Source organism: Caloenas nicobarica, chromosome 1 (assembly GCF_036013445.1).
Source record: "Caloenas nicobarica isolate bCalNic1 chromosome 1, bCalNic1.hap1, whole genome shotgun sequence".
Taxonomy (NCBI): domain Eukaryota; kingdom Metazoa; phylum Chordata; class Aves; order Columbiformes; family Columbidae; genus Caloenas; species Caloenas nicobarica.
The window spans coordinates 45,731,271-45,846,512 of NC_088245.1; the positions used below are offsets into that span (position 1 = coordinate 45,731,271).

The 115,242-nt window shown below is 36.0% G+C and overlaps 1 protein-coding gene across 1 annotated transcript; it reads right to left on the minus strand.

Moving 5' to 3' along the window:
• Positions 1-1,917: 1,917 nt before the first annotated feature.
• On the minus strand, positions 1,918-115,018 carry CFAP54 (cilia and flagella associated protein 54). Its single transcript, XM_065648025.1, is given in 69 exon segments — positions 1,918-2,037; positions 4,608-4,685; positions 6,000-6,189; positions 7,025-7,131; positions 8,453-8,638; positions 11,789-11,997; positions 13,136-13,336; positions 15,435-15,576; positions 16,134-16,208; positions 16,954-17,059; positions 19,570-19,678; positions 20,669-20,824; positions 21,055-21,181; positions 22,450-22,635; positions 22,832-22,989; positions 23,842-23,980; positions 25,403-25,505; positions 30,487-30,656; positions 32,171-32,265; positions 32,612-32,828; positions 34,243-34,296; positions 36,411-36,533; positions 38,470-38,556; positions 40,785-40,967; positions 43,051-43,117; positions 44,673-44,879; positions 45,333-45,420; positions 46,261-46,458; positions 46,977-47,129; positions 48,138-48,252; positions 49,900-50,035; positions 50,129-50,352; positions 50,498-50,725; positions 51,388-51,560; positions 53,566-53,702; positions 54,122-54,352; positions 56,004-56,146; positions 57,126-57,237; positions 58,120-58,246; positions 59,152-59,241; positions 62,214-62,310; positions 62,966-63,109; positions 65,895-66,017; positions 67,634-67,789; positions 68,763-68,910; positions 71,447-71,589; positions 72,620-72,805; positions 75,223-75,315; positions 77,602-77,778; positions 81,087-81,208; positions 81,292-81,366; positions 82,163-82,310; positions 82,967-83,095; positions 84,103-84,168; positions 85,955-86,098; positions 87,150-87,284; positions 89,357-89,442; positions 90,085-90,259; positions 90,378-90,490; positions 91,574-91,669; positions 92,741-92,939; positions 98,651-98,752; positions 98,852-98,965; positions 99,407-99,550; positions 100,878-100,936; positions 102,751-102,922; positions 104,996-105,142; positions 109,478-109,583; positions 114,828-115,018. Coding segments are annotated over 69 exon segments (9,540 nt in total).
• Positions 115,019-115,242: the final 224 nt, after the last annotated feature.

The following is a 115,242-nucleotide window of genomic DNA, read 5'->3' on the forward strand; positions in this document are numbered from 1 at the left end:
GAATATTAGAATAAAGTCCAGACCGACAGCACTGAAGAAACACCTTGCCTGTAATGGAACTTTACTTCCATTTTCACCTGATGCTATAGGGTGTTTTACAAATATTAATTAAGCTACACAAAAGTCCTATGATAATCCTCAAGGTGACCCCAAAAAGAATAAGAAACATTTTATACTTTTTACAAAGCACAAGGAAAGACTGAATAGTTTTTCCAAAAAAGCTACAATTTTCTACTTGGTCCTTGAAAAAGAAAAATGAGTAATGTCATTTTTTATCTTTCCTGCTTTTTGAAGAACCGCAGAACAAGAAATTATTTTAATTGAAAGAATAATGCTGAAGAATATCTCCTCTAAACTGGCTGTTAGGCGGCACAGTTAAATAACGATTCTAACTCAGTTTTAAAATTGTCTTGCAAAAATACCTTCCCTGTCAATTACTCAGTGTTTACTTTGGTTTTATCATTGTATCATAATCCTCCTAATTTTCCTTCAACCTACAGCATTCCAGAAAAGGCTACACAAAATAAAAATAGCACAACTTAATAGCACATAACACAAATACATCCAGTCTTCTTTCTTTTCTAGGAATGAAATGTAGTAGAGAACCAAACCCCTTTTCTTCCTGTTACTGATCACATTTAAGATACTCACTATACTCAGTCTTTTCCCTCTCTCTCTCCGCCTCCGTAAAAAAAAACTTCACTGGTAAACCAGATAACATTTTTCTGAAAAGCACAAGCCGAGGTAAATCCGCAACGTCCAAACAGCTCAAGATATTTTATTGTTTTATCACTGGGCTGCACCACAGTGAGAGCCTGACTGAAACAAAAGGGGCTGGCGTTTCAACCCAATTGTTTCATTTTCACAGAAGCTGAACTCAGGAATGGCAACTATTAGCCCTAAATTTTCACAGCTACACAAAAGCGTCGCTTGTGACAGGACAAGTCTCACAGGGCTCCTGCCCAAACATCCCGGGGTTTTTTGCTGTTTGTTGCGAACAAATTATTGTAACTAGCGAAGAAGAACTTGGCCTTGTGGTGTAAGCAAAACCAAAGGGCCATGAACTCTATTCTGAATCGTACTGCACCCTCCTGTGCAGCCTTGTTCAATTCACTCACTTTTTCCTGCCAAACTCCCCATCTCCGACACTGGACAAGCACATTTCCTCGGGTGGCTGTTGTTAGGACTCCTTAGGATTTCTTCAGCACTTTAAAATAAGATTTACAACATTGACAACAGAAACAGAGGGTTTGTTAGCATTTTAGAATGATGTCCAAAAATGTTCTATACAGTACCATTTTATTTTTTAAACTGGCTTTTTTTCAGACTAACGCTTTGAAATTACGGAGACATCTGAATGATCATTTTTACCCTCAACGTCTTCTGATGTGTTTTTCTTTAACAAAACATAGAAAAGTCTGAATTGTGAGTTTCCAAATAGAAGTGTAAAAGAACAAACTCAGTGATGTTTTTAAATTTCTCAACCTCAAAAGTAAAACCAACTCTTGAGAACTGCAAAAGCAATTAAAAAATTGATGATGAGAATAAAACTTCAGGGAAAAGCAGTATTTATTAGCAGATGGTAGAAGGCGACAAACGTATTCAGCTTTTCTAAACAATAAAAACTTACTGAAAAGCTAGAAAACCTCCGACAAACTCAATTATAGGTGACTGAACAAATCAAATTTCTAATCCTCTTATTAAGAAACTGCTTCTAATACTTTTAATTCCTAAAAATGTATTTTCATTTTAAAAACTATTAATTTCTAAATAATTAGAAAAAGCTAAACATGAAGATTATAAAACACATTAGGAGGCAAATCCTGGTGTGATTAATGAGGCTGTTACATTAACACCAGCTCTTACATCTAAATCTATAGCACTCAGCAACTGAATAAGTTATTGCAAAAATAGAATTTAGTGAAACAGAGAAATGATCCAATTGAAGAGACTTTGTTCAGTTATTATACATCCACTGGCAGGATCAAACATATCTTCCAAACTTGCTATTGATTGCAAAGTAACATCAAATGGGATCTGAAAAAAAAAGAGGAAAAAAAAATCACCCTTTATTAAGCTTACCTGTATCAAAAAGTACATATATACAAATAGTTCCATATTAAAGCCATATTTCTGACCTACAACCAATGAATAAGTTAGAAATATTCATTGCCTAAATATAAATCTGTGGTTAATGACATTGCTTGCAGGAAACCAGTAAAACAGGATTAAGAGGAGGACATTTCTGTGAACAGAAATTTCTTGCTCACAAAGTTTCTTCTGATCATCTGTAGGTAAAATGAAGATTTCAGACAAGAGCGGCAAGAACAGCTAGTAACTCAGAAGACTTTTCCTCAGATGAGAAGTTGAAAGTCTTGAGCTCCCTGTGAAAGGTGAAACAGAGAGCAGTGATAAACTGGTTTGTATGTCCATTGGACATGGAGAAGAACTATTTAGCCGATTTAGGTATTAAGAAAAACAAATGAGAGGAAGAAAAGTTTGGAACAGGCTATGTAGGGAGGTTAATTTTTAATGCATTATTTTATTTATAAATTTACTTTTAACATTCAAGATTGGAACTCCCAAACATGATGCCTCATTATCTCCCTCAAGAACGTAGCTATTCATTAAATAGATTTAAAAACAAGCCAGCTGATCAATTTTTATTCTTAACACATGACCAGTCAAATAATTTTAAATGAATAATTCAATAAAAATGCACCTTTTCCACTTAAAAATATAATTCAGTGCTGAATCAAAAGCACCATGAGACATACAAACAGAAAAAAGAGACTCAAAGAAGAGAAGCAGGAAGTTAAAGTGTGACAGCTCAGAGAATGAGAAAACAAATACCACAAATTAGAAATGACTTTGTCCAATTAATTCACAAGAACAGCAACAAAAAAGTGTGTGGTGGGGAAAAATGATCTAAAACTACATATAAGCAATGAATCTGCTGTCTTCTCCTGCATTCTTGAAAACAAAGGGAATGTACTACCCTGCAGTATACATCATCCAACTCTGAGCTTTCCACCTCTTGCCAAGAAGACTGGGTAGTGCACACATACCACTTATTTGAAAGTTTGGAAATATTACCCATAAATACGCTATACATAAAAAAGTGTGGAGCACTCTATAAGGTCTCTTTCCTTCAGAGAAGAATGAAGATACTCAGCATCTTGAAGGATTAGGCTTTACTCGCTTAACCAAATCTTCCATATCTAATAGGATCTTAGTTTGAAGCCTCTGTCTGAAACTTCGTGATGAAAAGCCCTTTGTTCCACCTGTTGAAACATTTTAGCTTGTTGTAGCATTTAAGCAGAATAGAACAGAGCAGTTAACATCACATCCTTACACGAAGGACATCACTAAATCTGCTCCCTCACTTTCATTGTAGACCCAAAAAAAGAAGCAGGTAAAGTGAGGAGGGATGCATAAGAACTTAAAAGAGGTCCAGGAGGTCCATGTAATTCTAAGGAAGCTCAGCTGTACCTTTCCCTGGGTACCTCACGATTCTCTCTACCATGGAAGATATTTCAGTGGGACTGTGGAAAGTATTGCATTGCAAAATGAATGGCTGTGTATTTTGATGCATTGATAAAGCCAGACTGAGTGATATAAAGGTCTGAGAGACCTTTGGGGGAAACTTTCAGGTGGCAAGAATGGTGCCACATGTATAAGAGGGAGGTAGGTACTCCCAGGTACCAGATCACAAGATGCACTGGACAGCATTACAGATTCTTTCTTCTGTAACAGGCCACTAGCTGAACTGTTCCCAGATAAAACTTGGGATTCTTTTCTGGTAGGAAGAGCTACCTGGCTGGAAAAGAAGAGTACAGTGGATGCCTTGTCCGTTATCATTCTATTGTGAACAATTACAGGCAAGATATTTGAGGATTAGTACGAGGGTTGATATGTTACAGTCGATTCCAAAATCTTCCTTGGAGTTCCTTGAGACCTGGTATCTGCAAGGGGCATTGGACTAGATGATCTCCAACCATTCTGTGATTCCGGCAGCTGTGGTCCTCTCCTGATCTCCCTAAGTTGGCTGAGAACACTGCACAGTTCTGCTGCCCACAGTGGGCCAGTTCCCATTGTCTCTGGGATACCGACTGCAACTGGGTAACAAAATGAATACAACAGCATAGACAAAAAAGCGGCATGCTGACCTTAAGGACATGTCATGGGCAAGGCAGAGGGAGCTAAAGAAAATAGGAGAAAAGTCTGAATAACTGTAAAAACACAGAGATGAAAGGAAATTGCGTTTGGTAACTGCATCATGGAAATTCACTGGAGTCTGTGTAAACAATGACCAGAGAATAGTGGATAAACCAGATGAACCCATTGTGAGTGAGATTCATTTTTAATACATTTTCATACATATAAAAAGATTACTCTGATGAACAGTGAAGATATTCACAGTTTGTAATCATACACATTGGTATTTTATTTGTAAAGATGAAAAAATAAATCCCCAACAGAAAGTGCAAAAAATGTATGAGAAAAAACCAAGATGATACTTATTGGTATAATCCATGTTTCAGTTTAACTGAACAATTTTTTTTATTTTAGAAAACAGATTTTTCTTATTAATGAGAATAGCATACCTCAGTTAATGGCAAGGACAGGGCTGGAACAGGAGACAGCAGTGCTTTGACTTCAGATAAACACCTTTTAGCCATTTCCTAATGGTATGAAACAAGAAAAAACAAATGCTGTACTATCAGTCTCCTCTGATAAGCTAACAGATGGCTTGGCTTTACCGAATTTTTCAGAACCATCAAGTTTGAGGCTATTCTAGTTGAATTCACAGCAAAACAAACCTTAGCTGATGAATATAAATTTTCAGCAACACAAATAGTTGTGTTTGCTGTACAAACACAAGTGCCCAAACCTTGGAGTTTCTACTGAGACAAAATTCCCCCTGGCTCAGGTATTAAACCCAGTGAGCGAGCATTCTTCTGCTATATGTTTACTGAAGACGTTCTAAACAAACACTCTGACAAGATGATATTTATACATGTATAATGCATGGCATGTTAATCTGATTAGTATTCTAAACATTGTTTTTCCAATTACTGAGATATATTAATGAAAGTCTGAGCAAAACCCTTCAGGTAATCAGAAACACCCACTAAAGGACAGCTCTGTCTACCTTCCCAAACACACTGTGATTGGCCAAAATATCATTTGTTCTCCAAGCTGGTCAAAATACAGCCTCGTAATAATGGCACAGTGCACAATTGTCACAGTTTCACAGCATCCATCAGACAAAATGACAGCCTCTACATCATTAATCATTTCATATAATAGATATAAAGAGAATCCTGTCACATGATAAATGTCTCCCACTTTGAACATAAACGTCTATTTTGCCTTGGCATTTATCAAGCAGCAGTTATGCTGTGGCAACGTTCTATTCCAATGACATTATCTCAAACAGCCCACATGGAAAATTCTGAAATTACCTCTTTTGTGTATGTGAGGGGAGTCATTTGGTTGTGGACCATATTCAGCCTTGCTAATAAAAAGAAAAGAGGAAGGTGGCATAGAGAAAATGAAAATAAATTCACTGCCAGCCTTACTCCTCTCTCAATAATGTTATTAGAAGGTTCTTATTTCAGAAACCATCACTGCCCATTTTGCATTGAAGATGTGCGACTGATTTTTAAAAAGCACTTTTGGGTTGATTGCCATGCTAATTTGATGCTATGCCAGGCATCAATTTTCAAATGATGTACCTGAAGATGTAGCCTTTATTTTCAGGTGGAAGGTTGGAGATGCCAGATATTTTTGTAAAGTGACAAGCAATAATAAGGAAAAGAAAAAGTTAAATATTAAATGAAAAGTGAAAATATTTCAACATTTCTTGAAAGGGGTGAGGGAAGTTTAATCTTTTATGTCTGCCATCCAAGTTACCTGTCATTTATTTCCACAAAACAGACATCTTAAATAAAAGACTGTCAGAAATACTTAAGAGCAGAACTGTTCTCACTTACTTCTGTTTTTTCATCAAGATGCACTTTTGCAGCATTCATTTTGGGGTTTTTTGAAGGAATTATTTTCAAAGTTTCACTTTGTCCAAGAAAACTCATAGGTTCTGAAGCTGAAGACAAGCTTTTAGAATTTTGCATCAACATTTCAACTTGCTGCTTTAGATTAGATAATTTCTCCCGTAAAGAAATAATTCTGAAATAATACAAGATTTTTCATTATTGCTGTTATAAAGCAACAATATTTGCTGTTTCAAGGTTATAATTAAACTGACCTAGCTTTTATTACATATTGATTAGGTTCTACATTTTCTTACGTTTCAAGACTTATAATGTTACAAAAAAGAAAGTTTTCTGTTAAAGAAAGCAGAAATATGGGACACATTAGCATTTTGCCTTAAAAATGGTAAGAAGCATTTGAAGTATGCATCTCTAAGAAAAGACTTTCTCATCCAACCAGCACTGGGTGGGCTGACAAACTGGGTGGCAAGGGCTGCAGCTCTTCTTGGCCTGTTATTCTTTCCCCTCCACCTGCTCAGCAGTTCCAAAAATTCTGAGGCCAGATGAATGACAAGGAGGAAGCAATGAAAACAACCATAGGATGTAAAATGAAGGGCTGAGTCTGGGGCTATACCTGAGAAGAATTCTTGCATGCTCGGAGTTGTAATATGGGATGGAGAAAGTAGCTGATCCAGTGAAAGAATGAGAATAATTGCTGGGACTGCTGCTTAGATCTGCTAGTGTTTTGTTACATTGCTATGCCAGTGTAATATAATTAGCATGTGTTACTCAGTTCTTTAAGAATCAAAACTAAAATGCAAATGTACTAAAAAGGCATATGTTTGGATGGGTTTAACGCTGTGTACAGCATCTTACAGTTTTTATAGTGAAAAATCTCTCAAAAGAGAAAATGGATGCTTTCAAAGACTTACAGCTCTTTGATATTTTGTACTTTATTTTCTCTCATCCTAAATGGTTGACTGATCTTTAATATAGCATGAAATAACATGATGAAGTCAGTGATTATTTACCTAGCCAATGGAATCCACAAGTGGCCTGAAAACATAGACATTGAACTGAAAATCTTGATGTTGCTAATCTTGATGGGCTTTGTATTATAAGCATAAAGCAGCAAAACCTGTAAAAGAGATGGAATAGGTGAGCTGTAATGTACTATGGTATAGTAGACCTGAGCTATTTCAGTGATACTAGATTATAATAACTATCAAATACAGTGTACTGATGAAAAGGGAGGAATGTCACTTCAAATGAATTTGTACTCTACCCAGTTTTTACAGTTGTTAAAACAATTTAATTATCGATATAATTTATATGAGTTTGAAAATTATACCCTATGGAGTCACCACCAAAATCCCAGTCTTGTCATGATCCTGCTCCCACTTATGTTCATGTCCAAAGTTCCAACTTCAGGTAGGCTGAACAGAGAGCTTTTACTGAATTTTCAAAGGCCTTCTGTAATTAGTTACATGTGCTATACGGCACTTGTGCATGGCTGGCATCATATTAGGTTTAAATCCATGAAGTGCATCTAACTCACCATCTAATAAAGTTGTATCAATATAAGAGCAGAAGAAAATGGAATAGAATGTTCTCATCTTTCACTGATTTAATTTGCTATTATGATCTAAAATATGCTTCCTAGTGGTAGCTGTGGAGAATGTCAAGAATATGACATTCATATATTAGTTGTTTTCAAGAGTTGTTTCTGGATCTCTCATGAACTGTAAGGTCATACCAAAGTAACCTGCAAAACTGTATTGAAAATAACATTATTTGCACTAACTTCACAGGGCTTTTATCAGCTTACCAAGAGAGATGAAAAGGGTCTAGCAGAAAATTTGACACTGATCTGCTATGCCAAAAAGTTTGGAGATCCTGGATTTCTATTGCAGTAGCAGAAATTTTACTTACATGCTGTGTTCTTATTTTAAAATAAAGCAAATTCCATGTCCTAGTCTCTTGCTTTCCCACAACCCTCCAGCTTCCCTCATCTTTCACATTCAGTCTGATTTCTTACGGAAATGAGGTTTACAAAATCCAATTTTCCCTGTGTATGTGTATCTTTGCTTTTCCAACAGCCTCCCACTAAACAGTATTGTTTGAATGTATTGGTCAGCTCTAACCAAACTTAACAGAGTGAGGTCTTAAAGACATCAAGGACCTGCAAAAGGCATGAATCCAACATGGCCTGGAAGCTCTATGTGGTCAACAAAGTCTTTCATTGGCCTGCCACCAAAAAAATTGTCAAGGAATTCCGTTTGTCCTGCATAGCAGGCTTGCGGCAGAGTAAATCTATAGGTCCCTGCTGTCCAGTGTGCCAGCCGGCATATGTATAATATGACTCAATTGAAAAGCTGATCAGTCTCAACACAAATATTCATTGGAAATGAGACTCGATTTGTTCCAATACCTAAGGAACTGCTTTGGTGTAGGTTTACCTTAGTCTCTGAATTGTTTGATGGCCCTGCCAGAGAAGGAAGGTACCACTGAATGTTAATTTCTTTATTTGAAGCATGTGCTGCCCTGCTTTCCATCTGCCTGTCTGCTTCTACAGTGACAGAAACCGGAGAAGCTCTTCTCACACATGACATCGTTGGTGTAGTTCCAGTAATTTCAAGAGACATCTGAAACACAAAAGAAAATTTTAAATTGTATTTTTTCTAGCGTAACATGCAAAATCTGTTATAATCTACTGTCTACTAGAATTGGTATGACTTTCACTCCTGCACAAACATACCCTTATTTAGATAATGGGTAATTTTAAAAGGTGTCCATTTTACCAAGTTAAGGCTTTTTAAAGTTCACATGGTGAGACATCTCTAAAGGTAATGCAAAGGACCTCTGGGCTGACTTACAGACACCTGCAGTAACAACCATTGTTACCTTTGACTTAGCTTCCTTATGGCATTATGTTTTTTGCTAAAAGATACTATTTGACATGCTAACAATACAAAATTTAGTGCTGAAAAAGTAATTTATTGGCTACACATATTGATAATTAAACCAGTAATCTGAATGCTAGATTAATGCTTTATTTATTTTTACCTATTTGTTTTCTCATTAGCTGTGCAACTAACTAAGGGTGATAACTACTGAAAATTGAGTCACTTAATTTGTGAGGATTTGTCCTATGTCTTATTTACTACAATATATATGGAACATTAGCAGGCTGTTCATCAAATAGTTACTGTTTGGCCATCATCTACCAGGGAGGCAATGGAGGAATACTATCAACCAACATACATTCATGAATAAAAGCTTTTTTTTAAATTGTAAAATATTTGGTTTAAAGGCTGAACAGCACCATGCCATTTCGACTTTTTAAAGTGTTACACAGATCTGGAAAGAACAGAGGAGACCAAACAGTAACATTTGGGGGCAATGCTGAAGCTATTTGAAAAGGTTGTTAGTTTCTCCATCATTGATTCCAAAATGCGGACACTGAAAACGGCTGCCTGGGGAGTTAGTTTGTTTTTAATTTTGAATGCTCATTGCTGGAAAAAAACAACACATCACAAAAAAACCCCAAACCAGAACCAAAAAACCACAACACAGAGAATTTTACCCACTTTATTTTCAGACAATACAGCTCACGACCGATACAGCACAGTAAATCCAGGTGAGCAGAAGACGGATTTTTCACAGTGGCATAATCTAACTTCATAAAGCCCATTCCCATCTCACATCAAAATATAATAGAAGTGAAGATAAAAATGAAGTCATGCATGCTGAAGTCATGCATTTGAGCACACGGATATGCCTTCAGTATGGCATGGGACAATTAAGTGGAGATGATCCATGCCACCTGGACTCTAAACTCTGAGGCAGTGATTACAGTGGCCATAACCCACGGCATGCAATGAGGTGTGTGTGCATGGATCACCCACCTACTTCTGCATTCGCAATCTTAGACTTTAGTGTTGGCAATGAATCACCCACAACCTTGCTGGCACAAGGAGTGAACAAAATTATAAGAAAACACATATATGGGAATGGGAACAGCCTAATTTATGCCATGCCCCTGAACCAGAACTCTTAAAAGTCCGTTTTACAATATATATTTATTTCTAAAACGTGGTATATTTTCTTTTTCACTGAACTACATCTTTTGTTATTTACATCATATTGAATCTTTTTGATGAAGGATATTACAACTGCTCTTGTCAAAGTAGAAGGTTGCTGAATTACAGATATAAATATTTATCTATTCAACTATCTCAAAAGCCTGAAAACAAAAAACTGTTTTAGTTGTTTCGAGTCCTACGTACTATCACGGAGTGGAATAAAAAACAAGCATGCAAAATGTAACAGGGCGCACAATTTTAATTATAGCCTTCTTAATGTAATTTGGATTCTTTGTTCAGCAGAGCTGAAAAAAACTTCAAGAATCAAAAACAGAATTACAAAGACGCATGTAAGCAAAACAACCTTGTACATAAAAATCATTCTTTCAAAAATGATATCTATTTGTACTGTTAAAAATCCCAGTATCAAATTACAGTAACATTTTAAAAATAACTTATACAGCTTTCTGAATAGTTAAAGCTTCTAAAAATATTGTGATAAAAATCAATGAAGCTTAGAATTAAAAAAGAGCTTTATGCTTGTTAGCTGTCTACAACACTGAAGCTAACACATGATTATGCAGCTTGCACCTGTCACGAACATGACAGTGAGCTCTGAAGCTTATTATTCTAGGACAGTGTAATACTAATTATGTCAAAAGAAGAGCAGACAGAGTAAAATAATTTTTGATACATGATGGCTGTTATAAATGTCACATACCATATATTTACAATTTATTCAGTGGCACAGTCAGCTCTTTGTTGGGAAATGAGTAATGATATCCTGTCCAACACTGCAGAAAGTTCACCAACTCCAGAAGAGTTACTTTCACAAAATTATTTTAATTCATTTCTATAAGATAACAAATTCTCACTCCTCAAGGCTCCCCCACCTCTATCTAATACTGAACATAACAGGTAAAAACTAAACAACAGAGGCAATACAAAGTAACCTGTCATTTTAATTTTTTAGTATTCGGATAATAATTAATAAGAGAAGTGGGATGGAGAAACTTTGAAGACAATTATTTTTACATTGAATCTTCAAAGACTTTTACCACTCAATATTCAATACAAGTCCCACAGTCAGCATAGACTCCAGAATGCCAATGCAAGATTTCTCTGAGTAATGTAATCTGAGCTGCCGACATTTGAAAGCTCAATAGGCTGTTTGCCAGCCAGAGATCTGAAAAGATTTATTTTCTTGCCAGCTGATAATCAGTGAAAAAAACTGGCACGCAAGGCCTTCAATAAATTTTGAGAAAATATAAATTACGTATTTCTTGAAAATAATATTTTTGTTATAGACCAAATTAACAATATAGAGGAGTGTACACAAATTACAAAGCAAATACCAGGATATTTTTGGTATGAAACATGGAGATCTACAAGATTAAAAGCCTCAGTCCTACCAAATAATACAGCCAACTTAACTAAAAATGAAATCTCCTGCTTAATCTTCTAGGGTCTAAATACACTGGGCATGGGATAGAGAACATATTTGCAGGAATGAATAACATAAGGTTATTTGCATTTTTTAACTATGTCCTTCACTGCTTGCAAAGGATTTTGGTTTTGCACTGATCTTCTGCATAATGAATTTAATTCTTTTGTAGTTCTCTCAGAAATATCAGTATTGGAACTAGCAAGAATCTGAGCAAAATGCAAGTAGAATACATATTTTTGAAACATCAGTAAGAAAATAAGTACCTTTGAAGAATCAGTTGGCCTACCAAGTAGCAATTCTACATCACGTAGCTCTTCTGGGAAATTCTCAAGACAACACGTTGAATATTCAAACAAATGTTTTTTAAGAAAGGAATGCATTTCTGCTATGCGTAGAACAATCCCTGTGTCAAAAACAGAACTAAGGTGTCCAGCTCTTGCAGAAAATGATCCAGGCCCTGAGTTAGGGGCATCTTTGAAAAGAGATTTTGGTTACATCATCACGTGCTATTGAAAAGTGAGGTTTCTACAGCTACTAAATTTTGAAAAGATAGTAAAATATGTCTTTAAATATTACTAGGTTATGCTATTTGTATTGCAATTTTTCACTGGAGATCTGATAAGGAAACAAGCTCTGTCTAGAGATGATAAAGTAGCATAAAATGGAGGTGCAGTTTCAAGGTTTAGGTACTTCAGTTTAGATGCGTAAGAATCAGTATGTTCACAAGGTATCTAAGCACCCACTAGAATAAACAGATATTTATTCAACACAGTCAAAAGAAGCTCTACAGGCTCTTAAGACACTAGTTTAGACAGCTAGTGGCTGATCAGCTGAGTCACTCCCTAGACTCTATCATTAGTAACTACAGCTGAGATATTCATGCACATTTTGACACCTACTTGTAGCTACTTTACTGTCCTTACAGTTCTGTTGTTAAGGTAGAATAATTTCATTTGGTGCAGAGTAGTGAAGTTTCACTCTAGGCAGCACCTATATGTACAATCTAGTTCTACTGTCACCTATCAGGTTGTCACTTGTATATCCAGCAGCTGGCCATCAGATACTGATGCATAGTATCAGGGTCCTGAAATTAATGGACTCTTACTCTTTTTTGAAAGGTCCTATCTGTTACCATCTTTTGTTTACAGTGAAATAAACCAAGTATGTAAATAACATCTGGGGCTTCAGTCAAAACACATTCAATAATGCTCAGCCTTCCCACTTACACTACACTCAGTTCTCACAAACAGGCCCTCAAACTGAACAGATGTGACTTAAGGCTGATGTATCTAGAACTAGAAATAAATTTAGATTATGAATTTTTAAAAAGGCTTCAGATATAGTAATAGCAATTAACTTTTGAGGCATGCTTTTCCTGGTATCACGAAGGCTTATGAATAATTATGAAAAAAGGTAATAACATCTGCACTTACAACACTTGTAAACTGACATAAATCTTGATTTCAATGAAGATTATTTCACATTTATACGATTTAAAGGAATTCAAAATGAGACTGTCTCAAATGATGGCCTTTGAATTTGACACTGTTGGCCCCCAAAAACAGTATCTCACCCATGGTGGTTTTCTAGAAGGAACTAAAAAATCATACCAAATAGAAGGTTCATGTTATAAAGTCTTTTTAAATAACTGTGGTAGTGAACTAAGTGCACCCATGTTATTGCCTGTTTCTTCTGGCTGGCCTTGGTGGCAAGAGTTTCTATTCCTTCTCTTTGGCTCTGCTCATCTTGCATGATTTGTTTGTTTTCGGTAGAAGATTCTTCGGGACTTTCAGAGACAACATTGGCTCCATCTGCAAATCCAATAACACTTCAGCAATACACATTAAAAGTGAATGGCTGCAATTCAAAAGCTATTTCTACCTTGTGTTGGAATTAACTAATATGTAACTAAAAGAGTAACTTGTGAACCTTGTTATGTTTTTCATAAGAGGAAAATCATTTCTATTCTGCTTTAATATTAGTTGAACTAGTAAAGAAAGTATTTCTCAGATCATGGCCAGGAATCTGACTGGTCTTTGCAAGAAGCTTAAAGGAGTAGAGAGTAAGGTGCTTGTGCGCTCTCTCCGACTTTATATTTAAAGCCATTATTTCTATAAATTGTTCAATAGCAGATTTTTACCGAACAGAAACAATACTAGGAGTCATCAGTTAAAACTACAGCAGTTGAACTTCCCAGTTACATTGACCTGGACTCCTCAGAGTTAGGTACTCTGAAATGTTTATCATTAGCTTCAATCCAGTCCCTTTTAGATATTAAGCATGTTATCAGTTAACTTGATTCTTGACTATAGACTAAAATAATCATTTTTTTAGTGCTGCCTAAAAGTTATATTTATGGAAAAAGAGAGAAAAAAGTATCAGTACAGTTATCACTATATCACTGCTTATACTCAGTAATTTTTTTCACTGTATTAGTACATGGCTTTCTCAAATTCTTCTGCTGTTTCTCATCCTGAATTGAGAAAGCATTATGTTACAGTAACTCCTAATAGTGAACTTCCAGAAAAGAATTGTGTGCTTCTACAAATTCTGAATGTCTCCATTATTCTTGATATTTCACTGTCAATTGTGAAAAGAGAATTTAGTTAAAATGGCTGCATTGTTTATAGATTAAACTTAAACAATGTATTTCACTAATGGTTTTACAGAAAATATTTGGCATGCTGTGCTGATCATTTCCATTTCAATTTACCTTTATATATCTTGGCCTACTATTGCTTTCCTACATTTTCTATTCTTCTTTGTATTGCCTAACAGAACTATCAGGAGAAACACCTGCTGCATTTGCTAAAAGAAAAAATGATCTGTAATTATAGGCAAATGGAGCTAGTACAAAACAATCAGATTGATGGAAAGTCTTAGCATACAACATTTGTTTTCATAAACCAATCAAAACACATATGTTTAAACATTGTAGAGTAAGCAGACATTGCTCAGCTTTGCCAGCAACTATCAGGCAGAGCAATTCAATCTTTGTCAGTCACTTAGGATGATTGAAATTAAGTCACTGAATCAAAATTTTATCACTAAATTAATAGTTCCCAGTTTAAAAAATAAATACATATATTTTGCCTTAGTGTTCATATAACAACTGGCAACCATTATCCCAGAATTCCTAGTGTCACTGGGCTTTTTTTAAGTCAAAAACTTCCCTTTCATCAACTCCAGTAGCTGTAAAATTACTGCAGAAGTTGGAAATAAACCAGGCAAAGGCAAAGTTCTACCAAGCTAATGGAAGCACCCCTAAATGATAATCCATTGGACTGGAAAGACAGTGATTTTTTTATTATTATTACAGTGACTTTGACTTTCCGAATATGGTACCCAGGCAGATAACTTTGCAAGAGTTTGCAAGGTTTGTTGGTTTTCATGTTTTGGTTGTCTGGGCTTTTTTTGGGATGAGAAGGGCAGAGAGAGACAAGCTATTCAACGCTAACATGTCTTTGCAAAATCAAAAGAAACACTAAAAGTCTTCAAGGAAAAGCTAATATCCCTAGGGGAAAAAATCTGTTCTAAATCAGTGTTTGGAAAAAAAAAGCAGTCATGACTGATAGGGGGGTCAAGACCTACTCTAGAAGTCTGTGGAAGTCCTGTAACAAAGGCCCATCTCTTTTTCTAAAAGTATGGCAGTATGTGCACTCTGTCTTTCTGAGCCGCAGTATGCAAACAATGCAGTTTTTCTTAACCTATTGAACACATGCACAGGCTGATATTTAAAGACCCATTAGGTCTACTCAATGTTATGTACTGCTATGCAAGATGAGGATTTTGTTTTTACTTTCCAAACGTGACTAAAAATTTTTCATAAATGGAAATTTCATATTAAATGTATTACTAATGTATTATTACTTATTTAATGTTCTAACATTACTAGGTATAAAGGAATACCGGATAAGAAATCTCTGTATGAAGCAAGAAGATCCATGGAAGCAAATTCTGGGATTTTCTGTTGCACTGCCTCCTTCATGCTGTGTTCTTTAACACTCTTCATTCCAATTAATAGCTGAGAAGCAAGCACAGCTTCACTGACCTAAAAATAATATGTATTTTATTCAGAACCAGTTCACTACAATATTTATATAGGATTTAAAATCTGACAGTAGCAAGGTGATGACAAAAAATTAATTACTCAACATATGATATTTTTAAAAGTCAGGAATTTTTTTTTTTTTCTCTGACATATATTACATTCTCTACTTAAATACATCATTACTGCTGACAACTTAATTACTACATACCTGATTCCAAATCAGATATTATCACCTGGATGCCACTGACGTCTACCCACATGTCAAATACAAGTGCACACGTATCAGGCAGTGTGCTGTTTTATTTGCACTGAATCAAAGTTGAAGTAAACAGAGTCAGATCTGTCCATGAGAGATTAAACCCACTACTCAGAGAGCATCCATTTTAATTTCCTCAAATAAGACTCTTGCTAGAAATTTCAGGAAAAGTTAATCCTGTCTTGTTTGCTTGTGTAAGTAGCAAAAGATGAAATTTTAAAACTAAAACAAAACAAAAAAACCCACAAATAAACAAAACCCAAACCAAAAAAACCCCACCTCTTCAGAATATTGCACCAACCTGTGTAGCTGCTCTAACTGCAATCCAGGCTTGTACTTTGTAGCCTCCTGATTTCAGAGCCTCCTCAGGAGTGATCTAAAATTATACACCAGTTCAAAATTAGGATTCTAAATGTTTTATGGTAAAATATATTTTTAATATAGAAAAAGTCCTCCTTCTTACAGAATTATTGTTTTATTTGCAAGTTGTAAAAATCAGCATTGATTGTTAAAACCATTAATTAATTGCTAAAATTGGAAAAAAATTTCCAGAGCATACTAACCGGCTGCTCCTGTAAAAATTTTCTCAGAGCAGATCATACTACAGTCACTACTGTATACAGTTTTGCTATAATTTTCCATCTTCTGGAACCTTAATTATCCCTTTTATGTTACACATTATGCTTTGAATCTATGACTTGTAGCCACTTTAACGTGGTTAAAACCTTTTATATTTCTCATGCTGTCACTCACATTTGTAGTGAAAAATAGAAACCTGGTAAAGCATAAATATTAGCACTTAAAAACCAGGTTTAAATCTTATGTTTTCTTTGCAAAGCACAATTTAATGAGTACATAATCAGAAATGAAAACACTGTTGGTTCTGTTCCTTCTCATTTTATACAGAAAAATATTTTAAATGTTATCATTCAATGCAATAAACATGAGAAATAATATCAAACAATAAAATCCTACTGCTGTGCTATGTGATTTCTTTGTGTGATTTTTCTAGTAGGATTTTCAGTATCAGCATGATTTATAAGTCACCGTAAGTAATAGTCTGGCAAGGTGCACAATGTTCTGCTTTGAAGAGGCCACTACCCAAAAGATAGAAAACATACGTTTGATTTGGAAGGCACCATCTTATCTGTCTGTGACACATCCTCATTATTTCTCGCTAAATGCAAATATAATAGTGCTATTTCAAGGTATGATCTTCTTATTAACCTGTAGGAAACAACACAGAGATCAATCAATGTTACTATCAAAGTAAGCTTTACGATGATACAGTCTGACTCCTACATAAGACTAGCCAGACAGTCTCACCAAATAAGTCATTCATCCAGCCTTCACCATCTACTTAAAGTGTATCTTCTTTCAGACAGCCATGTGATCCTGTTTTAAAGTCTTAGTGAGTCTAAAAAATCCCTATGGTATGCTCAATAAAGAACACATTGATTTAAGAGTATGTCAAATATAATCTGCATTATGTGCAACAAATATGCCATAAATAAATAGCAAAGATTTTGTAAGAAAACTAATTCTGCAAGGGAAGTGATCTTTCTGTACAGAATCGTATGGGTCCCACTTCCTTCCTCAAGTTAAGGCATATATCCCTTGTCCTGGTGTCCCTGAAACATGGGTGGCTGAATTTGGATATGGGTCTTCAGTCAAACTCTTCCAATAACCAGCAGAAATACCTGCAGTGACCGAAACAGTCTTTCATTTCTTCATTGTGCGCAGTTGAGGAACCTTCTGAGTTCTCTACCAGAATACTCTACATCTTCAGAAAGACTATGCTCACAAATTCCTGATCTCTTCCTATAAAACCTTCTCCTTTCAGTTATTTTTACAGTAGTATTATAAACCAGGCAAAAATCATAGAATGGTTTGAGTTGGAAGTGACCTTCAAAGCTCATCTAGTCCCACTCAGTGCAATGAGCAGGGACATCTTCAACTAGATCAGGTTGCTCAGAGTCCCATCCAGCCTGGCCTTGAATGTTTCCAGGGATGTGGCATCTACCACCTCTCAGGGCAACCTGCTCAAGTGCTTCACCACCCTCATAATAATTTTTTTTTTCCTCCGGCCTAGCCTGAGTCTCCTCTCTTTTAGTTTAAAACCATTACCCCTTGTCCTACTGCTACAGGCCCTGCTGAAAAGTCTGGCCCAATCTTCCCTATAAGCCTCCTTTAAGTACTGAAATGCTGCAATAAGGTCTCTCTGAAGCCTTCTCTCCAGGCTGAACAACCCCAGCTCTCTCAGCGTGTGCTCATAGGAGAGCTGTTCCATCCCTCTGATCATTTTTGTGGCCTCCTCTGGTCCCTCTCCAACAGGTCCATGTCTTCCCTGTACTGAGGGCTCCAGAGCTGGACGCAGGACCCCAGGTGGGGTCTCACCAGAGCGGAGTAGAGGGGCAGAATTACTTCCCTTGACCTGTTGAAAAATCACTGTATCTGGAGAAGTTCTCCAGCATTTCTAATCTCTATAGGTTTATAACAGCCTTTTAATGCAAATTTCTCCTGGCTCTGTAGATGTCTCCAGATCTCCCCTATGAATTAGCTTTCCTAAGCACAGCAACAAACTCCTGCTAATGCAGTTACTATTCTGACCAGAGTCATATTGCACAGAGTTGGCTGTTTATATAGTGCAATAAATTGCAGCTTTGGTATTACTTGTGTAAAGCAAAATACAGAAGTCAAAGAGTCCTGTACAGTTCAAGACAGAGCAAACTAAGCAGGAAGATGGCAAGTTCTACACTTAGTTTGTGACAATTTAGTTAACTTTCTAGACTTGTGAACAAAAAAGGATTTGAGACATCAAGAAACAACTTTAATTAAACAATCCCATAGATATCAGAGGGTTTGTATAAGCGTGATCAGGACATCTAGTTCTCTAAAATAAGAAAGCCAAGGCCCATTGATGTTGCTGTGCATTCTTGTAGAAAGACAGCAGCAAATTAAATAGCAGTGTAGCAAATTAAACTTGCAGAACATCACCACAGTTCATTTCTGTACTATCTTCCATCATGCTGACTGCTTGCAGAGGTTTATTACTATGCTACTGCTTCTGTGTTCAGAGTTCTGGTTCATTAACTTAAGTAAGAGAATACCCAAACAAGCAAGGTAAATTGCTGCCTTTACACTGTGTGTAACTAGATATGGCACATTATTCATTAAGACTGGTCAAGAAACTAAAAAAACCTAAAGTCCAATGTATCAGAGCTGCTTGACAGAATTTATTGGCTGGCTTGGCTCAGCTCTTCAGGCATCTTCTATGCTGATAACTAATGCCAAAGTCACTGTCCTGATATCTGTTACAAACACATTTCCTATGCTCCTTCTGCCTCTGTTCTTCTGACTGTTGCTGGCTGTTAACCTTTTCAAGCTGAATTTCTATTATCTGGAAGGGGGCAGATCACAGCTCATCTTCTGAAATATGAATAAACCCCCTGTTTAATTGATAGCTCTGTTCCTGGTGTTGACAGAGAGGCTAGAAATTTGGAAATTGAACAGAAAGCTGTAACTTTGTATATTCTAAAATATACTTCTAAACGTTCTCAGCATTTTTTAAAATAAAATAATATACAGTAGCTTTTCTATACTGCAATAGAAGAAAACTCTCCAAAACAAAAGATGCTTCATAATAGAAGTCCCACAGCAAATCTCAGAAAACTGTCAAAAATCTGTATTCATGTGTGATTAAAATTACTTTGAAAGTTATATAGCTAGTTTCTTACTCAAATTTTTGATCATGTTGCTGGCTGAGTTTTATAGCTTCCAAGAGGGTTTCAACAGCTTGAGATGACTTGTTATTGCCTGCTTCAGTTATCTGGCGTTCTACCTTACCTAAGAAAGAAATATCGAAAGTGGATTTGCAAGATATTTTTTTTCTCCCTGGAAGAGCCAACCTGTGTTTCCCTCCAGGAAAACTCAACGACATAGTGCATCATCCTCTTCCTGATATACAAAATCTTTTCCAGTTTGTTTAAAATGCAATGTACAATGCTTGTATAGCAAATTACTTCACAGAGCAGCTAAAATAATCAATTGTTGGAATCGTAATGACTCCCTAACTAGAAGACCACTCTACACAGAAGAGTTAATGGACATGCACAGGCTTGTTCTGTTTTGCCCTGTGCTGCACATACATCGGTGGCCTTTGGGCCTGTGTTGTGCTGTGCTGCAGGATAAATACAGCCAGCTGGCTGTAACAGAAGAGCGTGTTGGCAGCATCTTCTCAGTGATTACACCACCTATCCTTTCTGTAATAGTGCAGCAAGCAGTGCTTATGTGAATATGCATTTTGTTTGACAGCAGAAATGATGAAAAGAAATGTTTTCTTTTGAGAAAATCCTCTAACAGCTCAAAAGACCAAAATGAGGCAACCTTTCCACAGATAGCATCTGCGTGTTGTGCTACACACTGATTGGAAGCACAACAGCATCTAAAGGGACATAAGATTATTTAGGCTGTAATTCATTACCTTTGTTAAGTCATTTATAAATACTTTCTGAGCCTCTCATCCTTTTTAGTTCAGACTGATGCAAAGAAGCTAAATGGCTTTCTACAGTGTCCTTAATCTCATCGGCTACACCCTTTGATCCCTGATAACACAGAGGTGGGAGAACTTCTACTGCAGTTTTGAAAATATTTGTTGTATAATGCATCCTGAACTATGCTGGTTGATACTAAACACAGGAGAGAGATCTGCAGTTAGGGTGAAAAATATCCAAATCTCTTCTATTTTTACAGTAAAAAGTCTCCATTTTAAGACAGGCCACATGCATAACATTGCCTAGGAAGGCAATTATCATGTACAAACAGGGTTTTATTTACCTATCTGAAAAAGGAGTTCAGCTTCCATATCTATTTTTTTTGTTGCAGATGCTCTGCAAAGCTTCAATGCTGATTCTAAATGTTTGAGAGCATGTAGCCATTGCAGTGTATCTCCTCTTTCAGGTGTACAAGCTACTTTTTCAGCTAATGCGTGTCCTGTGGGGAAGAAAAAAGGACAGTTCTTTATAAATTATATAATAGAAAAACAATTAATGCAAAAAGAAGCAACTTCCTTAGAACAAATGCTGCTATCGATTTACAGTTACAATTCAATTCTCAAAAATCCAAGTGATTAATGAATATAAATACAGAACTATGTCATTTCACTACCTTATGATGCTGCAAGTTACCTAATGAAAAGTAATTATGACCTGCATTTTTCTTACCGATTCTCATTTTGACTTGGGCTAGCAAGTTGATATGTGGCAAGTAGATGTTTTTTGTAGGTAGGACCAGGCAAGTCAATGTGCTGTCTTCTATTTGCCGTTCAATGGGTTCTCCACAGACAAAAATCTATGAAAAGACTATGCTTTGTAAAATCAAGTTGCAGAAAGCAATGTAAATGGCAGTTTGATAAAGTAAGTTAGATATCGCAGAACATTGGAAATCAAATGTGTCTTGTGAAAGAGCACTAAAAAAGGGCTTGATACTCCCAAACTCCCTTACTTGTCTTATTTGCAAAGGAGTTTGGTAGCAAATGAACAATTTCAATGAACTCTTGATCAAATTTATTCATGTTAGGCTTTGGTTTCTGAAAGCAAACTTCCTCAAATCAGTCTTTAAGAAATATACCTCTCAAGTGACCCGAGCCCTAGAAACTGTCATTTCTATAAAGAAATCTGACATCCAACAAAGGCCAGAAAAGAAAAAGAAAATAACGTGTATGGACCAGTGAAACTTTTCATTCATGGAAATAAGGCGATGGGGATATGCTGTAAACTGTTAAGCCTCTTGAAGGGTAGCAAGTCTCACAAGCAGAAGACTGAGTCTGATGTGATTCATATGATTCTTTATTACTTGGGGGAACAAACATTTCAATGAGTAAAACTTCTGTATTAGGAAATACAAAGAAAGAATTTGATTCGAAAGCTTTTCTTTATAAGCTATATCAAGAAAGGGTAGAGACTGCAGAAGTGCATAACTATTTGTGGATCACCAAATACATAAATGGTTTATTACTATACATTCCTCTCATAGATTTCATGTCTTTAATTTCTTTTTTTTATTACCTTTTTAAATTATTACCTGGCAATGATTTCTTCATTCTGATTTTAACAATCTGTCAATCTAAAACATCATAAACAATATGCTACTTTATATAGATTTTCTAATTCAAATTATTCTAAATTAAGATTAAAAGCAAAATTCTTAAAAATGGATGCTCAAGAGTTAGGAATTTTATGAGATAAACATCCTCCCTGAGCTGCTGAGTGAAAACATATCCCTCAGTTAAAATGAAAAAAGTGAGTGTTCCACATCTCTTTAAAAGTCAGACTACATCTTTTAGTTTTCACATATGAATGTGTATTTTGCAAGTATTCAATATTTTTAAACTGTATGAAAATAACAGACTACATATATGAGGATGCATGATCACTAAGTATAAGTAAGTTTGGTAAAATGAATTACTCCTTTACACTATATAATCTAGGGAAAACAGAAGTGATCAATTAATAGGAATAGCCTTTTAAAATAAATTGTTAAAATAACTTCCAGAAGAGATTAATTAAGATTGTTGGAAGGATTTGCAAATGCTGCGTAAATTACCAACATGTACTCACTGCTTCAATTGTAAGCTCATGTGCCAAAATTAGTAAGTTTAATGGTTCCACTGTAGAAGAGCAATGTTCAGAATCCTCTACTGTTTGCAGTGTTAGGATGTCTGCCAGCAGGAGCATACTTCTCACTAGAGTCAAGGAAGCCGGAGGGGAAATAAATGTATCTTCTTGGAGTAAACTGATGATATTCTATTTGGACACAGACAACATAAACCAAAGTAGTTACTACTTTTGCTGTCTATTTATGAGGACAAATCACACAAACAGAAAAAAAAATCTATCTTAGAGGCACTATTTCAAGTTTATTTAATGCTGGCATCAGCTGTTCTGACTACATGAAAAATGCATCAACAAAAAGCGAACAGTTTCTCCTTTGTGCTCAAACCTGCAAAAGAAGTTTAATGCCTGCCACAGGACGTTTTTCTTGCAGGTCAAGAATAGCAGCTTGCACCATCATTTCAGCCTGAGTCTCAATATCACCAAATGCTTCTGCTTCTAGTATTACTTCTTTTATCACATTTCTGTGTTCAGCCACATCATTCTCTAAAAGAAGAGCATACATGAATAGTAAAAACACAATAGAAAAGACTTTACAGAATCTTCTACCATTCTTGAGAAGTCACTTCCACACTAAGAAGTTACAGAAAATCTGACATTATAGATTCCACATTTCACATTTCATTGATAAATTATAAGATCTTGTAGATCAGATGTCATTCTCACCCATAAAACATACTCTACATGTTCAAAAATCTGATCTTCGGTATCATTCCAAAATAGTAACAGTCTTCACAGGAATTATCTAGAACAGACTAAATAAGAATTTGGCTACAGACATAGACTGAGATTTTGGTATTTAAGTGAGCTTCAGGGTTTACACTGGCTTCATAGAATTCAGGAATGAAAAACATATTATTCATAATCAAACTGCAATAAGTGTATTTTGTAGTATCTCATGTATTTCTTTTTTTTAAAATAATCTGGAAAAAAATTAGGATGTATACAGAAAAATTTCATGTATTGCAGATATAAAAAGTGGGAAAAAAAAACTTTTGAGACTTTTAAAACTAGAGGTATATAGCAACAATGGCTTTTTTTAAAGAAGCATACTTATTTAACTTAATTAGACTAGAACATTTGAAACTTTCCACACACAAGTGGAATGATCATTAAACGAACATTAATATAATGCTTTGTGTTTACATGCTCTAGGGAGAGATTGTAGTCAGAAATACCTTCTCCTTATTGCATTGGATGAATTTAATACAAATAATTGCTTAATGATGATACAGCCCCAGAATTAATGTTAATACTTCATATTTTTAATAAGAATTGTGTCTGAATAGGCTCATTTGCCCATTATGCTCTAAAAGTCTAAGCCAAAAATGGCAATACCTTCTATGTCACCAACGCTATGTATCTGTGTTACTAGTGCAGTCACTAACATTGTACGACACCGTAGCCACAAATGCACATTCATATGATCTTGTGCTGTTACACTGCGAGGCAGTTGAACATCTTCAATGTGGGAGTCCTAATAATTACCAAGAGCAAGAGAAATGTCACTTTGAGTCAACTAGTTTACCACAAACACAGCAACAGGGCAGCATCAGTCTAAAATAAATCAAATTAATCCAAAAGATTACAAATAATGACAAAAATATAACCATAAGTTTATCTGAAAGGTAGAGATATATATTTTTAATAACAGATCCATTTATTATTTACCTTTTAATCTATAGAAAAAAGAATCATAACAAATGTAAATTAAACGAGCTGTTATGGGAGAATCCATACATATGTCCATTTACCATATGTGTCATGTAGAATAATTCTAACAGGTTGGACTTTGTTCCTCTCAAACACGAACATTCCACAAAACTCTAAGGCACATAAAAGCCTAATTGTAGAGCAGGATCAATATCAAGTTCTGGTACCTCACTAGTGATCAGAATTTTTTTCACTCTTGATTTCTAGTTTTTATTGTTTCTGGTGATTAGAAACAAATATTAATGTATTATAGTACTGAAAGTGTTTGGGAGAATGCTCAGCTCAACTCCCAGTACCATCTTCAAATATTCTGTACAGTCTTTCTATTACTAAAATTCTACAGTTGATATTGCAAAGATTTGTTCCAGCAAGTAATAAATGGACATGGCACCACCTGTGTTTTATTTATACGAAAAATCATCATGAATGACTTGCATTGATGTAAATGAGGAAAACAATTATATAACTCTGTTACTGGCTATAGGGCAGCCCTGCGAAAATGTAGGAGCAAGTCCTGAAAGACAGAAGGCCCTGATATACAGCACAGACAGAGAAGAATTACACTGCATGCAAGGACGTCCAGCTTCGTTATGCATGTTACAAAATCTGGCCTTGCTGCTCAATTGCTCTGTCCATGTGAGTCAGTCTGACTGACTGTGTGCTTGAGAGTGAATGTTTGGTGTATTAGCAATGGGGTTTGTACATTGGCTTTCAAAGTACAGGTCAGAGCCCCTGTGTGTTAGACAACAGAAGTCAGCTGAAATCTTGCTAGATGTGAACTGGTCTGTCTGGGTCTTTGAAAGGGGATACTCTAAAGTAGGTTTTCAATCAAAAAACCTAAAATATGTTAACTGAATAATATGAGATTTTCACCTGATAACTTATTTTTCCACTTCCTGTTTGCTTGGGTTTTTTAAACAAAGGAGATTTTTCAATACTGGCATTTGAGACTATACAAGTAAGAACTGTTATTCCTAATCACATACAAATCAAAATTATTGTAGACCTACTGGATATATTATAGGCAAGCAGGTAACTGAAACATGTCATATATCATTTTCTCCTCAAGTTAATGGTAACTACCTAATACAGATATTGTGGACTAGTATTCTGAAAATCACTCAACACTTAATACAAGACTTCAAATGCTAAGAAGCAATAGTTCCGAACAAATAACCACACATACCAAACGTTTCCTGTCATTCTTTTTTTCTTGAAAAGGTGTCATTTCCATCCTAAGAATTTTGGCATTTTGTAGAAGTCGAATTGCAGAGAAAGCCAAAGCGACACTGTGATATAGAACAATATTATTAAAAAATACTAGTTATATTTGCCATTTTATGCTTTTATAATAATAGATATTTCATTATGACATCAGAGATGTCTATAAGCAGTTATCAATTTTTGCTTCAGTAGAATAAAAAAAATGTACTTGGAGTATATTCTGAATTTGTAGGCACTGCAGTATGAAAGTGAGAAAACAGCAGTAAGAGAAAAAGTTTTGCCAGTAACATAACCTGATAACAATGGATAGGTCATGATGTATCGTATTCTTTTGGAGCAATCAAAACAGAACTCCACTATAAATTTTATTTACACATATTTGTCTTTGGGGATGGGCTTTCAGAAATTATCTGTAAAAATACTAAAAAGTTCTGTATCTCATTCACAACTAGAGAGGTAAGAAAACACCTTCCTCCTTAAAGCCCTTCCAGACTATATGTTAATTCTTCGGCTAAATCCACATGACCAAATGCTCACAGGATCTTAGTAAACACCATCAACCAAAAACTGAGCCAGGTGCCACCCTGGCAAAACCTCATAAGCCATCACATTGACATTGAGTCTGCTGCCCCATGCCCCAGTCATAAATCCTTTTCTGGAGTTCGCTCCGAACAGCATCTGGAAAGATACAGACACCATGAGGACAGGTGCAGCATTCAACACCACATTTCAAAAAATGTTGAGTGGGGATCCCAAAATATTGACGGGTTTCTTAAAATTATGCTGCATTTTTAAAGCTTTCAGATACACTGTTCAATTTTCATGATGCTTATAAAAATGTGTCTATAACAGCAGACTTTGTGAATATAGTTATTTTCATGATATGAAGACACTTGCAAAACCAACATAGTGAGAAGATCTTTTTTACAATAGGATTTGTTGTCCAAAGAACACACTACTCAACATATTCTGAGAACTGCCACAACCAATGCCTCATGGTATTAGTTTTCCATCTCTAATGGTACATTTTCCCCTACATCTGTAAATCTCTACTTTCCTACCTCTTCTCATTTTTTGTTGTTTTGGTTGGTTGGTTGGTTGTTTTGCTACTTTTTCTCTACCCACTGAAACATATTTTCATCATGATGCAACAGGACCTGAGGGTATGCTCAGCTCACCTAGCTCACCTCTTAAAGATATTTCAGCATGTTAATTGTTAAAAATGGATAACCAAAATTCTCATCTATGCTGTCTTTTTACATAGAGAGACTCTCTTTACATAGAGACTGGCTGCTATGTAGCATAAGAAAAAAAAAATAATAGATGAACACCCTAAGTCCTTTTTACGCTGCCAGAACACTGGAAAGAGCTTTTAATGCAAGAGAGATTCAGGGTCTGTGTGAATTTACTGCTTTTGAGATGTTCTAGATTAATTGCTGTAAAGGAAAAGTTCTTGATTCATGCACAAAGTCTAAACAAGAGCTGCACTACTCGGAAATTACTCGCATTATTCTGCCAATATGTATCTAACCACAGGATGGATAACCTCCAGAGAGGTAAAGTCTTCCTGTCATTTCAGATTCTATCCTGTTTGCTGGTTTTGTGATGCAGACCTAGATGGATTACACCAATTCAGCACAAATAGACCCCAAAGTAACAATGAGAACCAAAACTGTTAATATCTTGCCTTTCAGCTCTCAGAATTCAATCCTTATGAATCTCCTTCATCATCCCTTTACCTTAGTTTTATTCAACAAAATGAAATCAGAATAAATCAATGTTGAATTTGATGATAACCTTCTATCTAACAATGGAAAAGACAAAACAGAATTTGCTTATAAAAGCAAAACAACCAGTAACGATAATGCAATGAAATATCACACCTGCTTTTTTTTTATTAAGAAGAGTTTTCCCCTGAAACCAGGCATCAAAGTTAAAATTACAGCAAAACCTGACATTTTTCAAAACATTGTTTTGAATGCTATGGCTATGGCTAACGTTTCTCAAATAAGTTGGAGAAGATGCAGCATTCAAAAGTATACACAGGCTTTTAAGAAATATTAACCTAATTTCCCAAGCATCACTGACACCAGTTAATTGTCATCATCAACATTTAGCAATTCTGAAAATGAGGCCATTTTTACCTTCATGCTTACATATAAATTTAATGAGTAAAATGTAGACCAGAAGCCCAAAGATTCATATACATATTGTTTTTAAGCAGTAATGCATTCACATAAGCAGAGAAGCACATATTTAGGTAATTAGAAACCTCACATATTTAGAGGGCACACCGTGTAAGTCCTCTCCTTGAGATCAGTGGAATTAGTCCTATACATAATCTTATTCTGAGGCATAAATTTTTTCCAAGACGGAGGCTGTAATGTAGAAGCTTCCCTTGATGAAATTTTTGTGACCCTCTTCCGCTGTCAACAAGAGTGATGTGTCTATATATTTCCCTTGACAAAATACACATCCTTTTATCAGCTGAATCGGAAAGTGACAAGATGATCAAAATAGGAAAGTACAGCTGACTATAACAATTTCACCACTAAGTCATTTCGCTAAAGGAAAAAAAAATGATGAATTTCTGTAATATCATGCAAAGTTTGATTTCTAGGCTGGCAGGCAGGAAACATTCAGCTGTCTGCAGGAATGTTTCATTTGTCTGAGGCAGATATATCAGCACTTTCCATGGATGGCAGTGCAATAAAATTGTAAAATAGGTTAAAAAAACCCAAACCCTTGTTTTGTTTGTTGGTGGGGTTTTTTTCTTGCTATCTGACCACTATCAATAGGCCCATCGAACAGGCACCGAAAAGTTGAGAGTCCCAAAAAATGATCCATAAAATGCTTGACATCCATTGGAGCCCTTGATATTCTAAAAAAGTTTCTTCAGTCTGAGATAAGTTAAAAACCAAGACAGCAACTACTCTCTGGGATACACCTGCATGTCAAAAACAAGGGTCCTGCAATGAAAATGGCTTGCATACTGGAACCAGTTTAGCAAGGTAGAAAGTTTGGGTCAGAACTCTACTAATACAGGTTTTATGAAGCCTAGTAAGAAGTAAAACTAAGGTTATGCACAGGATATTTCATAAGTCTGTGCACTGGTCCTTAGTTACTAATATGATAATTTTATAAAATCCACATGGCACTTAAAAGCACAAGGAGGTCACTGTCCAGTGATGTGTTGTTTTCTCTTTGACAAATTTTTAGTAAATTAATCGAATTCAAAAGGCATTGAAATAAATTAATATTTCATTATGAGAAATGTCCACAAATAGCCTGCAAGTTCTTACCTCCCATCTTCGCTAATGACACTACTACTAAATTATGACAGTGCTAGTATCTGAACTTTTGGGAAACTTCTATTTTTTAAAAAAAAACATAAACAAACCCAGGTGAAAGAACATACTGCAGTACTTTTACTGTTTTCCATTCAGTTGTCTATACGGCATTGTGAAGCTCCCGTCCTTGTTATTCGTATTTTTTTTATTGCTGTACCATAGCAGTTAAAAAGGAATTGTGCTATTTAAGGCTATTTGATTTGGAGGTTTGTTTATTCACCTAAGGCAGCTGGGAGAAGGAAGACAGTTTGCCTTTGACATGGAAGAAAACATTTACATTTAGTTAATTGGGTAAAAAGAAAAAAAAAACACCTTAAGACTGGTTTCTCTGTTGGACACCTGAATCACCTACCATTTCATTAGTACAAGTGTTACAGCAATCTTCACCAGTATTCCAACAATAAAAACATGTTAATTTTGCTTTTTGCTTGGTGCTTACCGTAATGTAAGATTTACCTTAATAATATAATTTTGGTGTGTTTAGTTAGGCTAGACCTAACAAAAATTACAAATATTGATTACATTCTACCTAATCTCAATATACAGGGTGTTTCAAAAAGATGGACCCAATTTTAAAGCAGTATATTTCCTGATGGCAACATGTTACAATGACACAAAAATTTACAGTAATCATTTGAAACTCTATGCCCTGATCTTTCAAGTGGTAAGAGTTTCATTCATGAGCAGTTCATGGTTGCAGAGATACAGTGATTTCAAATTGAGTCCATCTTTTTGAACCACCCTGTACTGACAAGTGACAGTGCTACTACACCTTTATATGCTGCATCTCTAGTTAACAACTTGTAGCCTCAAAAATTTTTCAACCTAATAAAAAATTAGATAAAAACAGCTTGACACTAATAAAAATGGTGTATTTTTAAACTATTATCCTTTTAATACAAATTAATTTTAAATTACAGGTAAACATAAGAATCCTCCTAGCTGAAAGATCAAAACAATGTTCAGAATTTAGCATCGATATGCCCCATATTTTCAAAGAACAGCACAACCATAATTTCATTAAGTTCTCCAAAACGAATTGGAACGTCAAAAAAAAAAAAATCACAGTATTTGGAAATTATAAATTGCGGAAAATACCTGGCAGATCATGTAAATACAACAGTATTTTACACACTATCACTAGCAATATAATTAATTCCTGTTAATATATAATCTGATATGTTAAAGGTTACATCAATGCTTTTTAATCAAATTAATTTAAAAAATATACTTTCAGCATTTTAATTTGAAAGCAATAAGTACTTTAAGAAGAAATGTTCTTTTAGGACAGTAACACAGGATATTCTAGAACTAAGTAGAATTCAGTAGTTCAGAGATAACATTAGTGCTCTGCTGTACACATTAAAATTATAAAAAATGTGGGACCTAACATATCCAGACTTTAACAAAAACAGTGAACATTGCAGCTTTTTCATTGATTTTGTGTAACAATGTGTCACAAAAACACCTCACAGATAAATCATAGACCAATAACTGATGATCTTTTAAAAAGTAAAATAAAGCAATAATGAAAAATGAAATTCCAGATATACTAGTGGGGTTGTTATGGCTGGTTACTAAGGTTTAGAATATTAATGTAGACATAAATGGTTCAAAGAAAAAAATTGCTGGATTGGTTTTTTAATCTTCTATAGTCAAGACTGTGCAACATAAGGTTGTTTGTAATATTACTTACCTGAAAGCCGCTAGATGCCTTTGCTGAAAAATAGCAGCAAGCTGAAGTTTGGCCTCAACAAGAGTCTCTAAATCTTCAGCAGAACACAGAGATGTCTCCCCATTATATTTATCCTGTATGTTCTGCACAAGATGGCTAAGACTTTCTTCAGCTTCTGTCAATAAAATCCCCTAGAAAAGAACACAGCATTGTATGATTTCAAAAATAATGAAAAAAATAATAAATTTATTTTAAAGTGTTTTATTTTGTTACAGACTACTATCACTGCATCCAAAAATAAACAAATTTGAATACAATATGTCTTTTCCATAAATAGCAGGGGGGGTGTAATTTTGCTTTTTTCATGTTTACAGATCCAATTTGTTGCAAGTATCAACACATGAACTGTGCCTGTCCTATTGCGATTTACACTTAACTACATATTTTATGGCTTGGAAATATCATCCAATAATTTTTCCTTCCTATCTTTATCTTATAGCTATACTTGATAATTTTATACTGTACTTCTTACTGTTTAGTAATTTTCAACAATAAAATACAATATTAAGGACATTGCAAGAAGTATTACATTATTTTCTGTCTATACTTTGACAGATCCTTGAGAGCAGCATGTATCCTGAAAGTTCAAGTGTAATTTACAGTCTTTCTGTCAAACAAAGCTGTAAGAAGCTGTGAAAACCAAATCTGAAAGAAAGTCAATTAAAATAAAATCTCAATCTCATAGCTTTCAGCAGAATTGAAAAATAATTCAAATGTTTGTATCATCCAATATCCTTTTTTGACCAGTTTCCTCAATGAATTCTGAGGTGTCCTTTAAAAAAAACCCCAAAATAATAGAACGGGTAAAGAAAAATCAGAAGGATAAGAAATACATTATGCCTCTTAAACAAGCCCCATTCAAATTAATTTAACAATTCAATTTAGTTATTTTCAAGATGCTGTTTTCAAGTTATTTACAAGCTATACCAAAACTTTCAAGTTTCTACTGTATGGAATATACTAATTGCCATGTAAAATCATCCTCCATTTCTCCAGATGTATTTTGAACGTTACTTTGTTTGTAATGGCCAAAAGTAGATCCTTCCAAAATGGAAGACCCTTCTGAAAGAAGAATCTGTCAGCCCTCAATGTTGGTATTTTTGTAATGTGAAACTGCCAAGTATGAAGTTTACAATTAAACAATGAGGGGAGGGGGAGGGCGCAGGGGGAAACAACCACAACGAAACACTAAAACCAAAACCAACCAAACAAAAAGAGAAACCCCTGCAAACAAAGAAGCCAATAAGCTGTGGTATGTTTTTGCCAAAAGAAAGTATCAGAAAGAGCAACATGAAAAAAATGACTCATTTCACATATGGTAGAGAATGGTGTTCCATTTATTTGTAGAGCATACTACCCCATCAAAGAGTCTCTGACATGTTCTGCAGACTCCGCCTCTGAAAGGAGAAAATTTTATCCTTGAAATCCCATTCAGTCTTTACCCTTGTTGCTGAAACAGTCATACTGAGATCTGATTGTGACAATATTTCCCATGGACACTTATAAGGCATAAACTAGATCGTTTGAAAAACTGCACCGAACCACCAAAATTTAATGTATAGCTAGTAAGATGCCATACTCTCATCATAATTTCTATTACAATTAAAGCATTAACAATGTTTTTGGAACAATCTCCAGTAATTACCTTCAGGATGGCCAAATTTAATACATCTTTACAGTCAACAAGCTGCACCATTGTGCCTCTTTGTCCTTGTTGTCTTGAATCCTTATCAGCATCAGCTGTCAAAAACATTTAAAATGACATTTCAGATAACAGCAGCAGAACCAAAGCATTCTCAGTAACTTGAAGAATATGCCTCTTTTTTCTCTATTTATAATTGGGACTTTCAATATCAAAATAAGTCAGGAAGAATGGAATATAGTTCTAATAATATTAGAGACATTGGCTAAAAAAACTTGAAAAGTCTTAATATTTACTATTTCAATAATGACTGATTTTTCCAGCAACATTTAGTGGGAATATGATTCATAATATGGCAATGTTATATATGCAGTTAAAAGTGGAAAAACTATGCTTTAAACAAGTTGCAGAATAAATGCACTTTTCCACCACCCTTATAATTACCTTTTACTTTTGAAGCTGTAATTCTGCTTGGCCCCTTCAAACTGTTGTTATCAACAGAAGAGATGTGTTTTTCCACTTTTTCAGGTATATTATTTATTGTGGCAGAAAGGCAAATTATTAAATTCATTTTGGCTAAAGTTAATTTATTCATAATTTGCTGGTTGCACAGTGGCACCATTGTTGAAGAAAGACTCCCATTAAATATGTCTTCCAGTACCTACAAGAAAGTTAACAATTGGGCCTATTTGAAATGATGTATTTAATTTTTTTCTTGTTCAAGGCATATTCTGCTTCTATTAATAATGTTTATCAACAATTAACATGAATAATATTAGCAATACGCTCTTAGTTATCATGAATGAATTGCTGTTTTCCTTTCCAAACTTATTTCACACGTTAGTAGCATTTGCGTCAGCCTCAGTGATCAGTTTTCCAGAAGATGGTGCATCTGCGAAATTACAGCTATTATTCTATGTGAGTTTCATTCTGCATTGTTCATAGCACTCTTTGAGCTAAGGTGGTCACAAAAAAATATGTAGGTAAATCTGTAGTTCAGAAATCTCAGCTCAAAGGAAAGTCTGTTGTTACAGTTCACCTTAACTAGAAAGATTAAGCAAGGAAAAACATTCCTGCACAGACCATTCTAGTGTATTTCACTGAATCTTTTTCTTATTCATTATATCACCCTTGTTTTATCTGGAGTTTAATATTCTCACTTTACATTAATAAATTTAGACGTTGAAAGGCTACAAAAGGCTTCGCAGCTTTGCAAAATCATAAGGAGACCAATAAGAGCCCCATATAGACTGTGAAGTGTTCAAATCAAAAGCTCAAGATAAAGCACAACTTCAAAATAAATCTGAAACTAGTGAGATCAAAAGCTGTCAAGATAGACATCTCATTTATGTCTTCTAATATCAACTGTTGTAGGAAAAACACAAGCTTACTGTAAACAAAACAGAGAAAAGTGGAGGAAAAAAGTGAGGTTTTCTACTTTATCAGTTTGGTTTTTTGGTACAGCTTCTTTTCCACATTGTGCTAACATTTACCCCTGCTGGCTTAGTGGATCTGTGACAAGGCAAATGAGAGAAAATAATCAAAACTGAAAACCAAAAAAGAAGTCATTGATGAACATGCAATTTTAATAAAAATGAGAAATGACTGTTCATTAACTGGTTTACAAATTCACCTTTTTGTTTCCCCCCAGAAATGGACTTCAACCTCAGTCTAAATTAGGACAAATCTATAAAGATAGCTCTGACTGATAGAAATTTTAAGGTTAAATGACTGATGTTCTCAGTGTTTTAGCAGGATAAACACGAGACCCTATGTATAATGACAAAACCTGAATAATTCTACTGGTATGATTTGCACAGGCACATCACAGATTTGTGCATATGAAGTCTCCCATCTGAAAAATGGTGATAATGGTATTTGCCTCTCCCTTGAGAGATCAGCCATCGAATTTCAAATTTAGGAAATGCTAAAACGTTGAGAAGAATATGTTTTCTATTTACTGTTTTTTACTAATAACAGTATATTTTCTCAAGCAAATAATCTCTTACTGATGCCAGAAAAATCAATATTTATGTCTAGCATAAAATTTTTAGCTCTTTCAGACTTTTTTTCACCTGTAAATTTGTAACAGTCAGAAGAGGTTTTGAAGAGTCAAATTTCTGTAAGGCCTGTAAAATGGACAAAACCAAAAATTAGTAATGTGTTACAATATGAGCATAAAGTAAGTGAGTTAGCAGAGTCATGGACAAGTGTAGTGCATTTGCAACTATACTTTGAGTGGTCTGAAAATAACAACAATTACTTGGTTTCTATGGCCTTTACATTTGTGGACCATAACCTGAGACCCAGAACTATCCCTACACCTCCTACCCTATCCACCAGGATTCTTCAACTTGAAGCAAGGGGAGAAGATGGTATAAACCAACAAAAATCCTTTTCCAAACACTAGGAGCTCTATAGACATCAGCTGTCAATTGCCTTTATGTTCTTTACATTTCTAAATCCCAAACCTAACTCCAGACTTAGCACATGCTTCCTCTGCAATTCACCAGAGCACAGATCTGTGAATGGAACAAAAATGAGAACTACAGGTCAAGATGACTTGAGACCTCAGCCTCCTTGAGGGCTCTAAAAACAACTATTTCTTGACTTACAGGTACTTCAATTTTCTGAACTCTAACCCTAATTCTAGTCCTTGCTCAAAAACCCTTTACCTTTTCACCAGGAGACAAATCAGTCTACCAACGGGAACGAAAATGCAGAGGTAAAGATCATTTCCAGCATTTGTCATAACTGAGAGCTCTACATACAACTGTCAGTTGGGTTCTATGCGGGTTTTATTAACTTTTTTATTAACTCTCTACTCCAGATGTAGCCCTCTATCATCTCTGTCATTCCCTGGAACATGGGTCCTTCTTATTGTGAGAGCTGTGCTAAAGTTCAGCAAGGATTTAGCTTCTACATGCATCACACCGTAACCAGAGACCTAATGCTGAACCTTCTCTGCCCTTCACCTGAACATTCACCTGTGAACCCAGTTAGAAAAAGACAAGTGACAAATCAATCAGATTTCATATGAACTCTGTGAGCTCTTCAGACCATATACAGATAAAGGAAAGGACTTAAAGATGCATTTTAACCTGACTAGCATCAGTAAGGAGTAAATGCATCCCTTACTGTAGCAATGAACAGGGAAGCTTGGCAGAACCAGCTCCAGTGGGGATGCTGACAATTCTTTATGGCTCAGCCTAGAGAGAATGTAAGGTAGCTTGTGCACTGAGGAAAATCAGTACATTTCAGTTTCTTACCGTCTCATGCAGTTAGTACGAAAGTATCATTGGCAAATTAAAAAGCTCACCTTTTTGATACGTTTTAATTTTACTTTTTATTAAGTTCGTGTTTCATGAACTTCAGGTACAACAAAGAAGCCCAGGTCAATTGTTAACAGCTTCATAACCTTGTCAGCTTCATAACCCTATCAGCGATCAAGGTAAGATCACTACCTAGCTTTAGACATAGACAAAATCAAAGAGACTGACTGAGGGCAACATGACTGTCAAGGCTCTGAGGGCACCACTAGCTCTTACTCCCCAGCATCTCCCAGGGCTCTCCCACCCTGCCCACAGCCCAGGATCCCATGTCAACCCCCAGGGCCACCAGCCTCTGCCCCAGCAATGCCACAGCAGGGTCAGTCTCCCCACAGCCCTGCCCTGCCATGGATCTCCTACGCCAGGGCCACCCATGCGCACACATCCCATCCCAGCCTTGTCCAGACCCCGCGGCCCTGTGTGGCCATCCTGGGGCTGTGTCTGAGCCTGGTTCCCCTCACCAGGGGTGATCCTGACCCCCACCTGCAGGCTGATGTCCTGGCCTATCCTCAGCCTGTCCCTGGCCCTGCAGAGGTGCCCGATGCCCTGGGCTGGGGCCTGCCCCAGCTGCCCCCCAGCTGCCCTGCTCCTGGCTGGGGCGGTGGAGATTTTGCCATCAATGGGGTAAAAACTGTATCCATATTTTTTATGTCTACACATGAAATCACACACTATTTTTTCAACAGTACCATCTGCATTACTGTATAAAACAAACAGCATATGTTCCAAAATTTATTTTTGTTCCTGCTGTTCTGTGAGAGAAATTAATGTCATTCAATTTCTACTCTTTGACCTGCCTATTGAAAGAAAGGATTTTTTTAGGAATGTGTAATAACTTGCAGATATGGAGTATGTGAAATTTCATGAAGAAAATTGAGTGTTATAGTTCAATGTTATACTTTCCTGGTGTTTACCTTTGTTTGTTCAATTTTTCTGTATCCTGCAGGTATTTTCCATGGAATTCTCTCTCCACAATTAAGTGAAGACAGTTCATGAAAGGCCTCAGTAAAAAATCCTATATCTGTAAGTACTTTAATCTGTGAAAAATAACAGAGCCTTTGATTTAAATGCTGTTCAATTATTCCTTTTGCTCAAAATAAAATGTATTCAAAGGTAATTTTCAAGTAGATTTGGCTACTGGAATAGGACATTGATGGAGAATGTTCTTCAATGAAAAGAAATCTTCTACATTTTTTACTAAATAAGTGAAATCTCAAAAATGGGACTTTTAAAAACAAAAATGGGAAAAAACATACCACAAAAACTTACTCTTCAAAAACTTGCTCCTGACAAAGGAAAATAATTCAATTCATTTGGTTAAAGCTTTGAGTATCAGTCCAATATCAGCCCCTTATCAAAATCTGTTTCATGGACTTTACTCATCTTCACAGAATGTTAAGGATTGAAAGGGACCTCAAAAGATCATCTAGTCCAATCCCCCCACCGGAGCAGGAACACCCAGATGAGGTTACACAGGAAGGTGTCCAGGCAGGTTTTGAATGTCTCCAGAGAAGGAGACTCCACAGCCTCCCTGGGCAGCCTGTTCCAGTGCTCTGACACCCTCACTGTGAAGAAGTTTCTTCTCATATTTAAGTGGAACCTCCTGTGTTCCAGTTTGTATCCATTGCCCCCTGTTCTATCATTGGTTGTCACCAAGAACAGCCTGGCTCCATCCTCGTGACACTCGCCCTTTGCATATTTATAAACATTAATGAGGTCACCCCTCAGTCTCCTCTTCTCCAAGCTAAAGAGCCCCAGCTCCCTCAGCCTTTCCTCATAAGGGAGATGCTCCACTCCCTTCATCATCTTTGTTGCCCTGCGCTGGGCTCTCTCCAGCAGTTCCCTGTCCTTCTTGAACTGAGGGGCCCAGAACTGGACACAATATTCCAGATGAGGTCTCACCAGGGCAGAGGAGAGGGGAAGGAGAACCTCTCTCAACCTACTAACCACCCCCCTTCTAATACACCCCAGGATGCCATTGGCCTTCTTGGCCACAAGGGCACAGTGCTGGCTCATGGTCATCCTGCTGTCCACCAGGACCCCCAGGTCCCTTTCCCCTACACTGCTCTCTAACAGGTCGTTCCTCAACCTGTACTGGAACCTGGGGTTGTTCCTGCCCAGATGCAAGACTCTACACTTGCCCTTGTTATATTTCATTAAATTTTTCCCTGCCCAACTCTCCAGCCTGTCCAGATCTCGCTGGATGGCAGCACAGCCTTCTGGCGTGTCAGCCACTCCTCCCAGTTTGGTGTCATCAGCAAACTTGCTGATAGTACACTCTATTCCCTCTTAGTCTTGTAGTACTCAGCTACTTTCCCTAACCTGTAGTAGCATTTCCTAAAATACCTACAATCAATAATACTTTGACTCTTACTACAAGTTAGATTCATTTTTAAAAAAAAAAGGCCTTAAAAAAAAATCCAAAACTAAACCAACAAGCAAACATTAGTGAAATGACAAAAACCTTTTCCCAGAATTTTGACAACCTTGTTCTACCATTATACTGATAACATACCCAGAAGTGAACATTAGGAACAAAAAATAATTTACATTTTGCACTTAAGAAAACATTTATAAGAATGGTGGAACAAGATAAAAAATACCAAGTAAAAAGTTTGGATCTAAGAGGGAAAATCTTATGACCATAGCCTTAAGGAGAATGGTTGTTAAATCATGAGTAGAAAGAAATGACGGAAGTACTTAACAGTCTCTGTAGGACATTAGCAGTAAAACTGTATAAATAACTGTACATCCTACTAAAATCGAGAATATAAATAATAATTGCATTTAGAAAGTACTCCTGTTCTACAATCTGTTGTGCTAAGAAACACTAAACAACAGCTGAACTTCAAAGCATTACTTTTCGTAGTAGTGATATATGAAGAAATACTAAATTGACTGCATTTAACAAAGAAATGAAAAGTTTATTTGAAATATAATGTGCTGTGATAAAAAGAAAGTTTCTTTGATTACCTTGAAGATTCTTCCTTCAATACATTTAGCTGGTTCCTTACAAATCTCGGAAACCAGGTATTGATATAACGTCAACAATGGTAAAATCTGTAGGAAAATAATAGGTCATCTAGTTACAAATGTCATAAAGGGTACAATTATAGGAATGTGCATTGCAATTATATATTACAAATATATAGATAAGATAGGAGTACTGTTTTCACTGCCACATATCACCAGTACTTCTCCTATGCTCGATGAAGGATGAATGTATTAAAAAGTTCTTCAGCTGGCTAAAGCTAACACCTTACACTATCTTATATATGATTCACAACATAGAAAGTGAAGTGAAGTTTCCCCAAATTATTTTCTGTGTTCAAGATGGGGCTTTTTACCATACCATTAGTGAGTAAATCTACCGGAAAGATGTTGATAGAATGGATTCCTAAAACTCTCTGCATTTTGATGCCATAATTTTTTCAGTATAAGTAACAGAATAGTAGAATTCTGTAACCTTCATAAAATAAACACAATGAAGTCCTGCAACTGTCTAAGTGAAACTATACCAATTTTAAAATAAACAGGATGATGATGAGGGTTATTGAAAAAATTATTTGAGTTAATTTCAAATTGAAAGTTTTTGTAGGAGCAACTAACAAAAAACAGTTTAAAACTGAGTTCTAGTAAAGTATACAAACACTGTATTTATTATTATATAATATTTCAGAAAAAGCTGATTATTTCCTAACAGATGTATTTGTTTTTTGAAAATGAAGGAACTTCCAAAATTTAATCACTATTCAGCTTTTACATTTTTCTTCACTTTAAGGTGGGACTCAATGATCTTAAGGGTCTCTTTCAACCAAAATGATTCTATGATTCTAAAATGGCCCCAAGCTTGGAAAATGCCTACAGCATTGTTACTTTTTAGTCAAATGCACTTTTAGTTTTCATAAAGTAGCTTAATACTTCTGAATTTGGATTACAACTGCTTGAGGCAAATGTTTTACTTGACCCCCATACAGTTCCCAACTGATAGTTGAAGTAGTTCAACAAAATTAGTCTTTAAAGTCCTATTTTTAATAAAACTTGAATCTTGATGTATTTTCATTTAAGTGTCAAATCAGCTTAGTGCCCACGATCCAAAACATTCCCACACATCAAGCATCCAGTGGAAATGAAGCTCTCATCCTGCTGAAACTGCAATTGCTTTGACCATGATCTATGACCTGGATCTATATTCTGCTAGTACAAGTGCAGAAAAAATCAAAAATGTGCATGGCCATGTGAAGCAAGCAGTCAAATTAAGTGTCCCTGCCTCCAGGTAAGTGTCTCCTCCTTGATCTCACTTGATCTCCCATAGGGAGGGCAGTTAGACAAAGCTTAATTACAAAGTGAACTCCGGTAAAGCAGGATGGGAAGAAGCAACAACAGGGGGTTTGACAGACACTTAGCCTGAAGTTCGAGAAGAAATCAATCCAACAAATGGCTTGCTGACAAAAAAGGGGTAACTTCTTGCTGCCTCCTCCTCTCTAACTCCTCTTCCATCTCTACCTCCTAACCTTTTCTTATTCCCCTCCCACACGATCTTTTCCCCTCCCTTCCACTGTCTCTGCCACTTGCAGTACCTTTCCGTAAGTGGATTCAACTCATTAAAGCAGGAGAAAAATATCTACTTTTTCTGCTGGGGAGTTTTCTGTCATGCTGAGAATTGATTTATAGAGGCACACGAGAATCGCCTGACATGAAAATTTGTTAGAGCATACAGAACCAAACAGGAACAGAGGCAGAACTGCACCTTTTTCAGTACTAGTAAGCAATTCAATCTATTTATTCCAATGTACAGCAGTGCACCTTTGAGAGAAGTTGCATTAAAGGGAAAATAGTCAGTCGTTAAATGCAGAAAATAAGCACATGATCAACATAAGAAGGAAGCTGTAAAAACACTCCATATAGAGGAACATGAGAAGGAGAAAGGCAGAAGGGACTTCTATTTACTGAATGTGAAAGTGAAATTATTGAAAGTATTCTGGACATACTGTATTTAAAGTAATTCTCAGTACAGTGTATGTCAAACTTGATATACTAGGAAATTTCCTCTAAAATGCCTAATCTAAGTGGACCGTGTATTGTCATCTTCCTGAATAAACAAGTACCCTGTATATTCTGAAACTTGTAGGCAGCAAGCTACACCTTGCCACTCTCTCAGTACCACAGAACCTAACTATACGGGTATTTTGCCAGAGCTTCTGAGGTATCTCATAAGTACACTCACACAAAAAAATAAGACTTGATGTCTTAAAATTCATTTCCAGAGTATAAAAAAAAATACTTACTATTAAATTTTGGTTTGTACAATGTAGTTCAAACATAATGAAATTCAGACTTGCAACCACAGTAGAGATATCAGCTCTGAAGTGATCGGAGAACAAATCAATACCAGGAACAAGCATATTTGTTTCATATTGTGCAAAGTCACAGTCAGATGTCGGATGTGGAAGAGAAGCTCTAAACAGGGTCTGAAAGTAAAAATAATGAACTACTTGTGAAAAGCTGTATAGGCATTACTGAAACACTACAAAACTCCTACCCTTGAGACTCATAAATTACTTCAGAAATGAAACTCAGTGTCTTAAGTATCCAGTTGTTTCCAAACAAAACCTTGAAAAATCTTTTTAGACAAAATGCTTCATGTGTGAACTTGATGGACATAAAAAAGCAGGCTTGGATTAGTCTAAGGACAGTATTTCATAGAACAAGCAAAAGAGAAAAACTAATCTAGGTGGAGGAAAATAATCATGAAAGATTCCTCAGCAAGTCCTCCCCAGGTAATGGAAAATCTTCCTGAAGAGCCAATGGCATTTCTTTCAGATTCCAAGTTAAAGCATTCCAAATACATCTCTGAATGTGCTGGAAAAAAACTAATAAATCACTAGAGGTTCTCACAAAGACTTCTTAGATAATTATTAGGATAAGCCTCTGATGAGCAGACAGAAAGAACTTAATTTATTAAAATATCTCCATAATCAAGGAAAATGCATACAAAAATTTTGTTGAGATGATTCGGAGGATGTGTTAAAACATTTCTTTACCAGTCCAAAAATGTTTCATGGAAAATGTCTTCCATCAGAAGAAAAATCTTTTTATTTTCCTCACAAACAAAGAAAGCTAGTTTGATCTTACTTAGCCTTAAGTGCTTGCCCCATCATCACCTCTGCTGTCACTTCTGGGAGAGCTGCTGACTTTAGGGCCAGTTAAAAGCCAATTCTAGCCTAGTCCCACCTTTAACTAGGTCAGCTACTTCAGCCTAAATCATATAACGTAAAAGTGATGTGAACTTTAAGGAAAGTTCCTTCTCAATTGTGTTTATCTTGTTCTAATTAGCAATGATATGCTAGAGAAATATACATTTACAAACTCAGATCTGAGATATTAACAAGCCTAAAGCCTGTACCAGAGGTGGAATTTAAATTAGGTTATAAAAGCTTTCTAAATCAAGGAACAAATTGTGGGCTTGAACTTCGCAAGGTACAGTGACAGTAACTGATTATATTTTTCAAGACACTCACCCTGCAAGCTGCTCTTAGCCCAATTAATATCAGATCCACTTCAGTCAAGTCACAATTATTTCTGCCATTATACAACTCTAACAAATGCTTACTACTATTTCTGTCAAAAGGAGGAATCAAAATTGTTCAGCTTTGTACCACCAGCAATTACAGTGCTAGAAGCTAGTCAAAATTCTCCTTTACCTTTGTTTCTTCAACTTGTTTTCCTTGTGCAGAACTAAATGAGGTTTTAAAAGTGGCACAAGATGTTAGAAAGTGGCATTGGTTTGTTTTGGAAGAAGCCAACTAACTTCCTGATGCTGCCCTGGGATGACTAAGCATTGATCCCAGTGCAGTATGACTGGCAGAATACTTACAGTTGTTTTTCCTATATCACTTTCGTTACTGGTATCTTAAAATTTCCTTTTAAAAATAAACCGAAACCCTTTTTTCCTCTATAGTCGGTGCCTGAAAGTTTGGAAACTTAATGATCTTATTTTGTTTGTAAATGAAACGGAATCACTTTGACTATCCTTTATTTTTAGAGTAAACTTCTTACAGAGCTGAGATTTTAGTATTACAAACCAATATCTTTCAATGCTAAAAAAGAATCAAAAATTTCTTTTTCTAAAGAGTCTGTTCTCCTGGCTGACAATTTATGACAATCTCTGAAGACTGTACGGATCTGACAGAGAGCACTCTCCTATTATTGATGCCATTCAGCTCTTCCTGAGCAGAATACTTCAAGAGGAGAAAAATATGTTAGACTGCCAAGTATTTTAGCCATCTTCACTTTTCACTATTTCATTATTTCTCTGAGATACTAGCATCTTATTGAAGTGATAATTTTTAGGCTGCAATACAGGAATAATGTCAAAAAACAGAGAATAAAACATCTAATCTAATGCGCCTAAATTGTCAACTACCTCTGATCTCCAGTTTTCCTTTACAATCAAAATGAAAAGAGAAATATTTTAATAGGGGGCTATTGAGATTTAAATTTTAGAAGCAAATTTGTCAACTTCATGAATTCTAAGTGAAATTGTATTCTTACCTTAAAAAGTATAGCAGAAAAATAGCAGTATTTAGCTCTTAATCTCATATTTGATGTTGTTATATACCTAAAGTACAACAAATAACAAGAAATATGAATCTGCCATCAATATAAATTATTCAAACTCTTTTTTTAATGTAGTATAATAATGTTACTAACACAATCTAGATGTTTTCCCTATTGGAAAATGGCTGCCTGTTCTATAGATAGGTGCTCAGTCTTGCTGTGCAAAGAAAGAAGCATTTAACCCAAGACATACCTAGGCAAAGGGAATTGTCTAGATTCTCTTTAAAGGAGAGAACCAGGCAGTCTAAATGCAAAATTCTTCTCGTATAAAACTAGAAAGATAAAGCAGGTCAAGCAATTCTCACTTTGAAGTGTATTTCTTTCTGTAAAGGAAGCCTAAGATAACTAGCACATGTGGATTTTCACATGGTAGATATTATATCTAGCTAGATTAAATCAATCCCACACAGTACCTCATCAGAGCCTTAAACCATCCTGGTGGCAGGATCCTCTGATCTAGAGTATTAGAAATCTTTAATGTAATATTAGAATCCTGGAACCTGCATTTTACAGCTTGAGACTAAATTGCTCTTGAAAGAGCAACTCAAAGAAACAGCCCAAGTCAGGTCTGAATAGAAGAGATATGCCTGAGAGAGAAGCTGAGAGGATAGATCCCTCCAGATCCCTACCAGGATTTGGAATGGTCATATTAGCAGTCAAGGGATAGTATCCAGTGCAACAAATATGTGCCACAAGCACCTGTAAAAGCAGCTAGGGACTGGGTCTTGCCTGATTAGACTTGAGACTCCACCACAGCTCAGAATTAGAAGGGCTGTGGTTTAGAATCAAGTTAAATTCATTCCTTTTCCTCTTGGATGCTAATTCTGAGTGTGACAATGCTGTTTCATCCTGAAATACCCACACTAATACTTTCAAAGCTACCTTGGTTTACAGATATTTTACAGTGCTATTAATATGTCCTGCTTCTCAGGTAAGACAGTTTACTCAGATGAAGCTCTGCTCTTTCATGAGTATAATACTTCTAAGGTCATTTAGACCTGGCTTATATTTTGTACATTTTTATACTATACTGTGCATTGAGGAACAGCTCAGAATTACATCCATAGTGTTTTACCAGCAGTCAAGGAGTACTGGACAGAAATATTTATTGATGGTAGACTTTAATACAGTAATTCAAATTTCATTTAGTTGTAATTCACCAGAAAATGAGTACTTTAGGCAGTAAATCTGCCCTCAAGATACATTAATATTTAATATGTGCAATGACTTGGGAGATGTGATATTTCAATTGAAAATCAATATGACTGTAAAATCCTTGCGCTTATGACTTTTTATCATTTTGTTTTATTTCAATGACCTCTCCATATAATATACAACTGCAATTACGATCAAAGACGAGCACTCAAGAAAAGGGAAAAAACAATATTCTCCAAAAGAGCAACTTTCTTACTGAAAGGAAAAATTCCTCTGCTTTTGATGAGTCTTTTTTACAACAACTCATTAGTGTTTTTAAATTAATTTCAAGTTGCCTACTGTCCTGGATGAGCGATTTGTTTAAAATACGAAAGAAATACATATATAGATAAAATACTTACTGAGCTATCTTAGCTACTAAGACTGCAGCAAGTAAACATCCCCAAACTCCAGCCTGAGAAAGAAATTTCTGACTAATATCAGCCAATCTTCCAACTGCGAAGCAGTCTGTAGGATTTTTTGGGAAACCGAACTCTCGCCAGTTTTTAAGAGCATCAGCAATGTTGAGTGTTTCATCAAGGGCTTGACACCAATATTTAAAAGCCGCTCTGTAACACATAAAAAATGTGTTCATCATATTGGTGACATTTTCCAAAGTGGAAGATAAGAGTCGCTTCATTTTACCTTTATTGCTTAAGTTATAACTAATTCTGATTAGGTCAAAAGCTGAAATACAGTTTCTACAACACAAAAAGATACCACTTCTGGTCAACAGGGACTTATTGGGACTTATACTAAAATCAAATTGTCAAGCAATAGATATTACTTCCTAAAAACACACAGAGATGCTTAATTAATTTATTTCATTACAATTAGCTAGCTAAGAAAAATATACTATTTCTAGAAAAAAAGCATCTCAAAAAATAGCTAATAGTGAGTGAGATGAAAGAAGTTATATGGACTTGACAACAACACAAGATCTTACAAGACAGTTGAAAGGTATATGAATGCCAATTTAAAAAAATGAAACCGTGCTCTTTTTTAATCAAATAACCATGTACCTTTTGTTTCCAGTATAAAAGTGAAGATTTCCAAGTTCATGTAGAGCCTGAACCTTGAGGTCTCTCTGCTTGTATATTTCAAGGATTTCTGTTATTTTTAAGAAATTAGAAAATATTGTCACATCATTAAATCCATTACTGCATCTTGAACAAATTTTGCATGGGAAGTAGACAGGCATTCACAAGTAATTCAATGCGTAAATATTTTTTTTAAAAGATTTACTAGGCTTGTATATTTTACCTTCAAATGTAAAATTTTTTTTTTCTACTAACTTTAAATAGAAGACTAAGAAGTATTTATGGAACTGTTTATCTAAGCTTTTGTATTTTTGTTTTATCAGACTTATCTTCATCTTTAAGAGATATACTAGGAAGCAGGCCATTGGCTCATTTCTGGATCCTTTTCTTCAAATAAAACCACTTATGGCATCTATTGATCTGCTACATTTCACCTACTATGTCATACAGCAAAACCAGTTAAACAGTTAAGCTGTAACTGTATGAGTAAAGCCATACTAGAATGTAAGATGGAAGCCACACAACTGGGTCTCATATGCAAATGCACAGATCTTGAAAGGTCTGTTTCCTAGGGGAGGGGAAAGAAAAAAAAAAAAAAAAAGAGGCACTAGCATGGAATAAAAATTAATGTCCTGAACACTACAGCTGATTTTTAATTTGGGATTAATCAGAATAACACCACTGAAGTAATGCTTTGTCACAAGATGAGATACCTGTAGAGGCTTGTTTAAGATCTAATGCAGATTTGCTGAATCAACAGAAAGAAGGTTGTGTATTTCTGGAAACTATCTTTCAGACAGTTCTAACTGTCTGACAGAGGAAAATAACACTGGAATAAACATATATGAACACAGATAAGCAGAATGATATTACATGTTAGCTGTACACAGAAACTTATTTTAAAAATTACCAATTGTTTGTTCATAGGAGGAGATAACTACTGAAAGCTGTGACTGTGGTATCGGTTTACTCTCAACAATAGAGGAGAAATTAAATTTTTCTTGAGAAAGGTCAGGTGGTGTCGGTAGATATATCAGTTCAGCTCCCAGATTAAAGTCCAGCCTTCTCTTTGAAGAGATATGACTGCTGCTTGGTCTTCCATAACTTTCTAGATCAGAAAAATTATTTCTATGATCAGTTTGGAAAAGTGTTGTACTACTTCTAGCACCACAAATATTTCTGCACCACATTATTCAAACAAACATACAATACCTGTGTGCCCTATTTTAATCTGGTTTCCTATGCTATGATTCTTTCTGTGCATCTCCTTATTGAACTCACTGGGCTTAACTCATAGGTCAGTGCAATTAAATAAAAATATGTCCCCTGTTAGACGAAGAAACTAGGGAAGATCTTCCAGTCAGTCCTCTGACAGGTTTGGCTGCAGGCAGACAAGTGACATTACTGTATGAAAAATTTTTTTGTCATCCAACCATGAGACACAAATCATAGGAAAGCAGGTTTAGAGCTTGTACTTACAGAACTTCATAACTTTATATATATTCCATGTTTTTTCTAATTGTCAATAACAACTAAAACTTGATTTTAAAAAATCTATTCCTTTCACTGTTTAGTATTTTAACTGCATATACACTTTAGTAAGTGAGCAGCAACTAAATAACTTACCTTGTGTGTATGCAAGAAATAATGAAAGCAGTTTTCTGCTGTGTCTCAGTGCTCTGCTGTGATATTTAGATTTTTGTAGAGTTTCTCTAAAACATTTCAGTGTATCTTTCACATCAAGAGGTACGTAAGCTAGAGCTTTTGCTTGACAGCAATCTAAAAGGAATTAATAATTATGGAGAACAATTTTGCATTATACAAATACCTATTTGTAATAAATCACCTCACAAAACATACGTTTGAACAATTCCACAACTTCAAAACTGAATTATATTTATGTAATTGTCACCTTGGTTTCCTGTTGAATTATGAATTAAAGCAAAATTATTAACCACCAGGAACACTTCTGAGCATTTATAGCTTTTCATTGTTAAGTTTTAGTTGTCACATGACATCTATATTCCCTGAATTACATCTGCCCTGGGCATGTTTTGGCTTAGCTCTCTGCTCTTAACTCTGGTGTCTTAAGTCTGGAAACAAATCTTTTACTACAACTACTGACCCTGTTTATTATAATTTCTACAGCTTCTATGTACCAAACCTGTGAGCTGGCATGATCTCTCCACTGTATGCATAATATCATATAGCATTATTTATTGTTTAAAGACTTTTCTCAGCTGAATTCGTCACAAAGCCTTGTGTGCAATGCCTTGACGTCGCTGTGATATGAGGAACTACGTTTTACAAACTTTTGTTAATGACTATAACACTTTAATCCTGACTGGAAAGTACAACAACTGTGGGTAAAAGAGGTGGTTTGCCACCTTCTAGTTCACTTCAGTTTTTCTATTGATTCTATCAATAACAATGCGGTTCACATTAACTTCTGGGTATCTTGCTGGATATCCAACTATACCAATGGAAATCTGGACCAAGAACACCAAGTTCACTTAATGTACTGTAGGTCATCTGGCATCTGGATGACAACTGCTTTTCTTTGTTTTCAGGTACAGTTTGAATATATTTGGAAATGTCTTGACAACATTACTATTCATCCAAAATAAGAAAAATAATAATTTGAAGACAAAACTGAGTTTATATTAAAAGAAACCGATTATAGGAGCAGAGGAAGACCTACAATAAGGAGGAAAAAAATATCCAGTATGTAAAAAAGGGAACAGTTTGGGAGAAAAGAGAAGTCACCATAATGAAATGTGTTTTTACCTGTGTCATCATTTTTCATCTCAGAATAGAAAAAGCATCCATGAAAAATTTGTTCACTAGCAGAAGGGGCAACAGGCAGCAGTAATTTCTGCCCTATGTAGTTTCTGCAAGTCATCTAAAAAGCAAGTTTTGTTTCATGATAATTAAATAAATTCAGAAAAATCCATGTTTGGTGCTTAAAGTTAAGCATCTAAATACACAGTCATATGACAAAATAAAAGAGGACCAATTTACAGAGACACCAATCACCCATAATTAATATCCTTGTCAGTAAGAGGTGAAAAACTCACAAGACCTAAATATTGAATATAACATATAAGTGCTGTGTTCACTTATGTTATGTTACATTATAAATATCCATAAAAGTAATGAATGAAACTTAGTATTGCCATAATCATGAGCAACTTGTCGATGTTCAGCATATATTCCACCTTCCTTTGCCTGGATAAATGCATGCTTGCAGAGAACCTGTCAGTGTAAAAATGCCTAAAGAGCACAGTGCCTGTATAGCACAATGTAATGCTGCATAGGGATATACAAAATAATTCTAAGCTAGTAACAGAAGCAGACTAACCCTGTCAGAAAAGCAAACTTCCAGACTTCTATAAAGGGCTAATCTGGCACAGACATTGTGTTTTACTTTTTGGAAGCAAAAGAATCAGTTCAGAGCTAGTTCTAGTCTCTCTGAATCGCACTCCATTGCGAAATGTAGCTGTACCCTCCAAACTTCTAACCTGACGATGTCTTTTTTGAACAATCCTTATTACTACTGTCTAACATTAGTCATTATTCTGTAAATTATCTTTCAAAACTATGATTACTTTTCCACATTGCTTAGATTACAGCAGTATGTGGTGGTTTGCCACACTGCCCTTTTTTTGGACAGAGGACTTTGTTTTGAACGGCAGGGCCTCACAGAAGTCATCATGAAACAGCTGTCCAGAGCTCCTGCAGGCCCTGGGCAGCACTAGGCTCTCTCTAGGCAAGGCAGTGCCTCCTGAACTTCATGTTCATGTTCAGAACAAACATGTTTGGAACTCCAAACCCCGATTTCCCCCCACACTCCTTCACGTCTTGTGTTTATATTAGTAACAAAAACATATTAAAAGTATCAACCACACAACTGACTTTAGCAAAACTTCTTAGAAACAAACCTTAGGTTAAAAAAAAGGAAAATCCTAATTTTTACTAATTCCATTAAAAATTTCCAAGTGGCAATGTTAGTTTCCTAAATATAGAGAGCCATGGCTTATAATAAGAGGAACTTGCTGAGCAGCTCAGGTTTTTTTGTTGGTGGCAATCAAGTTTTTCAAGTTTATTAATGGTATTGTCAATGTTCGTGTTAACTCAATCTGATTAATTTTGGTCTTTAGGAGCAATGTTCCAATGCACAAACAAAGCAATCTCTTTTTGTTTAATTTCAATTAAACACAAAGATTGCATAATATCCAAATAAATGTTTTCAGGTTAAAAGAGTGGCATCAAGAACTAACATGAAATTAGATTTAGGCTCACAATATTGAACGGCTACATTTTGCATGGAAGAAACGTTCTCCAGGTCATCAAGTCCAGACCTCTGCTGCTGTTGGAATCATGTCATATAAGCCTTTTCATGCACTTCAATCAATTAAGTTCATTAATTTATTATATTTGAATATTTTTTAACATTATCAAAAGCCATATGAATCTAATCAGTGAAACTACTACTCTGTATTTAGTTCACATTAAGAGGCATAGCCCAAAAAAGACATCTGAGGTTCACCTTATCTGCATTATCAGACAGATGTTTCATGAAATGAGATTCATGGCTGCATGGGTCACTGAATTGCTGTATCCTTTCCAGCAGCTGCCTCTGAGCATACACCAGCAGTGGACCCACTTGTTCTGTGTATCTCTCACTGAAAAAAAAAGCAAAGTATAGTAATTAAGCAAAATGATGGTATATTTAACTATATAATGTTGCTTTTTTTATTTGAGTTGATGTAACTTACTGTGTAAATATGTTAAATTGTACAGTGATGTGTACCAGTGCTTCCCACTTCTTCATTTGATATAACAATGCTATTGTTCTACGAATCAGTTTACATATCCATTTCAAGTCAACCACATTCACGTCATCCACGGGAGACTGTGGATGGAGATTAGAACCACCATTCTCATCCGTAATACCTCCTAAACAACTGGGAATGCAGAAGTCTCCTTCAGGATCCACAATCTACAGTTAAGAAACATTATTCTACCTGTTATTTTCAAACTTTTTAGGACAAATCAAATTATAAAGATCAGAAAATATTGTAATCATCTAAAAACTTACTACAGAGAATAACTTGAGATATCAGAATATAACACATATTTCTTACCTTAAGAGACCTGCTAGTTTGTAGCTCATTTATCATATCAATGATCGTATCTGATGCCAAATAAAATGGCAACCAGAGGGTCTTCCTAAGAAAATTCCTCGTAATGGGAAATGCATCCATATGGGAACGTAAAAGGTTAGCAATATATTGGAAATCTCGAGCATAGTTCCAAAGTTCTCGACAAGCATTTTGAAGCAACGTCCAGTGGCCACCACGGTGAGCAAGAACCTATGCACATCATTCAAAATATACTTATACTTTGGAAATACAGAAATTAAAAACTTCATTATTTCATTGCAAAGCTTAGTTATAAGTAATCTTTCAAAATTACAGTCTGAGGATCATCCTTAATAAGAGATCATTCAATATTTCAATTTATATAAAGCATTATAGAACCTTATTTTGAAATTTTTCATAGAAGCATTCATTTATAATTGAATTTAATTGTTGCTTTTGGTGTGAGAATAAGAAATAAAAATTAATTTATACCACCTATATATGTGTTTTGATTTGGTTTAAGAAGGGTTTATGGGAAGACTAGTGAGTCTGCATTTCCTTTCAGTCACTGGTCCTACTGTTTATACTACCAAGGCATTCACTAAGGCCCGTAGAGGGAAAGGTAAATCTGCAAGCATTTTCAGAAAGATAAAACAAACAGGAGAAGAAAAGTTACAAAGACTAAATGAAAAATAAAATATTTATATAAATTATTACGCATTTGATAGAAATACACATTATGATAGGTGATATATTTGACATTTCATACCCTGTACTTGGACATTTTGCAGAAGATGAGAAAACATCGCTTTTTGCCACTAAATTTTTTTTTAAGTTTCTGAACTGTGGAGTTTTTTAATGTAGAAATTAAGTATTGTAATAAATAACCTTACCACTGCTCTTCTTAAATGCAACAAGATTTTTGTAAAATGCTCCAATAAAACAGTATTTGGCGGAAACTGGTGGTATTCTTTGGGGGAATGAGATACGGATGTTTCTGTTGTTTGAGTTGGAGGAGTATTTGTTCCTCTCAGTTTAGTGCTGCGGTCAGATGATTTATCCTTACCTGAAGACAAAAAGTTCACTGGTTAAAAATGAGTTAAAGTTCTCAAAAAAATAAAAAATATCATCAGCCAGGTAGGATTTTCCTGTGGCAGCTAAATACTTAAATGTTAGGAAATGCCAGTCTTAAGGTTATCATATTTATAAGGTTATGATATTTAAAATATAAGAAGCTTTTACTTAAGTGTTGAGAGAAGCAAGGATTAAAAAAAAGTTTGGGCAAAATAATAATGTGTAGCAATTATTTTTCAGCTTCAAAGCCAAAACACAACCCTCACAGAAGTTTTAGTAAGAAACCACCATGTGGCAAGCTCCAAAGAATATTTCTGAAACCAAGGCCTCTTAAAAGAAGTTAGGAAGAAGGGAAGATTTTAAGATTTCTGACAAATTCTGTGGTGTTTGTAGAACTGCTTCATTATTTTGTTCGATACCAAATATCCTCCAATGGAAAACACAAATGTTTACGGTAGTTGGATACAGTAATATCTGAGCTATAGGTTTCAGGCAGAAGCTAATTTCAAGCTAAATAGTATTTGAACTTCATGGCAAACTACACACTTCATGAAATTCTTTCATTCAGAATTGCTGCAAAGGCTAGGAGGTAGTAAACAGGATTTTCATTAGTTTTCAGCAACTTTCAGTGACTCAGTTCTCAGTGACTTGTGAGCATCAAGACAAAAGAGAATAACTAAAAATAAGCTGTTGCAAAGAGAACCAGTGAATTCAACTTCTAGTTTTTGTCACACCTCCCTGGAAAAGGCAGAGAGGATGGTTGATTCCCACCTAAGTCCTACACAGAACGATAGGAGAATTTTGCTCTCCACAGCGGTGGCAAGAATGTGTTTCCCAAAGGGCTGTTGAAAAGACCAGGCTTGTGATTTCTTCTTGACCTAATGGTGGTTAGGTAAGCTACTTTGTGTTGACTTGTGTGTTATCACCAACATCCGAGGCAAAGTTCTATATTTCACAATTGCCTACAAACAGGAGCCTTTCAGCTCCTCTTGAAACCTCAAAGGATGTTATTGAAAATAGCTGCGATAATAGAACAGTCAAATGTGAAAGACAGTGAATTGAAGTAAAAATGGTAGAAGATTAAAAAATTGATCCTGAGGTAGCCTCTGCCAGAGGAAAACACTGGGGAGCATGCAGTGGAGAAGGAAACCTATGTTATTCTACTTAAAATTTGAAGATAACAATAAACTTCAGTCTGTAAGAAAGACTTACAGAATGACCCAAGAAATTATTCACCTGAAGGAAACTATAGACCAAGCAACTACCACAGAAAGTTATCAAAATTATCATTGCATTTAGAATAATCTGGAATATTATTAATTTAATAAGTCTAGGTAGTGTGGCTTCTGCAAACCAAAAGCTAGTATCACTAATTTATTATAATTTATAAACTTGTCACTAAAGTATATGATAAAGAATAACCACTTGATAAAAAGTAACATACTTATGAATACAATAAACAATGCTTAGAATTATTAAAAATCCCCCATTATTAACAATATCTTCTTTCACACTAGGTATGCCAAAGAGAAAAAATACAGAGGATAGTTTTGAAATCAAAAAACATTTTTTCTTTAAATTGGCCTGAGTGTTTTTCCAAAGGTGATGTGGAGAAATAATGATGGAGGTCAGGTTAGAAATTAAGAGAAAGAACAGTCATAGAATCATTTCAGTTGGAAGAGACCCTCAGGATCATCAAGTCCAACCATAACCTAACTCTGGCACTAAACTATGTCCCTAAGAAACTTGTCTAAACACCTTCTAAATACCTCCAGGGATGGTGACTCAACCACTTCCCTGGGCAGCCTGTTCCAATGCCTGACAACCCTTTCTGTGAAGAATTTTTTCCTAATATTCAATCAAAACCTCCTCTGGTGCAACTTGAGGCCATTTCCTCTTGTCCTATCACTTGCAACTTGGGAGAAGAGACCAACACCCTCCATGCTACAACATCCTTTGAAACTGATTCCAGTTATGCACCCATTAAAAGTTCTTACAAGTTTCCTTTTTGGTCATTCCTGGCTTTTTAAGGAGATGAAGACTTGGTGTTCCTATGTCCTTTTCTTCGGATTCTCTCAAAACTACGGTGCCAGCATTACTTAATGAGTATACGTAAGGATCCAAAATATTGTAACTGCAGAATGGAAGAAAAAGAAGAAAGCACATAAAAAAAACCCCAGATACAATATTAGAAACAATTTTGATATGAACACACAAAATTCAGTTTCTCAAAAGTGAGTTTTGATTACTTTTCAGCAACTTTAGGAATCAGAAATAATGAATGATGGCCAAAAGTTATAAGGAACAAAAAACCAGCACAGTATAACATATTTCAAAATCTTCATGTAACCAGTCAAGTGAGCAACCAAAAATGTACATGTCACCTGCCATATGATGGAAAACAAAACTTTTTACATAGCAAACTAATTTGCATTTGGAAACTGAAATGTTCATATGTCAAACATAATAATTCAATCTGTTTGCATCAATGGCAATAACACAATAATCTATTAATATATTAATAGGAATCATTGATAATGCAGTAACATATACCTCTCCAGATGCTGCGAACCACAAATTCCAACTTGATATTGCTCTTCCAGTTTCTTTTTAAATAAGTTGTAGTGTGCAACTGCCAGATAGATATTCATCTGAGACCTCCAGGGCATCTCTTCAAGACATATTTGATGAAACTTCTTTCGGTTTAAGTAATCACGCACAATTGGGTTCAGCAGTAACACTAAGGTTTGATGAGCTACTTTTTGCAACTGTTCCTGGCCTTTCCTAAACCAAAATATATGAAGTAGCAAAAAATGAAACTGTGTTTTCTTGAAGCTCCAAAAAAGAAAATAATGATGAAGATGTACAGAAGTATCCCATTGCATATCCACAGACCTATATTAACTCAGAAGCATATGACATATTTCTAGCAAAAGGATATTTTGTAGCAGTCAGGAAAAGCAATGGTGCTTTTCCTCTTTAAGTGCACTTAACACATACTAAAACCTATCTTATATTTTACCGTTTCCATAAGATATTTGTCCTAGTGCTTACAAAAAGTTTAGCTCTGTGTTTGAAGTTATTTGTACCTGAATCATCCAAATGGGTTATTATAGGAAATACAGCTTGTTTCACACAGCCTGTTCAGGAGGTCGAGACTGTAAATTTGGATCATTCTTTTTACTGCTGTGTTTTGGTAGCTACTCATCCTCAATGGAAAGAAAACATTTTATTTCAAATGTGGATGGCTGGCTTTAATTTCCAGCCATAGATTTTTTTTTTTAATGTTTGTCTGCCAGATCAAACAATTCTGTATTACCTGGCATTTTCTCTCTGTGAAGATACACACAGTGTTGTAGTCAAATCAAATTTTTTCATTTTCATAAACTGTAAACTGATCCCTTTATCAATTTGAATTATTTTTCTGCCTGTTTTCCACCTTTAAAATGTGGTCAGAACAGTATACCATATACGATATTGATTATGTTATACAACAATATTATTATGTAAGATACGAAAGAGTAGTTGAAAGAGCAAAAAGCCCAGGATAAGTTAAACATCCCCTCTTCCAGTGAAAGCCATGAAAATCATGTTAGGTAAGATCAAGTTTTTTTCTGTCAGGGGGGAAAAATGAACAGTTTAGGTAAATATTCAGAAGATCGTGTATGGAAGACTTTTTTGAGGTTCTTTATTTAAAGAATAGAATCCAGAAGAACAGAAAGAACAGAAAGAACAGAAAGAACAGAAAGAACAGAATTCCAGGATCGGTTATGTGATTGCTTATATTCAGATATTTCTAGTTTTCTACTTGGTGATTGCTTGAAGCATTATTGACCAAAGGACCAGGTAATGAACGCCACAAATTCTTTTAGGTCAGAAGGTACTGTTAATACCTAGTTAACCAAATATATACAATTATCTGTCAAAGGAAGAGGTGAATGAATTTTTCATTAGTTTCTATCAAGGAACAGTTTTCTGAAAGCTACAGAACAGATAATCCAAAAAGACTAGCAAAAGGGTAAAAAAACCTCCGAAACTACCTGAATATCTGGAAAAAATAAATATTCTTTATCAGATTTTTAACAGGTAAGCTCCCCAGTACTGTTTGAAAAGCATTATAATAAGCAAATTAACATAGCTTTTCCGCCATAATGAATCAACATGTTTAAGCTAAGACAACTGAAATATACTCTTTGATTAATTCAAAGACCTCAGAATCTTCAACAGTTATTCTCTGAAATAGAAATGAGATAGATTTTGTTCTCTTGATTGGAAGACAATTTTATACTGAACTAAAACAGAAAAGTGAGTGAATGGTGCACAAATTCATCCCTTTGATAGAAAAAAGTTTTTAAATGTACACTTCATTGTAAACTAAAATTCCATTAAAGTATTTTGCTTTTGCATATGAACCTGATGACTTATGTTCATTTACCTTTGTGCTTCTGGAGATTCCATTACGTCTGGATGTTTCATTAAATACTGTCTAAGAGGATTATTTTTTCGACTCGAGACTTCTTTTTTTGGTTTCTTCACAGTTGATGCCTCTGGTTTCTTTAAAGGTGAGGTCTCTACACGCTTTAAAAGAATACTCCATTAAAGTCTTAAATATACTTCAAATACTTACTCATATTTATGTTATCAATTAGTTGAGATATATTGCAGGTTGGCTTATACAGGAGCAGAACAGAACAGAAAATAAATTCTGGAACTGCTTGTCAAAATAAGACAGAAAAATAAATATTTAATATTCCAGAAAGCTTCAGTTTTTCTGGAAGGTATATGTCAAATGCCCAACACTAAGAAGCCAGCCAGGTCCTCAAAGATTTTCTTGCATATACTAGTGTTTTCATCTCAAAAATAATGATAGTTCTTTTCCTATTATTATAAATACTTTTGAGTATTCAGGGTTTGCAATGCAAAAAGTGAGACAGAAAACCCTTTCCCCTATCTATCTATCTATCTGTCTATCTATGTATCTATCTCACACATGCAGTATTACAGGATTACTAGAGGGTTATGAGACAGAAAACTCTTCCTCTGAAACAAAACAAATCCATTAAGATTATTTTTACCTTCCAATAAAAGCAAAAATTTATTTTAAAAGAATTCTGAACAAAAAGCCTCTATTGTGCAATTAGAATATCTGCACAAGGAGTAAACCAAGAACAACTACTCATGAAAAAGTGTAAGTAGAACATATTGTACAAAAAGGCCTAAAGGGATCTCCTTTTCTTAATGTGATGATACCCAAGGCATTTCCTATTAACATATTGGGGTTTTTTCTAAAGGGAGCTGATGAAAGGCAAGTTTTCATTGATTTTGGAATGCATTACTCTGACTCATCTCAAATTCCTCACAATTGTTGGTCTCTCAGAGAAATCCTATGCCAGCTTTTCTTCCTAGTTTTCAGAGAGCAGAGGTGAGATGATGACTAGTTGGTATATGCATGTCTCTAGCTAAGGTTTTTATGAGACAGCTTTTAAAAATTTATTTTGGTTCTTATAGTATTGCTGCCCAGTAAAGACATACATGACTCCTTAAAAGTAAAACTTACTTTCTGAAACCCCACAGCTCCTTTAGCAGATGTCGCCATGCCTTCTGACAGAGTAGGAGAACTTGTTTCTTCTGTTGAAATTCCATTGATAGAGAGAAGGTGGTCATTCCTCCTGACACACAAATAATGTTAAAATTATCATCATCATCATGTTTAACTCCTTTCAGAGTTAAAGGATTATCTTTGGGAACAGGTAGAGCACATGCAAATCCTGTTTCATTGTTATTTGCAAATTCATCAGCTTTTCTTTCCTTCTTCCCCTTCAAAAAGAGGTACTGCTCACTTTCAAGGTTTATTATAGAAATCTGAATTTATAGGTAACAACTGTCTCACCTTCCTAACTCCTAGTAAAGCAAAGCAGTGTGCTTCATTACCCAAACTCTACTCTGAAATTTTGCAAAGAATTCTTCATGCGCAATTCTTTTCGTCTTTTGTAACAGCAATTCCAGTTCCTTATATCTCCTTTTCATTGGTTATTTGCTTTTCAAATTTTAGAAATACTGGTGTGCATTTTTTAACAAAGTCATAATTAAATTTCTTTGGGATCCTTTTATTAATAGGTAGGCGTCTACAATTTGATTCCACTTGTCTTTTCAGTATAGAAATTTTTTTAGACACTATAGTAAGCCCTGATCAGTTTGCTCTTGATTTAACCCAACATACTTTTCTAAAAGTTGTCCCACTGCCTCATAATAATATGGCAAATGGCCATATTACCAAGTCATGTCAATGAAAAGGTAAGTCCCGGAAACTGCTGATGATAGACCGGGGTTTTAAACAGACACACCAAGGGAGAAGTTTCCATGTATAACAAGGTCACAATACAATATTTTCTATAGCTATCTAATCCTGTGTTCATGGAACTTCTGCAGACTAGGAGTCATGGAACTGGCTGCAGACAGGACTCCTACTAGGTACAATTTACAGTTTCTGCTGTAACAGTGACATTAAACAGAAGTAGCAGGTTTGCACTGCTACTATAATAGAGATCTACCTTTTCAAGTAGACTTGCACATTGTCTGCCCATTCCAGAACACACTGAAACATCTCTTCATTCAGGATTTTGTACAAAACTTGTACAAAGAACTCAAGAAAACGTGGTTTATTTTTGAATTTCATCACTGCAATGAAGTAACAAATAATGAACACATTTTTTGTATTTATGCTGTAACAGGTTTCTGAATTCAGCAATAATTACAGCTATGTATCTCTCAATGCACATATTTATGTCATGTTGTATGCTGATGAAGAAAAGGCATACTGATACCAAAATCAGACAGACCTACAGAACAGGAGTTGCTAAATACTTCTTTTGACTTGGCATCCAGAATCTATTTACAACCCTAGAATAGCAAACACTATTTTTGTATCATGCAAAAATATATTATTAATATATTCAATATGCCTAATTGTAGACATGCCTGAAAATCCTGAAAAAAACAATAAAGCAAGTATAAACAAAGTAACTATTTATCATCAAGAAATAAATGAGTATTTATCCTATCTGAAAACTCTATTAACGTTACAGGCTGAGCTTCATTGTTATTTTAAACACCAGTATTTAAAAAATAAGGCAGTGGCAAATGCCACACACCAGAATCTTAAATCCTATTTCAAAAATTCAAGTATAATCAGTCTTTTGTGAAATTCTCTTTCAGTAACATAATTGAATATGAAAATGGGGTATCTCAATTTAAAAAGAACATTCCAAACAAACAATCTTTTTAACTTGACAAAACTTTTAAAAATGAGCTCATAAACATTATTCGAATTATTTAAAATATTAATATTTTATATATTTAACATCAACATTTAAAATAATTTGTTGCAAGTATTTCATCCACTTCTAAATGTGACTATATTAAGGACTTTTTTAAAGCCATGGTTTACTTGACCTTGTATAAATGAGAACAAAATGAAGATGAATTTTTCAAGATCTTATTCCAAGAAAGAAGTAGATTAGTTCACCAGCAGCTTTCTAAAGTAAAGAAGACTTTACAATTAAAATAAACACCAATCATCCTACCTTCTCGATAAGCATTGTTTGATGTCCAACATGAAATTACAGGGTAGAGGAACAAAGGATCTTCACGCCCCGTAAGCCTTGGTCCACGACCTGCATCAATAACCAAATCAAATCCATTATGATGAGCAGCGATAGTGAACAGTAGAAAATTTACCTGGAATTGTAACCGAAAACTAGAAAAATCCTTCTATAGCACATAGTTTGCTTTTAAATCTCTCACTGTCATCCGGAGAGAAATTCAAAAGCTGGCTCTTGTTTTCTAACCTAAGTAGTTGTGCCACTTGAATAATGAAGAGCTTACAGATGTGACTGATGAACTTCCAGCTACTAGACTAATGAGCAGGATGTCTGGAGTTCAGAGGTCTAACAAAGGTCCATACAAAGCATCTTTGGAGGAGGATGTGCAGTAAGGACATGTCCAAAAATGGTATTTAAAGATATACAGCATGAACTGAACACATGATGCTGCTAGTGACTACTGCTTACATACGTGCTTGCTATATGCGTAGCATAAGAAGGTAAATAATTTTTTTTCTTCACCTAAATACGTATATAAATACATTCATAGAAATATAAATATTTATATTCTATAAATAATATATTTATATAGATATGTAAATGATAGAGATGATATAGAGATATAACCAGTACATTTAATATATAGGAGAACAATAACTTGGAGTCAAGCTTCTGAGAGTTAAACACAACTGTGTCACCAGTTGATGAGCACCAGGATGTTACATGTGCTAGTTGTTATTTTGCCTTAATAAACACAATCTACAAATTTTGTGCTTAGGCAAGTTCTGTGGTTGAAAAAGATCAATGCATCTAGTCCCTGGAAAAAAAAAAACAAGGTTAAAAATGCACCCTGGAACAACCAGTTGTGATAGTGGATCAATAGCTACACCCTCCAGTAGCAGCTGCCAGTTGAAGTCCGTTGAGTGCAAATAATGACCAACTAAGTAGGACAGCCAGCAGGACAAGCAGACTTCTTTTAATTTTCTTTTTAGGACAAGTCACAGCCTTTGTTAGTACCCTCTCCTATTTGACAAGTTCAAAAATATATTGTTTCAAATTATCATTTTCACAAAGAATAATACCTCCCAAATTTTTTTAATGGGAAAACATTTGAAATGTCAGAATTTAAATTGTCTTGTGTATGAAATATTTTGTTTTTCTCAGTTTCCTATGAAAGAAGCAGTTTCATCTCTTTTTCATTTTTCTCTTAAACCACCATCAATGGAAAACTAAGTGTTGATGCACTTTTAAAGATTTCCTATCACGTTTTTTTCCAAAGTATTTTCAACAGCATGGCCTACAGGTGTGCACATTGTCCTAAAACACTTACACATATTTGTAAAGACAGCTGTAAGCTTTGTTATTTCTTTTGCATGGCCTCAGCAGAAGACTCTTCTTCAATTTGTATCCTGAAACTTATTGACAAATATGCTATTTCAGCAACACAGCAGACCTCAGCCATTAAGTATTTGCCAGTTATTGAAAATGCATTCTTCTCTAACCGATCAACCCATTAATTTAGGTTTTTATTAAATAAGAATGGAATGTCATTTTATTAAGTAATCAATGTGAGTTTCAATTAACTTACAGAATTCATTCATCCTGTAACTTGTTCTGCAGGAGTACAGGCATCAGTGTCAGCAGCAAAAAATGAAGGATCGGTGTACAGATGAATGGAATTTTGGTGTCACTCTTTTTATCCTATTTATTACAGAAATACTTTCCTCTTCTAAGATGTATGCATATACAAAGATGATGGAGGATAACTAGAACACAAGTCAGCAGCATGCCCTTGCAGCAAAGACCTGTTACCTACTGGGCTGTGTTAGAAACACCATAGCCAGTTGGTCAAGGGAAGCGATTGTTCCACTCTATTCAGCACTTGTGAGACCACATCTGGATTATAGTGTTTGGTTTTGGACACTGTACTACAAGACACCAACATACTGGAGTAAGTCCAGTGAAGGGCCACCAAGATGATAAGGAGCTGGAGTGCAAGATAAAGCAAGAAGAGGATGAGAGAACTGGGTTTATTCAGTCTTGAGAAGGCTAAGAGGAGTCTGCACCTACCTAATAGGCAGAATACAGAATGGGGAGACAGACCGTCCTCATTGGTAGCACAGGAGGCAATAGACTCAAGTGGGAAATCATTAAATTCCAAATAGATCTAAAGAAAACCTTTTTAACCATAAGGGTGTTCAACTGTTGGAACAGGGTGTCTCTTTCTTCAGAGATTTAAAAATGGCAGGACAAGTGCTGGAGCAACATCATCTAATTGTACGTGTTTTGAGCAGAGGAGTGGAATAAATGCCTTCCAGAAATGCCTTCCAACCTAAATTATTCTGATTCTATCCAGGCTCCAAGGAGCACAAGGTGCCAAGGAAATATAATGGAAGAAAAATCAGTAGTGGCTCTGTGTTTTAAGTTCTAATTTCCTTTATAAGTCCTATTTATTAATTCATCTAACTTTGGCAGAACTATTAGCCTGAAAATTCTTGTGCTTAATCCAGATTCTAAGCTATTTAAAATTTGATATCTTCATTCCCTAGTTACAAGGTAGTTAAGTGCTAGTATACAGGCAATTTCTTCACGAAGAGGAAAATTTCTGTTAGCTTTCTTCAGGAAGTCTTTTCTTCACTAAAATTTCTTGCAGTGGTCATTATTACTAGCAATGGTAGGAAAGTACCACATGCTATAAATGGAGAATGGACTTTGCCACTGTATTTTCTGATTCAGGAAAATAAAGCAAGCCTAAATAACATGGAACCCGATTTACGCAGACTGGGAGAGCATATATATTTGCAAAATAGAACAAAATAGAACAAAAATGAACATTTCCTTCTAAGAAGGAATGAGTGTTCTGGTGGAAACCATGAAAAGGATGAATAAAAGTCATTATACACATCACTACCAGGGAAAATCAACTAAAATCACAATTTCAGTGATCTTATTTATCAGGAAAGATATATGAAATAAAAGTACTTCTTGGACAAATAATTTTTACAAATAAGCCATAGAAAATTGCATAGAAAAATTACACCCACCTGGCTTGGTCAGTCTGAGGAGAATTGATTCAAGAGCATTTAGATTTTCTGTTGCTTTTTCCCTTGCAGCTAAATGGGATGCCTTTGAAGAAGTGCTCTGAAATATCCAATACTTAGTTATCAAAACCTAGCTTTTACTTAAGTAAAAAGTAAAATTTTGATTCTAAGTTACAGGAAATCCTCACATCATCATGATGCATCTCTTTGTAGTTTGAGTACTAAGGTGTTTGAGGTTGAAAGTTCTACTGAGAAATATTTTTCAGTCTACACAATTCCTAAGTCACTCTCTTATAACTCAGTTTCAAGCAGCTGCTACACTAAATGAGAGGCTTTCTACATTATAAAAGATACTTTTGCTCTACTTATATAATTCTTTATTTTTTTTCTGTCTTATAAAGCATTCCTGCAAACTATATGAGAAGATCAGTTAAAGATCCTTACATATATATATATACACACATACACACACAGATATTTATACATCTCTCCACGGCTCTGAACTGTGCTATTGCTAACCCCTCCCAAGTTCAATGAGATGAGACCCTGTACCCATTGCAATCTGCAACTGGTCTTAACAAAGGCAGCTACAATTAAACAGAAGCCTCTCAGCTGTACTTTTGGAACTCTTATTCTGTAAGGAAAATCTTATTTCATATGATCACTTCTAAAACAAAAAGTGAATAAATGAGGTCTTCAAAATAAGAGAATACAGTATTTAGAGAAAAAAAAAAAGTGAAAATTGGAGCAATTACTTTAACTTCTTTATTAGTGTGTGTTTCTTCAGTTTTCATAGCTCCTGACAGGTCAGGTGAAGCTGCCGGTGAGGAATCCAGCAATTTTTTCCCATAGTTAACAATAATTACGGCTAGTTCGTATTCTTTCCATGAACGTAGTACCTATTAAAGAATCATGTTATATATCTTTGTTTTGCATAACAAGTAATGTTTCATTATTGTCTACTTATAATTGTCAAAATGCATGAATATTATAAATGGAAATTAAATACTCAATACTTAAGTTTCCTTCAACAAAAACAGGACTATAGATCTGTAAAATAATTGGAACTGCAGATATACTATCTATGAATTCTACTTCAGCTTAACTGATCTTTCAGAGAACAAAAAGATTTAACCAGAAGTATTGGTTGCTGTGATTAACATTCTCCCAGTTCTCAGGTAGTACTACTATCAAAGAACATAAAGGGTACCTAAATGATCCTCATTTACCTCCCTGGTACCAAGTGCACATTTGAAAATCTTAACTGTATTAGTAAAAGGAGAAATTTATTTTTAAAATTATGAAATTTATAAATTAACAGTGTGAGTAACGTTTTTAGAAGCCTTTATCTTCTTTAGATAGAGCTCTAAAGGCCAAAGTACTTCTACTATAAGCAAGGTGCTTATAGTAGCAATATATAGAGAGCCAGTAATATGCCCTTGTGGCCAAGAAGGCCAATGGTATCCTGGGGAGCATTAGGGAGACTGTGACCAGCAGGTTGAAGGAGATTATCCTCCTCCTCTACTCTGCCTTGGTGAGGCCACATCTGGAATACTGCGTCCAGTTCTGGGGTCCCCAGCTTAAGAAGGACAAGGAAGTACTGGAGAGAGTCCAGCGGTGAGCTACAAAGATGATGAGGGGTCTGGAGCATCTTTCTTATGAGGAGGGACTAAGAGAGCTGGGTCTATTCAGCCTGGAAAAGCTGAGAAGGCATCTTATTTATGCTTATAAATGTCTCAAGGGTGGGTGTTGAGGGGATGGGACCAGACTCTTTTCAGTGGTGCCCAAAGATAGGATGAGGGACAACAGGCACAGACTGAAACACAGGAGGTTCCATCTAATATGAGGAGAAACTTCTTTACTTTGAGGGTGTCAGAGCACTGGAACAGGCTGCCCAGAGAGGTTGTGGAGTCTCCTTCTCTGGAGACATTCAAAACCCGCCTGGACACATTCCTGTACAATCTACTCTCAGTGAACCTGCTTTAGCAGGTGGGTTGGACTAAATGATCTCCAGAGGTCCCTTCCAACCCCAGCCATTCTGTGATTCTGTGAAGGTAACTTCATGTTAGGATGTTTGTCTTTGGGATAGAAAATAAGTCTATAGATTACTTTAGGTTTAATACAGTACATGGTCTGACTGTAACTCAACAGAAAACTATATACCATAGATTAACCAGAAGCATTTGCAATTCAACCATTCTGTTTGCTATTCCGTATGCTATGTTATCTCCAAGGAAAAAAAAAAAAAATCAGCGTTTCAAGTAGAGTCATATAGCTGGGAAATCCAACAACGAACAGACACTTTATCCAGGTTTCAAGTTTCCTAAGAGGCCTTATTGGCCTTGACAGCCTCCACCTGAGCCCTCCTCCATGTGGCCAGGAGATCCCTTTCAGCTTAGGTCTGACCCTACAGTCCCTGCCAGCTCCTATCTGGCAGGAATGCTGGTCTCCAGCACACTCCAAGCCATGCCTAAATCTGGCCATGGATCCACCAATCTGGACACCTGACCTGTGGACCGACTCCTCAGTTTAGCCTCAGACTGCTCCCACCCTGATGCACCAGCCTGCTGTGTCTGACCCTAACAACCCTCATCAGACCTGATCCTGACCTGTGGATTGACTTCCCAGCTTCACCTTGAACCTGCCTCATCACCACAAACTCATCTGGTGATCTCGACTGCTGGTTGAACCTGAATGTCAGGTGCTGCCCTGATGGCCATGGCATTGCTCTCGGCTCCCAGCTCCCCAGCCCTCGCCACGTCCTGGCACTGCCCTCACAGCCACAAAGTAACTGATTAATACCAAGAAAATGACAACACTAGTCCTTAAAATATTCATCTTCATACATTTTAAATGAATGAAAACTAGGCCTTCTTGCAGTGCAGTTTTAAGGATTTTTGACACTGATCTGGTCTTGTGAGGTGAGCACAGAGATCCATCTCCTATGAAGACTGAGGTGAGGGATCATCAACACAGGGCAATCCCTCAAAGCATCAGCTGCAGCTCAGTTTTGGAGTGAGCTCTTGCCTGAGGTGTACTTAAAGCTTGAGCAAAGCTGACTTTTTCAGCATTATACATCTACTGTGGCAGGTACTTTAACTCTAGCATGCCTCTATACCTGAGTAAAAAAAAAATCTTACCTGTACCACATTTCTCCTTATCTTGCTAAATAGATTAAGTATCTAAATCATAAATGTGATCTGCAGGTATGTATGATCATTGAAAGCCAAGGTGTTTCTGTTCCTGCCAGCATGTGGGACCAAATAGTATAGCCTCTTGTATCTAATTAGCAAATAAGCCATATATGTCATTCTCATAAAACTACAAATATGAGCTAGATGCAGTAAATAAACTTTTAATTTATATTTTACATGCATTCCCTATTGAAAATACTACTACCTTAAACTTAAAAATGCATGCAATGATATAAAATACAGAGTAATAATTACAATCTATTTTCTAACCAAATGAAAAATCTCAATTCTATTAAAGACTCACAATGTCATTTTTATATAAAATCCCCTGATACAAAGATACTAATAAATATTTCTATACCTTTACTATTTAAGATTGCTGGTTCTCCAAGACATCAATTTGAAGGCCAGCTCACTAAATCTTTTTTTTCTCTAAATGACAAGAGCTGTATCTTAAACTAAGTTGTAAGCACAATAATGCACACCATACCTTTGCTGTATAAAATGAAGTACAAGCTATCATATGCTGAATACTCTCATAACATCCTACATGCTTCCTCTGCAGGGCAGCACTTGGAATTTCTTGAAGGACAGCCAAACACTTAATGAGAATCTGTAAACAGAAGGGTTAAAGTAAAGTTTGGAGTCTGCAACACATTTACAAGCTTGTACCTCTGCACGGCCTGTTGTATTTGATGGCAAACTTTAAAAATACTTCAAAATCTAACAGCTCTACAAAAGCCAATAGTAAAATTTCCATTGAATTTAACAGTGTCAAGATTTCAACCACAGCCCTTTGGAATAAATTACATGTTCACATAAAATCACAGATATTAAATTACAGATATATGATAGATATTTTTGCTGATTTAATTAGCAAGATATCAAAGAATGCTTAATTCAGTGAGATTACATACTCCTAGTAGAGGACTGCTTAGAACTATATTGAGCTGCTCAGAATTTTAAATTAAAGAAAAATGTTTCCAGCATGATCTAAAAATGAAAGACTCCTTCTCCTCATTTTTGTCTAACAGACATGAAAAAAAAACATGCAACATAATTATTTTTCCCTTTAATTAGGAAATCTAAAACAGGAGCCATTTCCAGTCACTAGCTGTGCCTTTGGTAGGTCATCACAGCAAACATCTTCTTAAGCAAGAGGCTGCTCCCGTATTTATTTTTTTCTTAACACGCCTAAAAACTTGTTAAGTCCCTGAGTGCCCCAATAGTTGTGCCCTAAGCAGGTTCACCTGAAGTGTCCTCCCACACCTTCTGCCCAGGAGTCCCAGTTTAGTTCAGACCCAGGTCTTCAGTTCCTGCTTGAGCTATGGGATTGGTGTGCTGGTCTTCAGTTCTGTCTCCTGGGTGGACTTGGGACCTGCAACCTGCATTGTAGCCTTGTCTCTAGTTTCTGGCTCCAACTCCTGCAGCTCCTGACTTTTTCTCCTGGATGAACCCGGGACCAGCGCAATAGCCAGTCCACCTTCTCTGCACTCTCAGTGGATTCTCTTACTAATACCCTGCTCTATCTGCCATGTTCAGATGCTGCTAGTCTGTGCAATGCCTGCACTGCAGTCACCTCATCCTTCCTCACAGAGCAAACATTCTCTTACTGCTGCTCCCTGACAAAACTACCTACAATCAGTAAAAGGTGCATGTTGCTACTGTATCATTGCTGAATCTAAATCTGCTGCTTCAGACATGGCAGGAAAGGATTCAGGGACTCTGTTTTCAAAAAGAAGTTGCTTGCTTCTGGAAAGGAGCACATGCCTGAAAGCAAAGACTGCATTATGAAGACATTGAATAGGTTTCTTTTTTTAAGAAGAAAACTGTATATGAAGCAGAGACTAAAAAAAAAAAAAAAAAAAAAAAAGCCATAGGCAAATGCTGCTTTTCTTTCCTCAGAATTCCTATTTGCAAACGGCATTCAAGTAGAAGTTACATCATATATTATACTACAGTTTAAAAATACCAAAAAATCATCCTGAAGCAATAACCAATATTCTGCAGTTGTTTTAGCATATCTGAGAGCAGAATCCGTCCAGCTTACACTAAACATATATGCATTGGGAACACATAAAACCATAAAAGGCTGCTCTTTCAGCAGCTACTAAGAACTCAGAGCCTAGATATTTGGCTCTCCCACTGTATACTCCATTAGAAGTTTAATTTAAATTGCTATAACTGTAGGACTTGGATGCCAGCTGCTTTCTCTTAAAATGCTCTCACCTGAACTACTGGGACTGAAGAAATCTTGTGATAAATAATTGGAGCAAGGAGACCATAACATTGTACAACAGACTGCAGGGTATAACTTGCATCATTCAACCAATTACTCAGTTCAATTGCCACAGTCATTCTTTCACATTCTGCTAATCTAGCAACCTGTAAAAGAAAAACACATTTTGATTCAAATATAAATTCTGTTGTTCAAAATCATTTAAGAGTGAAAGAAGACAGATGTTATTGCAGTTTAAAAAGCAGAGTAAGCAGCAAGATAAAAGTTTAAAAATGAATTTACATTGACACCTGTTAGAAGTATATAAACAAATGCAATATTATTCATTATTCTAAAGGAAACCATTGTTCTTGACCTAATTTTGCCCCTTCAATTTATCGATGCAGTTTACAAAGCCTGGTTAACAACCTCAACCTGTGTGGAGTGGAACTTTCACATGCCAACCTCTCAGAGTAGGTAAGGGCAGGATAACAATTCCTTTATTTCTCTTCCAGTCATCTGCTGCAGTCCTTGCATGTGTGAGCAGATCCAGCGACTGCTCGCGTTTTTAAGAGACAAATACTTTAGCAAAGAAAGAGTGGAACAGGAATGTAATAATACCAAAGGCAAAGCTTAACTATTCAAATAAGAAAGGAAGTTTTTTGTGTTATTAACATGCCATTACATCATAAAGACTGAAATAAGCTAAAAGAAGCTTAGCATATTAAAAGCATGAAACTCTAATATTAATAAAATATATGTATTAAATAGCAGAAATGTTTACAATTAAACATCCAAGCTGCATCTTAGTAGGACAAAAATAACAATGATTATACCTCTCTCTTAAATTACAGTCTACTGCTGCTGAAGTAAAGGAAAAGTCTTCATCAGTTGGAATCAGTAGGATTTGGATTAGGGTATTAATGAGGCAATAACTGGTTCAGAAACCATCTTTCCACCAGGATACAAAACAAGCAACAGCTACTAGAATACTTCAGAAAGGAAGACCAGGTAACTTAGCAGAAATCTAAGTACTCTGCAGGTAGGATTAGTACATTGCACCATTTATCTTGGAATGACAAAATAAAGCTGATTGAAAAGTAAAATAAATTCCCACGTAGTATTCTAAGCCACACGTACTTGTTCCTTATAAAGTATCTCATTGGAACAGATGGAATCACAGAAGAGTCTTCCTTCCATGACATTAATGTCACAGACAGCAAATAAACTCCTTAAGAAGAGGTGTAAGGTAATAGGAGAAGTCTGAGATACAGCCTCAAAACATAGCCTGCAAAATAAAAAAGCATAATAACAGTAAAAGCATGTTAATGATTCTGACCTCTCATGCCTAAAAACACATTATATGAAAATGAAGCCTTTCATTTTAAAACTTTGTACAAAAGGATTACTGTAGCTACTGCTAGAAATGAGATTTATACATAAAACTGAAAAAATGCTTAAATTTTCTAACTTAAAATAAATAAAGGAGATAAGGCCCCTTTTCAAATTCTTGTCCACCTTCTACTATCTTAAGACATAATTTCCTTAGTCATTTCATCTAATCCAGTGAAATTTACTTTGAATTTTCATTGAAAACTTGGGATGCTACAGCTAATTTATTTTAACTGTCTCTTTTTACACATTCTTGTTTTGTATTCTGACAATGACACATACAGTTGTGAAGTCCATTACTAAGCATTAGTAACAGACTCCATTTCATCACTGACAGCTAGTGTTACAAGGCTCAAAAGAATCTTTCTTCTTCTGCCTGCTCTTTTGTTGTTTATTGGGGTTTTTTTTCTGCCCTGGGGGCAGATGAGCATTTGTCCTTTTTATATTATTTCTGTTACAGAAACAATCCTATGATTTGGAAGCATAAGAAGTAAATTCCTCCATCTCCTTGATTGTAAAAGAGACTGAAACTCAAGAACAAAGATCAAATAGACATATTCACATACTTGAGATTAGCAAGGAATCAACAGGGCTTCAGTTTGGAAACAAGAGGTTTTCTTTCCTTTCAGCTCCCTCTGCTGTCTCTTTAAGTCCTATCTAATTTCTTAGCTGCCGATCAGTAAAAGTGAAACTACTTTGTATCAGGTCTGATATTGTAGCTTTGAGAATCTTCCATATTAATTGTGGAGAAAAAAAAAAAAAAAGGCTTGGATGTAACTGTCAGAAAAGCAAAATCCCTGAAACCACCTTTGCACAGCTATTTAAAATTTTCTGTCTTCATTTGATTTATTTGATTTCATTTGATTTATCTGAAAGTCGCTTTGTTCAAATGTTACCTTTAGAGCTGCATGTGCTTAAAAAAAAGTGGGGGAAAAAAAAAAAGCACAATCACCAGCCTTGCATTCTTGCTTTGTTGCCCAGGCCAGGGATGGATTTAAAACTTTCATATAGTCATGAAACAGGGTGCCTAGTGACATCAGTGTAGTCCACAGACTGCCAGAAAATCCCAAAGGCTCTTATGGCATGTAACATCTAGACCCTTGGTCAATTTGTATGCCCAGTATCAGACACATGGTGGCACTTGAAGAACAGACAGAACACACGTTAGTGGTCTGGCTGAGTCCCAAATAACAAGAAGCACACGTAGACACATTACTTTTCTCCTGTGACAGGATTCAAAGCACACGCAAGCCTTCACTCTCTGCTTGCATCCAAACAGCATCACCGTGAGAAAACAGTGGGCTCTGCTGCAAGTATGTCAAAACAATCTGGAGAAAATGCTAGCTACATCCTGTGTCTCAGAATGGTTGATTTTGATTACTGGTGATTCCATCTGTAACGTGGAAATGGAAGTGTTCTGACAAAACTTATAGGAAATTCCCCTGATATCTATTTCTTGATACAAAGATCTGTATTTCTTTATTTCTTCTTTAATTCTAGAAACACTCAAGAACAATTAACACACATGGAATAAGGTTGCTTCTTGTTGTTATGGTTTCAAAACTAAGTCTGTCAAACTGAAATGGATATGCTGCAAAACTTTTTTGTATCTCCTCCACAAGGTTGCCAAAACTTTCCTATGAACGAATTGGTCTGAAAAGAATTCCACACAAATGAAGATGATATTTTGTGTTCTATTATATTGGATGTTATTTCATCGTCAAATTATAAGCAGTTGGCTAACATCTAAAAGTATTATTGTTATTGTAGTATTTTGTGTCTATTATCTCATACATATCTGGGAATTAATTAAGTTTTGATTTATTTTTGCATTTGGATCTATTGAATTTCAGTGAATGTAACCACAAAATTTCTAGCTGGGCTTTATCATCATGAAAAACATATAATATTATGGTTGAACATCTGATATTTATTTATAAATGAATTAATTTTAAATATCTCTTTTAAACCACTCTAGTATATTCAAAGATTATTGGTAGACTTATTTAACCACTCCAAAACAAAATTAGCAAGCATTTATCCATTTTGAGTGCTGTTCTTGACAAAATTTTCAGAATTCCTGAACCCTTCTGCTCCCTTAATTAGAACTAAAAGTCAAGAACCTAGTGCACATTACAAGTTTTGCATATGAAAATGCATCACACAGAATTCATAGCCACTTTATGTTTCCGAATTACCTTGACAAAGCAATCATTATAAAGAATTAGGTGTGTAAATGCTAGCAGTCCCATAAATAACAAAAATCCTCTGCTAATTATAAACCACTATATTTTTATAACACATTTCACACCTTTTTTCAGAATGTTTTTCATATCGCAAGTCTGAACAAAATTTCACAACCTGGCACTCTCGAAAATAAAATGTGCACATCTATAATTAACTATTATTTTACTTTTGGATATGCCAGTTACCTGTTTTCAGATATAGTCAAATTTCTACTTGCAGAAACAACAGCTGCATTGGCAGGCAGTGGAAAAGAATTTGAAACAAAATAATCCCACATTGGTGAAAATGCTTCTCTGGCTAATGTATAGTTGCCAGTCTGATAGGCTGCCTAAAAAAAAAAAAAAAAGGTAAAAAACCAAACACAACACCAATAACAACAAGTTTCCATGTTTATCAAACAACCAAGCCAAATATGATTATAGTATGAGGAAAGATTTTAAAACTCCCTCCCAACATGTAAATTTACAATTTCTGTAAGAATATTCTGACATATTTGAATACAAAACATGTAGTAATGTAGTAGCGATCTGATTCTACTAATATTAGTTTACCTTTAGAACTAACATCAGAGAAGGCAAAAGAGTTTCTTAACTGCTGACCAAGGATCTAATAGCCCTTTGTGGAATATTTTACAGATATTGTGCTGCAGTTTTTGAAAGCATATTATTTCATCTAGGTTCATTTTCCTTTCACTAATACTGTTGAATGTCATGCTGCTACGGATAACGGGATGTAAATGGAGTCATACAAGTAGGCATAAATTCACACCGATACCTCTCACTCTGGGACATTTTAGGAAATCTTCTAACAGTTCCCCATCTGAGCCGTAGGGCTAGACAATTTCACTTTTCTCCATGCCACAATCAGTTTTAAATTTTCTTTCTTCAGAATAAAGAAAATTAGGATAAAGTTCTGACAGAGCCTTTGTGGTCTTTCACAAGACACTACAAAAATAATTTCAATATGAAAATGTTTGGATTTGATACCTGGTAAGTTCAATCACATTTGTCATCTTGTACCGTAATGACTAATAAGATGATTTCTAGCACTTGGTCTCAATCACAAAAATGAAAAAATAAATTATAAAAAAGAATAAAGACGTTAAATGCAGACTGAAAAACAGGAACAGGAGTAAGAAAACTAGCTGAGAGTCATCTTTCCCTTAAACTGGAATTTCCAATAATTTTGAATTGAGTTACTCAAATATACCATTTGTTATGTTAAAATTGTGATTTCTGCTTATCAAGCTTTTGGCGAGAAAGTCTTGAGTTTTTACAAGAAGTTTTAGAGCTACCAGTGAAAACAAGTAATTACAACCAAATTAAAGTATGTGTTCACCATCATGCCTCTACCCCTACCTGAGTTAGATAGGCCCGAACAGCAGTAACAGAAAGAGGTGGATATGCAAGGATGGGCTGAGTTGTTTCCCCAATTGCATCACCAATAAGTTTTCCATCAGAAGAATATGCTGCGACTGCAAATACGTATTTCTCATTAGGATCTAAGCCTTGTATTTCCAAGAGGCTTTTCCCATCAGCTGGTATCTAGCAATAAAAATATTTTCTAGTTACACCCACTGAACATACCAAAACCAAATCTCAAATTCTAAGCTTTTATTGTTAAATAAATTATTTAATGGTCTTGGATACAATCAAAGTACAACCTAGATTAACATGCATGTCATGTTTCCACATAGTATTAGGTTCTTGAAGACAATTAAGAAACCAATTAAACAACAGGGGAAAAAAGTATCCATTTTCTCTGGAATGCAGTTGAGTGTACAGAGCACATAACCTAAGAGAACAGTAAAGTAGCAGGACCTGGAGTTTCTCTAAACCTTTTTCGTCCATTTGCACATTCACACTGTGAGTGTGCACGCTTGCAGTTGTTGAGTTGGAAACATTCTCACCCTGAGCAGAATTCCAGAGAAAGCACACAGCTCTCCTCCATACATGCCACAGGCATGGATTAGATATGGGCAGAGGATGTCTAAGGTCCTCTCAGCACCATTAACAGGACTTTGGAGTTTGTAAAACAGACAACATATTTTCAAGATCTTCATTTTTCCTTCAAGTAATTGTCCATCTGCCCTTAAACATCACGGCTTGCTTCTAACAGGCTTTTCCATCTTCCCCTCCATAACCAGGACAATTTAGACAAAGGAAAGTTTTAGGGTCTTGAAACAACAAACAACCAACACAGGGACTGAAGCACAACATGAGAAATGAGATTATCATAAGGTAAGATCAGCACAGTGCTCTTATTCAAATACTGTCTGGCCTTCATAAGGAGATCTCTGAACAACAGAAATCCTTTCAAATGCTGGGGCTGAATTTTGAACCAGCAGACCAGCAATTAGGGTAAGACAGTCTGTAGTATCCCTTTAGAGCAAGTTTTTCTCTTGTTGAAAAGTTGACAGATCATTCCACTACCAAGAAGCCTATTCTAAACCTTTTCCACGGAGCAGGCAGATCATGACTTTGTCTGCAGATCAGCATTTTACAAAAGCATATCCCCAAGCAACCAGAAGTTCAATTGCTGAAGCATATGGTTAACCTCAGGTCTGGGCATTTCCAGTGCTTGCCAGATCTAAGACAGTCAGTGGCTTGAATGGATTGCAGCAAGTTTACAAAAAGAACAGCTAGCAGTGGGGTGGAAGTCTCGAATTAAATGCTTAATTCACCTGGAGCAGGACTGCATATTGCAACTAGCTCACTGGATATCTCAGGAAGCTCAATTCTCTGGATTTGATAATAAGACTATCAAGAATAACATCAAACCCTCTATTGCCAGTAGCAACACACACCTTCTCTTTTTATACACCTTCCTTTTTAGGGAGGAGATGGGGGGAACGGGTGCAAAGGGAAAGATTTCCTCTCCATCACCAAAGACAGGTCTATCAGTGTTGGTAAAAAGCTTGCTCACAAAACCAGGAAAGCTTGAAACATTGGACAAAAGAGACTGAGATCATTCTTCTGTGACAATGCAAAACAGAGACCTGCCCTGCAAAGAACAGGACTCTTCAAGAAGATTTCCAGATGCAAAAATGATCATTCCGATCTGAGACTACAGCAAAATTTGCTGAAGAGGTTGTGCTGAAGCCTTTTTGCTCCTTTCTTAAACCCCAAAATGCTGAGTATTTGGATGGATCATGTCATCATTTAGATGGACAATGCAATAGCATGCATAAGTGAGTGAAAACCAGAACTCTCAGTCTGTGCAGGAACATCAGACTGTGATCCAAAGCAAAAAAAACCACAAAACAACACACCTACATTAACAAGAAAGAAAACCCCCCAAATAAATTCCAAAAATAAACTGCCAAATTGCAATATAGAAACTATTTTAAAATACTGACACGGTCATTTGATCAGTCATAAGTAATCAAAGATGTGTGGGATGATTTGTCATACAACATGTTCACAGGATGAAAGGGAAAGAGTATGAACCTAGAAGTCAATCATGTCTGAATATGAAGGTTATTGAAGGAGTTATATAACCATGTTGACAGAATTACAGAAGGTAAAGTCTGATAGAAGTTACACAATTAAGAAAAATATTAAATTTTATATCTGTTTAGAATTTTTCTTTTTTTGAATCTCTGGCAAGTGGAGTTTCTGGGGAACACTTTACAAATATATCATATACTTCATTTTCATTTTGTATTTCTTAAATGGTTTTCAAAAAACAGAATCATAACAGAAGGGACAGAGACCTCTCTAACATGAAGCTTTTGAATCATTTAACTCATTATTCAAAAACACGTTCCTAGAACTGGTTTTGGTTTTCAGTATATCTTCAGCCTAGTAAAATTTCAGTTGCTTAAAATAACAATCAAAAGGTTTGTCAAAGGCTTGGCAAGTTACCTGATTAAAAAAAGATGTCAGATGTATACATTTAGGAAGTTGGGGTTTTTTAAAGGAAGAGAGAATGATCTGAAGGAGTTTCAACTCTGTCTTACCTCTTCTCCTGCATTCTGAAGTTTATTGTTATTTAACCTGACTTTCACATTACGTTCTTCTGCTACACACCCCAAAATACTGTACCATGAAACCTTTGAAGAAAATGGAAAAAAAAAAGGAGTTGATACATTATAGTATTTCCAACTTTTGCCTAATGTATAATATACTAATTTTGTGAAAAGTCTCTGAAAAAAGAAAAAAAACTCAGTTATAAAAAGGAATAGTCAAACTGCACCAGAAAAATTCTTTAATTGATTTAGCTGGACAACTAGATATACTAAAATGGCAATAAAAGCAGATGACTCTCCATTATCCTGTCTCCTATCTTGAACTACCCTATACCTCAAACGTATCTCAAAACATAAATTCCACAGGTCATCCTGTAGATTTAAAGTTATCTAGATCCCTTATTTGATCCTTGCAATGGTATTCTTTTAAAGTTGACACCAGGTTCTGATTCAGCAAACTACTTGAGGACAGATCCTTAAAAGCAGGCAACAGGAATGCAGATTGAGAGTAATGCAGAAGTATTTTCTAAACAAGCCATGTTCTTAGTTCCTATTGAAATCAATGTTTTTTTTAATGCCCTCGAGCTGCTGATAATCTCATTGAGCATATAATCTACCTGTCTCAATACTTTTACTCAATGTGAGCATGCATTCCTGGATCAGTGCTTAGTTGTGTATAGTGAGATCAAACATGGAAACTAATTTTGATTTCATCTCTGCAGAACTGAGCAGATGGATTTCAGTAAGTTATGCATCTGACAAAGTTATTTTGCATTAAGCTTCTTCTACTAAAAACTGTGCTAAGTCTGTTTTCAGTAGACATTTAAACAGACCTGAGGTTTGGCAGATGAGGTCATTTTTCAGCATATAAAAATTAATACCTAAAATGTTCATTTTTTCTTGTAATATACATGACTTGTCTTGCAACGAATCTTGACTGTTTTTCAGAAGAAGGTGTTGAAATAGAGGCCTTTCTTTTCAGCAAATGAGCAACTTTAATTTCAGGAAATTTTAGAGATACTTTGACTTATAATACAAGAACTACACTTGTATAATCAAATCCTAAGCATCCATTTCCTTTAATAGGTTCTTAATAAAAAACACCTGTCACGTCTGCGCAACAGTGATGTGTATCTTTAGGAAAAAAAACCATCTCCAATATCTGGGCTTAAATTATAAAAATACTAATCACATTGCACCATCTAGTGGCCCAATATGTTACATTCATTCTTCTGTATTGAACAGAATGAAGTATTAACACTTAGTAAAACAGATGAACCACCAGACTTTAAATAAGTATTTTAATTTTACGTTCATTAGGGACAAAAAGGAAGAAATTTTCCAAAATTAATTTCTTTGAAATTGACTAATCGAACTACAATAAAACTGCAAGTTATAGTCACAGAAACATTCTTACCACTACTAAAAATATTTGAGTTCCTGCTAATTTATACACATCATAATTTTGAAGAAGCTTGCAAAATCACTATGAAAACGTCTCTCTCAGAAAACTGCAGCTAGTGACTTTTCATACTTTAGCCTGTTTGAACCTTTTCTGGGCACATGAAGAAGAATCAGGCAATTTGGAAAGGTCAGCATGGATTTACCAAGGGCAAATCACAGCTGATCACCATGATTGGCCTCTGTGACAAAACTACTTGATTTGCAGAGGAGAGGAGTAGATATCATTTACCTCAACCTGAGCAAGGCACTTTTTTCAACACTGTCTCCTGGTATTCTTATATTCAAGTTAGAATGATACAGCATGGGGGTGTGAACAGATAAATGGGTAACACAATGGCTGGAAGGTCAGACTCAGAGACTAGTTGTTGGTTCATACTCTACCTGGAGGGTGATAAAAGTGGAGTATTGCAGGGGACTTTCCTGATACCTGTCCTATTTAATATCTTTACAAATGACCTGAAGAAAAAAGTGAGCACACACTCACCAGGACTGCAGATGATGCCAAATTGAGGGAAAGAGTTGATATCCTTGAGGGCAGGATTGCTAGTCAGAAGGACTTAGAGAGCCCAGAGGAAGGGGCCAACAGGAACTTCATGAAATTTAACAAGGACAAATGCAAAGTCTTGCACTTGGAAAGGAAGAATTCCTTGCAAAGATATAGGCAGCAAGAAGCGGCAAGGAACACGATGCTTGAGACGAAGAAAGTTTCGCGCAAATGTGAAGATCAAAACAGCGAGTGACATTTGACTCACAGGGACAAAAAAAAAAGCATACTTAATTAAGTCAGAATAACAATCTTCTCAAGAACAACAGAGAAAACTGTGATGGTATAGTACTGTTGAAACAAATTTGCCCTCTTGTGAATTTTCTTATTATTTCTTATGCAGTCATCATGAAAAACATTACCTGAATATCTGAGGAGAATGAGGCTGGTTTAAATGTCATGGAGCAATGTGATCTGGAAAGTAATAGAGGAGGAGGAGGAGTCGTCCCATTTTTTTTGTTACTGCTCATAGCTTCTTTGAGACTGTGATACAATGCACTTTGTTCGGCTTCAACTTGCTCAATTAAAGTTAGTGCTTCCTATGTTTTAAATTAAAACAAAAGGGAAGAACTATTAAAACATAACAACTAGACAGATTTAACACTTATAAATGGTTTTCAAAATGATCTTACGAAAAATGTACTGCTATGTCAAAAACTTTTATAGCTTTTCATATGATCTTATATCCTAAATTAGGATGAATGGTACTTTGTGCAAGCCTTACATATGCAGACTAATTTCACAATGTATAATAGAGAGAATGCAGGGTTGCATATGAAAGAAGCGGGACTGAGGAATGTCCAATTTTGTAAGAACCTATAGGAAAAAAGAAAGTGATCAAAAATAATGTTGATCAGCAATTAGTGGCAACCAGTTATTAGCTCCAGTGAGAAACAAAAAAGATACCAACTCTTATTTAGGAGAGAGCTGGACACCTAATCTGTGGAATTTCTGAAGGAGCTGTGGAAGTGGTTAGACTGACTTTCTGTACTCCAGAAACAGAGGAATGAAATAAAGTCCAGAAATAAATAAAAGGAGGAGAATGCAGGCCTTGCAAAAGCAGGACTAAGCCACTTCCCTTGGCTAGCTGGAGAGAGCTGAGAGCTGACTGATAGGCTGTAGGTGTCTTCCAAAAATGTGTGGGCCCCCAGCACATAGTGTTCATGCAGCCATTTGTTTGGAAATCGAGGTACACTTTTTTCTTATATAACTGAATGGCAAATTGGTAGGTTTCTTCACTTAGTTTGCATTGTCAGGAGAAGAGCAACTTAACTCAGAAATTTAATATTAAGAATTTAGTACTTTTAGTACTACTTTTACTTTTTAGTCTTTACTTGTGGCAGCTGTCCAGTGCAAACCAAAGCCAAAAAGGCCAGCTCCCACAGATTAAGAGATCAGGGATGCCTTGGACAAATTACATTCTTTTGGGAGAAGAGAGAGATGACATCTTCCTACAACTAGAGTTTTTATTTGAAACCTTTTAGTACCATACACTGGACCAAAGGTTTAGGCTGAACCGAGTCTGAAAGCTAAACTGAAAAAGAAAATCCCAAATTGAGAATTATTCAGTGAGAGTCCCATAATCTTGTATCTTAACAGCTCCTTGTTTCTGTCCTCATACGTTTATAAGGGCATAAGAACAACCATACCGGGTCAGATGACAGATTGAATAAGCCTTGTATCTCATGTCCAAAAATGACCCAAAACTAGCCATAGATTTATGGTGAAATGGGGAGCTAAGATTTAATACAGCCTTAAACACATCACATAGCTAATAATTTGCACAGCCCATCACTTTGATACTTCTTTATAGCAAGCTATGATACAATTTTTAATGAAAAGCATCACAGCCTCATTATTCTCTGAAGACATATTTCTTATTAGTGTAAGGATGGAACTGCTCCCAGGTTGGAAAAAAACAACGTTGTGACTGAGAGTGGTCCTGCTTGACCTGTACTGCATTAGTTGTAGAACTTGGAAGATAATAAATGTGTCAGAGTTGCAAGAGGAGAAAGAATAATCTTATGGTTGAGGAAGCCAAATGTCACTATAAAAAAAAATATGCTTGCTTCTGCCACAGGCTTGTCCTGTGATAAACCAGATTTTATTCTTGCCTCTGCCACAGACTGGCACTGTGGTATTAGCTTCACCACATTAATTCAATCTTACAGCTGGCTAACAAAAACTACCAGTGTACCCAATTCTGTGAAGACTTGGAAGTCCAACTAGACATATAGGACAAGAAGGAAGAATGAAACAACCGTGAGAGAAATTTAAAAAAAAAAAAAAAATGAAGGGTACACAGTAGTTCCAGTATTTAAGCAGAGTCATGTAGATCAGCACACACATGACTCAGAAGCCTTCATACCTGCCCAGTGGTTCACTGCAAGAGAAAAGGTTATTTGAATGTTTCTCAAAAAAAACAAACAAAAAAACCAAAAAAACCCACAAACACACACACACCAAAAAAACCACACACAAAAAACCTCACAACAAAAACAACAACAACAAAAAAAACCTGCTTTCCTATTTTGCAGTGTAATAAGAACAGACATATCATATTGTGCTGAGTAGAGTAAAAAAGACCGAAAGATGTAATTCTATATAGATCTCTTAGATGTTCTACAATAAAAAAGGCAAAATCTTCTACACAAAAGCATGAAAATAGAGGTATGAATTTGCTGTTCATGAAGTGAGCACCATCCACTTCAGTGAAGAAAATTAATGGAGCACATCATTAAATATTTCATCATAGTGCAAATATCAAAGAAGATCATGCTAAGTATGTCCAGGCAAAGTTAATTCTGACACTTTCTGGCAACTGGCTGCAAATTTGTTGTATTTGTTTACCTACATCTTCCTCTATTAAAAGTGCACAGAAATAAAATATAATGAAGGCCAATACAAGGTGTTTGCAAACATTTGTTTGAGATAACAACACATTTCTTGGGAATTGCTTGTAAGTCTTCATGGGTGACTACAGTTACAACTTTCATGCCATATCACTACACCTTATATTCATAAATGCCATATATTTTACAAATATGGGAGAGAGATTTTTTAGTGTATGTCTTTTCCAGTTTTTGCATTCTTCTGACATAGAAGATGTGTCTGTTCATTATCATGCTTCCAAATCTGTAGCACTTAAAACACTTTCTAGTAACTTCTTGTTTAAAATACTTTTTCATATATTATATAGTCAGAATTTCAGATTCTGCTATCTGTTGTACAGGCTATAATGAAATTTTATGCTCCACTGACGAGAAGGCAATTTTCATGGACAGATGCTGGTACAAAGCTCGATGGAAAGACTCCCATTGATTTCCAAAGACTTTGAAATGAGTCCATGAAGAGCCTACTTTTAGGCCCAATAAATTCCAAAATCTCCAACTTCTAAACTCTTTATTAAATAAGAATAGAATAAAATCCATATCATCATTACCAGACAAAGTAACACAACTTACAGATCTTGGAAAAAGAAGAGTGTTGAAGGATGCAATGGGGAGAAGGAAACCTTATTTGGCAAGGCAGAAGTTCATAACTGCAAAGCCTACATGACTAAGTGCAGAAAGAAAGACGAAATCTTCTTTCAGGTTTCTTGCAATCTGCATGCGTGCACAATATCTGGGGATGTGCTCTTTCCTTGTTTTAAGTCACTTAATTTTTTCATCATAATAAAACTCCTTAGGGAACATTTGATAACAGAAGATAAAACCTCCCAATGTCCCTCAAGTTCCTTCCGTTTTTCTTTTTTTAATAAGAAGGAGTAATCCATGTCTTAACTATATAGAACATGAAAAACTGTGATAATGATAAAGAATTTCTGCCATAATATTTTTTTTATTACCTCCAGTAGCTTCCTTTGGGAAGAAGTGGTCAAATATTCAGGGAACTTCTGTGCAGCTTTTTGCATCAAAAAGATTGCTCTGGATAGCTTATTCTTTTTTATTTTTCTCATTATAAGTGCCTCTGTAAAATAGATATTATAAGACATTTATAAAACAGTAGCAGTAATTTATTATACTTCTAAAATCTTAATTAATAAGCCTCACCTGTTAAATAATAATCTTTCATATTCTTCACATGAGACTTCTTAGACTTCAGAGTTCTGTCACACTTTTGAGCACCTATGTGGGAAGAAAATCCTGAGTTATTCATTCTGATAGTGCTATTGGGAAAATTTCAGTGAGAGGGGTTAATTTGTAGTTTCGTAGTAAAGTTCTGCTCCATCCCATGTTCTTTTCTTTGGTCCAAGGAGAATTTCTTGGACTGATTGTGCCACTAAAAATATTCCACCCTCATCTTCCAGCATCTTTAACAGCTTTAGTAACACAACAGGAAAAGAGGGATCTTGTTTGATCATAGGGAGCAGTGCACAGGGGAGCTCTGCAGTGTGAAACTAATACTAGCTTTCAATTAAAAAAAAAAAATCACCAGGATTGGGACACCAAGTAGAGTTTTTTCAGAAGGCATTTGGCAAGACTGAGATATCTACTGACCGGGAAGAGATAAGGACAACTTCACAGGAGTAGAAATTCAGATTACAAAGAGTACTGAATAAAATATTCAAGTCATTCTCCAGAGAGCAGATTAGCATTACAGAAAACAATTTCTGCAGAGCATCACCAAATTCTCCCTTAGCGACACTGTAAGAGTTAATATTGTAACTGAAGTACCACAACAAACTCTCTAGGAATGAAATCCAGTAGTTATTAGCAAAATTTAACTCCCATTGGTTGAGCAGAGGTTAGAGAATAGTATCATGTGATAAATCTGAATTCTGCAAATTCAGCACATTATTTCTGTCTGTACATGCCATACAAACTGCCCAACATCAGCTTCCTCTTCAGAAATGGATACTCCTTAATTTCTTAGAGGACTCTAATCAAGCTATGAAGATCATTTAGCTTTACTGAAACCTACCTTGTGTCATTTTAAGAAGTTTCACAGCTACTCGATGTTGGGCCTGTATGAGCTCCAAGTGTAAATCCATTACAAAACCATCACCTGTTCCTGTCTTATCATTACCACATCCCAAACCAGAATTCAAATTCTGATCATTCGAGTCCACCTAATAAATAGGAAGTGGCAATTAAGCAAATGAACTTTTATTACTTAGCTTACTGCCTTTATCTTGACATTGATATTATTTCAGAAATTGACAAACACTGAAATTTGTCATATCTGTGTAATATGCAGTCATTCAAGAAAGTATGGAAGGAAAGAGAATGACAAGACAGAGAAAGCATGGATACAGAACAAAAATCTGATAATGGAAACTGGATTAATAATAAATATAAAACTGCAGAAAAATGTATTGTGTTACCAGTCCACAAAACAAAGATCGTATTGGTGTGAGAATTATAATATTTTAAAAATCTGAACTCCCCTCAACAGCAAAAATTAATTTTAATAATAAACAGTTGGAAGCAATAAATATGAAAAGGATTTCTGCTTTTATTTTATAGGAGAAAGATACGAATTATAATTATTTCCAAAAGAATATGGCAAAGGAAACCTAGAAGAGTTTATTAATGAAAGAAAAAAATGCTATTTCTCTACATAGAGATTTGTTTTTTCTATTCTCTTCTTAAAAGGGGCAGGAAGATGAGGTATGCTTGATAATGCTAAAATTTCTATGTATGAAGGAAATATGAGTTTTGTGTCATCAAAATCCAATATATTATTTATAGATTTTGTTGCAGTGTAGCTTTTTGTAGACTTTACCTTTGTACAGCAGCTGTCAAATATTGACTTTCCATCTGGTAGAAGGGTCATTAAGCGACATGTGTTCATTCCATTAATTGCTTTTTCAAGACTTTCATAAGCAACTTGTAATTGTTCTGTAGGACTTTTCTGAAATGAAAGCACATACAAACACATTTTATTAGATAACCACATTAAAAGCTGTAATATGGATGATCCAAAGTAAACTGCTATTATTTTTAGCTGTTGTAGTTTACAATCTGTCAAATAATCTTTACATAGGCATTGCTCTCCATGCTTTTGTATACTAATATTAATGTTTTAAATTTCAAGTGATATTAACTAATTTAGGACTGATTTTCTTTCAGATCTCAAAAAAACCAATTTACTAACTCAAAGAGTTAGCTTATAGCAGAATGAAACTGAACTCAGAGAATTAAGTTGACAAACACAGTATTTTTCACAAGTAGTTTTTCAAGGGTCCTTTAGATGCTGTTAATAAAAACTGATTTTTCAGAAAACACCACCTTTAATGAGACTGTCACTGAATTAAAGCTTCTCTGTATGTGTATGTGTTAAGACAGAACATTGACAAAATTCTTGAATCCTCTGACTAATGTATGTCTTTTCTTTTTAATGTGTTTTAGTAATTTTGAACTATCAGATTGGACACTTCTGCAAAGTGCTGAGCACTGAAAACACTGAACAAAGCAAGGACACTCCAGATGTTTCATCTATTCCACATCATCCTTACAAAAACAAACAGGCAAAAGCACAACCCCAAAAATTTTCCTAAACAAAACAAGGACTAAAGTTTGTATGATCTTTAAAAAATGCACTATTAAACCACTTAAAGCTGGTACCATACATTGGCATAAAAAAGAGTGTACAATGGAAAACACTGTGATCATGCTGTAAAAAGTTTCAAATAAAACTTCTTCCATATCACAAATTACTAAAAAACAACTACAGGAAAATGTTCAGATTTTATTTCCTTTGGAAAAAATCTTTGGTTTTTTCCTCTGCATTAGCATGATTATGTGAAACATTTCAGCTTTATAAAACTAAATACAAAATAGTATTAAAAGCTTCAAGCAGAAATAAGTGTTCTTATGCTATTCAAAAATGCTGTATTAATGAAAACAAATTAGACGTACCATCAGTATTTCAGGAATATCACAGGTTTCATCTTGTGAGAGAGGGGCATTTCTTTTTCCTTTTTTATAGGAAGAAAATCAGAAAGTGAAAATAAAATATATTCAGAAAGTTTTGGTACCATTTGATTAGCTCTACTACTGACTTGAGAGTCTGGCAATAATTCAAGTCTTCACATTTCTTGAAAAGCTTTTCAGGGTTTTAACACAATACCAACATATGTACAATTACACTAATTCTGTATATAATTATCCAATAAGTACCGTATGTTTCATAGCAACATTACTGCAATACAAGCCAATGAAACTTGGACTCACTTTGTAGTTCCTCAGAGTGTTGTAGCATTCACCTCAATTTTCCACTTCTAAATCAATTCAGATCTATCGTTATCTAATTTGCAGTAATTTTAATGCTAATTTAACTTACAGGAGGATGTTTAAATATGTGAGGTTGTATTTTTATAATACATATTATCTCAATTTAATATTCCTTGAAGGGGTATTATCACACTTCTAATGTTCATTTGGATTGTTTAAATGATTTTAAATTATAAAGTATGCACCCAGAATTGTGTTTTCCTTTCAAAAAACAAGAGGAAGCAGCCAAAACAAGAGGAAACACTTTCTTAGCTCTTGGTTACAGCCCTCTAGCCTGTCAAAAATTTATTTATTCACCGAAACAAATTCATTTTTTGCCCTTTCAGAGGGACAACCTTCTTGTCACTCCTGTACTCCTTGTGCCATTTCTGCCTGTTTATTTCTGCTTGTTCACAGTCTCTTTCTCATAAATAAGAAAATCTAGATTCGATCAGCATTCATTCAGTAAAAAGACTCTTCTCAGCATAAAAGTGCTTGACTGGCTATTTATCAGACTGTTTTGACCAATGGCTCATATCTATTCAGCTTTTCCATCAAAAAGACATATTTCAACTGGATGGAAAAAAATAGCAGAGATGCTACAATGAGGATTCACTCAATCTCCATCAGAATTGTATGTTTTTCATAACATCACAGAAAACAATACCTACTCTACCTTTACAATTAATAGTAGTGTTAGAAGAATTTCTTATTTTCAAAAGAGCCACCGATATTGTCATTCTGTTCTGTTCCTAGATGTGCTCTAAAAGGTTCCTTAAAATCTACCCCCTAGTTACTGTAAAACATTTATGAGAACTATGATTCATATTCCAAGATCCTATATCCACAACAACAGAGAACTTTTAAAAGTATGCTTAAACATCCATATTTTACAGCCTTACTCAGGTTTTAGAAGGAAATTTGTTTAACATGATTGTGATTGCATTATATCCCAATAATGTCAGCCAAGTTAAGTTCAATTTCAAAGAAAATTGAATTCCTGTACCAAGAGATCCAAATTAATGACTCAATAAAAGCAAAGGTTTGAGTATCACCTCAGTATTTCACTCTTCTGTTTGGCTTGCCACTAGTCAACCAGCACTTGAATGCTCCCAATGAGCCACAGCACATACTGCCTTCTGCCTGGCCAATATTCAGAGAACATATGAGCGACCTGAGGCTACTCTGAGGGGCTTAAGAGTCATGTAGAATACCAGTGGGGAGGGTGAGTCACAAGAGATGTGATTCAAAATAGAGTTAATTCAGTAGAACTAGAAATGTAAGGAAATAAGGCATAAATCCTTTGGAAAACAGGCTTCATTAGCTCTGGTTATGAATGAAATTGTGTGTACAAAAAATTATCATTCCATTCTCAGCAACCTCTTTACAATAATTTTTGAATACATATGTTTGTTAAAGTTTTCAACTCAGAAACGTTCCTATCTTGAAAGGCATTCTTGAAAGAAAACAAAATTTTTGTTGAAAGCTTTACCTGCTTTTTCTTAGACTTACTTGTAGAATCAGCTACATTTTCCAATATTGCAGTTAGACGTAGGGTTACCTCTGCAAGCATTACAGCATCAGTGTCTGCTATGCTACTCTTGTGAATTACTTCATTTATTATCCAGAGTACACGAACCCACTAAAAAGGCGGGGAGGGGAGATTGGGGCAGGACAGGTGTGGAAAAAGAGTCAAGACAGAGTTAAAACACAGGTTTGGGAGATATTTATGTATCACAGAGATGCATAGGATTTTGCACTAAAAATTGTTTAAAAAGATTCACAACAATGGACATAACTCCTTTCTTGGATTTGGATTCTTTTTTTGAATGCCACCAGACTAAGATGCTGAAGTCATGCTGCTCCAAATCTCCTATTTCTTCAGACAGTAGACTTTTTTATTTTAAAATATTATTATTTTTTATTATTTTAGAAAGGTTTATGAATGTTCTACAGGCACAACTTTTATACTGTGTTATATTATGGTAAGCCTTCCAGTAGATTCATAATTTGCCTCTCATTTATCCTCCTATCTTCCCTGTTAAACAGTATAAAAGACACCTGAATGCTCCTATCGTACACACACAGGAAAGTAACTGTATGCTACCCTCTGGTGAATCTCTGAAAACTTTTATTACAGGGATCAGGGCCACAACATGATCTCCTCCAGAAATTGTTTGGTCAGCATCAACTGGCAGCCCAGAAAAACTAGTGTAAATTATCCTTCATGAAACTGCATTTCACCAAGAGCCTCTCAGTCTCAGGAAAAGTTCAAGGTAAGGCTTGGGCCAAATACTATTGACCTCCATCTCCCTTCTCTTAAGCTGTATGGTTTTTTGCTACTTTCTTCAACTGATCTAAGGAACTTGAAATATATTGATATTTTCTGCCACAACACACCAAATGCTCCTTCTTACACCATGCCCGAATGCTTTCACTATTTAGCTTCTTTCCACCATGGCCCACTGGCAGAGACTGAGTTACTTTACTGGGAAAAGGCTAAGAGGAATTTTGATACTGGCATACGGAAGCACAGTGTGTTCAAAACGCATACACAACTCACATTTTCAGTGAAGATTTATCTGTATTTTATCATAAGAAAATGTACTTAGACTGGGTACCAATATTTATCTTGGCATTACTGTAACAGACTGCATTGATATTAAGAGAAATGCATTATAATAAAGGAGTACTTGGTAAGCTTTGTATTTGTGCATAGATTTTAAGTAGTCACTTCCACCCATCTGGATTCGCTGAAGTCCCGTTTTACACTTCTGCCACAAAAACAGTATTACATCAACAAGTATTTCTTTGTCAGGATGGATATTCTGGAAAGAGAAAACAATATAATTATAGAAACAGGTAGGTATACAAACATTCTCAAAACACTCAGTACATAAGCAGTCTCTAAATTTTTCAAAGTGAGTAGATAAACTATTATAATATTTAACTATCTCATAATGGGTGACAATATTTTGAAAGCTTAAGAAAGATTTTTTAAAGTAATTTCTGGTAGAACACCCAGGCTTTTCTTCTTCCAACAATGAAAGTGGTTTAGACGTTTTGGGTTTGTTTGGGGGTTTTTGGTTTGGTTTGGGTTTTTGGTTTGGTTTGGCTTGGGTTTTTTTTGTATTATTATTGTCAAGCTCTTGAAAGTAACACAGACAAGGAGAGTAGTAAGATGAAAACCACATGGGAGAGACAAGCAAATTAACTACCAGTTAAATGTTATAATAGTCAATACATTCTGGGGAAACTAAGTAATGTAATTTAATAGGTTTCTTTTTATTACAGTATTTTTTTTATTGCAGTATTTAAATATTTGCAGAAGAAGATCTAAATTAGTAGGCTTCATTTTGCATTGATAGAGAACTTCCATGGGTGGTTGGTGCATCTCAGATGAGGGAGCAGTGAAGAACAGCTTAAACAACTAGAAAAAAAGATATGAGTGGAATATCCAACAACTGAAAAAAATGTTAAAACCCATCTGCATCTTGTGAAGAGAATAATGAACAAATTCAAAACTCTATTCAGTTTACCTCCTTATTAACACATTTTAAAAGGCAATAGAGTCCATCAACTCTGTGTTAAACACATTCTGAACAGTGATTAAGGATCAGTACATGTCTTTATCGCCGTTTATAGTAGAGCTGGGCTCATATCTCAGGTGCAATGAAACTAAAGCCTGCAATATCCACACTATCTGAACATCTGTATGTGTATGAAGGTAAGACTTTAGGGGCATTGATACTGAGAAGCAGAGGGAGAAAAAAAAATGGAAAAAAGAAGTAAATCAAGATGACTTTTGCCACTTGTTTGCTGGCAGCAAGCTGTTAGATTGGCTCAGGTATATCATGTAACTTTACCCTGTTAATGAGAGGATAATTTCTCATTCTTCCACAGACAGATTAGGTACCAAGGAGATTTGTGGGAAACTGTAGAAGAACCAGAAGAGTTTAAATCCAGGTAACCTGCCTCCATAATACAGTGGTCACGTAAAAAATGACAAATCATGCTATCTAAAGGTGTAACTACCTCATAGGCAGGGTATTTTGACTGAAAATATTACACTAAAGCTAAAAAATGTGCATGCCCCAATTATACTCAGACTGGGCCAATATTCAAATTATATCTAAATTCAATTTTGCAGTTAAGACATAACGCCATGTCAGCAGAACATGTTTTTTTCTAAGGAAAACTTTGCATTAGCCTTTTGGATCACAAGCTATTTTAGTGTTAATGCTAGTGGAGACATTGCACTGTAATGTTTTTTCCCTTACGGCAGCACATTAAGGGAAATCTCAGTTTGAGCAAGTAAGCTAAAAGTGGTTACACTGGGAATAAACCAGCGGATATATAATAGAATTATTCTGTAGTACAAACTTCAGCACAAAAAGTTGCACTCTGTTTGTTTTTGTTGTTGCTGCTGCTTGTTTGTTTGTCTGCAGTGAGAATTGACCTTAAATCACAGGCATACTGCTGCTATAAAAGCTTTATCATTCCTTAGGGTCACTGCTTCCATTTCTATAAATACTGCAGAAATGTTTTCTACAGTTGAGCATATTTGCCCACCTAAATCTAATATAAGAATTTGTCTCTGCTTGACTAGCTGAAACATGCAATTAGCTCTATGATATTGCAAATTGATTTAATATCATTTAAACATTTTTAAAGTAGCCTGAGTACATTGCACCAAGAAAAGACCAAAAAAAAAAAAAAAAAAAATCTTATTTTTGTTAAATCACAAATAAATCGTGTCTTATGGGTATATTTTTTCATTTTTGCTATTTCACTTTTGTAGTTTGTTAATCATGCAACTGATTCCTTTGGTCTTAAATTACATGCATTCATTACAGATTATGTAATTCATTCAGAAGAAATGCTTCTAATTTTATTATACCTGCTTAGGTGTGCAGACACATGAAAACACTGTTCTTGCCAAAATCATAAGATCGTGAGAAGGCTCTCCATGCTTTAAAGAATCCTCTACATTCAATGTTTATAGAAAAGGAAGAAAAGGAAAGGCAATACATTACTTCTAGTTACAAACCTATGTTTGAAAACATCTGAGTGAATCAATTTAACAGTTTATGCCAGCAAATAATAGAATATAATCTAAGAAATAGTAAATACAAAGGAGACAGATATTCGCAAGCTTATTTACTTTCTGTGAAAAGTGAGTATTGCTACTTTTGGAAATTGAAAGTGTTTGGGATATTTGCAGTTTTTTGGAATGTTATACAATTAAATTACAGTTACCTTAAAAAGTTTTTCTTGCTTCAACACCAAGAAATTTTACATAAATGAAGTAGAAGGACAACAGAAAGACTAACGTGTCTGTTTCACTTTTTTTCCCGAAAACCTGTCTGAAAACATCCATTCATTTTACATCTTCGCATATAACATGATATATGTTACACATACATGCTATTTCACACACAAGGGAAATGGTATAAAGTCATGTTGAGCTAAAAGAGAACTGGACAAAATTCAGGAGGCTGCAATTTCTGAGTTGCTAGTTTTTGTCACAGAATACTGCATGCTCCATATTAACTAGTTTTTAAATAATAAACAAAATTTCTTGCTGCAAAAGTATTTGAAATGCAAACACAGCTATAACTGAACAACACTCACTTCTGGATGTTTGCCTTTTTTCAGAATCATGAGACATGCTAGCTTCTTTGGTGTTGTTTTCACCAATAGACAAACCGTGTTTAAATTTGCCTGGAAATAGTAAAGGTTGCACCAGTGTAAGAAGTTTCAGTTCCACTTCAGCTTTCTTCCATTTTGGATCATTTTGAGCCTAATTGACAGAAACAGCCAATAGAAATTTGTCTTTAAATTATGTTCTTTTATTCTTCCTTACCCTCATAGGAAAAGACTATGTATTATAAAGAATGTCCAAAGAGCATCTGGATTACCTGTAGAAAATTAACAACAAATTCAGTAGCAGAATCAAACACGTCCCACTCTTCATAGCTGAAAGCTAGTTTTATAAATTTCACAGCAGCATCTCCAGACACACCCTTTTCTCCTGCAGTGATGAAAAAATATTTTATGTTTTTTACATATATACAGAAGTTGAATTTAAGCAATAATTGAAGTATTGATAAATACAAAGATAAAACTTCACGTCTTTGAATAGTCAGCATAACCTTGAAGGATTTTTAAGAGCTCTACAAGACACAATAGCTTTATTATTTTGCTGTAATGTCTAAGCTTATATACTACTTTAATGATGTGTCTGCAATGTCTTGTTACATTCCGAAGAGGCTATACTGTTATCGATATTACGGTGTCTGTGTAGAGGATATAAAGAATTTAGTCCTTTCTGTTGCAGAAACAGCTTAAATCTGGGTATCACCCCTTAACAGCCCTTCTTCACAGAAATTTAGTATAAAAAAATGTACAGCAACATGAATAATTTTTTGCAAGACAGGTGAGCGTTTCTCATTACTATATTAGAAAATGTGCAGGTACGCATAAGGAGCCTATTTTCTCACTCTTCAAGTTTATCCAAACCACAGTAAGACAGAAAAGGGATTTTCTGGGCCTTGGAACTCTAAGTACCTGTCTTAGCTAATATTTTCAGCAGTCTTCTGCAGTCCTAAGAATACGTCATAGTCATTGTCTATCACCTGGGTACATGGTCACTCAGCTAAAAGATGTTAGCAATATTAAATCAGTAACAGACAGCTGTTATTTTCCAAAGCAGCACAATGATCAGTCCAGGGATCTCAACAAGCTTACAACAGTCCTCCTGTTACTACATCCCACTCCTCTTCCATAAGAAAGCACCAGACCATCATTGCAGGATTTGAACTTTGAATGGTTGTTTAGGGAACCATCATGCTGAACTTTATGTGATTACAATGTCCATATATTACTATATACTACTTTAACAATACTTGTGTTTTCTTACCTTAATGATATCTGTACATAATCCCTTTTGAATGCCTTAACATCATATATAAAAACAAACATATCTCACTCAAAGAGGACACCATTTTGCAGTCCCTTTATGCATAAAACTCCTACTAACATGACCATGAATTCTGCTCACAAAGCATTTGCATCACTGGGTACAAAATCCTTTGAAAATTCAAAGATGGTTTACCTGCTAGTATCAACTGCAGAAGGGTTGATGATGCATTAATTATACAAAAATGATCAGTGCAATGATTTCCTTGAATACCAGTACTGCTCACTCCACCTTTAATATAGACAATTTGTTAAATCAGTTTGCATTTTATATTCGAATTAGCCAGTCTCAAGAAAATATTATTCTGAATTGTATTTAGTCTCTATAGATTCTTTTATTAACACAGTATCTCTGTAGCTTTGGCTATATTCAGTCCAGAGCCCAGCAAAAAAAGATTTGGAAGGAATCATCAGGTCCAGTGTTTTTCACAAGTTTTTCAATCTAAATTTGTCTTTTTTTTAAGAAAAAAAAATGGAAAAAAAAAAAAAAAGAAACACCACAGTGGGTTGTTCTTGCCTGGCTTCCAGACCTCCATCCAGCCGCTCGCTTGCTCCCGCTCCTCAATAGGACAGCGGGATAAAATAAGATTGTAAAGCTCATAGGTTGAGATAAAGACAGTTTAATAAGAAAAGCAAAGGTTGTGTGTGCAAGTAAAGCAACAAAAAAAAGAATTCATTCATTATTGCCCATAGACAGGCAGATATCCAGCCACTTCTTGGAAAGCAGGGCGTCAGGATGCATAGCAGTTTCTTGGGAAGACAAATGCAATAACCACTAGCGTGGTCCCATCCTCTCCCTTGGCCCCAGGTTTTATTGCTGAGCATGATGTCCTATAGTATGGAATAGCCCTTTGGTGAGTTTGGGTCAGCTGTCCCAGCTGTGTCCTCTCCCAGCCTCCTGCCCACCCCCAGCCTACTGGCCTTTGGGAAGAGGAAGGCTGGAGAGACAGCCTTGACCCTGTGCAAGCACAGCCAAAACTGGTGTGTTACCAATGCTGGTTTAGCCAGAAATGCAAGGCACAGCACCATATGGGCTGCTATGAAGAAAATTATCTGCATCCTGTTCATAAAACATTTAGATTACTGTAGATTTTTACTGACGTAACAGATAACAGAGATTGACCCAGATTTTTATCTTAAACAAGATAAAAAAACATTGCCTGCTTTTACAGGTGCTACTGTTATAAATTAAATATGTGCCTTCAGGCAAGTTCTTTCTGTTATAGCAAAGAAAAATAAATAATAAAATGGAGGTGCAGGCTCCTCACCAACAAACACTCTTTTCACTTCTTTATGCTGTTACCTGAGAGGATTTCCAGACCTGCCAGAAAAAGCTCTGAAATTACACCACGAATTTCAGTTTCATCAGGAACAGGTGGAGCAGGCTGCAGAACATGCCTGCTACTATCAGACAGAGCTTCCAGGATGGCAAGGAATTGAGCTGCGGCACCGTCAAACATTTCTGTCAGCAGCCGTTCAGTAGTAGTGCGAGGCCACGACAGCTAAATAAGAAAAAGTCATGTAAGCCTTGTAATATCTAAACCGAGCTACAATAAAGCCAGATTCCTTTCAAAACAGTTCACCTTCAGAAAGTAAGTATATGTTTAAAAGAGAAAATAATATACTGTAAAATATATTGTTGTTATTCATTTCATGCTTCAAAGGCATAGCAAAGCCTCATGCTAAGTGGGTACACTACTTAAGAAGTGCCATAGTTTCATAGCAACGACATGCACTGCAGCATGGTATTTTACTTAGAAAACAATACGATAGAAATTAGGAATGGGAGTATTAAGGCCACACAGTTTAAAGCCACACAGGTCTCTCCTTATAATGATACAGATTTGACCATAAGGAGCTAAGTTCTACACACTGCAGAAAATCAGAGAAAGATTAGGATGCTCAGTACTGCAGTGAAAGCAAAACACTATTACATTCTCTCACTTGCACATTTCAAACAGCCTAACATAAAAATACCAGGCAGATCACACAAAAATGTATTTGCGTTGTATCCGTTTCCAGGCACATTAAATCAGACAAAAATTTGGGAATTTTCTCCTTGCTTTGCTGGATCCACGTTCTTTATTTTAGCTTCCAAATTAATACTTCGAGACAATCTTAGATGTGCACCTGATGGAAAAAACCCAAACCTGACTGTTCAAATATCTGACAGCATTTAGAGTATTAAAGCTAACAGGTTATTTTTGTTTTCAAATAACTTATGCAGTGTGTGACCCTCATCAATACTATAACTATCTGTCTTGTCCAAAGTAAGAGGAACCATTTCCGCTGGGAGCAGAGTAAAAGTAAAAACGAAAGATAGTTAATATTGGATACTGATGGAGCATCTAATCTTGGAAACCATTTCCAGGCACTTGAAGGACAACAAAACCATCAAGGGTGGTCAACATGGATTTACAAAGGGGAAGTCATGCTTGACCAACTTGATAAATTTCTATGTTGAAATGACTTGTCTGGTAGATGAGGGGAGAGCAGTGGGTAGTGTCTACCTAAACTTCAATAAGGCCTTTGACGCTGTCTTCCATAACTCTCAGCAAGTTTGCAGATGACACAAAACTGGGAGGAAAGGCTGATAAGCCAGAGGGTCATGTTGTCATCCAGAGGGACCTCAACAGGTTGATATGAATCTCATGACATTCAACAGGAAGCGTGAAGTCCTGCACCTGGGAAGGAACAAACTCATGCACTGGTACATGCTGGTGGCCACCCAGCTGGAAAGTATCTTGGCAGAAAAGGACTTGGGGGTCCTAGTGGACACCAAGTTGAACATGAGCCAGCAATGAGCCCTTGCAGCAAAGAAGGCTGACAGTATCCTGGGTTGCATTAGGCAGAGTATTTCTAGCATGTCAAGGGAGGGGATCCTTCCCCTCTGTTTATCAGGCCACACTCGAAGTACTGTGCCTAGTTCTGGGCTCCCCAGTACAAGAGAGACATGGATATACTGGAGACAGTCCAACAAAGGGCCTCGAAGATGTTTAAGGAACTGGAGCACCTCCCCTATGAGGAAAGGCTGAGAGATCTGGGACTGTTCACCCTGGAGGAAAGAAGGCTCAGCAGGAATCTCATGAATGTGTATAAATAGCTGAAAGGAGGAAGCAAAGAAGACAGAGCCAGGCTCCTTTCGGTGGTGCCATGACAGGACCAGAGGCAATGGGAACAAACTGAAACACAAGAGGTTCCTTCTGAATATCAGGAGACACTTTTTTACTGTGAGGATGACCGAGTACTGGCACAAGTTGCCAGAGAGGTTGTGGAGTCTCCATCCATGGAGATATTGAAAAGCCATCTGGACATGGTCCTGGGCAACCAGCTCTAAGTGGCCATGCTTGAGCAGAGGGCTTGGACCAGATATCACCACGGGTCCCTTCCAACCTCAACCATTTTGTGATTCTGTGATGCACATTCTCCTAGCAGAATCATTCCAAAACAAATTTTCAACATTTATTTTAATAAACCCTTATAATGATGTTTGCGCGCTAAACAAATTTCAAAGTACATTATACATTTTGTGTCATTATATTCAATATATGTTTTTCCCCACACTGCAGATTTGTTTTTATGAGCCCAATCTAGGAATGAGATCTATGCAAGTAGAAAGCAATATTCATCATGTATCTTCCATGACAGGCTAAGCACAAATTGCAGGTTTTGTTTAAATACCTTCGTAAAAATGCAGAGCAGAATGGGCATGTAATTTACTACCACAAATATTTTTGCATAAGCATTGTTGTGTCATGTTTAGAAGACAAACATTGCACTGGTGCAGAAGAACCTCAAAGTGAAAGCCAACTTAAACTAAATCGCATAGACTAGGGTGCATCCATTTTTCAAGGTGATTCAAGTACAAAACCAAATTCCACTGCATACATACTAGAGGAGAAGGAAGAGCTGTAATTCTTTGCTAGTCCAAGCATAACACGCTCTGTAACATGCTGGACTGAGCTCTAAATATAACTGTTCTACCTGTTATATTACATTATATATGTTCTATAATTCAAAAAGGAAATAGTTTTGAAAAGTCAAAACAATAGGCAAAAGTAAATGTCCCATATTTTCACTTTACTTAACAATAAACTTGCAAAATACTATGAAATAATTATTAAAACAGTGCTTTCAGATTTCACATCATTCAGCAAATCTTGTCAAACTACAAAAGGTACGAAGAAACAAATGTAAACATTTAATATTATTCCTTCTTAAATAAGGTGATGAAAATTACTGTAGCACATTTTAGAAGCAAAACACTTTTCGTGGGGGAGTTATGAACAGCATAATTTCTAACAATTTGTTGCTAACTTCAGGCATTGAGTTTTGTCAGAAAGTCAGACAGACACTGCAGAACTAAATCAATTACTGAAGATTTTTCATGCTTCTGGAGACCAGATATAAGTGATTCCTGCTACGTGACAGACATAGGTTCCTAGTGACATGACGGGTGCCTGATGAGCAAACACCCTGTTTGAGAGCATTCTGAGTTCCTAACATCCTAATTGTTCTGCAAGACTTTTAGATGATCATCATTCATTGAGAAGTACTTAATTCTTCCAGAATCAACTGACCTTGAGAAAGTTGACCAGCACCTTTATATGTGCAAACCACACATGCTTGAACATGTGGAGGTTTGGGCCCTATCTTGGATAATGGGAAATTTCCCGTAAGTGAGATTTGGAACAAATCGATCGTGCTGTCCATGCAGCTGTTTAATATTAATTATGATTCAAGTAAATTATTTGAAACTGAAGTATCAGATAATCTTTTAAAAAGCTTTGATGAATAACTTACGTAACAGAAGCATGTTATGCAGTCAGAGCACATCTGTAACTTATTGGTATAACTTCATTATAGCTTTACTATTAACCATAAGCTGTATCAAATGAGCAATCTCAGCTGCTTCTGGTAAGTCTTTCTAATACAGACAACTTTCTTTAAAAAAAACCCACAACATAATATAGACTAATGGCAAGAAATAATTAAATAAAAATATATCAATATTAAACAATTATTTAAGACAGAAAATACATCATTCCTATTTCTAATTACTTGGCTTTTACTGTACTTGGTGCGGTATATGTTTTTACACAAAGTACTTATCTCAAAGTATTTTATGAATAAATTAGATTACTAAGAACAAAAAAATCCAGATTAAACTTGTATATTCAGCTCTGAATGTTTGAATCTGTGCTAGCATCAGATAAACTGTGGTAAAGAAGATGTCACTTCATAGTATCTCTTTGCTTTTATCTTTCAAATAATGCAAAGAGATTCCTCAATTTTGCATTATATTATGAGGTACATACGTAATGGATCTACATCTACATAATGAGAATTAAAGGCTGAAATTTCAGTCCAAGGAGGCCTTGAGAAACTTGAGGAAGTAGTTCCACTGCGAGAAGTGCCAAGCTCTGTATATGGGAAAGAATGGTTCTCTACAGACTGGAAACCAACTTTTGGAGTAGCAGCACTGCCAAAAAAAGACCTGGTTGTTAAACCTGAGCCAGCAGTGTCCTCTTGTCAAAAAGAAGGCAAACTGAAGACTGGGTAAAAAGTGTAAACAGCATATTAAGAGGTTATTTTCTTCCCTTACTTGGAACTCATGAGGGTCCACCTAGAGTACTATGTCCACTTTTGGGCTCCTCTGTGTAAAAAGGAAGATAAGAAACAGTATAGGGTCCCTTGGAGGTCTACCAAGATGATTAGGGGTATAAAATGTAAAAGAACAGGCTGAGGAAGACTTAGTGTGGCAAAGAAGAGGCTAATGGGTGACCTAATAGCTGCCCACAACTTCCTGAAGAAGATTTATAAAGAAGACAAACTCTTCTGAGAAGAAACAGGTAGTATAACAAGGGGACGTGGCCACAGTTTCAACTTTGGGGACTGGACTAGATGGCTTCAATTCAGATGACACTGAAAGCATCAGGGATGACTTGCAGATTGGACATTAGGGAATGTTAATTAGGAGGGTAGTGCAGTACAAAGTATGTTAATTAGGAGGGTAGTGCAGAACTGGAAGAAGTCATCTAAATCGGCCAGGGAACCTCCTTCGTTGAAAGTTTTGAAGACGAAGCCACATCTGATTTATCTGTCATTGGCAAAAGTCATGTTTCAAGTCAGAGGCTGGAGTAAATGACTTCCAGAAGTCCCATGCAACCCACATCTTTACTCCTACAATACTGCAATAACAGTTATTCTTCATAATGCAGCATTTGAAAAAAAAACAAACAAGCAAACAAAAAAAAATTAAAAATTACTCAATCAAACCAAACTATCTATATTTATATCGCCATCAGCAAACAGAATGATGCTTTTTATCACAAGCGGGTGTTGCAGTGCAAAAAGATCACAATCTTTTGCTTACATGGGTGCAAAGTATCCCAATGAGCAGGCAATATTACTCAGTAAAAGAGTGTGGGTTTGGAAGTTTGCTGATTAGTACTTTCAGTCATTCCTCTCTGCCAGCTTCCTATGGAAGACTGCAAGAATTAAATTCATTTAAATCACAATTGCAAACAGTAGGAAAGCAGAACAACCATCTGTCCATCAAAAAGGGAATATATTAAACTCTGCATGCTGACCAAAAAAGGGACAATGCACTCACACAAAAAAAAAGCATTTTCTTTGATTGTTTTTAATTCTTATACCAATGGATCACTCGTTTTTGACACTGGCTGTAAAGAACACAAGGAAGGAGTGAAATTTGAGGAAATTACTTCCTTAAAAGTTTACTTTGTATCCTAGATGCCTTTCTCTAACTCATGATGTCTTGCAGAAAAGTGGCCTTCAAAAACAATCTCTCAAGAGAGTTCTCCAACGTAAGTACAAAAAAATTTAAAAATATGGTAGCTTTTTTCCAAAGTATCCCTTTATCTTCACAATAATTTAACACAGCATGGAAAACTCAGGACTCCCATACACTTGGTATGAATTTAAACAAGATTTCTCCTATCACTAACATAATTGCTAAAGGAAAAAAATGCTAGAAAAAACCAGTATTTTCTAAAGTAGTAATTACTACATCTTCCCTCCTTTCAAGTTTCTTATGAGTTTTAATAATAAACCATGTTAACTATGAAACTGAAAGAGTACAGCTTTCTCCTTGTGAATAGCACCATGTGTACAAGGCAGAATTCTATCACATATTTACCACATGCAAATAGTAAACAAAGAGAATGATTATACAAAATGTTAGACTTACATTTTGCATTTCTTTCAGGCTAACTCTTAACTTAGGTCGAAAGGAACTTTTTGGCTTTCTCCTGGATTCATATACTGCTCTCTTGAAAATCATTACTGACATCTGACACAAAGAAAAAGGAAAGTAAATAACTGTGTTATGTGTTCTGTTCATAGAGGTTGTAACTACTCTACCTGTTTATAATAAATTGCAAAATTATACCTTTAGAGTGGCCTCTCTAAAAATCTTTTTTGCCTCTGAATTTTCCAGTGATGAACTGATATTTTCTAATTGCTTCAGTTCATCAATTTTAATCAGACCACGGCGAGCAAACACCTGTCCAAAGTATTAAAAAAAAAAAATTACACTCTGTTTTCATATTCTGTATGTTGGTATTTAATTTTAGAATAATATCATTCTTGAATTCCGACAACTGCAAAGACCTGTAATGAAAGCCAGGTCATGAACAATTGAAAAGAAGAGTAAAACCTTCACAACACACCTTTTGTATATACGCATAGGGGCTGGGAACTACATAATGCTAGAAGTTTATGACTATGATTATATTACAAAGTACTATTGCATTTAACTTTAAATTGATTACTCATGTACATGTGGCAACACATCTCCAATTTGCAGTTAAATTTTGGAATACAGGCAGAACTCTAAATACATAAAATCTGATAATAAGCAGGATGTGTAATCTAGGAATTATATATAAATATTTTTTTCCCATCTGATTGCATCTGGAATGCTACATATAGTAAATCGGGATACCTCTCCATGAATGCCGACTTGACAATCAAAATAACACTGAGAAACTGCAGTATATAGGGTGGCTCTCCACGTCAAATAATGTACAGATAAGAGCGGAATAGATGATTCCATACATATACTGGCCCACAGTAAGTATTCCAGAACCTGTATTGAAGAAATCCAGCTTTAAACTGAATGCATTTTAAACTATATAAATATACAAAAAGGACACATACAAGCATTTATCATCACCCGGTAGGACAAATCAAAAGAGCAAAATAAAAATCACAGAAATTGTATTAATTTTTAACATGTTTTATTGACTGCAAAGCATTCCTCCTGCATATTATTGGGGTTTTTTCTCATTTGAATCTGTGGTCAAGCATTGCATTTTAGTCTCCAAGTGACCTTAACCACTCCAGTTCACTATAGTCTTGCCACCAGAGGTCCTGCCCTTCTGTCTCATCTGCTCTTGAGAGTTCTCCCTCTCCTTTGTGTCAACTCTAGCGATCATTTTTTCTAAGTTTGTTTCCAACTAGATCAGTGAGCTCATTTGGGATACAATGGAGTCTGCCTTCTCTGGTTACAGCCTGCACTTAGATCAATTTACAACCATGGAACTACAGTATCAGCTCTTTACGGCCAACATAGTCATTGCAGCAGTCTAATTTTAAGAATTAGTCCTGCTAAATTGACAGAACAATATCTTCCTCTTGTATTTTCTTTGGGTCAGCTGTTTCCTGAGGTACAAAAAATATGCACAGCCTTAGTCCTAAATTAAGTCAATATACAGATTTTCTTTTTGTCTGAATTGAAAGAACCTGAAATGCCTACGATCAGTTCCTTTGTTGCCTGTACAGTAAAAGCTTGAATATATTAAAGGAGGTGCTAAATCACTTCTGAGTTCAATAAAAGATGGTCAAAGTGAAAAAATCTTTCCTGCTCGATGAAAGATTGATATCAACAACAGATAAGAAAATATACTGGATCGAGGCTGAGTCAGACTGTTCAAGTTTTAGGGGAAAAAGCTAAAGCTAACACAAATAAAAATTGCATTCACAGTTAAAAAGAAAAGGGCGAGGCGGGGAGGTGAAGAGGTCATTTTTATCTTTACAAGTAACAACCTAGCCACTAGGTGTCAGTACATTTCCACTTTTATGAAACAAAAGACCAATTCCTGGGATTTGATGCAGTACCCTGAAAAAAAAGCACCTAGAGCTCTTTGAAACACTCTAACATATCCCATCTCAAAGACCAGCAAGACATCATGCGGCGCTCTATTCCACAACCGAGGAAGGAGCAGAGCCATAAAGGCCTGAGGGCTTAGAAATTGGCCATTTTGCAATATAGACATTTTATTCCCTTGTGACAAAGTGCTACTATTGGCAATGACAATGAAATTGGTATCTCACAGCACAGTGTTACACAAAATACAGGTGCATTTTCCAGTCTTCTGTAAATTTTTCAAATGTTTCTATTTACTTTGCCATACCTTAGCAGACTGACCTCTCATCATCAAATGTCTGCATATGGTGTAAATATGAATAGTACCTGCAAAAGAAAATAAGTAAAAAACCAGGTACATTCTCTACTCCTACATGAAATTTTTTATGCTAACCAACTGAAACTTTTTCTTAGTATCTGGGTTATTTCCAGAGGATGAAAAATGAACTAGTAATTTTTCTATAACTACTTTTAAATCAGAGAAGATGAAGCCATTGAATTCTTGCACAGTATTAGCTTCAAAAATACCTACACAATGAAGTAGTATCATAGAATCAAATCTTAAAAATGCACTATATTGATTTTTTATTAAATAACTGATAGAGAGAAAAAAGTAATTTTTATCCTCAAATGCCAGTCCCTTTAAAAAATATATTACCTCTCCTCACAGAACTTATGTGATTCTTTTAGTCTGTCATGGCACTGTCCTAGGAGACGACACCACTATTACATGATGTTAAGTACAATAAGTGAAATGAAGAAAATTGCTTGTGAATAGAATTTTCAAAAGCATCAAAGTGACTTACAAATAAAATCCTGTCAAAAATTTACTTAATTTAGACTATGTCAAAAAGCTGATTTTCAAAAATCAGCCCTAGAAGTAGAAAAGACCTTGAAGTTCTGAGAGGTGAAAGTCTTTTCTTCTGCTGTACGAATGTTCAGAAAGGGACACCTGTGGCAGTGGGAGGCATCACAATGTCAACTGTCACAGCTAGAAGGGTGTTATTATCCCAGTAAGCAAGAATTGAGGAAGCATTAGGAAGATGGCTTTTTATCAGTCAAATGTGTAATGAGGCACAAAATCTATTGCCAGACATTGCAGAAAAATGCTCAGGAACTGGGAAGAACCTGATTTATCACCTAACATTTACTTCTAATCAGATTAGACTATTGGCTAGGCTTGGTACAGAGGCCTGTCCCACACACAGGGAGTGGGACTTAAGAATGGCAAGTGAGTATATTTTAATTCTAATTCTTCTCCCACAGAAAGAGACAAACAAAAAACACACCTCAAAAGTAGGGACTGAGGGAAATGGCAGTCCTAGCAAAACAAAAGGATAAGAATTTTGACCAGTTGTAGCTCAAAGAAAGTAAATGTTCCAAAATTAAATTAAAACCACACAATGTCCTCAATTTGTATTGCAACAACTGACCATAGTAGAACAAATTAATAATAGTCTCTTGACTAAATAACATTGCCTTTCAAAGCAACAAGATACTGTTGTTGTTCTTGAAATAAAGATCTTTATATACCATTCTCTGTGTATCTAATTCATGGAAGTTCCATTTTTTCCTCATTTTTTTCCCTAATTCAAGCATTTGTAGGTGGCACACTAAAATCACATGCAGAGAGATTAAAATTCTTAAATGTCATATGGTATTTTTTAGAATAGTTTTATTATTAATTCCAGCCTTAAAGATCATTTGGAAAAAATACAAAGATGTAATGTCATGGACAGTCATTTTCTACTCTTAGATCTGCAATCCCCTTTAAAAACAAATGAACAAACAAAGCCATTAACGCAAACAATTTATTAATAGAAAATCTTGTGAGTTTTTTTTTAATCAGGGTTCACTCAAAAAAAATCCCTTATTATACTTAGATTTCATTTTATTAGTACATTAACCACAGCTATGATGAAAAAGCTATTACTTTTACAACTGTAGATCTGAAAAAGACACACTATGTAGAAACTTCAATTTAAAATTCCCTTATTTTAGGGGGAAAAAAAAAAGCCTACTGCAGTTGAAGACTAACTGGAGATTTATTCATGACTCTTAGGCTGACCATAAAGAATATGTATAAGTTTCCCTCCACAGGTTTGCTTAGCAAAGAAATGTAAATGGAAAGCCTGAGGTACCATTGTAGATAAGCCAACACAAACTCTCCTGAGGTAGAGCCACTTGCATAGTAACTCGTAATGAGGACAAGACGTTGAAACAAGTCTGCAGGGACTCTTGATTCTGGAGATTTCTGTCACTGCTGCAAACCAGCTGGTAAATGCAAACATTCCTCTCTTGCAAAGCATGGAACTAAAAGGTATGGAAACATGTAAAATTAATATATATAGATAAAATACATACGTCAATTTTTACATCAGCCAACAAAATGGCACATACTAAAAGATCAAGCATACAAGAAAAAAAATGGTGTGACATTGAAATAAGAATTATAATATGGAGAAAGTGCTAAAGTTTTAAGGTTGCTGTACCATTAGCCTGAGTCAGGTTCCACTGCGTCATAGGATGAAAATGCATCTAGGGCACTAGGGCTGCTGAAAGGGGCATAGGGAAAAAGGATAAATGAAGCATTAAAATGATATTCAAAGAATCTGGCTTTAATTCTTGGCTTCTCTGTATATGTCGTCTGAAAATTGTGTCTTAACTTTCCGGTACTTTATTTTTCCATCTGTATCACAGAGATGATATTTCTCACTCTCATCTTGTTACTTTTCTACAGATGCATTGTTCCTTCTCTTCCTTGTAAAATCTAACATAAAGTGAGCTCACTCTTGTCGGGAGTACAGTATCATCTGAACAAACCAACATGTGAGAAAATGAGCTAAGTGGAACATGGCCAATCAGTAGCTATCAACCTCTCAGAAGCCTACTAACCTGATAATACTTGAAATTATATTAATTTTTTGCAGTTAATTCACTGAAATTGGAAGTTTCAGGCCCTGGAACTCTGTTTCTGCAATGTCCCTGGTGTTACATAAAAAAATAAATACTAGTTGCAGAAATATGGCACATAAAACCTTTAGATATAATCATCTGACACATTATAATTATCCATTTCCAACTGCAAAGATCACTGTCCAACTAGATTCCATATCTGAAAATGTAGGGATATCTCAGTGTCTAAAGGGTAAGTTATAAAACAGGCAATTTAGTATAGACTCATGATAACATCTGGCACTATGATTGGTTCAAGGTCTAGGCAGACATATAGAAAACAGGAGAAACCACCTCTGGAACTTCAAAAATATTTACAAAGCATTTTTTTAATCAAAATAAAATGGGTTAACATAGTCTTTGATCATGTTCTCTCTAGGAAGCTGAACTATTTTTGAAAGGCAATAAAATAATATAAACAGTGTATCTCTTCTATCATGGCATCTGTTTCTACCTTTTAAGCAAACCGTCTGCTTTTTTTCCTACTAACCACCTATTTAAAATCTGCCTCTGACTAGAGGAATACGAATTTTATTAGCTCAATACACAGGAGATGCCTGTGATTTCCTTTTGTTGTTCTTGATCACAGAATAACCTGCATTAGCTTCTTTTTAAATATCCACCATGTACTGAAAATAGAGCTTCCCAGCAAAGATTTGCTTATGATGAAATCTAACATGTTTTTCGCTTTCCCCCTATACCTACTGAAATACTTTCTTCCATGGATAACAAATGACAAATGGCAAGTCCCTACCTCGATAAACAATTAACACAAAAGGATGCCAACATGCCTTAGAGGTCACTCAGCTTCCCAGAGCTCAGAAGACTTACAAAACTATTCAGCCTTCTGCCTCTTTTTTTCATAGTGAGCAAGTAAGCTATTGATAGTAATGCAATCCTGCTTTTTGACTATGTCATGGGGGTTTTTTACATGTAGTATTTTTGCACATTTATGGTACAAATTACAATGTTTTTATTCTCCTGCAACTGTGCCCAGTTCTTAGATCACATCATACAGAAATGTGTACAATTGCAGGCCATTTATCAAATTTTGCCCATAGCCTGATTCTGACAGTGGTTCACAGCAACTATTTCAGAGCAAAAACTGCTGTAGACAGTTGCGGAATAACCTGTTTAGAGAAAATTGCCTTTTTAACATTAGGCTGATAATGATTGGCTTATGCCACAAAAGCATAAGCATTTAAATCCTCTTAAAAATGCACACCAACTCTGGCCGTTTGTACCACACATATGACTATTAAATCTCAATACAATCTATACAGACAAACTATTAAAGATTAGTTAATATTAATATTTAATTAATATGAAGTACATTTGTGGAGGATAAAACAGGCTACTTATTTTGAATCTGTGTATATCTTGGAAAAAAACAAAAACAACAACAGCAAAAATAAACACCACACAACCTACCGTATGTGCTGCATTTTTGTCTCTAATACCATTTGGAAAAAAGGTGGATTTAAACTGATGCACATCATCTACGATATCATCAAGGTTTACAGAAACAAACTGCTGAAGGTATCTTCCATAGCACTGTAGAAGTGCCAACTTATATTCCTGAAGAACAAATAATATGTTATTTTTACAGTTGGTACATTATATTTCTATTTCCATTAAACGTGCTATTTTTTATTATCTTTATGTAAAAAAGTGCCGATGTGAAAGAGCAGCTAAAAATAAAACACTGAAGTTTCATACATTCAGCAATGTAATTTCTAATGTGGACACTCACCATATGAAAGGTTCAAGTATTTAAAAGATCTTGTGTTTGAGAGTTTCTGTTTATTTTAATCATAAATATGACATATCAGAGAACAATTGTAATATATGATTCCGGGCTAATGTAATAAACTCAAAGGGTTCCTGGAATGTCCTGCAGCTTTGCAACTGTAATGATAATGATACTACACTTCTGAGAAATGTGCTTCATAGTGCAGAACTTTATAAACAACATACAGACATCATCATTTCTCTCCCCCCTGTTTCCTTGATGCCAAAGCCTCTTTTTTAATAAAAGCGAAGAGGAAGAGTGAGTTCCTATCAGAACGCAAACACTTCAGAATAAGATGCGCTAAAAAATAATGAAACAAGTGACAACCAGCATTTACACATGGCCAAGAAGTCAGCATTAATAGACCAGAAATTGCCACTGGGTCTTTAAGAACTGTTAACAAACAGGATGTTGAGCTTTACATCTCATTCAAAATCGAGCTCCCCAGCAGCATGTTGAACCACTCTAACATCATGCTGAGACTGTGGTTCAGCTCTGACTCAGCTGTGGAAGTGCCACTTACTGAATCACCTCCACCACTTCCTGCAGCAAAGACTGGTTAGAGCTTTCTCTACCAACTTCACTAATTCTAGCACACACGCACACCAGTCATGATAAATTCTGGGGGGAAAAAGTAACTAATTTGTATTTGTAACAATGATCCTTTAATGTTTAATCACATTCAGAAGTATTTCCTTGCACCTACTTTTTTCAGTATAAATTCCTATTACCACAGTAACACTTACCCTGAATTTTTAATCATCTGAGGAGTCTAATTCACACGGCCCTGTTGTCCTCTTTGCTGCATGAAAGCAGCAGCCACACACAGAAACTTTTATTTGCCGTGGACCGCTATGGGCAGTCGGTCACTTGTGTAAACTAATACATAGATTCAGGCTGTGATAACTATTAGAATCTGAAGTCATGGATCAGAACTCCATTAAGTGAGCAACTAATATATAGCAAAAAGGTAATTTATCTCCCAAACAGTTTACAATATAAGACCAGAGGTAACAGGATGATACAGGCAGAGAGGGAAGGGACAAAAATGAGTCAGTACTGATCAGTATGATGACTAATTGGGTAACTAATTTCCAGATACATGACATAATTAATTCAGGTGTGTCCTAAAAGATAAACAGTAGATATATAATAGAAAGGAATCTGAAGTGAGAAGGTATTAAAAAAATAGCAGGAAGAGAGAAAGTTAAGTTGGTGCTTACCTACTGACTACTCATATTCAATAATTCATTTTTAAAGACTATGCATCATTAAGTATTATCTAACATAAAGGCAGATTCAAACTAGCAGTTTTCAAATAGGAGCCAAGAGAGTTACTTATGGAATAGGCTCTAGCCCGTCTATCACAGAGCTTGATGTTAAGCTACATTCATCTTTCCAGTAATGCATTGAAATTTGTAATTAACTTCCATCTCATGTTTTTTCTTTCTTATTTTCTTCAGGGAAAAAAAAGTGGATAGAATGAAAACTAAGTTTATAAAGTCAAAGAAATGCACCTAAAAATGGGAGTTCCAAAGAGAGCTCATTTCAGATTTTTAGGCTGGCCAGCAAACAACTTTTTCAACAACATTGATAACTTTACCTTTCCTATAGAAAAACACATTAGAGTACTGAAGATGCAAGCAGAAGTCTTTACTTAGAATTCTAGATTATTTTTAGGCAATCCACATCCAGGTCATTTAGGACCTTGAACATACGGACCAAATTACTACATTTGAGTTGTGCTATGGGAAGCCAATATAAAGTACACAGAGCAGGATTTGATGCGTTTGAAATAACCTTATTGAGTATACTGTGAGAGCAGCAGTTCCCAAGTACTAAAAGCTCAATATGATATTCTGAGCAATTCCTAGGGCCCAGAAGGGATGAAAACTTGAGGAAAACATGAAGAAAACATTAACATCGCCTAGGAATTGCCTAGGCAGTGAAGGCTTTATTAACAAATGCAGTTATTCGAGTTTCCTTGATAATTTCTGTGAGTACTCCTAAACCTATACCATGAGCCTACACCTTCAATTAGAACAGCTCCACAGTTATGGACTCTTCCATATGCCTTCTTCAACCTACCAGTCAGAGCTGAGTGCTGCTGAAGTTCAGCTTCAGCTCTTGCTGTTCTTTACTGAGGAGACAGGTCAGTTCTGCCTAAGTCTTTAGGGCAGATGCAGTAAAGGATACATATATAAGATTTTGTAACATCTGTGTGATCATATATTTGCCCAGCTCTGTAGAAAAGCTCACCTAGTAACCATACACATATGCTTTCCATAAATAGCATAAATAGCATTTATCCTTGCTGGATTCCATAAGCAAAGGACATAATAGTGGAAGAACAGTTCCACAGGATGTGTTCCTCCAAAAGATGGCCCCTCAACCTATCCTGATACATTTCCAATTATGCCTTCTTCTTTTACAGGTGAAAAGAGGAAATCTAACAGTGTCATATACTGCAGAGAATGAAAAAGAGTGCATCTGGGTGACAACTGGCATTTAACTGCTTTCCTAATGCAAAAGTCAATAGACTGTCCTTAAAAATTATTTTCCGTTTAAACACAGTGTCAGTTATCTGTTTTTCTTTCCAGCATGGGAGGGAATTAAAATTTAATACTTCCATTCTGAAAAAAAAAATACAAACTTGGTTTAAGCTAATTTTTTATTCCCATTATGTTCAAAAAATAAGTAGAGGTTACAGAAACACTTCCAAAAGCACAGAAAAATTATATTAATAAATTATAGACTTCCGCTAACTTTTGCGCTATAAATATAATTTTTCTATTACAAAATTTTTCTATTACAAAAATCTGTGTCTGAAATAGGCCTGAAAGACTGAAGGACATAGTTAAAATGTATACTTGACTGTCTCATAGTACAGACACGCTAAATAACCAGAGTTTTAAGCTAGCAAAGTACTATTGACTAAATAAATATCTTTGAATATGTTAGTGGCAAAAAGTAGAAAAATCCACTGATGGATCATTACAAACACAAAATCACACTAAGCAGAGAGCATCTATTTAGGAGCTGTCCTTTAGTCTAAATTATGCTAATCCTCTACAAACTTTAGGTGTATTTTATCAAGCAACTTTTCAAGTACTGAACCTTTATAATAAATTAACCTACAATTCTGTAATCCTCAGTATTTCTGCTTCACAACTGTATCACTCGGGATCACACACTCTTCTTCAATCCTAAAAGGAAGGACTTGCAACTAGCTTTCAACTGTACATCTTTGACCTGCTTCTAAGTGTTGTTTAGTAAATACCCCTTAAAGCCTCGGATTTTACGACATGATCTTCTGACATATATATCATTGAGGTAATAAGTGGCACAGCTTTGAGGGCTTTTTTCCCAGCTGACACAAAGGACAAATATTATATAAGAATATAACATAAGACCAACCTTATTGAGTCAGCCCAATAGTTACTAGCCCAGTATCCCATCTCCAACAGTAGCCGGTAAAGGCTGACTAGGTAAGAGTACAAAAATACGAGTTATCATGCAGCAAAACATCCCCCAAATACTCTCAAAGTCTTCAACAATCTAGCTCCTGAATCTTTTTTAGTTGCGATTTACCATTTTTGAGGAGACCAGAAGTGCACATAGAATTCAAGACACAGGAGGATCATCGATACATGTAGTTGTATAATGTGTAATTGCACCCTGCTTTTTGTTCTCTGTTCCTCTCCTGACAATTCTTTACATTCATGTGTGGTTAACTGAGCACTGAGTTGATATGTCAGTGGAACAAACCACCACTGCTCTATCATTGTCAATTTGTACTTAAGCAGCATCTATAGCCACAGACAGATATTGTACTCTACCATGCTGAAACATGAAACAAATATTAAAGAAAGACTTTGGGGTGTTTAAAAAGGCAATGGGTGCACAGGAAATAGAGATATAGAAAATATATCAAAAAATCAAGGCAATTTTACAATAATAAGCAAGAGATACGAACCACCACTTTCATTGGAATTATTTCGTAAAAGTTTTCACTACTTTCTAAATAGCGTTCAGTAAAATGTGATTAAAAATTAAAGTAGCATAGAAACATAATGAAACAAAGACTGTGACTGAACCTTTTCTGTTTTTATATGACTTACTTTGATCTGAGCAAGAGAATCACCAACTTTCAGAAGTTTTTCATTGTAATACCACTCTGGCAGTCGAGGCCTATATTTGATCCAAATATTAAACAGAGTATTTGCTCTAAAAAAGATACAGGAGGAAAGGTTTCAGATTAAACTGGCAGTAGACCTGTCATAACAAGTAAACAAATCAGGAAAACTTCAAATTGTGAAAACTCCTTTCTTCCAAATCTGTTTGAACCTCTACATATTTCAAAACAAGAGATCATTACAACTGGATGTAGCAGACAGCCAAGGACATTTCTGGGTTTCATTTCTGTCACCAGTTTTTATCATACATTTAAAGTAGGATGAATTTTCTCCTGTGTAAACTCTTATTAAAATGTCCTAGCATTAATCACCTTGCATTGTTCAAACACGGTCATAAGTGGAAAATCTGTCCCACCTTTCAGCTCATATTTGAGAGGTCAAGTTGATATTTTAAAGAAACTCAATGGATTACAGCTCACAGCAATTTTTGGACTGGCAACTATAAATGCTAAAAGCAGGAAAAAAGATCCCAAAATAACACTGTATGTCAGGTAGCAGCAAACTTAGGAACAGTTATCCATGGAATAAAACACAGAGCTATAGAGTATATAGAGCTATGGAATATAGAACTACAGAGCCTGTGGCATATAGACCTATACCATGAATCGCAAAAGAAGAAAGTCATTAGCCTCTAGCATGAATTGCATTTGGTGTGAAATGTTCAGGAATTTTAAATCATAAAGGGTAGGATTCAGAGAGAAGCAAATGACACATTTGTTAAAATAGAAAAGATTTTATAGCAATAGTTGCAATGCTCTTCTCTTGCCTCTGCCTGTTATTCCAGCCACAGTTGTCATCAAGGATGACTCTGTGTAACAAATTACTTATTTGGCTGAACCAGCGAGCCACCCAGTAACTGGCTCTGTGCCGCTTGGCTGCTCTGCAGAGCGACTGACTACATCACACCAGTATTCTAGTCCCTACTGATTGCTGTATGAAGGTCGATGCCCTCATGTGTACAACTTTCCCACCCCAGACTTCTTTAAGAAAGCTATATTCAAACTGGAAAACAATAATTGATCAGTCAGACTGATAACAAGCAGAGAAAAATCCTCTTACCTAATTATTAATATAATACTGTTGGCAGTGTTCACTGTGCCAGGCATCTCTTACATTTATTCTCTTAACAAATCCCTTGTACAGAAACCTCAGCAAAGGGTGCCTTGTGAAACCACAACAGCTGAATTATTCATAGGCAGCAATTTATGAGGAAGGAAAACAACTGAAGAGAGTGGAATTAATGTTTTCAAATAATCTTCTAGCTGAATTCTCACATGTAAACCTTGTGCTTCCTGTTATGTAGCTGGAGCTTTTCAGTCTCTTAAGACAGTGACTGTAGACTAGAATGCAAGACACTTTCTTAAGCCATTTTCTGACATTCAGAGACTTGGAATCCATTCCTACAGTCTCACAGACAGCTCTTCATTTCAGCTTATAAGACGACTCACAATAAAAAAAGCACAATAAGTAACGTCATTTTTTCCACACAGAAGGCTGCAAGCCACCTTCACGTTTCAAGGTGAAACAGATGGCTGTATGAGAAACCTGTCAAAATCATCTTTACACCAAAGAATTACAACAATCATAATCCTTTTTTTCTAAAAGCGTCATCTCAGCACAATTCTCAGTTCTTGAAAGTAAGCAGCAAAGAAATAAGTAGGACATTCTAGAGGTGTATCCTAAAGGAAAAATGCAGTAACAGCACAAACTAGGCCAAAAGCAACAATCTGAATAAAGTGTTCTAAGGCATTATGTTTTTAAAGGAAACCATAGCCTGGTCTAATGAAGAGCGCCTTCTAAATGGGGAATGAGTCCCTCCTGGTCAATTCATAAGCAATTAACAGCCTGGGTGGCTACTGACTTCTTCTGCTGAGAGAAGGCTACCAGTCTGGTTAGTAGGGAAAAATCTGCAGAGGCTCCAAAATGAAGGAATCTGTCAGGCATCCAAGCAGTTCCCTTGGACTACGAAGGGAAGAAGCTTAGGAAAAGACTTCCAGATTTCAAGAGGTTTAATGGATACTGCTGGGGGGTGGGGTGGGGAAAAGAAGTAATTTTCAGGTTGTAAGGCTGTAAAGTAACTGAAGTTAAGTATGACTGTGGATAAAGTTCTGGAAGGTGAGACTAATAAACTTCTTTACAACTGATCAGCTGGAAAGTGCCCACTGAGTATCATCTTCTGTTTTAAATGCTTATATTAACAAATTAGATTCTTAGATGCGATAAATGACTAACAAATCCGTAATAAACTAGTTTAGTAAAGTAGGACAAATCTGACTAGACTTTGAACTCCAATGGGAAGATTAAGGTAAATGCTATCTGCTACAATGCCATGACTAACTACAAGTGAGTTCCTGGCACAGGAATGTTTCTTTGACACAGACAAAGGAGGAGAGTGAGACACTGCCCAAACAGCTCATCAGCCTTTCCTCTGAACAGGCTGTAGGACACCAGAATAACAAGTTAAGCAAATGAATTATCAAAAAAATAATGGGCTGTCAGATCTGAGAGGTGAAGTTTCTTCATTTCCAACCACTCCAGCAATAATAAAAAAATTTCCCTAAGGTCAACCCTTTGTCAAGCCACAAATTAAGGCCCACATGGCAATATTTCTGGGCCAAAAGTCTTTGTTACAGGTAGGGAAGGATTCTCTGACACTGATCAAAAGGTTTCTTACTACAACAGGGAGGCTAAATCACAGAACATGAGATAAAATCAATAGCTCAAGGTAATCATTTGATGGCCCCATTGCCAGAGAAATGGGGTAAAACAACTTCTCTTTCAGTTGAGGAAAAAATACTTTTGATTGCCACTTCTGGTTGAAAAGATTCATGCTTCCAGTACAGGGCAAGTCCTCAGTAATTTTTGTTTCTTACATTTGAACATTTTAAGTGCCTAAATTATGGCCTTAGTGTTGACTTATCAACACCAAAGGCTGACAGCATTGGAGTAATGAAGCTGACAATTTTTGTTTTTCTACAATGAACATACTTGTCATGTGGAAGCTGGTTTTCTTGCTCCTCTAATAACAAGAACACTTTGATCTCAACCCATGCCGGGAAAAGTAGCTTGACAAATGACACAAGAAGTCTTTAGAGCATTTAGGAAAGCATCTGTAATAGCCATTACCTTCAGAAATTCTTAGGAACAAGTACACTAGGGCTGGTTCTGCAAGCAGCACACACTCTAATTTTGAGTTATCAAACAATGAGAGGCAAGGGAAAAACAACCCTGAAATTTCACAAACACAAATAAATACCCATGGCTTTGCTAGCTGCCTGAACATATGCTAATAATCAGAATTCTAGTTTTCTACCTCTGTACTGCCTCTATACAAAAGAATGCCAGAGGATGCAGAGCTACTGGGAACGTTACACAACATTCTCAATGACCTGGAATTTTGGCAGGGATCATCACTACCAGTGACTTCTGGGAGCAAGAGCCAGGTAGCAATCGTTCTCATCTCTGTGAGGAACGCTGCAGAATTCTTTGGATGAGGGAATGCTCTCATGCCAACTAAGTTATGTATGGACATCAGTCACATCTACAAAATACCAGTTTGAATAAGGCAGAGCCTACTGAGGTCAAAATATTCCAGAGGGTAAAGAGAGGTTTGGAGACACTGTTCAGAAAAACTGATTACTTGTCATGACATTGGCAAACAGATCAGAATCAGCATACCCAACTCCCAACCAGAAAATACAATGAATGTGAAGAAGATACAATGAATGTCTTCATTATCAGCAATTTCGGTGGTGTCTGAAGCGGCTGAGTGGCATTCCTTCCTCTAAGGGGCCTAGAGGGGATAATTTTCCCAATAAGAATACAGATCAGCTAAAGCAAAAAAAGGTCTGAAGCTATAAATCAAAAGATTAAAAATAGCAAAGCACTGAAACCAGCTGCTGAAGCAATACAAAACGCCAACATATGGAGATTCAAAACAACAGAGGCGGAAGCCTGGAGACTGCTACCTGTATGACAGACCTAGCCCTAGATCTGAGGATGAACATGCCACATAAACAAATTAGAAATCCAGATGGCTTAGAAAAGGAAAGATCTCCAGTGCAGACAAATGCCAGGCTGCAGAATCTGAGTACCTCCTAAAAATGTATACAGCTCCTTTAGAGAATGGTCATTTGTGGACTACACCTAGGAAAGCACCAAGTGAAATACATAAGGATAGAAGCTGCACCTAAGTGATAAGCTAACCACCTTGTAAACCTAACTCCTGTGCTGTTTTTGAATGAAATTTTGATAACCTGGGAAACTTTCATTTTTTTTAATATTAAAGACCTGTAAATTTAGAACACTGCTCATATAATGATAGAAAATCAACCATTTACCTTAAAAGAAGCAGTTGAACTTTTATCTCATAATGTAGGGAGAGCTACATGAGAAATGCACAGTCTATTATATAAAAGACATATGCATGCACTATGAATCATACACCGATTCCAGTTGCTCTGTCTTAACTGCATTACAAAATCTAGATTTATGCATACCCACAGATACGCATGTATGCGAGCAAACAAATATGCATAATTATATTTGCCATATGCTCGGCCTGTATGTATGTGTATAAAAATATGCCAATGTAGACGAAGACATATGCACAAAAAGAGCTGTGTGGTGTTATCCTCATGTAGCCCTACTGCGAGCACCATCTTTTAGAGGGATGTACATGCCCACACGTATTCACCCTCGCGCCCGGTAGCACATGCTGCTGGGCTGCCAGTTGCTCCAGGACTGGGAAGGGATTTTCCTACCAGAAAGCTCAAGGCAGCTCCGATCCAGACAACAGTGGGGCTGCCAACTTCCCCCCCACCCCCCCCCACTAAAGCATTAACTTCTAGGAAGTGCGGGAAAAGGAGGCGTTCAGATTTTGGAGGATTTTTAGTTAAAAATAAAACAAACAAACAAAAAACCAAACCAAACAAACAACTAAAACCAACCAAACCAAGAAACCGATTGTGTGGAGTGTTTCAGCACGCTGCTGGAGAGCTTGCCCAGGTGAACAGCCAGAGGGAGCGGAGGGAAGGGGTCCCCCGGCCTGTGGGATGCGGCGAGAGGAGGGAGCGGGGAACGAGGGAAGCGGCGCGGCGGGGGCCCCGGCGGTGCCCGGCGGGCCGGGAACAGGAGGCCCGCGGAAAGACCCCGTGGGGCGGCCGAGGGGAAGGGCCTGAAGCGGGAGGAAAAGGAGTTGGAGGCCGGCGCAGGCGGGAACGACAAGAGGCTCCCGGAACGGGTGGCGACGCGGGGGCGGCGGCGCAGCCCCTACCCGCGGCGGTGCAGGTCGTGCTGCTGCGGCTTGGCCCCCGCCGCGCCTCCCAGCCGCCGCAGGGAGCCCAGGACGTCCCGCAGCTCGGCCTCGAAGCTGTCCAACACCGGGTTGCCCGGCGCCACGGCCCCGAAGAAAGTGGCTGGCAGGGGCTGCGGGACCGGGAACGGCGGCCCGGCGGGCTCCGCCATGCTCCGGCCCGGCCGCGCTGGGAACGCGCCGCCGTCGCCAGGCAACAGCCTAGGGCAACGGCCCCGCCCGGCGCGCTGGGGCGGCGGCCCTGGAGGCTCCCGGGGCCGGGCTGAGCACTGACACCGCCCCGCTGGGCCCCCCGCTCCGGGAACCCGCCTTCACCCCGCGGGGAGGGGCTTTTCGGCTCAAGGGTCGGGTTGTAGCCCCTGCGGCGGGTGAGGGG